We start from the raw sequence: 144,179 nt of genomic DNA on the forward strand, positions 1-144,179 counted from the left end.
ATTCCACAATCTCGGGCCGCGACAGCAAAAGACCGAAGTCCGTAACAAATGGTGGCATATCGCGGGACACAGAGAAGGTTTTGATCTGCAGATCGAAGACCACTGCGGCTTGGAATATGCGGTTGAATAAGTTCACTTATGTAAAATGGTGCAAGACCGTGAAGTGCCTTATACAGCCTGTCTCAAAAAAAATTGTGCATGTGAAAAGCGCCCTCTGTGGCAATTAGAAAATACCATTGTGACATAATGCTTACATCGACGTCAAGGGCATAGTCTTAGCTCTCAAATGCCGTTTAGTCTGTTCAATTTGCTTGTTTTTTTCTCGAGATATGCTTACTTAACAACGAAAGGCTAAAATCACAATTGTGCCACTTTTACTAGGGAAGAGGGCTGTACATGTAAATCAATGACAGCATCAAGTTTATCAAGAGTTCCTTCGTGAAATCAAAAGAATGCATCAATTACACAACAATACAAAATTGTTTTTAATGTTTTATCATGATAAAGGTATAATGATTCTCTTTTTCCTCTTACGACAAATTAAACGATAAATAAATATTTCACATTCTCCTGCAAAATTAAATACATGTGCATGTCAATGATTTTACCATGGTAAATACTGTTCTTTTTGTCATTCAAGACATGTTAAAAGACAAACAAATATAACACACTTATGGGTTAATGAACTTTGACAAGTTCATGAAATTTGACAAATTAATGAAATTAGACAAAATAATGCACGCGCGCTGGTGTTGATGCGTCTAATGCACGAGCCACAAAGGGGGGAGTGCATTATTGATTTACATGTACAGCCCTATTCCTAGTAAAAGTGGCACAATTGTGATTTTACCCTTTCGTTCTTAACTAAACATATCTCGAGATTAAAAAGAGCAAATTGAACAGAACAAACGGTATTTGAGAGCTAAGACTGTGCCCTTGACGTTGATGTAAGCATCATGTCACAACGGTATTTCCTAATCGCCAAAGAGGGAGCTTTTCACTTGCACAACTTTTTTGGAGACAGGCTGTATGTAAGTAAAAGGCATTTGTAAATGACACGCTTCTTTACAGGAAGCCAGTGCAATGAGTCTAGGATTGGGGTTATGTGATCGTACTTTCTCTTCCTGGTAACAAGTCTGGCGGCCATGTTCTGAATACGCTGCAGCTTACAGATCTGCGAATCTGGAAGGCCGAATAACAAACTGTTACACTTGCCCAGACGCGAGGTGATAAATGCGTGGACAAGTCTTTCTGCAGCACATTGGTCGAGATAATCGCGTATTTTACCGATTTTCCGTATCGACATGGATGCAACACGGCATATGTTCTTAACATGCTTTGTCATTTGAAGAGAGTCATCCATGAAAACTCCAAGGTTCCTGGCGTTTGAGACGGTGTTTACAGAAGCAGAAGCGATTGTGACTTAATGCGAGAGAGTAGATGATTGCCGAAATCTTGACGAGATGTGTATAACTTCAGTTTTTCATCATTCAGCAGGAGTCTATTTTCAACTGTCCACGCTTTGATGTCTCTTATGCACTGTTCCAGCTGTGAAAGCTTTGTTGATCTTTCAGACGTTTTGGATACAATGTATATCTGGGTATCATCAGCGTATTTCATACATTCAAGTCCGTGCATGTTGATAATGTCCTGCAAAGGCCCGGCGTACATAGCAAAGCAGAGTGGGCCAACTACCGAGCCTTGAGGAACACCTTGATGTAACTGTTGCAGTTCCGAGACTTGATTGCCGATTATAACTTCTTGCGTTCGCCCAGATATATACGATGCAAACCAGTCGTGCACTCTTCCGCTGATACCATACCTTCGGGTGAGCCGATTAAGGAATTTCTGATGGTTGATGACATCAGAGGCGCTCGAAAAGATAAGCAGGACAAGAATACCTTCTTTCCCTTCATCAAGAGCTCTCAGGAGATCATTGTGAACTCTTACAAGGGCAGTTTCGGTACTATGACACCTACGGTAGGCCGATTGCCTACTTGCATATAGTCCATTAGTTTCCAGGTAATTTTGAAGTGCAGACGCGACAACTCTCTCAGTGACCTTTGAGATAAAGCTCAAGTTCGATATAGGACGATAGTTTTTTGAGATCGTTACGGTCTGCATTGGGTTTCTTGATGAGTGGAATCACACATGCTTTCTTAAATGAGGCAGGAAACTGACCCTGGGCGAGCGAAGCGTTCACGAGTCTTGTAATAGCGGGAAGCAACACCTCGAGTAATTCTTGCTTTAAAAGCCACGTGGGGATGGGATCCAAATTGCAAGTCTAAGTCGGACATTCGGATATCACTTTACGAACTTCTTCCTCTGTGACAGGCTGGAATGTCACGTACTGTGTATGACATGACTCAGACACTTGAGCATAGACAGGGTTGTTTGGCGATTGGTTAAGCTGATTCTCGATGTTTGTGACTTTCGACGTGAAATAGTCAGCAAATTTGTCAGCGAGATCTTTGCCATTATCATGTTCAGGAAGAGTTGGCTCTGATTTGCAATTAGTGATGGTGTCAACGACTGCTGCTGTTGGTTACGTCCACTGATCTGTTCTCTGTGATAATTACGTTTGGCAGCCAGCAGGAGACGGTAGTAAGTGTTACATTCATCGCGGTAAATCTGTCTGTGCACCTCAAGATCAGATTTGATCCATGTTCTCTCACATTGGCGACGTTTACATTTGGCCTCACGCAGCTCGTCGTTGAACCAGGGAGCATTTGGGCGATTTTTGAGCATTTGGGCGATTAATATAAGGAAATTATTGAAGTGAATCGTTTCATATAAAAAGATGAAGATCAAGGATGTGGCGGATGAGATTTGTAATTGATGTTCTATAAAAAGTCGAAGATCAAGGATGTAATGTTAATTTTAGGAAAGTGTTAAAGTGAATCGTTTCATATAAAAAGATGAAGATCAAGGACGTGGCGTATGATATTTGTCATTGATGTTCTATAAAAGTCGAAGATCAAGGATGATATGTTAATATAAGGAAATTGTTAAAGTGAATCGTTTCATATAAAAAGATGAAGAGCAAGGACGAGGCGGATGATATTTGTCATTGATGTTCTATAAAAAGTCGAAGATCAAGGATGTAATGTTAATATTAGGAAATTGTTAAAGTGAATCGTTTCATATTAAAAGATGAAGATCAAGGATGTGGCGGATGAGATTTGTAATTGATATTGATGTTCTTTAAAAAGTCGAAGAACAAGGATGTAATGTTAATTTTAGGAAAGTGTTAAAGTGAATCGTTTCATATAAAAAGATGAAGATCAAGGACGTGGCGTATGAGATTTGTCATCGATGTTCTATAAAAAGTCGAAGATCAAGGATGTAATGTTAATTTCAGGAAAGTGTTAAAGTGAATCGTTTCATATAAAAAGATGAAGATCAAGGATGTTGCGGATGAGATTGGTCATTGATGTTCTATAAAACCTCAAAGATCAAGGATGTAATGTGAGTATTAGGAATTTTTTTAAGTGAATCGTTTCATATAAAAAGATGAAGATCAAGGACGTGGCGGATGAAATTTGTCATTGATGTTCTATAAAAAGTCGAAGAAGAAGGATGTAATGTTAATTTTAGGAAAGTGTTAAAGTGAATCGTTTCATATAAAAAGATGAAGATCAAGGATGTGGCGGATGAGATTTGTAATTGATGTTCTATAAAACTTCAAAGATCAAGGATGTAATGTGAATATTAGGAAATTGTTAAAGTGAATCGTTTCATATAAAAAGATGAAGATCAAGGATGTGGCGGATGATATTTGTCATTGATGTTCTATAAAAGTCGAAGATCAAGGATGATATGTTAATATAAGGAAATTGTTAAAGTGAATCGTTTCATATAAAAAGATGAAGAGCAAGGACGAGGCGGATGATATTTGTCATTGATGTTCTATAAAAAGTCGAAGATCAAGGATGTAATGTTAATATTAGGAAATTGTTAAAGTGAATCGTTTCATATTAAAAGATGAAGATCAAGGATGTGGCGGATGAGATTTGTAATTGATATTGATGTTCTTTAAAAAGTCGAAGAACAAGGATGTAATGTTAATTTTAGGAAAGTGTTTAAGTGAATCGTTTCATATAAAAAGATGAAGATCAAGGACGTGGCGGATGAGATTTGTCATTGATGTTCTATAAATAGTCGAAGAACAAGGATGTAATGTTAATTTTAGGAAAGTGTTAAAGTGAATCGTTTCATATAAAAAGATGAAGATCAAGGACGTGGCGGATGAGATTTGTCATTGATGTTCTATAAAAAGTCGAAGACCAAGGATGTAATGTTAATATAAGGAAATTGTTAAAGTGAATCGTTTCATATAAAAAGATGAAGATCAAGGATGTGGCGGATGAGATTTATCATTGATATTTTATTGAAAACCCTCGAAGATCGAGGATGTAATGTGTATATTAAGAAATTGTTAAAGTGAATCGTTTCATATACAAAGATGAAGATCAAGGATGTGGCGGATAAGATTTGTCATTGATGTTCTATGAAAAGTCGAAGATCAAGAATGTAATGTTAATATTAGGACATTGTTAAAGTGAATCGTTTCATATAAAAAGATGAAGATCAAGGATGTGGCGGATGATATTTGTCATTGATGTTCTATAAAAAGTCGAAGATCAAGGATGTAATGTTAATATTAGGAAATTGTTAAAGTGAATCGTTTCATATTAAAAGATGAAGATCATGGACGTGGCGGATGAAATTTGTCATTGATGTTCTATAAAAAGTCGAAGAAGAAGGATGTAATGTGAATTTTAGGAAAGTGTTAAAGTGAATCGTTTCATATAAAAAGATGAAGATCAAGGATGTGGCGGATGAGATTTGTAATTGATGTTCTATAAAACCTCAAAGATCAAGGATGTAATGTGAATATTAGGAAATTGTTAAAGTGAATCGTTTCATATAAAAAGATGAAGATCAAGGATGTGGCGGATGATATTTGTCATTGATGTTCTATAAAAGTCGAAGATCAAGGATGTAATGTTAATATAAGGAAATTGTTAAAGGGAATCGTTTCATATAAAAAGATGAAGAGCAAGGATGAGGCGGATGATATTTGTCATTGATGTTCTATAAAAAGTCGAAGATCAAGGATGTAATGTTAATATTAGGAAATTGTTAAAGTGAATCGTTTCATATTAAAAGATGAAGATCAAGGATGTGGCGGATGAGATTTGTAATTGATGTTCTTTAAAAAGTAGAAGAACAAGGATGTAATGTTAATTTTAGGAAAGTGTTTAAGTGAATCGTTTCATATAAAAGATGAAGATCAAGGACGTGGCGGATGAGATTTGTCATTGATGTTCTATAAATAGTCGAAGAACAAGGATGTAATGTTAATTTTAGGAAAGTGTTAAAGTGAATCGTTTCATATAAAAAGATGAAGATCAAGGATGTGGCGGATGAGATTTATCATTGATATTTTATTGAAAACCCTCGAAGATCGAGGATGTAATGTGTATATTAAGAAATTGTTAAAGTGAATCGTTTCATATACAAAGATGAAGATCAAGGATGTGGCGGATGAGATTTGTCATTGATGTTCTATGAAAAGTCGAAGATCAAGAATGTAATGTTAATATTAGGACATTTTTAAAGTGAATCGTTTCATATAAAAAGATGAAAATCAAGGTTGTGGCGGATGATATTTGTCATTGATGTTCTATAAAAAGTCGAAGATCAAGGATGTAATGTTAATATTAGGAAATTGTTAAAGTGAATCGTTTCATATTAAAAGATGAAGATCAAGGATGTGGCTGATGAGATTTGTAATTGATGTTCTATAAAAGTCGAAGAACAAGGATGTAATGTTAATTTTAGGAAAGTGTTAAAGTGAATCGTTTCATATAAAAAGATGAAGATCAAGGACGTGGCGGATGAGATTTGTCATTGATGTTCTATAAAAAGTCGAAGAACAAGGATGTAATGTTAATTTTAGGAAAGTGTTAAAGTGAATCGTTTCATATAAAAAGATGAAGATCAAGGATGTGGTGGATGAGATTTATCTTTGATATTTTATTAAAAACCCTCGAAGATCAAGGATGTAATGTGTATATTAAGAAATTGTTAAAGTGAATCGTTTCATATACAAAGATGAAGATCAAGGATGTGGCGGATGGGATTTGTCATTGATGTTCTATGAAAAGTCGAAGATCAAGAATGTATGTAATGTTAATATTAGGAAATTGTTAAAGTGAATCGTTTCATATAAAAAGATGAAGATCAAGGACGTGGCGGATGAGATTGGTCATTGATATTCTATAAAAACTCGAAGACCAAGGATGTAATGTTAATATAAGGAAATTGTTAAAGTGAATTGTTTCATATAAAAAGATGAAGATCAAGGATGTGGCGGATGAGATTTGTAATTGATGTTCTATAAAACCTCAAAGATCAAGAATGTAATGTGAATATTAGGAAATTGTTAAAGTGAATTGTTTCATATAAAAAGATGAAGATCAAGGATGTGGCGGATGAGATTTGTCATCGATGTTCTATAAAAAGTCGAAGATCAAGGATGTAATGTTAATTTCAGGAAAGTGTTAAAGTGAATCGTTTCATATAAAAAGATGAAGATCAAGGATGTTGCGGATGAGATTTGTCATTGATGTTCTATAAAACCTCAAAGATCAAGGATGTAATGTGAGTATTAGGAAATTTTGAAAGTGAATCGTTTCATATAAAAAGATGAAGATCAAGGACGTGGCGGATGAAATTTGTCATTGATGTTCTATAAAAAGTCGAAGCTCAAGGATGTAATGTTAATTTTAGGAAAATGTTAAAGTGAATCGTTTCATATAAAAAGATGAAGATCAAGGATGTGGCGGATGATATTTGTCATTAATGTTCTATAAAAACTCGAAGACTAAGGATGTAATGTTAATATAAGAAAAGTGTTAAAGTGAATCGTTTCATATAAAAAGATGAAGATCAAGGACGTGGCGGATGAGATTTGTCATTGATGTTCTATAAAAAGTCGAAGAACAAGGATGTAATGTTAATTTTAGGAAAGTGTTAAAGTGAATCGTTTCATATAAAAAGATGAAGATCAAGGACGTGGCGGATGAGATTTATCATTGATGTTCTATTAAAAGTCGAAGAACAAGGATGTAATGTGAATATTAGGAAATTTTTAAAGTGAATCGTTTCATGTAAAAAGATGAAGATCAATGATGTGGCGGATAAGATATTTATAAAGCGCCTTTAAAATTTATCAAAGCGCTGAACAAGGAGAGAAAGGATGGGGAAAAAAGAAACACAGCGGAACAAGAAAGAAGCTAACTGAAAGGTGAGTTTTCAGTTTCTTCCTGAAAACTGGAATTGATGGTGACTCCCTGATGGCTTTAGGGAGTTTGTTCCATTCCCTCGGGCCAGTGACAGAGAAGGTATTTAAACCAGATCCTCTATGTGCCCTAGGCTGACTACGCAGAGTCTTATCGGAAGAAGATCTCAATTCTCTTCCGGGAGCATAGGCTGAAAGAAGCTCACAAAGATAATTGGGGGCACGGCCCTGAGAGCACTTGAAAACATAAAGCAGAAGTTTAAAAAGAATTCTGTCCTGGATTGGAAGCCAATGCAATTGAATGAGAAGGTTGGAGGTAAAACCTCAAAGATCAAGGATGTAATGTGAATATTAGGAAATTGTTAAAGTGAATCGTTTCATATAAAAAGATGAAGATCAAGGACGTGGCGGATGAGATTTGTCATTGATGTTCTATAAAAGGTCGAAGATCAAGGATGTAATGTTAATTTAGGAAAGTGTTAAAGTGAATCGTTTCATATAAAAAGATGAAGATCAATGATGTAAAATATAAAAGGACGAAGATCAAGGATGTGGCGGATGAGATTTGTCATTGATGTCTTATAAGATCTCGAAGATCAAGGATGTAATGTGAATATTAGGAAATTGTTAAAGTGAATCGTTTCATATAAAAGATGAAGATCAAGGATGTGGCGGATGAGATTTGTAATTGATGTTCTATAAAACCTCGAAGATCAAGAATGTAATGTTAATTTTAGGAAAGTGTTAAAGTGAATCGTTTCATATAAAAAGATGAAGATCAAGGATGTGGCGGATGAGATTTGTCATTGATGTTCTATAAAAACTCGAAGACCAAGGATGTAATGTTAATATTAAGGAAATTGTTGAAAGTGAATCGTTTCATATAAAAGATGAAGATCAAGGATGTCATCCGGCGGAGGAGATTTGTATTGATGTTCTTTAAAACCTCTGAAAGATAAGGATGTAATCTTGTGACTTTTATAGAACATCGAGGACAAATCTCATGTTAAAGTGAATCGTTTCATATAAAAGATGAAGATCAAGTTGTGGCGGATGATATTTGTCATTGAGGTTTTATAGAACATCAATTACAAATCTCATCCGCAACATCCTTGATCTTCATATTTAATATGAAACGATTCACTTTAACAATTTCCTGAAATTAACATTACATCCTTGATCTTCGACTTTTATAGAACATGATGACAAACGTCATCCGCCACAACCTTGATTTTCATCTTTTATATGAAACGATTCACTTTAACAATGTCCTAATATTCACATTACATCCTTGATCTTTGAGGTTTTATAGAACATCAATTACAAATCTCATCCGCCACATCCTTGATCTTCATCTTTTTATATGAAACGATTCACTTTAACAATTTCCTAATATTAACATTACATCCTTGATCTTCGACTTTGTATAGAACACCAATGACAAATCTCATCCGCCACATCCTTGATCTTTTTATATGAAACGATTCACTTTAACAATTTCTTAATATTCACATTACATCCTTGATCGTCGAGGGTTTTTAATAAAATATCAATGATAAATGTCATCCGCCACATCCTTGATCTTCATCTTTTTATATGAACCGATTCACTTTAACACTTTCCTGAAATTAACATTACATCCTTGATCTTCGACTTTTTATAGAACATCAATGACAAATCTCATCCGCCACATCCTTGATCTTCATCTTTTTATATGAAACGATTCACTTTAACACTTTCCTGAAATTAACATTACATCCTTGATCTTCGACTTTTTATAGAACATCGATGACAAATCTCATCCGCCACATCCATCCTTGATCTTCATCTTTTATATGAAACGATTCACTTTAACAATTTCCTAATATTCACATTACATCCTTGATCTTTGAGGTTTTATAGAACATCAATGACAAATCTCATCCGCCACATCCTTGATCTTCATCTTTTTATATGAAACGATTCACTTTAACAATTTCTTAATATTCACATTACATCCTTGATCGTCGAGGGTTTAATAAAATATCAATGATAAATCTCATCCGCCACATCCTTGATCTTCATCTTTTTATATGAACCGATTCACATCCTTGTCTTCATCTTTTATATGAAACGATTCACTTTAACAATTTCTAATATTAACATTACATCCTTGATCTTCGAGGGTTTTATAGAACATCAATGATAAATCTCATCCGCCACATCCTTGATCTTCATCTTTTTATATGAACCGATTCACTTTAACAATTTCCTAATATTAACATTACATCCTTGACCTTCGACTTTGCTTAGACCATCAATGACAAATCTCGTCCGCCACATCCTTGATCTTCATCTTTGTATATGAAACGATTCACTTTAACAATTTCTTAATATACACATTACATCCTCGATCTTCGAGGGTTTTAATAAAATATCAATGATAAATCTCATCCGCCACATCCTTGATCTTCATCTTTTTATATGAAACGATTCACTTTATTTTATCGAGAATCGAGATTCCTGCACGTTGGTTTATGAACATAGCCTTTGATATACGCGGTCCGGATTTTACGTGCTATTATTAGCCAGGCTCCTGCATGATGCATGATGACGTCATACCTGCTGCAGCTGCTACGGGCATAGTCTCCTCCGCAGCCAGTTTGGTTACGCTTCCTCCACACAAAGATGTTTGTGTGGAGGGAGGGCAACCAAACTGGCTGCGGAGGAGACTACTGCGGGCAACGGGATTCCCCACATTGGGGATTCCCCTAGTTTGTGCAACCATACACAGTCAGTCGCCTAAAACACTACAGAGTAGCCTGAGCTGGGAGTTTCTGGGTTTGATTGGGAGAAAATAGACTGCTCAGTGAGTGTGAGTGCAGTGGAAATTTTTCCTTTCACAGCAACACCAGGTAAGGTTTGGATAAAGGCTTTACGGACCATTCACAAACACTTGTTGGGGGGGCTGATGCAAAAAAATTTCATCGCAAAAATTTGTCAGACCTCAAATATTTCAGGGCCCCCTTTTTGACATGAAAATTATGGGTCAACCCCATAGAAAAGCATATAAACTCAATTTTCCCAGGACAATTTGTGGTCATTTTTTCAGGCCCCCTCCCTTAGGAGGGTAAAACTTTTCAGTTTTAAGTAATTTTTGGCAAGCCAAGAGGGGGGGCAAGCAATTTTTGGAACACATTCTTGGGGCGCCTTTTAAATAAAACGCTCTATAAAGGCTTTAGGCCTATAGGAAAACCGTACGGAAACGCTTAAATATGCCGAGAGTGGGGCAAGCAATTTTTGGCGGACCGAGAGGGGGCAAGCGATTTTTGGCAAGCCGTTTGGAAATTTTACCCCCCCCCCCCATAATAGCTCATAATTATTGCATATCCCCTGTGGTAGGCCTATCTCTCAACCTATTGTGCTCACCAGGTGGTGTATGACGTGCAGTCCCTAAATTCAGTAAATGTTCATCGTCAACCGTGTAATTGAATGGGATTATTTTGAAATTTTAAAACGCTTGAAATTTCACAAACAAATAGGCCTATGTTGATAAATAATATAAATACAAGCTAAAACCGTTGGGGTTCGATAATGAACCCCACAAAACTAACCGAGCATATGGAAAATGCCATACGGCCGGGCGGTTTCACGAGTTGCCGGCGCGATCATGTCATCCGCCGCCTGGTGCTCACCCACTATATAGCCTACAGTACAAACATAGTACCACCTAGACTAGTTTATGGATTTACACCTGCCTGATTTTGTTTCAGGACTTTTGTGAGAGGCTCAAATTTTAAGTTACATAGTTGACCAGACAAAATACGATGGCGTGGAGAACACCTATGGTAAATGGTAAGTAAGTTTATCTTGCAAGCATTGAGGGTTGCTTACTTTCTTACAGGCCCCTGGTGGGGGTCCAGGGGTAAGCCCCTGAAAGCTCTGAAAGCTCTGAAAGCTTGGTAAATTTACAGAATTTGGGGGGCAAAAATAATATCAAAATCTGACCTGAATTTTAACATGAATGTAATAGAATGTAGGCCTACAATAAACATGCCTACATCCAATTCCTGAAAAATACAGCACTGTTTCTAGATTTTTAAAAATATTATCCTGTTTTGCCAAAAGAAACTTACCTACAGTATCCTAATCCTGTTTCGTTAGTTCTAGCTGGCAATACAAGTCAAATTTCGATAGTTTTGCAATTTGAGGGGAAAAGGGCCAAAAACATGATTTGCACGATTTCTTACAATATTGCAGTCACATTATTAACATTCAAAGACTTGGCACAAATCTAACTTTCAAAATTTTGAGTATAGACTATGAGTTTGCTCTTAAATTTCATATTTTATGATAATTTTGATAATCGATTACAAAGGTATTTGAAAATTAAGTTTTCCAAAAATTAGAATGCATACCGGTAATCTGAAATTAGTTTTAGTACTTGTCTTTGGTTTTGATTGTCACAACATACAAAAAACATCCTAAAAATTCATATTTTTGGCCATTATTTCCAAAAATTGGCAAAGTATTAAAATTTCACTTTTGTTACCAGTTAGAACTAAATAAAGGATTAGGATTTCGCTATATTTCATTTGGCAAATCAGGATAATAAATATTTTACCAGGATATTTTATCCCCCAAAAATAGTTCTGTAGTTTTCTGGAATCCAGAATAGTGTGGGCATCAAGATGAACTGTGAAAAGGTCTAGTGTAGATTCATATAGTAATGCCCCAAAAGTTCTAGGAATTTACCTTTTAAGTTTAAGGCCAATCGGACAAAGTTTACATTTTGACCTCTGACCTTTGACATCTGCATTCCCCTCATATCAAGGATTCCACTCACCAAGTTTAAGCCCAATCTGACAAAGTTTACAATTTGACCCTTTGAAGTTTTGAAAATTGAACCATTTTCCACATAGTATTGCTGATATTGGTCTGATATTTTTAACTATAGGGCCTACAGGTGACACGACATGGCAGGATCCTGATGATGTTGATGCATTGCCCGGAGACAAAATTGAATTTAATCGCGGGCTCTACCAACATGTAGGTATTGCTGATGGCAAAGGAGGCGTTTATCACTTCAGTGGTGAACCAACACAAAAGGCTAGAGCTTACTATCGCTATGATAACATCAAAGAAGTTGCTGGAAATGATCAAGTACGAGTCAACAACAAGGAAGATACAAAAATGAAGCCGTTGCCGCGAAAAGAAATCGTCAAACGTGCCAAGAAAGCCGTTGACACAGGACATGGAACGTATGATTTGACAGGGAATAATTGTGAACATAAAGCAACGGAAATGAGGTATGGGAAACCTGTTAGCGAACAGGTTGATGTAGGTAAAGCTGTAGGAATTGCAGCCGTTGTTACTGGAATTTACGCTATTGGTAGCCTTCTGTTTGGTGGAAACAATGACGATGAGGAAGATAATGACAATGAGGAGGAAAGCGATGAAGACTAAACTAGATACAGCGAAGCGATATTATCAGTGGCATAACCAGATGGGGGGGCGAAGACGAACAAATTTCTGTTTGCATCATTTTGATGCGGTATTATCCGTGCGATATACTGAAAGCCTGAAGAACATTCACAATAACAAAGATTTTGATATACAGTCCTATATATTTCCAAGAGTTAAAATTATTGTATTTTATAATTTTCACTACAATTAAAGAACATTGAAATTGAACACATTGAAACCATAATCCTGTATATATATCTATAATCAGTTGACTTTAAAGTGCAATTAAAATTTATTTATTTATTTATTTCTTATTTAACCTGGGGTGACCAATCAATGCACTGGCACTGTTCTCCCTTGGTTCCCAGGTGAAAATGGAACCGAATCAAAACCCAAAACTTTATGACACTTGGATTCCAAGTGACTGGGTACATGCGGGACGAGCATAATATAATTTGTATTTTACTAATACTGGAATGTAATGAATGAATGTACATTATATGCACCTTGGCAAATTGAGCCTTGTTCAAAATGTGCCTTTTTTGTAAGCAGCATGGTCATGTGATACTTACTTACACAAATAATAATTGAATACCTAAGAGGAAGAAGGGCCCAACTCCATCTCCATAATTCCCAATATTTGTGGAAGAAAGGCCCAACTCCATGTACTTGATAGATTTAGAGTGTGGATTTGAGCCCTTCTTTCACACAAAAGGAATTTTAAAAAACTGCCTCCCAGCAATACAATGTCCGGGTCTAACTAATTTTTGTAAAATGGTGGAGTTGGGCCCTTCTTCCACTTAGGTATTCAATTGTATCGACAGAATTCAAAATGTGTCTGTCAACTGTCATTATCTGGTTTGAAAAATCATGCGCTTGCTAACCTAGCAAACACAAAACGTTTTACAGAAAACAATGAAATGAACGGGCATATAAATGGTATAAAACATTTTGATAACATACAGAATTTTTTTTTTGAAAACTTCTTATGAAACATTGTAACATAATGTGTTTTACAAAATGTTAGCCCAAAAAATATTTTACATTCACATTTTGACATTGGTAAAATGTTGTTGTGTGTTTTCATATAAAATATTCTTAAAATATTTTCATGATCTTATTTTCATGACTGTATGTATAAGCTGACATTTATAAAATGTTATTAAATGTTTTGACCAAAACATGTTTTATAAAACATGTTTTTAAAACATTTTTGTGGTTGCTAGGAAGTAGGCCTAATTTTATGATATTGAAATGAAAATATGTACATGTAGCACTATCTTCATTAAAGTGTCAAAGTAGACATAACTGATGACCATGTGATGATATGAAATGTTTGTTTGCAACTTCATTTGTGACCCCTCGGCACAACTGAGCCCAGATGTCGCCAGTGCCACTATTGAGATATGCTCCATCGAACTTAATAATAAACAATAGGAAACAAAGGATTTATTGACTGTCTTATTGATTTTCACTACTTAAATGTCAAGTACTATAGACATGATATACATCATTTTAAAGCTAATTTCAAGCAGAATATTTTGGTTGAATATCTCAAAAATGATGATTGGCAACTTCAGGGCTCAGTTGTGCCGAGGGGTCACATTTGTGGTGTGCCTTCTAAGATGTATAGTTCTTCAAAGCTAAGACAAAATTACCTTATTGGATTGGCAGTGCCACCCAAATTATGCGCATGCAATGAGTGAGGTCTGCGGACGGTTTTAATATGGCTATGCACATGCTAAGATCAACCAACTTGTTTACAGAAGAATTCTAATCCATTCGACAAAAATCAAACTTGATTACAATCTTTAAGGGCTTGGGTAGCAATGTTTGCAGTATTTTTTAAGGGACATGAGAGCACATTAGACATATCGAATTACATTCTGAATATTCTGAATTTGCTATATAATACAAATTTTATGGCAAATTATTAAAAATATTTGATAGCAGAATGACATTCCTAGTATTCAAAATGCAATTCGATATGTCTGATGTGCTCTCAGGGCCCACAAAAAATATGTGAAAACATTGCTATCGGTACCTTTAAAGAAACAAAATAATTGAACAACTTGTACACACACAAATATTAAAGGTTTTGTTTTTATTTTAAAATGTGCTATATATTCAAAGCACCGTAAAATTTCTCAACAGATTATAAAAATTTTTCCTAAAATTATTATCCAATAATCATTATTATTGGCATTATTATACAATTCAGCTATGATGACACCTCATGATATCACACTGCACAAATTCCATTCACTGTCTGAAGAGGTTTGTGTGTGTGAATGCAATGGAGCAAATATACAGTCCACAACTTCCCCCCTAATACTTTTTAGAATAAGTCAAAAAATATTTTACGAAATGTAAAAAGATCTGTATAGCCCTATTTGTTTTATACATGTGGACCAATTTATCATTGGGTTCAGTCACAATGGTTAATTGTGTAAGAAAAGAGGCCGTTTTAAAAGCTGCACCTGAGTCCATAGCAGTCAGGTTTTCTTTAACAAACACATAAATAGACCTTGCCTACTGTATTGTTTGACAGCCGACTCCTATGGACTCAGATGCAACTTTTAACACTCTTTAAAACGGTCTCTTTTTTTACATAATGAACCATTGTGACTGAATGCAATGACGTATGACGCTATAATTTGGTCCATAGATGTGTAAAACAAATACGGCTACCCATACTTTTTTACACGTTTGCATTTTGTCAAATATTTTTGTGGACCAGATCTGGAATCAACAAAGTCTTCATTTGTCCTTTCAAAAGTGACAGAGGTGCCATTGAAGCTGAAACAGATAAAATATGTTTTTCCTATTGCACAACAACAGAAGTACTACGATACTAGAGAGTACATAATATAATTAGGCCAAAAAAATATAAAGTTTGTCTCAAAGCTCACGTTTGAAAAGAAATGCGAAATGCCATTTTTTTTTATTCCCGATTTGGTATTTTTATGGTATTTTAAGAAAAAAAGTCTGTTTTGCGAATTTTTCTGGAAAAACTAAAAAAATTTTTTTTGAAATAAAAAAATTTCTGCCTGTCTTTTTTTATTCAAATCGATGCGATTTTACAAATGCAAGCTTTGAGACAAACCTTTTTTTCTTTGGCCTTATTGTGAATGATTATTAAATTGGAATCAATCACAAAACTAATCAACTGGCCTCACTTTTATTTGAGAGGCTACAGTATCGCACCTTAGAGCATAGCATCTTCAGCCCGTCTGATGATCTGGAGGTTAAAGGTTGTTGAGTGTTGACCTGTGACCTGCAACACCACCTTGTCACAGGTCAACGACCTTTTGCCGCTAGATCATCAAACGGCCTGAAGATGCACCTAGGATAAGACTGCAGCCTCTCAAAAGTGAGTCCAGTTGATCACTTTTATGATTACAAATTTAATATTTATTACACCTGGATGAATGACAACCTTCACAACGTATTGTGAATGATTACCGTAAATGTTTCCTATTGGTGCACCTGGGCGCCTTTGCCTTGAGGTAAATTTCATGCACAAATAGAGAGTCCCCTCCTCTAAAAATCCCAACAAGAATTAAGAGTATGTGCCCTTATTTGCTGGTGGGACTTTTTTTATGGGAGGGCACTTTTAGTTTGTGTCTAAAATTCCAGTTATGTCAAGGGAGCCCATAGCGCCATTAGGTGAACGTTTACGGTATTTACCAAATGAAAAGCAACTACCAGTACTTTCTTTACATAAACTAGAGACAGTAGAATAGACTGCCCCTGTGTTAAACCAAGGAATAAGCACTAAAAGGGGTACTTTGTGATCTGAGGCCCTTATAGCCAAGATTTAGGGGGGTGCAGTGAGCTGAAAAGTGTACCATTGATAAGTTTTCCCTTTAAAATAGGGCTAATTTCAACATTTTTCATTTTTATAAGTGGCATTTTGGGGGCACACTATGGGCAAAATTAATATACTATAACCAAATCTGTAGATATATGGGTCCTTATTTTTGGCAAAGATACCCTTAGAAATGGGTAAGGGTTTGAAAGCTCAGACTGCACCCCTACCTCTCCAAAAGTGTTTGTAATGCAAAGAAATTCAACAAGATGGGTTTTAATTATTAATCAGAAGTTTCATCTGTGCACATCCATATCAAAAATTCACACTTGTTGGCAGCTACGTACATGTGTCTCTTTTTATATAGTAGCTGGGAATAAATACTCATCTCAAGTGTAGGCTGTAAGTCACTTCAAATCGTCTCCAAGTCACATGGTTTAGGAATGTTTTCTGTATTTCTACACCATGTGACTTGGGGATGACTTGGGAGTGCCTTTCACTTCAGATGAGTCTGGTATTCATTCCTATACTGAAATGCAGTAAACCTTAGACGAGCGCGTAGTGTAAGGATACATCGCATATTTACTGCGTTGCACGCAATTGTCTCTGATTGGCTGCTGAGGCGATCTGTTGTTGCCGAGTGGAAAATTATGAATGAACTGTGCGCCGTACGCGTTGTTAACGCCGAATTTGCAACATCACGGTAGTCGCGCTCGTAAAAGGTTTGCTGCATTTTAGTATAGCTATCATGTAAAAAGAGACACATGTAGCAGCTGACAAGTGCATCCTTTTTAAATGGATGTACACATTTTAACATCCAGAATTATATTCATCTATGATCAAGCCTGTAATTTGTGGACTTGATTCAAGTGCTTTCTCATGCTGAATAAGGGCTCATATTGAAATACCCTACCACGTTTTCACACAGAAAGAAGGCAGGATTCCCCTCTCTAAGTGCGCGCCTCAGGAAAGCTCGGTCATAAACGGATGGATTATATGCATCAGTGATACACCCTGCCCAGGATTTTAACAAAAGAAGGCTAGCACAGGAAAGCTGCAGGATGGCGCACACCTTCCTGTGTAAGGGAATTTCAATATGAGCCCTAACATATTCCCTACCAACAATTTTAAACAATTCTAAACAGTGTTGTAGTTCAAGATAATATCTATACCGGTACGCAAAATGAGTCAAGGGATGGTAACAGTATTGCAACTCCTTACAACTATGTCATTCAACTAGCTTTTAGATGACGGGGGAAAAACCCTGTTGTACGGGTGGGTGGACTTACAAAGTCAGGTCGGTCAGTTTGGATAATATAATTAGATTTTTTTCTGGAAGAGCAGAGATGCCACACAGTTTCACTCTAAAAACCTGAATCTGGTTAGAAAAACCTGAAAAATCATGTGAATGCAGGCCAAAAAGCCCCAAAATGGGATGATATTAAGGGCTGGGGTATGAATGTTTGAACAGTATTTATTGTGGGACATTAGAGCACATCAGACATATCGAATTGCATTCTGAATACGAAGAATGTCATTCTGATATCAAATAATTTTGATTTTTTGAAATTCGCAATTTAATACACATTTTATGGCAAATCATTAAAATTGATATTTTTGATATTTAACAGTACTTGAAGTAAACTTTATAAATCTGATGATTTATACTTAAAGTGTATGTAGGTGGGATGAAAAGCCGACGATCAATTGAAAATTTTGACCTTCATTATTGAAGATATGGATTTTTTCCCCAAAACACCAAACAAAATTAGGTCTTTTGGGAAAAAATCCATATCTTCAATATGAAAGGTCAAAATTTTCAATTGACCGTCGGCTTTTCCTCCCTGCTACATACACTTTAAGAATATGTCATTAGATTTATATAATTTACTTCGAGGACTGTTATATATCAAAAATTTGAAAAATATCAAATTTTTATAATTTGTCATAAAATTTGTATTATATTGTGATTTTCAAAAAATGTAAATTATTTGATATCAGAAAGACATGCTTCAGTATTCAGAATGCAATTCGATAGGTCTGAGGTGCTCTCATGTCCCACAAAAATACTGTCGAAACGTTAATAAACGCTCATTTTAGATCCCTTAGGCGAAAATGTGTAAATTTGGACTCGCAAAAAACCTGAATTAAGGCTAAAACCTGAAAAGTGGCATCTCTGGAAGAAGTAAAATCAATCAAATGATCCTAAAAAAATCACCAAAAGTTTAAAAAATCTAACAAAAAGTGAAATTTTTTTGCAAACATATTTTGAAAATTTCAGATTAAAAAAAATCAGTCAAAATAAATCCATTTCGGCAAAAAATGGCTATTTATATTTGCATATACAGTTTAAAAAGAAAAAGAAAACAAAAAGCCCTCTTTATATGTCAGTCGGGCCCATCACTCAGGGTTGAGTTTTTTGATTGCCTTATTTCTCATTATCATGCCAACAATTAAAGTGGGTGCTTAAACAGATGGACGTTAGACACATTCGGGGGGGGGGGGGCTAAATTAGAAAAGAGGTGCTAATTATGTCTCAAATATTATACGGTATTAATTAGTCAATGTCAGAATATTACTTGTAGCCGATATCAACTCTGCCAATAGTTCAAACTGTCCGTCAGATGTTCGTGGAACCTGTTGATTGCTCGTGCTTTCAAACCCTGCATCCCGCAATGACACCTGTACAATACCATCTTGATTATACGTCAGATCACCCTGCAACGGTATGGTAACTATTGTATCTGAAGCATGTGCATTCTCATGATGCCTTAAATCTATGATATTAACAAAACCTTTACTACAATATTTGCAAATATACAACTGTTCCTGCTGTTGCTCCTGTTGTTGGGCTTGCTCCGTACATGTATGCCACCTTTCATGTTCCGCAAACTGCTGGGAAGTTTGAAACTTTTTCGGACAAAGCAGACATTGATACACAACCTGTTGGTTTTTGGTTTCGTGCAAAATTTCATGTCTTTGCCACGCATTTGCAGTTGCAAATGCTTTATTACAAAAACGACATATATGCGTCCACTTAACCGAAGCGTCCATGGACTCCAAGGCATCTCTGTGCTTATTGTTCATATGGTATTTCCACTTATATTCGGATGCAAACGATAAATGACAATAGTTACATTGATATCGCTTTCCTGGTGATTTATCAAAGATTGACGTTTTCAGCAAACCCTTTTCGTGTTTTTCAAGATGTCGACTCAACGCCATCTCGTCGACAAACTGTCTTGAACACAGACTACATGCAAATGCTTTACTTGTAGTATGAGTCAGTATATGTCGTTGTAAAGTTTTTTCAAAGCAGAATTTCTTACTGCAGATATTACAAGTGAATTGTTTTTCACCATGGACTTTTAAGTGTACAGTGAGTTTTTCTTTGAAACGAAACGATTTCTTGCATAATTGACACTTGTGTGGTCTGTCAGTAAGGTTGCTCTGTTCGTGGAGACGAAGATGTTTACGAAGACCACCGCTGACACGAAATCGTTTTCCGCAATATTCGCAGCTGAACGGTTTCTCTCCCGTATGAATTCTAACGTGTTTACGCAAATCGCTGGCAAAGACGTATTTCTTGTGGCAATATTCGCACTCAAGCTCCCCTTCCTGGTGGCGCTTTTCATGTTGAGTCAAATGATGCGCAAGCTTAAAATGCTTACCACAAATCTTGCAGCGGTGGACTTTGAGATTGCGGTGTATCTTCTCATGCTTAACCAAGCCTTGCTCTGTTGGGAACGCTTTACTGCAGAATTTGCATATCTGAGTCCACTGATCTGCAGGCTTCAGTTGATCTCGGTGGTGGTTGTTCAAATGATTCTGTAAGAACATATTTGAGGAAGAATAAGAAATTATTCATAATTTAGAGAATAAACAATTATTATCTCCATAACTATATAAACTGGACTCAAAAAGAAACTTAAGGTCATATCTTAAAATCATGTCTATAAAAATGAACCAAAATTGCACATAGGATTACTTCAATACTCTAATTTAAACACTGGTCAGTAACCAAACAATTGTCTAACTGACACAACAGCAAAATGCACTGATATGGAACAGCTTCCTGGACCACATTCGCAGCCCAATAATTGGCACCCAACACTAGAAATCTGTGAGTAAGTGGAATAGTGTGGAACAAGACCTGTTTCTTGAAAAAAGTGTGTGAAAAACAGAAGCAGCCCGTTCCACACTATTCCACTTACTCTTTGGAAATTATCACCTATGTAAGGATCTTGTACACATTCTCACAGATTTCTTTTGCTGGGTTCCAATTATTCGCCTGTGAATGTGGTCCAGGAAGCTGTTCCGTGCCAGTGCATTTTGCAGTTGTGTCAGTTGGATAACTGCTTGAGTGCTTGGTTACTAACATGTGTTTAGAGTAGAGTATTGACGTAATCCTGTGTGTAATTTTGGTTCATTTTTATGGACAGGATTTTAAGATATGACCTTGTGACAAATTATAAGTTTCTTTTTGAGCCCAGTTTATTATCTCCATAGGCAGGTCTGATGTTTTGGGCAGTGGATGCTGGCACATTTTTGTTATTTTTTTATGAAATATAAACTTTGGGAAACTTGTACACAATATTTTTAGTACCACCATTTGAAACTATAACCCACCCCTATCAAGATAAGCAGCCTATCCACAATGATGTAGCGACACTGCCCAATAAATAAGAATTATTCATAATAGATATATGTATTTTGCATACATCTTGTAATATGGTTATTTTCACAGTAAAGGGTGTAACTTTTGGTCAAACCACTCAAACATGTTCCTGTTTGCTAAAATCATGCATAAAAGTAGTTTAAATTCCAGTAAAATAATGTTTCAAAGCTCAAACCTTTTTGATTTACATGTGAAACTCAATTCCAAAGTAAGTCAACAGATGTAGGTTATATTTGATACCATGTTCTACTGTGTTTGTAATTGCAGTTTTGAAATTTTTTATTATCATTTGTCATTTATAATGGAAATTTCACATCCTTAATTATAGTGTTTAAGTTTAAATTGGGTTGCTTCACAAATTTGAATATCTTACTACATGTACAATACAAATAGGAACCTGCCAGCCATAGGGCCGGATTTCCCTTTTGGGGGGTCCTGGGCCAGGCCAAAATTCGGAGGCCCCAATAACAATGTGAGGAAGCCATGTGCACTCAAGTGGCCAAAAGAGTGAGAACAATTAGGGGTTTCCATCCTGTGTCGAGCATGTGATAGATCGATCACTTGAAGACAGGTATTCAGGGGTACAAATGGATACCATATCGAATGACCTTGAATTTACAGTGTGACATGAAATGTTGTTATTTTATAAAGAACAACTTGAATTTTGATCAACTTACGTACAGATAGGGCATAATATATTTTGGAGAAATAAGTATTCTTTAAACTTTATTTGTCTTGAGTAGATAGCAAGCTTCTCAAAGTTTGATAAAAGGTATGAAAATACCAAAATAAACTTTTATTGGCCATCAGGCCATGCATCCCCAACCGGTTCTAATTCACGAAATTAAAGAAAACAAATTATGTTAATTTTTCTACTATCTTCAGTAGACAGCATGCAGGTCTTTTTTCACAAAAAAGGTTGATAATTAAAGGTATGAAAATACCAAAACGAACTTTCTTGATCATCGCCCATTTAAAAATTTGAAAAGATAGTGTGCCTTTTCAATTTCTTTTTTTGCTATCTTGAGTAGATACATTGTAGCATACATCTTAATTAAAGGTTTCCAAAAAATTTTATATAAAAGTTAAGAAAATATCAAAATAAACTTTCTTTGGTCATGCATCACACATCCCCCCCCCCCCCCACACACACAAACCGCTACACATTTCCCCTCACATCAAAAGACCATTTTGTCAGTTTTAATTCAAACAATTGGAAGTAACCAATTATTAATGCTTATTATTTTGTTTGCTATCTTCGGTAGACAGCAAGGGGTTTTCCAAAAGATGTGAAATACAAAATAAACCTTCCTGTTCACCCCCCTTTTTTTGAGAAATTGAAAAAGACATGTAGCACACAAATTGCCTATTTTATGTCTAGTCCAACTTTAAGAAAACAAAAATGGACTTTTCCCTTTGATAGAAACCTTAATCATTTCAGAAATTTAAAATTAACTTTTCCCTTAATATAAGGGAAATTTATTCATTTTAGAACAAAAGATTTTATTACATACCAGAAAAAGTTAATTTTTATTCCACAAAGAAATAAAGTTGGTACTAAGTTTGCAATGTACCTCATTCATTTTTCCCACACCAGAATAATTATATTTCGACATGGAATAAAAGACATTTTATTCCTACCTTTTACCCCCTATACCCTTCCCCACAAATGTATAAAAATATCGAAAAGGCTATTCCCTGGATCTTTTGCGACGAAATATCATCATCCAATTTCGGAAATATTAAAAAAGGTGTTTTTTTGTTTAGTTTTACATTTTCAGAATTTGTTTTTTTATACAGGCCAATTTCCTGAATTCTGGAAATTTCCTGAAAAGTTACATCTATACAATGTTGATGGCACCTGTTTGCCCATACCAAACACTCACCTGCAAACACTTATTGGATATAAAACCAAGAGTACAGAACCAACAGATGTATTTGGCCACAGTGTGTTCATGTTGCTTCATGTGCGTCTCTAGGGCACTTTTCAACCGATACTGACGGATGCATTTTGGACATCTGCAAGGGAATGAAAGTAAGGGAGAAAAGTGTGAAAATATGTACAGAATACCACAATGAAGAGAGCTTTAAAATAAACATTTGAATTGGCTTTCTTATTCCAAACCCTAATCCTCACCCTATACTGCAAACCTGGAACATAACCCGACTCCCACTATATATTGTAAAGACTATCCAGAAAAACATTTTACACTTTGCGAGCAAAATAAATGTCACTGCTGTCTGCTCAAGGCATGTAAGTCCCCCCCCCCTCCCCCCTGGTGCAAGTCATAAATATATTAATTTTAGATTTGGACCCATTGAGGCTGCTTCGATCTTTGACTTTGATGAAATTGGTAAACTGGTGTGTAACCACACTACATGTATGTCTTCCGAGGTGGAGAAACCCCAGTCGTTGAGAATTTGTCCCGGTTGGAGGGAAAAGAGGATCCAAAAAGAGGTCTGATTTTACCGCACAAACAATTGTCACAATATATATTTTTCTGAGGGGGCAGTCTGTTTCCCTGCCCTCTTCAGGTTATATTGTCCCTCTCTTGTACTGGTTACACCCCTGGAAATTTGGTTACTTGAATTCACACCTACTAAGGTAAGCTGACAATATTATTTATAAAGCCTACCCAGTCGCACTGCAGTTTTTAGCGGGATCCCGCAAATGGGGCGTACCTCATCACATTTTTTCACACTTCTGTAAGTAGCAATTAGCACCTCTTGAGTTTTCCGATAAAATCAATGGTCACTAATAGTAGTGGCACCAGTCGCGGTACACCGCAGTACAACGGACCTCTGCACTAGTGCACATTGAATAAACAATGTTCATTGTTTACGCTGGCTTAAATCATGAGTCAATATTACTATAAACAGATTCTAGGGAGTGTGTGTAAATGTGTGATAATGGATGAATATAACTGTTTACTGTTACAATATTAACCAGCTATTGTTGATGGTATCGGTAGCTATAGTGATTTTTGCTTTACCCTTTACCCCAGACTAGTATACCAAGACATCTAGTTGTAACCATGGTAACACGGGACGACGGTCTTTGTGGTCAATGTCTGGTATACGTACGTACAACCAATCACAGCGCTAGCTGGAAACAAGTTCACCTTATTATAATTTTATGAATGGGATGTTGTCAACATGTTACTCGATCCCGGGGTACTCGATTCATGAATACTGTATCTCAATTGACCAGCTTATTGGAGTGCCGGGTTGGGGTCCCGGGGGTTGAGTGTCAGGCTTATAAATAAATAATTACGGGGTCATAGGCAGCCACGTTGTTTCATAATTATAGTTTCCGCCAATGTTCCTGGCCAATAATGGGGTTGTCATTTTCTTCGGAAGGAGGGGGGGCGGATTGTCACAAATATATGGGGGGGGGGTCATATTTTTTTGAAAAGATGACCAAAATTAATGGAGGGAGTCACAAAAAGACTGGTTTCAATACAATTTTATTGACGCCAACTTTTGGAAAAGTTGTGACAACCCCGAAGAAAATGATAGTCCCTTTACTCCCTTTTCTATGGGCTGGACAATAATAATTATGAGCCCGAGGGGGGATTTCCAAACGGCTTGCCAAAAATCAACCTCCCCCAGCCTGCCAAAAATGCTTGCCTTTCCTCTGAAATTCCAATTTATTTTGCATCTATTTACTTTCTCAATAATAATTTCAATTTTTATGGGCCTTATAAATGATAAAGATCTGATAATCAGTATTTACATATATCGGCATGTGCATGCATCTCCCGAATTTTATATAAACATGACAAAACTAAACATGGGTGACGGGATGTGCGGTCACATTTTTTTAACTCCCTCTAACCCAATGACCCCTTTCTTGTTTTACTGAACTCCTTCTCACCCAATGACCCCCCTTTTTCAAAAATTTTGGGAAAATTTCTGATAATCTCTCACTGGATGACCCCATTTTTCATTATTTTTTCTTCAAATTTTTGAAAGTTTTGTATCGGCAACTTTTATATCTTGACCAAAAATTGTTCCCAGTCTCACTGAATGACCCCCTTTTTTGGTCAGAATTTCCTCAGTCTCACGGAAAGATTCTTTTTTGGGGACCTTCTCACCGAAAGACCACCTTTTTTGGTGTTTAGGCTCTCACCGAAAGACCCCTATATAGTTTCGAACTGCTGTCCGCAGATTCCCGTCACTTCCAAAGTCGAGTGCCCCCGGGCTAGCTACAGTTATAAAGGTGAGAACTGACGAAGGTCGAGTTATCAAACACACTGAGCAGCAATTTTGTCACGGAAATAATATTGAAAGTACAGTCTTTCTAAAATTTTGGGTTTTTTTAAACGGTAAATTTTGTTGTATAAAAACGTATTTGTGGTCAATTAGAATGCAAAAATGTGAAAAATGTTTCTTGATTTTTAAAAATTAAGGTCGGTATTCTTTTGTACACCTTTCGGGACACCTTTTCCCTTTTTCAAAATTAGGGCGGTCGATTGCGGCCAAAGATAATAATGTCATTGAAAGAAAATCGAATTGGCCAAAATACTGCAGATTGTAGGCTAAATGTTTTTGATTTGAACTGGCCGGCAAAACGATAATCGAAGTGGCAAATGCAATGCAGATTATTATAATATTATTGACTTGTGGCTGCCAAATCCGATGTGTGAACTGCCAAATCCCATGTAATTGATTTAATCTGGCAATTAGGATAGAGTTGTAAACACGGCTGCCAAATCCAATGTGTGAACTGCCAAATCCCATGTAATTGATTTAATCTCGCAATTAGGATAGAGTTGTAAACACGGTCCCGTTCCCGGTCAATCGAGAACAATTCACACAGTTCAGTGGTAAACAGAATTAACAGATTAGCTCATTATACCATTGAATGCTCAAACAATGTTAATTGGGGAGGCGATTCAATCAGGAGGGTATCGGCGATCAGATCATGACAACCTCTGAAATGGATAATTTGAATTTGTCGAAAAATACTGGAAACAAGGAAATACTGTACATTGTCATAAACGTTTTCAGGACTATAATTATTTTTATTAATGAAGCTTGGTTGATCATATACATGAAATTGATACGACTCGATTAAAGAAGTAAGACTTTGAAGCATGTTTTAGATCGCCCAATGTTTTCATTTATCATGTAAAGGGGGAAAACCCGACTCTGTGCGAAGCGTTTTTCAAATATACTAAAATAATTTTTTAATAAGTACATTTTAAGGAGTTTAAGCTCATATAAAATTATATGAAAATCAGATTTTTTCTCTCTTGGGAAGATTTATTATAAATATGGACTATACTTTTCAGCATAACTTCTGATTCTGATATCGTAGAAAAAAATATGCAGGGAATGCTTGCACCCTCCTTTCTAGAAATACCCTTGAAACTGGGAAAGATTGCCCTTTCGCGCGTGTAGTGGGGTGTATGAAAACACGAGGCGATTGTGCAGATTTTTTAATGCGGAAAAGGGGATTGCCGTCATGCCGTGTATTGCATGCGACGAGCGACTGATGTTTTCAGGACAGTTATCTGAAGTTTTCGCGGTATAAAAACAGTTCTATAACCCATGCAACATTACCATGAGGAATGTTATAATTATGTTACTATTAGGCTCATTTATTGGTGTGTTGAAATCGAAAACCTTTCTAGGTTATACCCAGGGTCTATGGTTAAACCATTTTTACCAATTTACCAGCGATTTTAAAATGAGTCCTATTTTCAGGGTCATTTTTAATAAAGAAATCGGTAGCCCAGAATGGCTCCCATCCCAATCGGCATTTAAAAAGCTATAATCCAAAAGCTTCAACCCCGCCAGGCCATTTCCCCTACCAGTTTTATGTTAATTAACAATATACACATGATTTAAGATAAGAGTTTCAAATCAGTGACTTTAGGTAGGCCTATGTAAATAGATCGGTGCTGGAAGCTTACCGCGGTAGGCTTCGTATTGAGTTGATGCGATGGTGTTTATTGATCAGTCTCACACTTTTCGGTGATAAAACAGATTAGCTGATAACAACTAATTGTGTCGTGACCTGCATGTATAAAAAACAATAGATGCGGCGCGTCCGTTCTACTGCAGGAAACCTTATAAATAATATTGTCAGCTTACCTAATAGTCTATATATCTACCTAGAGTCACCAGCACTTAGTATTAGCTTTGAAGTTCAGCGTGTGCTACGTTAGCTTAGTGTTACATGGTGCGTGTACATACTTTTATGCGCGCGATCAAAGTGGCGCATATGTACACACAAGAAACAATGCTAAGCCAACGCAGCATACGCTGAACTTCAAAGAGCTTGTCGGTGACTCGAGGTAGATATATAGACTATGCTTACTTGAAAGGTCTATCTTCCTGGTGTGTCCTCTCGTGTTTCTGTAGATCCCTCTCAAGCACATACTTCTTATCACACAACTTGCACTGCAAAGTTGGCTTCTCATGCCTCCTCTGATGTTCCGACAGGTGACGGGCCTCCTTAAAAGTCTTCTTGCAGACACCACACTTGAAGTTTCTCTTTCCAAGGTGTTCCGGTTCATGTTTCTTCATAGCAGCCTTAGTACGGAATGCCTTCTTGCACTGCTCACACCAGAATGGCCATCTTTGATCTTCATTCAGTAAATCTCTGTGTTTATTATTCACATGAGCATCTAGTCCTTTTTTATGAACAAATCTGAGACTGCAATGGCTGCACTGTATGGTTTTATCCTTGTCAATGTCCGGATCTTTCTTTGCTTGTTCATGTCTCAGGAGATGGTTGTTGAGGTCCGTATTTGTGTTGAAACTTTTGCTGCATTGCGAGCACTGGAACTCTTTCACATCGCTGTGAGTTCTGAGATGCTTTGCCAAATCTCTTTCAAAGACGTATTTCTTGTCGCATTTCGGACACGGATGCTGCCCTTGTCCATGGCGCAATTTATGCTCTAGCAGATGCCGTGCTTCTTTGAATCGCTTACCGCATTGGGTGCATTCGTGTGGTCTGCTGTTAGAGTGCACTTGTCCATGTGCTTCCAACGCTTTTGCCGACCGACACAACCTGTTGCACTTGTCACACTTAAATTTCCATCTTTCCCTTTCTGTTAGCTTCTCCCTGTGTTTGTTATTCATATGAGACATAAGACCTTTACTTCCCGAAAATTGCAGGTTGCAATCGTAGCATACATGTTGCTTTTCCACAGGTGCCTGGTGATGAAGCAAGATATGCTGACGTAACATCCGTTCGCTAAGGAACTTTTTGTCGCATTGTGCGCAAGGTTCGAGCTTTGACGAGAAATGCGATAGTTTCATGTGCTTGCGCAAGTCTGTGAGAAAAACATACTTTTTATCGCACAATTTACACTGATGACTGCCTTCTCCGTGTCTTTTCATGTGCTCGGCAAGATGATGCGATTTCATGAAACCTTTGCCGCAGACTCCACAGCAGTGACTGCGCACACCAAGATGTATCTGTTCATGTTGCTTGTGAGCTTTTTCAGTTCGAAAAGTAAGATTGCATATCTGGCACGCATACTTGCCTTGCATTTTTTTATGGCGTAGCATGGAAGACTTGGTTGGGAATACATTGTTGCAGTGATCGCATAGATGAGCCCATCTCTCTCCCGGTGGCAGCTGTTCAAAGTGTTTATTATTCAAATGATATTTCAATCCTAAATTTGACCTAAACCCTAATTTACAATGTGTGCAAACAAAACTTGATGCTGACTGATTATGTCGTTTGATGTGCGCATTGAGGGCGCCATTAGTTGTAAATTTTTTCTTGCATACAGTGCATGGAAGACTTTTGGTCATTGCGTGTCGTTTTTCATGCTTCTTCAGATCAGCTTCAAGCACAAACTTCCAGTCGCATAATGAGCATGATAGCGTCGGTTCACCGTGTCTTTTTTCATGTTCTTGAAGATGCTGCAAAGATTTGAAAAATTTCTCGCATGTTGAGCATGGAAAAACTCTGTCTTCTTGATGGATCTTTTTGTGACTCTTGAGTGCATCTTCAGATGCACAAACTCTTTGGCACTCCTCACAAATGAACTGCCACTGCTCTTCTGGCTTCAGTAACTCTCTATGTTTATTATTCAAATGATGAAGCAGACCTTTCTGAGATGAGAAGTATAAATTGCAATGAGTGCATATAAACTGCTTGACTGTTCCCGATTCTTCATGCTCTTTAATGTGTTCTTGCAAGCTTGGCTTCTCGCGGAACTCTTCTGGACAGTGCGGGCACTGATAAATCTTACTTGTGTGGACTCTCTCGTGTTTTATCATCTCTCTCTTCACATAGTATTTCTTATCGCAGTACTGACAAGCAAATTTAGCCTCCCGTGGCGTAGCTCATGTTCCATAAGATGACTTGAAGCTTTGAATGAGCTCCCGCAAGTTTTACAGATAAAGGGTTTATTATCGGAATGCGCTCGTTGGTGTTTGCGTAAATCCGACTCGCATTTGAACTTTTTCTCACATTTTTGACACGGCATATAAGCTTCACCATGCCGCATCTCGTGCTCTGTCAGATGGCTTTTTTCAAGGAATGCCTTGCCACAGGTACTGCAGACATGACTCCTTTCCCTTGAGTTGTCCATATCCTCTCTATGATCAGTTTTCATATGTTGATTGAAGTCCTTCTTAGTTTGGAATGACATATTACATGAATTACATTCGACATTCTTACGCTTCTTGACATTTGGATCGTTGTTACTCTCTTCCAATTTTGTTTGATGATTACTCATATGGTTTGAAAACCCCTTTTGTGTTTTGAATATTTTGTCGCATTCTTTACAAAAAAGAGAATCTTTCCCATCTTCCTCTTCAGATATAACCTCTTTAGAGCCCCTTTGTGCAGACTTTGGTCGACCACGCCTTTTATGCATCATGTTATGCGTGTTTAAAGCTTTTAAACTTTTAAATGTCTTTTTACACTCTTCACATACATGCTTCCTCTTTGAACTTGATGATTCCCATTCCGATTCGGACGCAGAATCCGACTCACTGACTGCGTAACTTTTGGCTTGCTTAGCAACTTTACGACGAAGACTTCGCCTTGTTTGTCTTTTTGAAGGCACATCATGCATTTTCTTGTGACTCACAAGCTGTGCTTTGGTTTTGAAATGCATGCTACAGATAGCGCAGGTTTCTTTCTTCCCTCTTGTGTCCTTGGTAAGAGTAGGTATTGTATGTTTACGTGTATCATGACGTTTTAATCCTCCATGTGTCTTGAATTGCTGATCACATTTGGAACATGTTAATACCTCCTTTTCTTCATCTTCGACAAGTTCACAAGCAACAGTAGTACCTTTTATATTATCAGTTTCAACCTTCATTTGTTTCATCTCAGCATTCTTCTCCGCATCATTGTCTTGAACATTAGCATCATCAACATCAGAGTTTTTTTCACTTAACTTGATATCATCCTTTTGATTACATCTATTAATTTCCTCCATATTTTCATCAACACTACTTTGTTTGACAGCACTCTCAGTGATGACTGTGTTACCAATGGCATCCACATCATCCACAGACTCTTCAGTCGGGGCAGTTTTGTTGCCTTGACTCCTACTTGAGGATGTAATCATGTTTTCAACAGAAGCCCAATGTTGCTGCATGCGCTTTTCCAGATCCTCTGTATAACTTTCTTCAGTGCTGTCTTTTGTGGTTTGCAATTCACTTTGAAAGTTTTCATTGGTGGGTTTGGCTACTGGAATTTGTACGCTGTTTATGGTAGAATGACTTGGATGGAAAGAATTCCCTCCATCAATTTGATCATTTTGCTTTGATACTTCCACATCTTCATTATCTACTGGAGATTCACTGGCATCCATTTCTTCATTCACGATATTGTCTAATTTCAATCTATCATTTGTACTCTGTGACACTTCCCCTATTTGTGTTGGCCCTACAGAATTTGAATTGTCACTTTGGCAAATAAAAGTTCTTTCTGATAATGAATGTACATTGAATTGTTCTATTTGAGACACTTTGGTAGAGCTTGAATTAGGTAGACCTACTTCCACAGTATCTGCTGACTGAGTTGATTTTACAACTTCTGCTTCAAGGATATTGTCTTGGACCTGATTCATACCAAATTGTCCTGTAGCATCTGAATGCACCCAGCTGTTCTCTATATTAGGGGAAGTATACTTTGATTCCGATACCACTGGTACACCATACGGAAAGGATGTTGCAGAATCATTCTGCTGTGAGATGTTATCTTTGAACTGTGACCTTGTATCTAATCCTGCATGTACTGTAGGAGATAGCACCAATCCATACACAGCACCAGGTTGAGAATATGTACTTGGCATACTTGTGAGATTTGTGTAAGATGGAAAACTTGAAGAATTTGATACAGTAGACTGGAAAGTGATTGCTCCACCAGTTGTTTGGAATGATCTGTCACTACCTGGGGCATCATGTTGAGCACTACATGTTCCTTGACTTCCCAACACATGTGTACTTTGATGCCCTAACAGACTTTCCTCTGTGGAGTAGACTTTCTCACAGTACCTGCATGGAAAGCCCTGCATAATGGGTGTATGCATGCGAAGGTGGATACTGAGAGCTTCAGTAGAGTCCAAGCTGAGAAGACAATGTGGGCATGTGGTGGTGGTGGTGGCTGATGCATTCTGGGGATGAGACGTAGTAGACTGAAGGAAGGCATCCATTTTGAGATGTTTATGATATGTATGAGTTGTACGAAAATATCACATCCTGAAAAGGGGAGAAAAAGATTGATATACATTAATGCAAGATGGCTGCCATTTCAATTGTAACTAAAGTTATGCCATTTTGGGTGGGGGTGATCCATGGATAAGCGCTCAATATTGAATTATCATCTGGGAGATGGTCTTCACAGCATCAGCAAAAGTGACAATAGTTGTCTTTCTGACATATGGGGAGTGTCCCCACAGACTTACAATGAAGCACAACAAAACTGACAAATTCTTTCTTATATTTTTGGGTACTTTTTCCACAAATTAAAATCAACTACAAATGGTCTGGAGTTCCTTAGCACTCTCTTTGCTAATATACATATATATGGTCTCTAATATGGAAATCTGACCTCTCAAGTAAGGGCTCATTCCTATTTACCAGTGCACAGTCTTCCCCAGCCAAGCTGCAGCTTACTGACTGCAGCAAGGGCACATACCCAATTACCAGTGCACAGCCTTCCCCAGCCAAGCTGCAGCTTACTACAGCCACACTGCTAAAGTTCCCATTGAATAAGGGATTCAACAGCCAAACTGGGGAAAGCTGAGCACTGTAGATATGGGCCCTAAAGAGAGAATGCACCCTTCCATTAGAAATGCATACCATCCACTATCTAGCCAAAGGATTAGGGGATGGTGCAATAATAATGTGTACATCCGGGGTGGTGAATAGGGGGCAAAGATATTTTGCAGGCCAAAAGAGGGGGGGGGGGCGCAAGCATTTTTTGGCAGGTCGAAAGGGGGAGGAGGCAAGCAATCTTTGGCAACCCTGCTTGTGACTTAAAACCTACATGTAGGCTTATACACCAATATGTGAGATTAAACTTCAACGGCTTTTGACAATTGGAAGGACTTTAATAATCCAGATCCATACATTTGATGTGTGTACCTAGGCTAGGGATCCATGAGCCAATGAAAAGGAGAGCAGAATCAAGAAAGCAAGAGGGTGGGGACTTTTGGCTGGTCCAAATAATTCAAAATATTCACTTACTGACAAGAAATTTGTTCTGGGCCTGAATAGCACTGGTTACATACTCAGTACTGTACCATGATGACAATCCAACTCCTAACGCTCGGTCCTAGCGCTCGGTCTCGCGCTTCCCGCTCACTATTGGCTATAATGGCAAACTGGACAAAAGAAGTGCATGGAAACAATTCACAGATCTTTGTTTAATCCCCTATTCATGCAGTGAATCATTCTATTGTAGCCTGTCCTCTTGAGTGTTTGGATAACAGGAACAGTTTTGACAGGTCTTCTGTCTACCTTTTTTGAAAACAGACAAGGATGACTGTCCTCCTAACGGATTAGCAAAATAACAGGGGTTGTTCACCCACTATGTTTTGACATGGAGTGACCCATACGTATTTTGATGGCACTGCTGTTCAAAAGCAAGTTGCCCAGTCATAATGTCATTGTCATTCCCCCTGTTACATTTAAAATTAAAACTTAAAATATTGCTTTGACATACTTTAGGTAAAACTTGTAACTCAAAAATTCTTCACACGATAGTTACGCATTCGATGCTATTGTTTTTCGGTCAATCAGCATTGACTTTGTTTACAACAGATGTCAATCCACCCAGTGGGTTTCACCTGAACTCCTTCAAATTTGTTCTAATTTGTTATCTAGGGTGATTTTGGTTCTCTTCTGCCACTATGGCCAGCCCATATTTTGCGATGTCTGTGAAAAAATTTCTCAACAAAACTTTAATCTCTGTAACCGACTAACCGTGTTACCAAATAAGCTGAAATTGCTTTGTTTGATTTGTTTGATTTGTTCGGGTTTTTGACAACCCTGGATAACCCAAGAAAGCCTCTATTGAAGCTTATTTCCATTGGGGTCCATTTGAACACCGGGAAAGCTTGGGAACAGTCAGGGGTTAACACCCTACTCTTTTTGAAACTGGCTGCGTGATACATGTACAGGTATGACTCTCTGCACACGGGACCGACGGCTTAACGTCCCCTCCGAAGGACGGAGTACTTTCATGATTCATTTACCCAATTCTAAATGAACCATGGGGAGAGCGGAAGTCTGAATTTAATCTACAGATGTTGCCAATTAATTTTAGACTTTTTTTTCCAAGTCAATATCCCAGCAAATCGCCACCGAGAATCGAACCGGGACCTCATGCACTAAAGGCAAGTACTCTAACCATTGCGCCACGCTCATTGCACCCAAAGCTAGGTAAAACTGTGATTTCCAATTGAAATGTGCCACAGTAAACCGTAATACCGAACTTTGCATACTGACTACCGTATTCATTCCAATAAGCGCCCAGGGTGCTAACAAAGTCATTTTGGGTGGGCGCTTATTTTTTACCTGGTTTACCTAATTTTTCATGAGGGGCGTTTATTAGAGACGAATTTACATATGTTATAAAAGGGTCCCCACACGTTCTAGTAGCTTTTCTGATGTTGAAAATGCATTGCAAGTTTACACAGGATGTGCAGAACTCCAGCTAAATCGTCTGTCACTTAAACATTAATGATACCCTTTAGCAAATTGAAAATACCCTGGGTGGGCGCTTATTGGGGCATGGGCGCTTATTGGAATGAATACGGTACTTTAAAAGTGGTAAGTTCAGTACGGTACTGTGGTTTACTCACTTTACTGTGTGCTTTTATAATACTTGAGAAGTCTAGCCACAACTTTGCTCACCGATAAGCTTTATTCACATTCACCATTGCATTCAAAATCTAGGACTTGGGATTCGTTGAAGTAACACTGTGTAAAGCAATGGAAGTTCAAAAGTAAACACTAAAACACAGCCAATCACAATGGGCGATTGTATCAAAAATGTTGCTAAAATTTTGTGGAAGGATAGGCAATCTTTTCTCAAAAGATTCAGTTGACTCATAACGTTCATCCAAATTTCAACATTAACAGAATAAATAACATCTGTTGCAAAAATGTTGACGCTGACCTACCCAAAAATGATAGCAACGTACTGTACTCTAGCATCGAATGCGTAAATATTGTGCGCAAATTCAAGTTCTTGTGAGTATGTGCTTCAATGGGAAATCACATTTTTGCTTATAACTTTGAGAGAAGCTCTTGTAGAAAACAAAACATATTATACTATAATTTTGTAGAAAACATACATCACACGATCAAGGGAAATAAGTCGGATGTCGCTATATTGATTTTGACATATATAAATTTGCAAAGAAACTTGCGTTAAAATTCTTTTGTTTTATATAGCTGTTTTCAGCAACTGAAAAATTGATGTACATGGTAATTATAACTTCACAAAGAAAAGTCATATCAACATGGGGTCTTCAGTTTCTGAAGTTCTAAATACATTATACTGTACATCTCTTTTAGAAACCTGGATGTAAAACTCATTTTCGACATGCGACTCATTCCCCTTGATCATGTCACATATTGGAGGTAATTTGAACATGTTCTCATTTCAGAGTCACAAGATCCACAACAAGGTCAAAGTAAATGGCAACAGATTATATCATCTCTTATTTTAAACTAACATGCTAAGTAAAGTAATGACACGATTTTGATTCTTTGTCACATTTATAAGCCTTCCATACACCAATTTCAGCTCATTTAGGTTACAGAGATATGGTCGTTGTAAAATCTGCATTCCTGCATCCACATTTTGCAGAAATCTCAAAAAATGGGCGGGCCACAGCGCGAGATCCGTAAAGTCTGATCGACATGATCGAGCTCTTTTAAAATTAAAGTTAAACTTGAAATTTCAGTTTGGAAACTAAAATACCAAATTAGATACCAAATTAGAACAAAGTTGGAGGGGGTCAGGTGAAACCCATTGGGTGAATGTGAAGCTTTCGATGAGCAAATTCGTGGCTAGACTTTTCGAGCAATGGAAAACTTGAGTTGACGCTGCCGAATACAAAACGTTCAAACCTGACTCGTAGCCTATTGTTATTATAATGTCATCCTTTCATATTATAATAAAGTAGTCTTCGTAAGATAATCCCTTCAAGAGGTGAGCTCTTACATGAAGTTTTAAAGGACTGCCGACTCTACGATTTACCGTTATATCATGGAAGAAAAATAGAGCACGAAGTGCGATTGGTTATATTGATCGGATCAAGAGGACACAGCAGGCAGTGCAATCAGCTCTGATGGACATGATCAGCTGACTCATCGCATGTAACTTTATTTTAGTTAGTTTATTTATTTATACATAATTTATTTATTTACGGTAAATTGTTTTTAATTGGGGCTTGTATGGTTTCTTTATGATTATTTTTGGTATTCAATATATTAGTTTTATTACCATTATTATTTATTCTTATTATCAATATATGCTCTGGTACTCTACAATGTTAATCTTTCTTTGTTTCATTTATTTGCTTATTCATTTTTATTTATTTATGTATACATTTCAATCTAACTGAATCTAAATCTAACTGAATTTATTAATTTATTTATTCATTTATTAAGGGCTGGGGTATGAACGTTTGGACAGTATTTATTTTGGGACAATAGAGCACATCAGACATATCGAATTGCATTCTGAATATGAAGAATGTCATTCTGATATCAAATAATTTTGATTTTTGAAATTCGCAATTTAATACACATTTTATGGCAAATCATTAAAATTGATATTTTTGATATTTAACAGTACTTGAAGTAAACTTTATAAATCTGATGATTTATACTTAAAGTGTATGTAGGTGGGATGAAAAGCCGACGATCAATTGAAAATTTTGACCTTTCAGTATTGAAGATATGGATTTTTTTCCCAAAACACCAAAAAAAAATTAGGTCTTTTGGGAAAAAATCCATATCTTCAATATGAAAGGTCAAAATTTTCAATTGACCGTCGGCTTTTCCTCCTTGCTACATACACTTTAAGAATATATCATTAGATTTAAATAATTTACTCGAGGACTGTTATATATCAAAAATTTGAAAAATATCAAATTTTTATAATTTGTCATAAAATTTGTATTATATTGTGATTTTAAAAAATGAAAATTATTTGATATCAGAAAGACATGCTTCAGTATTCATAATGCAATTCGATAGGTCTGAGGTGCTCTCATGTCCCACAAAAAATACTGTCGAAACGCAATAAACGCTCATTTTGGATCCCTTAATTTATTTATAAATACGGTATTTATTTATTTACTCCTTGAGGCTTGTTACGGTACTATATACAAGTATATATACTTGTACATGTACTTGAAACTTGAAAACTTTTGTCAGAGACGATCAATGAGTAGGGTGCCTACAGACATATAGACTGTAAGGTACTAATTTCGAGGAGCATAACAAACACCAAATTGGTGTCATAACAAACACCAAATTGGTGTTGTATGACCTGACATGCATGCATTCTTTTGTCGAGAGTTGACATGGTCTTTCAATTCATGCCGAGTGTCCTTGGCAGACTTGACTATGCTTCAGTGGTCATGAAAGGATTCAATCTACAACCTCTGCCCCACTAATCCCCAGCTATTGTCTGAAATTGCACCTCGGAAGATATATCATAACAACTCAGTCCCTCAAATGATAGTCATATAACGACCAAAAGATAAATGACTGACTATCATTGAGGACTGAGTTCCGCAGTCTACAATGATGAGTATTGATTTATGGACAAGTCAATTGGCCACAATCTATTGACACAAGATTGGTGGCGATCATGTCATCCAGGAAAAAATAATCCCACTTATAAATTATAATAACAATAGGCTACGAGTCAGGTTTGAACGTTTTGTTGCCGAATTCGGCAGGTTTGATTACGTTAAAATTTTAAGCTTACTGTACAGATCAGTTTTAAATTTGCAGCACTTACACAAGATCCAATGCAAACTTAACTGCATATACTGTTTGGTTAAGTTGCTCATTCTCTCCATACTGTCATGACTGTACATTGTACATCATTCTGCACACACGCCAATGTCCATGATTGAAGTTTTTCCTCGATCAAAATGCTGGAAATTCGCCAATGTTGACATTCATCCAGAGTACACTTATTTACATTCGTTTGCGGTACAACCCGGAAGCGATGTCCACAATTTGTTTTAAAGGTGCACAATATTACTTTGAATGATCGATCATGAACAATGTAGGGCCTGGAACAACGGGGCTGAGGCCCGGGGGGGGGGGGGTCACTCCCATTGTGCCCTGTACACCATCCGCGATAATGAAAACGCGTAAAAAGGGTCGTTTTTCGTGGGTAGGCACGATACGCGCGTACCGCGTTTAGGGTGTCAAAAACATGAAAAATTGGAAAAAAGGGTAGCAAAATTGCAATTTCTAAATACGCGGAAATGAAATTTAGGGTATGAAATTTGATGTTAGGAATGAAATCCCTGTTTAGGGTGTCGTTTTAGCCGAGGGTTAAATCCTTGTTTAGGGTGCTTTTCTAAAGTTGATTATCGCGGATGGTGTACAGGCCACAATGGGAGTGACCCCCCCGGGCGGGCTGAGGCCGGGGGCTGAGGGCTCCTAGGCCCGTAACTAGGGGGGGCTGTGGGAGGGGCGGACGCCCCTAAATCCCAAAATGCCCCAAAAAGTCCTTTTTTGACCCGAAAAGTCCCATTTGCACATTTGCAAGAGTAGTGAGCGAAACAATTGTTTTTTTAAAATCTTTTTAGTCAAAAAAGGTCCACTTTTTCAAAATCCGGCCCCTAGTTCAAAAGGTCCAAATTTTGAAAAAAGCCCACTTTTTCAAAATCAGCCCCCCCCCCCAATGTCTATGATAAATCCTGGTTATAGACCTGCGGAGGGGGGGGCGCCAACTTAACGGCGTGGCAAAATGCTTCACACCGCGCCCTACTTACCCATCAGCCTGCCAAAAACTTGCCACCTCGGCTGATCTTTGACCGGAGGATCTCCCCCCCCCCCCAACTTAATTTTTGCCCGAGATTCTTGCTCTTCAGAAAAAAACAACTGAAGGGGTCATGGCGAAAATGTGATATGCAGCTGCAGTAGAATACATAGGCATAGGACCCCCCCCGCATTCCCCAATATTTTGATAGGGACGTCTGTGGTCTAAAGCGGGGTCTAAAGGCGGCATTTCTTAAATCGACCAGTCATTTTAGTGAAAAATTGAGCAGGAATATATAATTGCACGTTGACTGAGAGATATCAAAAAAGAACCGATTGGGTTTTTTTCTTTTTAAAACTAAGGGGAAAATGGAATTCAAAATAGCCCTAACTTGTTTAAATCAGGGATATGAGGCTTTTACTTTTTAGATATACCGTGCTGCCTATTTCAACTTGACAAAATAACTTTGCAGCAATAACTCTTTCAAATCAGCAGTTAAACTATAGCGTATTTATTTTGTTTGTAATCAATCATCAATTGACATTAATAAATTATGGTATTACCCGGGGGTATTTCAAATTTATAAATTTAATTCGGGATTTAAATACCACTCCAAATGCCCCATTGTTTAAAAATACCCCGGAAAATTTTACCCGACCAGATGTTTCATGACTCAATCAAGTTTACTCAAAGACATGAAAGTGGCCCAATTTTAGCACTATTTTACACACTTGCCCATATCTTCAGTTGTAGACCACCGATTTTATTGAAATAAAGCTTACCCCGCGGTATGTAGTAGCTTTAGAAATTACCTTAAAGCAATATTATAACATTATCATACAAAATAGATTAGCAATTCTTTGACATAAAATGTTAGTTTGTACTGTCAGATATATCCCCTTTTATTTTTGAGCCGAACAACTACGGCAAAGCAAAGAAAATTGGAATTTACTACCAGCGCGTATGTCGCCAAATACGTACCACTCCTTCGGTCATGTTATGGTACGACCCTTTGTTGTGTAGATCACCGTCCTACACGCCGTATACGTACTGTGTGTTATGAACATCGTGTATCACATGCGTTCGACTAATAATTCCATCGTAATAAATAGACGCCGGTTCCGGCGCTTTATTCAAAATCTCGGATTTTGATAAAACTACAGCACCTAGAGTCTTGATTTTTGCAGGGTATATTGGTTTAATAAAGTACAATATAATCGTGTAAAAAATGAATTTTAAAAATCAGTGAGGGCGTCCTCAACAGCAAATGTTATAATATGGCTTTAAAGACCAACTTGTGTAAAATTCAATATACAATCAACATGTTTGCCTACTACTATTTTCTAAGGGGCTGTGCAATGATTATGTGTACCTTGGTGAATTTTCAAAGTGGTCTACCAAAAATAGCTTACCCCCAGCCGTGCCAAAAAACCTTTCCCCCCTTCCACCTTTTCACCGTAAGATTTTGGGCAACCTGAATTTAAAACCTTATAAATTAATTGTCTTATCATATGCGCCAGCAGGAAATGTTGCATATTTGAATGTGTTCCTAATGTTTACTTACACTTTTTTAGGGTGTATGCCTAATACAAAAAACTATCTGTGCCAAAATGATCACTTGCCCCCCCCCCCCCTTTCGACCTGCCAATCGCTTGACCTGTCAAAAATGCCCCCCTTTTGGCCTGCCAAAAAATCTTTGCTCCCTCCTTCCTATAACTCAACAACCCTGCCCGGGGGTACACCCCTTAAAATGTATATTTTTTGTTACCACCCTATAACTCACTACCCCGCCCGGGGTAACACCCCTTAAAATTTGTTTGTTATAACCTGTGCAGTGTTCCTTTAAAAAAAAAGTCGGCGATCACTTTTTATCGGATATAAAGAAGTGTACATAGGGGACAAGGCACATGAGGCAGGTCAATCGCTGAGGCTGCACATTTGAAAGGTTGGAGAAACTTTCTTATCTTATTTTATCTTTCAATTGCCTTGGCAGGGTCATTTTGTTGCATTTCGCCAACTGCACCTCTGGTACCTAGCGGATTTTAAAAGTAATTTTGCATATCCTGTGTTTGAAGCTGCAAGTTTTGAGTGAGTTCAAAAGTTTTGGAAGACATTGATTGTCATTAAATGTCTTGCATGTCATTGACATTGTATTGTTCAATCAATTGACATCGCAAACACACACAGGGACTTTCTGTGCATGTGTGTCATGTCACTCCATCCAGCATAGGAAAAGAGGAGGGTCAACGGGATTACGGAATTATATCCTTGAGATAATCCCGTAGGTAATCCTGTCGCATCTATTCATAGTCCTTTATTCTCAAGTAGTTAGACATCCACTTGAAATATCCTATGATGTTATGTGTGTGACCGCCCATGGTTGACCAATTTTCACTTCAGAATTGAAAATATTTCCCATGTTTCTATAAAGAATTTGTTAAAAAGTATGAAACGTGTGTGTTAAGGACCTGCTGCTTGGATGGGATACCACATGTGGGTAATACAAGAAAGAAATCGAGTGCTGTAAAATTTCCCCCCAAATCCAACGTTTTTTGTAAATATATAAATTTCTAAAGAAGACATTTTTAGGATTTTTTTAGAGAGGTGATGATTGTTGATCATTTCTATTTTTTTATTTTATATATTTTCCTGTCATTTCCTGCCAACCTAATAAAGATATTCTGATAATTGATAACATTCTTTATCTTAAATAATAGAGTCTGAAAGTGGCAACAAGTAGCAAAAATTATAATTTGCCATAGAACTTCAGTCATATTTTATCTGAAATCTGACAAGATGACAGGGTCTGCATGCATGCTGTGTATAGCATGATGACATGCACACACTGACCTATCCCTAAAAGCAGTTAGCTGTAACTTGTGTATCACACCCATTCCCGGGTTCAAACCCTATTGTGGTATTCTATTGTTAAGCAGCTAAATAGGGTGATTCATCATTTACTTTGAGTGTAACGGTCTCACACATATTTTGTTTGATGATAGCTTGATCAACCTCCTCTTTATTACATCTTCTCTGATAAAATATAGGCATGATAGGCTAAATGCTTACTCGAGAACTCTAGCATCGAATTTGCACACGATAGTTAATACGCATTCGATGCTAGAGCTGGGTTGCTATCGTTTTTCGGTCGGACAGCGATGTAATTTTTTGCACTGGAGCAGAGGTTATTTATGTTGAAATATATGGATGAAAGTTATTTCGATGAGTCAACTGTCATGACTGTATCTTTTTTTGAGCAAGATTTGCCTATTTTGGACAGTCTAAAATTTTGCTGAAGTGTAATTTTAGGCTAGTACTAGTAGCAACATTTTTGATGCAATCGCCTGTCGTGATCGGCTGTGTTTACTAATTCTCCCGGCTAATTCTGAACTTCCACTGCTTTACACACACGCACTGTGTATCCTTCGGTGAATGCGACTAGATTTTGAATGCAAATCCCCCCAATATTTTACCAAGGGTTAATAACTTATGATCCATACAATCTGAATCATCCTCCCCCCCCCATGTTGGCACTTGAATATTATCTTGGTCGGGCTGACGTCACAAAGGGGAAATAGCCTTGCAACAGCCCTTGCGGATCTGAAGGGGCACAGCAACTTTTTTAGGGCAAGTTGATAATTCCCATGGATTTTCACTGAAAAGGCAAGGCAGCAGGGTACATGTAGTTTGTAACTAATGGCCGGGCTAAAGTGTGGGCTAAAGAAGCTGGTTATGTAATGAGTGAGTTCCCTGAGTGAAAACTGTACATATGATATAGTAAGCCTGGCTATTGTGCAACATTTCTGAAGGGTGTCCCATTTGAGATCGAGGAGCATCTGCAACTGCTAACACTACTCAGGGTCTGTAGCTGTAATCACAGGTTACAAACCAGCTGGCAGCTCTTTTCTGAAATTTCTCAAGGTTGTTAATGTGGATGGCTTGGTATCCCAAATGGCATGGCACTACGTACATGTACAGTATTGGATATGTACAAGTGTCTCATTTAGCAATTTCTTTTGTTCTTATTTTAGTTTGTTGTTCAATTCCGGAAGTTAATTGTGCCATCATTTATTTTTGTTGATAAACCTTTTACCAATAAATGAAATACTGATGACTAATAAGCCCATTCGCAATTTCAGATCATGGTGCATCATGGGTAATATTTGCCGATAAAATTGGGAGATAAACACGATGAGGCTACTGTACATTTCCAATGCGGTGAACTGTGCGTTTGCATAAAAACATCTTGTACTGGGATTGTGCCAATTATTTTGTCTTTATTTCTTCATGATATCAATAATATATTTAATCAAATACAATGTACATGTATCATGAAGAAATAAATACAAAATAATCGGCATAATTCCAGTACAAGATGTTTTTATGCAAACGGCACAGTTCACCGCATTGGAAACGCACTGCAGCCTCCTCGTGTTTATCTCTCGTTGAAGAACTGTGTGACGATGTCTGAGCATGCGCAGTTGCAATTTTCCGAAATTGCGAAAGGGCTTATAGATTCAATAGAACTGTATTTTTATCTTATTTACAGAAAATCATTTGAAGACTAGAGCCAGTTACATACAGAGAAGATGAGTAGAGATTGAGTGACCCCTGACCTCAATTATAAGCAACTTGACATTGAAAGTGTGTAACCCAGGCCATCATACAGCCTTACATGGTGGTTCTGTATGCATAAAGGCTGATTGGTTGGGCAGCATTCAATCAGGGGCTGTGTCCAGTTTGAAGTCATCATGTATGGAGGTTTTTACGATGTTGCATTGTATCATCAGACACAGGAGCAGGCCTATTTTGATGCTACAGGTGAGTGCTATGCATGCAAGAATTGAAATAAACAATGGCTGTGGAGAGGCTGTGGAGAATGGACAGAAATATAACAAAATATAAAATTGTGCATTGATAAAACTGCCGCCTGTTATACAAAATGAAATGTTCTTAAAAAACAACAGTTGGCACCGAAATGGACTCTTGATAACAAAGTGAATTGCTAAAACATGTACACATGTAACATTCTTATTCAATGGGTGCGTCTTGTAAAGAATTCACGTTATTTGATTGGTTTTCTGGTGTATAATATCTCACAATAGTTGATAGTGATATTAGTCAGGGGCGCGCACCGCCACGCAACGGCGGCACGCTTGTTGCTCCTCAATGATTGTGCGATAATGCGTTCGCGTAATACACATGCGAGAACCAAGAACGCGATTCGGCGGCTTAGATGTTCGTGATGGTTTCGTTCATTTAAAACAACAGGGATGTCCTCACAAAAGTAACTTTATTTTTTTCTGAAAAAAGGCAGTTTTTCTCGCAAAAATTACATTAAAACTGAATAAGAATCGTAGTGGAACCGGCTGCGCCGGCATCGACTACTCAAAATATTGGCCAGCCCATCCATTATGACACGATATTGGATAGGCAAAAGACAAAATCCTATCATTTATTCTCTAAATATTATTCACCTATTGTCGCAAGTTTCAGATTGAAATTTTGAAGTGGAATTCATTGACATTTAAATTGAAGTGCTCTTGAACAATATTCATAACATCAAACTTTTTTCTTCATTCTGTCGTATTTTATTTTCAGTCTGTTAGGCCAAAAAAACCAAAGGTTCGTCGCAAAGCTTGCACGCGCGTTTGTAAAATCCCACGATTTGACAAAAAACAAATTAATATGCGGAAATTTTTTTTATTTAAAAAAAAAAAAAAAAAAAATTTAAATTTTTTTTTTTATAGTTTTTCCAGAAAAATCAGCGAAAATCAGACATAAAAATAAAAATACCATGAAAAAAGTCGGAAAAAAAAAAAACAAAAAAAAAATCACATTTCGCATTTGTTTTTAAATTTCTCGTGAGCTTTGAGACAAACCTTTTTTTTTTTTTGGCCTTACTATTCGTAAACTAACATAGTATTAATTTGGGCAAAATACAAGTGTTTCAGTGCCCAAAAAAAGTAAAAAATGTATGAATACAATATACTTTTTCTTGGACATCAAGGCACCACACAGTTATTTTTTTATTCCGTGGTATGAGCTGTCATGGCTGTGCTCCGAGCGTATACGAGCGTAAACACTCAACACTCTTAACAACAAGATGGTTGACCCATTGGTGATTGGCGCGGTGAGTAGGCGACCTTGTCACTTCCACACGATCGCCAATCACTGTAATTTACTACTACTACTACTACAATGTACAAAGTTCTTAGGGCACAATTCGCAAAGAAAGCATCGTTGCGCTTACAATAAAAAACAAATACAGAAGTAAACCAGTGATGAAAAAAGAAAACAGTTCAGAATAAATCAGTTTTGAGTCTCTGTTTGAAAAGAGTGACCGATGGCGAAAGTCTGATTTCTGTTGCATGGTAATGAGTTCCAGTGCTTAACACCAGCTACAGGGAAATGACGATCACCGGCGACACTGATGGATTTATCAGCCAGGAGACGTGTGGTGTCATTACTTGATATGAGAGTCCATTGTGGAATATAAGGAGTCAGTTTGTTGGAGATGTACTTCGGAGCAAGGTTGTTGAGAGACTTGTAGATATACAGTACAGAAGAGTTTTGAAACTGATGCGTTTATCAATACTGAGCCAGTGGAGAGATGAGACTAATGGGTGAGCTTCGACTCGACGACCAACAGCAAAGATGACACGTGCTGCGGAGTTCTGAAGTCTTTGGAAACGGCCTATGTCTTTTGCAGAGAGCTGAAGGAAGAGTGTGTTACAATAGTCGAGCCTGGAGAGTATCAGTGCTCTTACTGCATGATGGCAGGTCTCTTGATTGATGTAACACCGGATACTGTAATTAATTTACTGTAATTAATTGTTTTTGTATGGGCTAGCCTACGCACATTGCTACTCGAAGTATTCCACAAGTTACCACATTTTAGTTTACTCTTAGCAATGTATGCAGCTAGCCCATAATCAGTTTCATGTATGTACGTGCAGTGTACACGTATGTAGATTTAGAACTTCATCTCCTCCCTAGTACAATACCAACTATAGCTGCTATGCCAGCCCCAATTGTACCCCAAAAGCCCAAATTTTGCCACCATGAAGATTGCGGGCTCACTGCTTCCCCATACCGTATGTTAGTTGCATTATGTTCACAGTTGTTTGTCACCACATTGTACGTTCCAGCTCCGGTACCCTGTCTTCCTTGAGCCTGGCGTAGAATTTCACTTTTTGTCCTTGGGTCCCTGGCATTGTCCAAGTTATTATTGATCCGCACTTGCCCTCCATTTGCAACATCGCTGATCCTCCCGTGGCGATGTTTGACATTGCGCTTCTTTTTGCCGCCATCTCCAGCAAAGTGGTAAACGCCCCCCTGACCATCTGCAACCCCAACGTGATTGTACAGTCCACGGTCAAAGTCAATTATATCACCGGGCTCTGCATGTAACTCATCAGGGTCACGCCAGCTAGTCAGCACACCTGTATTGATCCATGATAAATAAATGACAAGTTTCAATTTTAAAAAGAAATTTAAATGTAATTAATTTTGTTTTTCAACCAGGATTTCAACAGGGGGGTACTCAGTACAAATGACCATACGGGGATGTACCAACACGGGTCACATTTTTTTGGCCATTTGGTTATCAATGACCCCTAGACCAATTTTGGTTTAGATGGGTAATTTACAATGTATATCAAAATTGTCTCGGGAAATGTGGTACATGTATGTAAGAACTTTGGCAATTTACATTGAATTTGACCGAAAATTGATCATAGAGCTCATGGTTCCAAATTTCTTGGAACATTGGTATAAACAGAATGATTCCACTTTCAACTTCTCAGCAGCACATCCCTGCACATTCCAAATTTGCTCGTACCTCCTCCTCAGGTAAGGATGTAAGTTTTCAAGCTTTTGCCTGAATTCTGGCTTTTTTTGTTGTCCAAATTTATGCAATTTCTTTTATTTTCAGCCTGTTTTAGGGTAATTCTTGTCATTGTCATGCTGACAGGCTTTTTGTCCAAAGTGGACTTTCATCCCTGCTCAGGGCTCTCAAATTTGTTCTTCCTTCGACATGAACCGTATGTGCTTGTTTTTGCATATTTTCTCATTCTAGATATTTATGTGTCAACAGTCTTTTTAGAGAAAAAGTATCCAAATGGTTACATTGCAGTACATTGCATCAAAGCTCCATTGGGCGCCCCATTCCTTTTTTAAAGGAATTTTTATTAGAGACTCTCCCCATTTGGCTTCATACATGTACACCACTCCCAGGAATCCAAAACTGTTTGGGCATATGCTTGGATCTCATCTCTACAATGTAGGCAAAATACACAGGCGTAGATAACACTAAGTGCATTTTTATGCATTATTTTCTGAAAACTTCAATTATTAATAAACATTGACCCACCTTGGTGTCTGATTTCCCTACTAGCCATTTTACATGTACATGTGCACCAAATGTAGACTCAGACCAGGTCACTGCAATAAAGAAAGAATTATACAGATTGAAAAAAAATACAATTATGATTATAGGCCCATACAATTTAACATTTTTAGCAATCATTTCTATCTGAAATAAAATTTAATGATCCTACAATGTATTTCTGAACTTGCTTCGTGTACATGTATGCAAATAAGTTATTATGTTTTATTATATTTTGTTTTTGTAAAATGATTCAAAATTTACGAATTTTAACAAATTATATACATGTATGTAGAAATATGAACATTATATTCTTAAAACCAAATGAGAGATAGTAGTCACACATATCTACGGATACGTTCATTTAAAATAAATATGAGTAAAAAAATGCATGATTTAAAATATATGTTTACATAAATCATAAAATCACAGCAAATGTTTAGTATCAATGCCACAAATATTTGAACAAAACTGTTCTACTTACAATTCCAATTACAGTGCACAGAATATTCCAAGCGTTTCAAGACAGATGTGTGTGTGTAATCAGTCACTGTATGCACGAATCTCACTAAAACATTGCTGTATACTCACTTTAAGATTGCTTTGTACTGCTGTGCAGTAAAATAATGGATGACAAGCAGTGGGAAATCCCCAATTGTGAAATACATTGTTTTGTATGGGTCAATAATATTTTTTAATTTAAATGAGCAGCTGGGGAAAATCCACATTTTATTTTTAATACAGAATTCATTTGTTTACTATGACAATCAGTTTGAAAAGGCTGCCTTTTAAAAGTCATGATGATTTCTCTCTGCATTTCTTTTCTTTTTTCAGTACCAGATGAATTGTCCAAAGGAAAATACTTTTTAGCATCCTAAGTTGTGTGTTTGTCACTCTGACAGTCTGTGTGTGTCCATCAGTCTGTCAACAATTATGCAAGGCTTTTGATTAAAATTTGGTCTCATGAGCAGTTGAAATCCTATTGTAACCAAATTATGTTTTGAAGAATCTAAGTGTTTGAAAATATTGGATCCAAAACATAATAAAGATTAAAAGACATGCTTTATGCCAAGTATTTATTGGTCTCGCTACATGAGTTTTAAAATATTGGGACTCGACTACATCTTGAGTCCAATATTTTAAACTAAATATTCTCGATTTCAATAAATATGGACTCAATCCATCCAATTTTATATCAAACTTGGGTACATGTAGCTGCACTATGGGAACCTTTATGTATTGGTGGTGTTCAAGGTTATCTACAAAGGTCATAGGTCATTTGAGGTCAACTTGTAAAATAGGCTGAAAATGATCTGTAAAGTTGAAATTGAACTTATTTGACCATAGGCCAAGTAAGTTTTTTTCATATTTGCTCACAGATTGGGTCAAAAAGTTACATTTTTAGCTCCCTGCATGTATAAGGCCAAGTAAAAAATAAAACATGTTTCACGTCCGGGTTTTCGAAAAAAAGGAGGAGGAGGGGGCTTTTTATTTTCTATTTTTTATCGCAAAATTGGTGTAAATACCCATAGCTGTTTTAGCGCATACAATAATGCCTGGAAAAAGAAGGAGGCCCTTTTTTATATTGTTCTAAGAGTTACACCCCCCCCCCCAATGATCACAAAACCTTCCTAAAATGTTTCTTGTATCTTAACAAGGCTATAGAAAGCATTCCAACTTCCTAGACATATTTTTTGAAAAGTTATAACTGAATTTCAAAAAATAAAAATATATTTGAAGAAACCGCAAAAAAGGAAGCGGGAGGGGGCGTGAAACATGTTAATTTTTTTATTTTGCCTAAAATGTAGCATGGAACTGAAATGCAGTTCCTGTCTATTGACATCTGCTCAAGAAGTAGTACAGTAAAATTACCAAACCTCCAAAAAATAAATCTTAATGTTGCCTTTCTGCCTTAACAGAATTTTGCATAAGGCAGCCAATGGCATTAAATATCCTAGTTGAACAAGTGCAAAGTGTTTATTGAGTGGGCCTGTGAATTCCCTTATTTCTGCAATAGAGCTGTAATACTTATTTTTATTCTTGAACATTGGCCCTTATCCAATATGTGGTGATCAGGAGTTCAACACACATTATTGTATACAACCAGTGTCCCAGAAATAATTTGTTCCCAAAATAATTAAGACCTTGAGCATAAAAGAAGTATTTTGTTTGTTTGCCTTTGAATTGCATCATTTGACTTTGAGTTTTAAAACAGGGTACACTGTATTTGTATGCAAATTCCCAACTTTTTACCCAGGCACTAATATATACCTGCAGGTAGAATATGCTAATAGTTTAAGGGCTGGGGTATGAGCGTTTGGACAGTATTTATTTTGGGACATTAGAGCACATCAGACATATCGAATTGCATTCTGAATACGAAGAATGTCATTCTGATATCAAATAATTTTGATTTTTGAAATTCCCAATTTAATACACATTTTATGGCAAATCATTAAAAATTGATATTTTTGATATTTAACTGTACTTGAAGTAAACTTTATACATCTGATGATTTATACTTAAAGTGTATGTAGGTGGGATGAAAAGCCGACGATCAATTGAACATTTTGACCTTTCGTATTGAAGATATGGATTTTTTTTCCAAAAACACCAAAAAAATTACGTCTTTTTGGGAAAAAATCCATATCTTCAATATGAAAGGTCAAAATTTTCAATTGACCGTCGGCTTTTTCCTCCCTGCTACATACACTTTAAGAATATATCATTAGATTTATATAATTTACTTCGAGAACTGTTATATATCAAAATTTGAAAAATATCAAATTTTTATAATTTGTCATAAAATTTGTATTATATTGTGATTTTCAAAAATGAAAATTATTTGATATCAGAAAGACATGCTTCAGATTCAGAATGCAATTCGATAGGTCTGAGGTGCTCTCATGTCCCATAAAAAAATACTGTCGAAACGCAATAAACGCTCATTTTAGATCCCTTAAGGAAAGATCAATTTTATGCTTTTTTATCACAGCAGCTGAAAGGAGTATCCCATCATGCATTGCAGTATACATGTATCTGCTAAATCTAAGTAAAAGAGTCCAAAAGCAGAAATATTTGGTGTCAAACCACATTTGTATAAATTTATTTGCGTAGCAAATTAAACACGAATTTTCGGTCATAGACCTTTGTCAAGTAGTTGCTAAATCTGCTTGCTCCATAGCAAATGTATACAAAATATAAACATACATGTAGAGCCGAGATATTGAGAGCTGTGGATACAATACTTTAGGGGTGATATTTTTCCAAAAAAATGTCTAAGCTCCTCTGATTTAAGCAAGTAATTGAAAGTTGGAAGTGAGGGATTTTGTGTACATTTTCTATGGCACATTCATGCTCTATTATGGTACCGCAAAACATTTATGGGATACTCCCTTCAGCTTCTGTGCTTTGTTATACTGTTATTCCTGTTCCCTATTGCAGCTATTTCAGGCATAGTCAAGGTCCATACATATTTATTTGCACACTGTAATCTTCCTCCAAACTCTTTAAACCCTAACCCAACCAGGTCTTACTAAAGCACACTATTAAAACCCCTTTGCATGCATTCATTCCACATGATGCGATGACACAATCAGCCCAAGTCACATATACCCAAGGAATCGTTTTTTGTTTCTTCTTTTCCTTCCGATAGCTAAAAAACCACGGGGTACAGTTAGGGTTAGGACATTGTTTTTGAGTAATTAATTTTTAGAATGGTATGCCAATTGATGTACCATTGCTTAAAACCCCAATTTTACAATGTTGCCATGGCTTCCTCAGAATGACCACTGAGGTCCACAGTGTTTTCTACAAGATTTTCCAGAGCTTTGAATGATTTCTCATCCCTAGGTTGCTTAGTTCTTTTTAGTGAGAAATGAAAAACCTGAAAACAGTGTCAATTTGAAATTTAAGAGGGTCGGATGGAAACCATGGAAAGGGGCAGGCAATGGCCTTGGTGGCCCCCCAGAAATTTGAGCCCTGGTCGACAGCACAAAACAAATTGGAAGATATCTTTGTTTTAACTTCTTCCAACTGAGTAAGTTGAGAGGATGAGGCTGTGGATCATAAAGTGCTCCTTTGATTTAGTTTTAACTAGGCCGACAAGTAGGACCTTTTTTTTCTAAGTTACCAGACTACACACATTTCACACTATGATCACTATCTCACGTGGCGCAAGAAAGACGAATCGCCGGTTAGTGGATTTTTGTGGTTAATCTTTCTTGAGCGATCAGAATTTATAGAGTATAGTTGGTAACTAAGAATCCTACTCGTTGGACTAGTTTTACCCTTAAAATGAAATTCTGACAAAAGCAATAATACGTCCATAATTTGCCACACAATACGATGTACAAACAAATTTAGTAAATTTTTAATATGACATGTAAAAACATACAAATGAATTTAAGTTAATTTTGAACATATTTAATAAGATAATAATAAAAGTCAGGTGCCCCTGATATTTAAAAATATATACATTTGATTTCTGAAATATGAATAATTATCAAAATATAAGCTCTTCATCAAAAATGTTATTAATATAAAAATATTTACATTGATTTCAGATTTTAAAATTATCAAAACAATTACCGTAGTATCTGACTGTTTTACCGATTATGAACTGCAAAAGTTGTAACACCGGATTGAGCAATAATACATACATAGTTACGTACAAACTATTTGTTTTTCCTTGACTAAATTACATGAATTATACATTATATTGAAAACATGCAGGCACTGTGGTAGTTATACATGTACTTATTTATGAAAAACGTATTCAACAAAAACCTGAACTACATATATGGGCAGAAGAACCTTTTAAGTTTATTTTTTACGGTATGTACATTGTTCTAGATATTAAAAGCACTTATCAAATCTATATAGACTTCTCCATTGTCCACTTGCCCATTGTGCATAATCTGGCCATTACATTTTAAAGCATAATAATTTGTGTACAATTGATAGATTTTCACATCTGATCTCACCATACTCTCTCTCTCTCTCTCTGTTTGTTAGCTTCCCAAGTGGACTGTTGTATTTCTGGCCTGCTGAAATTGGCCATTTGTGATGTACATGTAATGCATCTGGATCTGGATTGTGATTGGTCGCCCAGATCAAATGGTTTAAATCCTCCGGGCATATGCCTTTACCACTAACTGTACATCATACACAATTATCTGTGGGATTTGTGGTGCTTTGTGTTGATGCAAATGTTAAACTCTCACTTGGTGCATGGACGTATGTCTAGCGTGTCTTTTACTTCCATGCTTAGTGCTTGGGGTTAAATTGGATTGATAAACAAGTATGATTGACAGTGTGTGTTAGGGACAAAGTCCCGGGGCAAAGTCCAGCTCAAAATCCAAAGTACATAGTCGATTTTTCACTCGGGCTTTCACAATCAATAAACTGATAGATTCCAAAATCAGTATTGTTCAGTATTGGAGAGAGCCATTATAAATATGCCAAGATACATGTATGTTGTAGGCTATTTTTTTATAACACAAGCACTCACTTGTATATAAACTATATTGAATACTTCAATGTAATAAACATCATGCAACTAAATGCGTCCATCATGATAACATGCTATAGGCTTTTTAGCCTGGCTTGAGCATTTTGTTAGAGCCTGGTCCCATCAGGACCCAAGCGTGTCTCCACACGGAGCGACCGTTTAAACAAACAAACAAACAAACATTCTATTTATCAAAAATTGACCATGGCATAGTCTACAGTACTGCTAAATAATAGTTTCTTGTTTGAATATATGCGAGTAGCAATCAACATATTGTAGTTCATGCAAGTTTCATTCCTATGTCATACCGTACTTAATAGTACCGTACGGTAATGTGTAGATTTTGATATTTATCTCCTACATAGCAGTGAATTGGAGGTTTCGAGTCGGGACGTGAGCTTGAGACTGGTCTCAAGTCCCATTCTTTTTAAGGTCTCGGACTCGACTTGCTCGCACTCAGATTCTCAGAATGGAGAACAGTTCTACTCTGAGTCTGAATCATCGGTGGATTTGCCTTTAGTACTGCTACCTGCTGCAATAGCAACAGTAGCTACGGCGGCAGCCCCAACTGCAAGAAACCCCAAAGTTTGCCACCATGAAGATTGCGAGCTTACTGGCTCCCCATACCGTATATCAGTTGCATTATGTTCACAGTTATTGGTCACAACGTTGTATGTTCCAGCACCGGTACCCTGTCTTTTTTGAGCCTGGCGTAGAATTTCACGTCTTGATCTTGGGTTCCTTTCATTGTCTTCAGTATTATTGATACGCACTTTGCTTCCATTTGCAACCTTTCTGATCTTCTCGTGGCGATGTTTGACATTGTTCTTCTTTTTGCCCCCGTCTCCAGCAAAGTGGTAAACGCCCCCCTGACCATCTGCAACCCCAACATGATTGTACAGTCCACGGTCAAAGTCAATCATATCACCAGGATCTGGATGCAAGTCATCAGGGTCTTGCCAGTCAGTCAACATGCCTGTATTGGTATGATAATGTCAAAGTTTTATTTATATGAGAAATTGAAATAATTTTTGCAATAAAATTTTTTATAGGCTCTCAAACTGATATTTGCTTTTGTTAAATTTGTAACATTTAGACTTCTGTCTCATCATGTACATGTATATCATGTAATTTATGGAAATGGGGTATTCCCCTATTTGATGGAAAATCCCCAATTGCATGGAACATAATAATATTGTGGCAATGTGGCATATACTTAGCTGGATCGAGGCAAACATATGCTGATGTACAGCCCCACCCCTATCCACTGGGCCTGTCACAATATTGCCAAGAACTTTTCTATAATTTACAAATTTCTGCTGAAAATTTCAATTATTTATAAAGGCAAATAATTTTCTTGACTCACCATTATGTCTATCAATTTCTCTACCAGCCATATTATATGTACATCAGATTCAGATGTACCGTATGTATACTCAGGCAGGACACTGGAATTGCAACAACAAAAAAAAGCAAAATAAAAACAGTTATTTTGTCTAAAAATAAACGTTTATATTGTGTAAACAGAGTCAGGCTAGGTTACCTGACCAACCGTATATCTCGGTACCCCCGACATAAAACATTTCTGGGAGCAAAATAAAACCAACAAAACTTACAGTGCCGTACCTGTAATTTTTTGCAGAATTCCTTTTACAAATTAAGCGTATTGCTAACTGTCCAGCGTGTATTATTTTCCACAAGGTCCTATGCACACACTTGATGTCGCATGCGTATACGCGATGGTTAATGCAAAGGGATCCTTGTAAATATGGGGGAACGTAGAATTGAGCAATCAAAACTGGAAATTAAATTATACATGAATCAATTTGAATTGGGCCGTGTGTTTTGAACTCGCCACCCTTAGCGTTACATCACAAATATTATGAATTTTTACACCAATCAAGTTTAAAATTAGAATATCTACACAACTATCAACCCTAAACTAGCAAAAGTATACATTTTGGAAAGCTGAAGGCATAAGCAATTCAAATATACACATTTCAACTCATTGTACAGGGTGACCTTGAAGTTATACAGGGTGGAATAAAAAAATTCTAAATAAAAAATGGGTCACTTAATGCATCAATTGCTTATTACTAATAGCGTGTTTCTATTGAGTCCCCTGCATTTTACCGGTAAAACTCTTCGCCGTCAAATAGCGGCGAAAGGCGGATAACAGTCAGTTTCCATTGCACGTTGTTTACCGGTAAACACTCGATGAACAGCGTCAATTGAAAGTTTGCCGGCGAAAGCACACGAAAGGTTGTGCACTGGGGTCAATCCCCGGGTCAATCGCAAAGCATTGTGGATTTTAATATTGTAGTATTTTCTTAATTGTTTGGCTAAAAATGAGGTAGCAAACATGAGAAAAGAAGACTGAAGAATAAAGTTTTTTTTATTAGCGTTTTCATTCGTTCTCGTACATCAAATTACGCCATTGGGAAATCCCCCTCAGTGATATCGACGTGAGTACTCAGTATTGTTGCGAAAAAAAAAAATAGGTCTTAGAATTTAATCTTTCACAGTTTAATTTCAGTTAATTCTTTTTAGCGAATAGTAATTTAACATCAACAACATAATATTAAATTCATGAAATCTTTCTAATTTTCTGAAGCACACACCGCCGCGGATCCGAGTTGATTTCTATTTTTTTTTTCGCATGCACAGCTGGATTCATCCGCTGATGTTGTTGTTGTTGTTGTTGTTTTATTTCATGGCTTTTACTGGGGTCATAAATCATAACTCATGTTAAATATTTAGCATAATATGTATAATGCAGGGATAATGCATTATGAATATTTCTTCCATTTACTTTATTTATAGCAAGTGAGTCAAATATTTGTGCGTGATTAGGCCTAAGAATTTTTGCGAACGGAATGGTATAATCATGGTATAATACATAACAAGCTAGCTCATTGATGATGCAGAGGTCAATTTCACGACTCAACTTCCGCTTTTCTTCCTGTATGCGCATTCAATCGGAACGGAGTGAGTTTCTATTGACGCGTTTCGGTAAGCGTCCCGCTATTTTCCTTCCTCAAGAAGGAAAAGCGTTACGGTAAAACTTCGCCCTGTTTACCGGTAAATAGCGGGGAAGGTCAGTTTCTATTGAGCAGAAATAATCCCTTTACCGTCTTTTTACCGGTAAACGGTCCCAATAGAAACACGCCTTAACTTGCAGTTATAAACTGAAAGTAAACAACATTGATTTGGTTAGAAGTTAGGGGGATCCTACTGACTGGGGAAGAAAAAAAATCACAGCTGTTTGGTAATCTCAGAATACTGTAGGGTGTCCCAAAATATGTTCAAATTTTTTTACAATTCAACATATTTTGAACTGAAACATTTTACCCCTAACCCATACAGAAAAAGTAAGTCCATATAGATTCCTCATCAAATTTCCTATCAGAAAATGTATACTTTGACTATGATAGGATAAGTAATTAAATATTTACAGCAACTTTTAGATTTTGAAGACATCTGCATTGCTTACTACTGATATGAAAACGGGTAGTTTTGTACGTAAAAGTTTGTATTTTATAGACTAAACCAATCATAAAGAGTTCAAAATGATTAAAAACAATTAGCATAATTAATAACCTTTCACAAGAGCTCCCATATGGATGCAAAGATATGATCAGTTGATTCAACGTGCACACACAAAATCTATATTTCTCATAGACTTTGTACATACCGCCACCGCCACAACCGCCACCGCCACAACAACCACCTCGGCCATTCTGAACTCAAAAAATTATAACTCCACTATCTTGGCTGATAAACAAATCTCCTTTGGAGGTCTGTTAGGTCACTCATTTAGCTACAAAATGACACCAAACACACTACAATACCTTTTGTTTAAGCAGAGATATAACAATTTGAACGAGTCTCGATTTGGAAAAGCGTAACAAAACCACCATTTTTGGGTGGCGAGTTCAAAACGCGTGGCCATTGTAACCGTTTCCCTTTAAAAAAGGCAACGCAAAAAAACCCCTGTTTTATGGGCATCTCCGACTCAGATTTTGCGTTTTGCAGATTTTTTTTTAGTTCTGGCAAAAATATGTAAATTCATCCGTTTTTGGCCAAAATTGATTGATTTTGGCTAAAATATTTTTGCCAAAATATTGTGAAATTTTTGCCTAATTTTTAAAGTTTGTGGTTACTGCATGGTTGCATTTTAGGGTCTTTTTAGCCTCCCAGAAAAACAAATTAGAAAAAAAAATCCTGATCGACCGACCGACCCTACTTTAAAGGTCTGTCCGACTGTTCATTAAATGAGATGTAGTACTCAGTCACATACATACTACTAATAAAAACAAATAAATTCTGTAATGTCTCCATTTAAAAAAAAATTTAAATTAAAAAAAATTTTTAGATGATTTAAAATGTAAAATACATGCATGTCTGAAATATATCATGAAAACTTTTTGCAAATATTTGAACAAAACTGTTCTACTTACAATTATAATTGTTGTGCACAAAATCTTCCAAGCGAAATACGAGTGTGCAATTGATAACTGCATGCATGTATACCCACTAAAGATAGCTTTTTGTCTGCGCTGCTGTAGAGTAGACTCTGGAAGCTTCTGGATGATGCAGTAAAATAATGGATGACGCAGTAAATATATATGCATGACAACCAGTGGGAAATCCCCTATTGTGTTTACATAAAATGGGTGGGTTGATGTTTTTTTTAATGAGATGTGGAAAACCCACATTAGGGATGCACCATTAGATTTTCAGGGGGGGGTAGGAAGTTGGGGTCAGGGGGAAAAAAAGTTTCACCGCCAAAGGTGGCGAATTTTTTTTTAATTTCCTGCATTTATACATAGTTAGGTGGGGAAAGTTTTTTTATAGTTTTGGTGGGGAAAGTTTTTTTTTGCTCATGTAGTGGGTGAAGGTTTTTTTTCAAAAACTTCCTACCCCCCTCCCCCCGAGAATCTAATGATGCGTCCCTTACAGAATTCACTTGTTAACAAGTGCGACAGACAAGATTAGTTTCAAATAGCTGCCTTGTGTTGTGATGATCAATTTTCTGCTATAAGTTTTAGCTTTGAATATTTATTTTCTCTTTCTCACCTCTGTTTCATGTTTCTATTTCCAGTGGTATATCAAAATCTCAACTTTTTTTTTAGGGGGGGGGGGGGTGAGGCTGTGGATCACGAATGCCCAGTTTATCCATATAGATGTATATAAAAAAATTCTTCAGATTTTTAAATTTTTCAGAAATCTTGCACTTTGCACAGCCAGGACTTTTTTTTTTTTTGGGGGGGCAAACTTTGACAAACTCTTGTGTTTTAAGGTTGTGGTTTTTAGAAGGGTTTATTCAAGGACAATGTTATAAAATAGGTTATAGATTAGGATTAGGATTTGTAGGGATGAGGGGTATATAAACAATAAATGCCCAGGGTAGTTGCTCCTCCAGTTGATGATGCCTGCAAGAAGCAGACAGGTCCCAGGTATCCCTTTAAAGAACTTACTAATGACATTTACAAAGGGTCATGTACTTTTCAAGTCGGCAATAATGTTGACATATTGAACATACATGTATTATGACCTTTAACCTTGTACATGTAAGTCTCTGTTGTTTTTTGATGCAAATTGATGAAAAAGTGAGTTTTGTATATTTTTAGATCTCTTCGGTTATAAAATGTAGCATGGAACTGATCTATTGAGAGTATGCTCAGGAAGTATTATCATTTAGAAGTAAAAATTACCAATGAACCCAGCAAACAAAATATATGTTAACGTTTTTAAAGACTTTATCAAACAGAATTTTGCATAAAGCAGCCAATGGCACTAAAACAAGTGTATAGATGGTTCAGGGGTTTCCCCTATTTCTGCAATAGAGCTGCACATGATACGATTCACTGATCATTGGCCCTTATCCAATATGGGCTATTCCAGTTGACATCCATACACCCCGTTTGGAAGGCATTACATGACAACCTTATCTCCCATATGTACAGGGGGTGTAGATTTTTAAATGGGATTCACAAATTTAGATAACCCCATTTGAAATACATACTCTCTGTGTGGAAGACTAAAGTAGACTACTCTATAGTCCGATTGGTTTTTTTTTGTATAGTCTTTTTTTCCTGGTGCAAATAATATCAAGAGAGGGCTAGCTCCACCAACCATAATTACCTTTTGCCCTTTTTAATGCTCAATTTTCAAATTTCTATTCTCAGTTATATTTCATACAAATTCTATGAAACTTATCAACAAAGGGCTCTCGGTATGTACTTATATGATTTGAGTTTTCTCCCGTTTCGTCTTGGGGAGGGGAGCATGAGGGGGAGGGGTAGCGGTCACTGGATGTTAGCTTTTTGTGGACAATAGTTATACTTAAACAAATGTAACAGTAATCGGAGCCATCTCGTAATATAGCATGACCAACGGTGTATGTATTGGAGTGCTATAATGGCCAGTGACCGCTCCCCCTCATGCTCCCCTCCCCAAGACGAAACGGGAGCAAACTCAAATCTTACATAATTTCGTAAAGCAGTGGCATCTAGGAGCTAGTGGTATAGAAAATTGAAAATAACAGATGTACGTGAAGCAGTGGTTAATATATATGTAGTAATCCTGAGATCTAACAAAATAATGCCAAGCTCGGGCAAAATAAAGTGAAAAATGAAAAATATATAAAAAGGGACCAAAAATCCACTATGGCATAGTCTAAAGACTAAAGAGACTGCATGTCTTTCAGAGGTCTTTTGCAGTATGACTGTATGACATTTGACTGCATGGAGGTGCATGGATTCAACTCGAAATAACCCATTGTATACAATCAGTGTTCTAGAAATTTATTCCCTGAACAATTTTGTATGTTTTCATTTTAATTGTATGGAGTAACTTGCTCATTGGTTCTACTCTTGACCTTGGACCTCCCTCAAAAAGTGTTATTTTCGAGTGATGGCTGTCTAAGCGGCCCTTCACAACTACAACTAACTTCCATGATCCATCAAATTAATAAAATTAAAGTTCTTCTTAACCTGAATGTTTGAGATTATTATGATGACTTTAACTAAAAGTTTCAGAAACACTGTGTACAGTCATGTGATCTATACATAAATGTTTACACATGTAATTCCAATATTTTTACCTGGGCATCAATAGGTATAATTCGAAAATGTACTTCTCCCAATTCCAGGGATTAAAAACATATTATTATCCAATTTTGCCAAATAAGGCTCAATTCTATTCCTTGAAAATGAAGACTAACTGGAAATAAAACTAAATTTAAGTCAAATTTTAATATTTGGCCATTTTCACTTGAAGTACAATGTAACATACTGAAACGACATCATGAAATCCGTAAACAAGTTCATCAGGATTGTCAGTAGATATCATATATAAAATTTCATGTAAACAAATCCAATTGATTATTTGGTAAAATGATGTTAAACATACCTAACAATGACGTTTTCGTGCTACATCGTAGCACTTTCTCAAATCGACTGACCAATTCTCCCAGTCCTCCTCGTCTGCTTCCTGTCGGAGCGTGGCGTTGGTGGCGCTATTTTAGGTGGTTTTAGGAGTTGGTCATAGATGTGCGGTAGGAAGTGATTTCCTTCATCCCGGTTGAGTGTGTTGGGCCCCCCTTTTCGTATCCAAATCGCTTCTTTTATGTGTCTTCTATTTCTGTTTTGCTCTCTGTCCTTTATGCTCGCGTCATCCCAATTGATCACATGGTTATCCTCCGCTACATGGTCAGTAATAGCGGATTTGTTGACCTCACCGGTGACCGAGGCCTTCCTCTGAGCTCTGGTATAAGCCTTAGTTGAGGCTTTTTCCGCTTCGGTTTTGTGTTCTTTAAGCCGCGTACCTAGAACTCTAGAGGTTTCACCTATATAGGTTTTTTCACAGTTGCGGCAGGGGATCTCGTAAACGCATTCGGCGGTTTGTAAGGAATCGCGTTTGTCCTTTGGGTGGACCAGGATGTTTCTTAATGTCTGGTGTGGCTTAAATGATGTTTGAATGCCATGCTTATTAAATATCCTCCTAGCACGCTTTCAGTAAAGCCCCTCTTTGTAGGGGAGGACGACCATACCTCTAGTGGTCGACTGTGACGGTTCCTTTTTGGGGGGTTTCTTTTTGTCCACGTCTTTGAAAGCCCATTCTGGGTACCCACAAAGTTTGAGGGCTTCCTTGATTTTGCTTTCTTCCATTCTTTTGTCCTCCTCCTCTGTGATGACTTTATCCTTTCGATCCATAAGGGTTCGAATGACGCTGAGTTTATGCTGAAGTGGGTGGTGAGAGTGAAAACATCATTTAAGCCACACCAGACATTAAGAAACATCCTGGTCCACCCAAAGGACAAACGCGATTCCTTACAAACCGCCGAATGCGTTTACGAGATCCCCTGCCGCAACTGTGAAAAAACCTATATAGGTGAAACCTCTAGAGTTCTAGGTACGCGGCTTAAAGAACACAAAACCGAAGCGGAAAAAGCCTCAACTAAGGCTTATACCAGAGCTCAGAGGAAGGCCTCGGTCACCGGTGAGGTCAACAAACCCGCTATTACTGACCATGTAGCGGAGGAGAACCATGTGATCAATTGGGATGACGCGAGCATAAAGGACAGAGAGCAAAACAGAAATAGAAGACACATAAAAGAAGCGATTTGGATACTAAAAAGGGGGCCCAACACACTCAACCGGGATGAAGGAAATCACTTCCTACCGCACATCTATGACCAACTCCTAAAACCACCTAAAACAGCGCCACCAACGCCACGCCCGACAGGAAGCAGACGAGGAGGACTGGGAGAATTGGTCAGTCGATTTGAGAAAGTGCTACGATGTAGCACGAAACGTCATTGTTAGGTATGTTTAACATCATTTTACCAAATAATCAATTGGATTTGTTTACGACAGGGTTCGAGGTTTGAGTCAGGTTTTACTGCCAAAATGGGGGAAAAATGAAGTTCATGTTATCATAACATTATACATGTTTTCTGGACTAGAATTTTGTGCTGAGTTCATTTCTGAAGTTTTTAATACACAGGGTATCACCATTTTAAAGATATGTAACAAATTCTAAGCGCATGTTGTTTTTACGAAGAATGATATGAAAATGTTAACCAATCCTGGGAGTCTACTTGGAACACAACTGTATTTTTAAAAAGTTACAGAGCATTATTACTTCAGTTAAAGTTGTTTTGAATCTATAAATATGTTAAACAAACTATAAAGACTTTAATTCAGCATTTCTTCTATACAAGTCCAATTGAAACACTTACTGTATGGGACGTTTCAAGAGCTAAGGTCTGCTCTTTTCATCAGCCAGATGATGCACTGATCTGCTTGGGTTGCCAGTTGACTTCTTGTTGGTATTGATTGAAGCAACACTCTCATCACCAGAAATCAATACATCATAAAGGTGGCTTAATTTGAATGTGCCATCAACTCTGTCTTTTGACAGTGGACGACATCATAGAATTATTAAAATTTGTCCTCACTACAACATATTTTGTCTTCAGAGGCACCATGTACAGACAAAAATTTGGTTCGGCTATGGGAAGCCCGGTTTCACCGATTGTGTCAAACTTATTTATGGAGTGGTTAGAACAACAGGCCATCCATACTTCTCCCCTAGACTGTAGACCAAAATTATGGAAACGTTATGTTGATGACATTTTGGAAGTAATTCAGAAAGGATCGGTAGACAAGCTTACACAGCACCTCAATCAAGTAGATCCAACCAATAGTATCAAATTCACCCATGAGACAGAGCAAGATAATCGGATTCCATTTCTTGACACACTTATTGTGAAAAAACCAGACGGTTCAATTAAACTTCTTGTTTACCGGAAAAAGACACACACCAACCAGTATCTTAACTTCCAATCCCATCATCCGCTACAGCACAAGCTTGGTGTGATAAGAACTTTACTAGACAGAATGAACAAGGTAGTAACAGAAGAGGGTGACAAAGAGGCTGAAAAACAGACCGTCCAAACAGCCCTCCAAAAATGTGGTTACCCTCAGTGGGCCTTTGAAAAAGTGGAAAGTGCAATAAAACAAAAGCAGAAGCAAGTTAAACCAGCGAAAAAGAAAGATGATGCCAACAGGAATAAAGGACTTGTTGTTATCCCTTATGTTCAAGGTCTGTCAGAAAAAGCACAGCGGATTTTCAAAAAACATAATATTGCCACAGCAATGAAGCCCATGACCACTCTGCGTAACATTCTGGTACATCCCAAGGAAAAAAGAGAAAGGGATAAAATCACGGACTGTGTATATGAAATTCCATGCCAAGGTTGTAAAGCTACGTATGTTGGAGAAAGCGGGCAGAGCGTTTGGTACCAGAAAACAGGAACATGTAAAATCAGTGGAAAAAACATCGAAAAACAGATTTACCAGGGCAAACAGGAAAGCATCTGAATCCGAATTCATTACTTCCGCATTAGCTGAGCACGTAGCTCAAAATAACCATGTTATAGGCTGGGAGGATAGCGCAATTCTAACAACTGAAAATGACAAGTATACAAGATGGGTCAAGGAATCCATTTGGATCCGGAGGCGGGGCACCCAATCTATGAACAGAGTTGATGGCACATTCAAAGTAAGCCACCTTTATGATGTATTGATTTCTGGTGATGAGAGTGTTGCTTCAATCAATACCAACAAGAAGTCAACTGGCAACCCAAGCAGATCAGTGCATCATCTGGCTGATGAAAAGAGCAGACCTTAGCTCTTGAAACGTCCCATACAGTAAGTGTTTCAATTGGACTTGTATAGAAGAAATGCTGAATTAATGGAATATTACAGTCCTGATGAACTTAATCAAGAAAGGAAACTATAAAGACTGCTTAAACACTGTTCTCATGTATGAAAATGAAATGATGTTGGTACTGAGGCCCCTGTATTCCTATATATTTAGTAAACATATAGCGGTCAGGTTTGGTGTCAAGACAATAAATCTATTGATGTCTAAACTCATAAAGAAATTATGTTCTTAAAGTGTTAATGTATAACTGATTACCTTTACACAATCTTAAAATGTTTATACTGAAGCATATAGCTGATAGCACTTTATTCACCCCTGACATCAGAAATGGCTTGTTGATAGCGCAACTGAATATTGTGTGATCTAGCGGCACGGGCTGCATCAACTTTATTTTCTGATAAGTGGTTGATGTGATGAGCTGGTACAGAACTAAAGTTCTCTTCACCATACCACTTGACTAATACTTGTTTCAGTTTTCTCAGGATAGAACTTCTCAGATGTTCAGGTACATCAGTTGGGGAAATGACTTTAGCTGGATACCAGAAGCAACCATGCTTTGCCCATACTACATCTCCCGGTGTGAAAGATTCTTCATCATCGGTGGTCATTATTATCATCAGATCATCCCTTTATAATTACATATTTGAGGGCACAACATGAAAGGCATTGACTGTTCTTCCTGGAATAACTTTTATGGGTGTGACCTTTGGGTTTAAGGGGTTGATACATCAGAAAAATGGCGTGAACCTCAAAATGGGGCAAAATCTGAGTTGTAAAAAAAATTATTTTGAAAAAAGTGTACATGGCATCCTTCCACAAATCTAATCGATTGTGGAGATTGGTAGAGTGCACAATCGATCAACTTTTCAGAGCTGTACCTCCATAAGTTTTTCGAAATAATTTTTTTACAATTTGCCATATTTTTTCACGCTTAGGGGTAGGGGTAACATTTTTGCAATTTTCTTCAAATTTTCTTTTTTGAAGGAAGTTAAAATTATTATCAGTGTGTGGCAAATTGAAATATCATTAAAATGAGGGGTTAATGAGGTCTCTAGCCCCTTTAGATCAAATTTTATGGCGAAACTAAGATACAAATCTCTCGAAAATGACCTTTTTGGGCTTCGTTTTTTCACTTTCAAGTTCAACTTTTTCCGGGTATGGTATACAACGTAAGCAATGAAATCAATTAAAAACAGTTTTATTTGAACAAATAAACCATCAGGTAATACAAAATAACAGAGAAAGACAACATTTATCTATATAGTAGAAAATATGAGGGATTAAAAATTAATGGTGAAATTTTTTTTCACCTAAAACTGGTCATTTTCAGTAAAAAATGGCCATAAATCCATGTTTAACCCAAAAACGACTTAAGATACAGTATTCTAAGTTAGGAAAATTGAAAATTCAGACATTTTTACCTTAGAAATACTATATATGCTCATTTTTAGAAGTATTCTTCACACCTAAATATTTTTTTCACACATTTGGCAGTGAAACCTGACTCAAACCTCGAACCCTGTCTTACATGAAATTTTATATATGACATCATGAAATACATTGTAAGAACCCCTGGGCTACTCGAGCATGATGTTAATAGTGTACACATGCATGGTCAATCTGTATCTTCAAAACAATGTTTATAATTTAATGCATGTCTTTTTTTATCTTCCCAGGTGATGAGGAAGCTTTCCTCCGATCCAGACCACCATTGTCAAGTGACCTGATCCAGCCATACAAACCACCCAATCCATGGCCGTCCAGTCTAAATTTTGAAGGTGATTTTGTCCTAGTTTGTGAATTTTCCGAAATTGAGGGACCAATACCTTTGGTAAGTAATACAATGGACTATTCCAGTTGAAATTCATGATACACCCTGTATGGAAGACATGATCTAAATCTCCTACATTGGGGATGAAGATTTTAAATGCAGTCACCCATTCAGGTAATCCCATTTGAAATTCACACTCCTTGTTTGAAAGATTAAGGTCATGTCTTCCATACGGGGTGTAGTGATTTCAACTGAAACAGCCCAATTTATGTATACTACACATAGAAATGCTAATGGTAAACTGTGATTTAGTTAGTTTACTCTAAACAGCTGGGAATCAGATGTCATGGTACTCTTTTAACGAAAGAAACTGGGATATTTGTATGAGGCAGATGCACATGCTATCCTATTGGCCTATTGCATAATAACATGTGCTGTACCCAGGGGTGCGATTTCCTCATGCAGTGTGGTTTCAAATGATTTTTGCATCCAGTACTAAGTTCAAATTGGTAAAAATGAATTTGCTAGGATTTCTTGCCCCTAAGTGAAGTAAATCTAGTTCTTTATGACTATAATGGAGGAGACATTATGTTTCCTGGTTGTGTGTTAGTCCTTTCGTTAGTCTTGCCATCCAAACTTGTAAGCACTGATTTCTCAGAACTGGTAAGGTCACTAAAGGTGTATAGTAATGTGACTTTGTGGAACAAAGCATATGCACCTCCTACCTGATTTTATTGTTTGATATTTTTCTTTTTCTTTCTCCAAATGAAATCACCCTGAATGATGCGCATCAAGGTGGGAACATTGCAGCCGACTACAACCACAAAATTTATAGCTCAAACTTGTTTCTGTCTCCTTTGCAGTTTACCATTCCCAAAGATGCAACAGGTGATTTTGATGACAATGCATTTGCTTTGAAGATTATGGCAATTGATTACAATGCAACAAACACACTCAGATCAAGGTGAGTAGACCACAAAGCCAGCCACAAAGCATTATAACTACATATATACGTCTAGCCCTTTTCTATTCACAGATTATCCATTGTATTCCTTTTGTTTGAGGTTCGTTGCCTCGACCATTACCTAGATTAATGGAGGTAGCTAGCTGCCCAGAGACCGTTATCAACACAATAGCTCAAGATAACGGTCTCGGGCAGCGAGCTAAACAAAAGGAATACCATGGACATTCTAGAAACACTATGGAAAGGATCACAACATACATGTAGAATCTGAGTTGGTACTATTATTTGGAAAAAATGCATTTACAGCGCAAGAGAAAATTATAGAGGGCTCCTGCAGTCCGTATAACAGTAATTACATTTTAATTAGCATAACGAAGTAAATATTCATAAATAAAAAGTAACCGTTTCGTTGAATGTAAACTCAGTACATGTATATAAACTTGCCATTGGTTTTTAGAAGGGATTTAGAAGGGAATCCCCTGCCTTTATCCTTGCCCAACCCACAAACGCTCAACGGTCCATGCAAATTAGCTGCTAGGCAACAACCCCCGGGATACTACCCGACCAGGGGAGCTTCGCAAACTAACCTGCGGTACTCATTACAAGTCAAGAGGCTGGGGGTGCAAAGCCTTACTGTGACCTACCCATAATGGGGAGCACCATTGGACACAACGTTACTAGGTCTTTCAAATATCTGCTTATACTCACATTTTTCTAAGATATAAATTTCATGGTGTTGAAACAGATTGTAGTCCATATAATTTGCATTATTCATTAATCATTTGAATAACAATGGTCACGGGGTGAATAAACTCCAGCGGATTAAAGCAAGTGAATAACCTACCAAACCACTTCAAATACAATTGTCAATTGAGATCAATTCTGTATTGATTTGATTAAATCACTTGCATTTGTCATTAAATAGACTCGCACGCAGGACACATGGGAAGAATATTACACTATCTCGAGGTGTTTTTATTTTGGGAAAAAAACCCACAACTTTTACAAAATAATACATCAGTTTTTTCCATTTTGTTTCTTGGAAAATGAATAACAAATTCGTTTATTTTTGCTTCGCCAGTATATGTAAGATAAGCGGTTCAAAACAGACCATCACCATAGATAATCGAAGTGTCTTGTTGAGGTATGGTGAGCATGTTAGTCGCTCGGAAGCGAGACCCTTGGTCTCGCCTTCCGGCGACAACAAGACACCATACCTCAACAAGACAACCGATTATCTATGGTAATGGTCTGTTTCTCACCCTTTATCTACTACGTCAACTGCTCATGTGATCCTTTAAAAAAAATCCAAATTGTTGTTACCGGGCTAACACATTTAAATGTCATGGTGAACACATTTAATGTCATGGTGGGTTATATAACATTTGGTATAAAAATGTTGATGATTCCATCTAACCAAATTATTCATAGTTATGTGGCGTGATCAAGCAAAATCAGTATGAAGTCATATTCAATTTTCAGTATCTACAGGGTGCACACCAGTAAATAGCCTGCATTGACTTTCTGTACAAACAGGGTCCGGGAAAACATCATTTTTTTGACTTCAGAGCGACTCAGCTCTTCAAAACTTACTCTTTCTGCAAGTTGAAGGTCAGCTGAAGACATCTAGTCCAGAGAAATCATACGGAGTCCAGCGTTTTTTTCAGGAAATTGCCCACTAGATCACCCTATATAAAATACAGCTTACGGCGACTCACAAATAGCTTGGTGTTTCTGAAATGTAACACATTTTGAAAGCTTAGCCAAATCTTCATAAAAGGTCGGATCCTGCTCATTTTTCACAGACAATATATTTCCCAGGCCTAAATTAGGATTTAATATGAATCAGGGCCTAATGGTTTGTTTTTAAGTCTTTCCTAATCTATTCTATTCAGTCTTCTTGCACGTTTCCTCGTTTTAAACACTGTAACTTTTCAAAAAGGACATAGGAGATTCCTATTTACTGGTGTGCACTCTAAAGAATTTTTAGGTTTACATGTTTATATAATATATCATAAATTTGGTACAGGTAAACATAATTAGACTGGTTTGGTTACATTTTGAGGGCTTTTTACTATGCAAATAAGCTAATTTACATTGTATCATTTTAGCCTTTTTGCTATCTACTGCTGATAGCAATGACAAAATTACACACTTAAATAGCTTGCTGCACTGTAACATTTTTACACTTCATTGTTCATTTGCAAATGTTTTTATACACTGAATGATAGAAAAATTGTATTAAAATATTGCTTGAATTCAAAAACAAATATCTGAATCTATTTTCTGTGTATTTTTTTGTTTATTTGTTTACTTATAGAGTGGGGGGGTGTCCAATGAAGGGACTTGGGCATTTTGTACACATACTTTGAGGAGTCTATTCAAGCTACATTGTTTTTCTTTTATGAATGATATGTCCCTCTTAATAAAATGTATTGATTTTTATCTTGAAAACATGAATACCTAGCACCTTATGATATTGATTGCCCTAATTAGCATAGCCATTGACCAATGACAAGGCTCGATTTTAATAAAAGTCCTTGTGGGAACTTCAATTTGGGTATAGATGAAAGCCCAGTTACTGATTACCCATCATCTGTACAAGTTTAATTTCAACTTTATTTATCGATACATGTAATATGGGGCGTCTTGGCCATGGGTGGAAGAAGAAACAAGTTGGTTGGTTCAAAAAAGGAGTGAAATCGTGGAGTGCAAATCTGAAATTGGGGGACTCCAAGCCTAAAGAGCTGAAAATAAAAAGGTTAAAGAGACTATCTCACCAGGAATTCCAGAGATCGTTCAAGCTAAATGTTCACAATGAATGGATACCACAAGCATCAGAGCTCCTGGACACTTCAGATGCCAATGTTGCAGTTGGTGCAGTTCTTCGACCCCAAACTCATGAAACTTCTCAGGTTGAAAAAATGCTGCAAGACAAAAACGAAACAGAACCTGTCAGTGGCTATGTAGAAGTACATTTGACTACATGCATAAATGCTATACAAGACTGTGTAACTGAACATAACTTGATAAACCCAAAGTGTGAAGGTCGGCTGATGACACCAGGCAACTTGTTCACCAAATGGGGAGTGAGTGGAATCATCAGGGTGAAATGCGACTCATGTAATTACATATCCAGCAAGCAGAAACTATACCATGAGCTGTCTAATCGGGTGTCAGAGGTAGAAAGACTGCCGAGCCAAATAGGAGTCTTGCTGTTGGGCTCATCAACACCAGCATTGCTGCTACAGGTGCTCAGCGTCTTTTAAGTGCAATGAACAAACCAGTACCATGTGCATCGGCCCTGCAGAGTCAACTGAATGAAGTCGGTAGAAAAGTTCGCGAATGTAACGAGGAAAACATGGGCGAGCACAGATTTCAGCTGCAGAACATCCTTGAAAATGGAGGTTTTCCTCGCGACACGCCGATCCCTGCAGAAGCCGACAGACAGTACAACAATCCACTGAGAAACTCGCGTGGCAACACGCCATTCGCTCCAGCCACACAAACTCGCGATGTGCTTGCTGAAAATTTAACGCCTCAGAAAAAAATCATTGCTTTCAATCATGAAAACAAACTTTGTAAGATCGGTGAATGTGCTCGACGCAGAGGTGTCGAAGTTGACTGCCCTGGACATGAAGGCTGCACCGCGACATTGTCTGTTGAAGAAAATGCTGGCGATGAAAAGCGCGGCGGTAGGAAGTTGGCATCAATTCTGACCAGTGGCTCACATCCCATTACTGTCGATAAACTGTGCACCGATGCCGATGGCGGATGGCAGAGGGTTTGGTGACGAGATGAAATCGAAACAAGGCGTAACAACTGAGCACTACTTAGATACTGTACATCTGAACAGAGCTGTGGCAAAAGCCATATCGCGGGCGCGAATCACTCCGCAACTTGTAACTGAGCATCCGTGCAAATCTAAAGAGCACAGGCAGGCAATCAACAGATTAGCCGACAGCATAGCTTAGCGGCGCCGAAGCGCGAGGTAAGGGCCGCAAATCAGAAGTTTGGCAATCGCAAAGATTTGGCGGCTCAGTCAATCACTGCTGCCATACCAGCTCTAATAAAGTGTTACGAGGATAAACACAATCTGTGCAGAAAGTATTCCCTTGTATGTGATGGTGAAAAGTGCGTACATGAATACATACCAAAGTTTGCTCGCGGTGCATACAGGTTTTCACCGAAGCGACACCGAAGTGCTGGCCTCCATCTTGAGAAAGCGCATGGGCAAGGAGGCACGCGCGCATAAAACTCGATATTCTTTAACAACACAGAAAGCAGAGTCTGTCAACCACGCATTTGCCAAGACAAACCCCAAGCACTCGATGACTTGTTCGCATAACGGGTCAATCGTGACCACAGTGCGATCCATATGGTAAACAATGCAATTGGAGACTCAATTCTGATAAAAGCAAAAGCTTGCAATGTTCCTCTGGCACCAAATTCACCAGCTCTCTCTACTTTACATCACATGAACAGGCGCCAGTCTTATTTCCGCATCCGCAAGCAAGCTCTTCTAGATACAGCAGTCGACGTGCAGCTCAACGACGAAACAGATATCACTTGTATGACACTGTGCGTAATGAAAGTTTCTATTTGAAATCACAATTAGATCCAAAGTAACAATGTTGGTGAATTTAGCATCATTTTAAGCTTTACTTTTTTAAAAACTTTCAAAAATCCCATTATCAAATACCGTATTCGTTCCATTAACTGCCCATGCCCCTATAAGCCCCCAGTGACTTTAAAACAATCAAAGAAACAAACAATGATATTATTAACTGTCAATGCAAATCTGGAACATGGTCCGAAACATATCATGGTGCACTGATGATGATGATGATGGATGGATGGTTGAAAATTTTGGCCATTTTTTATTTACATAAAATATGTAAACAATGTAAAAAATAAGCGCCATCCCAATGACTTTGTTAAAGCCACAGGCGGTTAATGGAAAGAATGCGGTATATTGTACGCCTACTATCTCCCCCAATATACATTGCTTGTGAAATTAGGCCGACATTGAGAGTGGGATTTTTAAATTGTGTTAGAGAAGCATTTGCAGCATAACTAAAGAGCATTTTATAGGCCTACATGCATGTATAAGAGAGTTGCAAAAAAGTACATCTTTTTTCAAATTGTTACTGGATGCAGTGTAGTTGGCTGCAAGTGCTTCACGTAGCCACTGAGTGAGACTCTCACCTTCATAAAATACAATGTTTGTACACACCATGTCCCAAGCATTTCTCCTCCTTACGACAGCGATTCCTTCGCAGATTTACATGGTGTGGTTCGTGGGACAGATGTCCGGGGTTGACACAGAGCCTCTGATGACAACGGTGAGAAATTTCGGTCGACAGTTCAGACTCTCTCTTTCTTTTGAAAGCCATGTAAGAAGCTCTGTGTGCACTCACCCAGACACTGTCCCCTCCAATTGTCAAATGGACTCTGCCATAACCACATGCATTGGTGCACCCATCCCATTCCCAGCAACCTTTTCCGAACGCATTCTTGTTTTGAATTTGCCGCTCAATCCTCTGTTGCAGATTCTCAAAGAAGAGTGCAGGGACGTTGATTTCCTTGGCCATGTCAATATCTCTATGTGCAAACAAACATTAAAACAAACAAATTGCATAAGCATGTAAGCAGAAAATACACGAAGTATATTTAGTCGTCAAAATGCAGGGAACAAATCATTTTTACATGCTTTTGAATAGAATTAGAGATTTAGGGTTTAGGATTAGGGATTAGGATCAGGATTAGGGTTAGGATTAGGCCAGGGTTAGGATTAGGGTTAGGATAAGGTTTTAGGATCATGGTTGGATTTAGGATCAGGGTTTTATAAGATCGGACGGAACATGTTAAAGCTTACCAAAAATGGTCATGTAATTTTAAGCTTTCCTAATTCCCATGCGATAACAACTTCCAAATCACACAGACGCACCCCTACACATGCTCGGAATACACAAAGGTGGAATTGATTTTCTCAAGCTTTTGCTGTTCTATGCTAGCGCAGCCATGCCTGCTGTGCCAAATTTGGAAGCCTTGCCTTGCAATTGCATGGCATTGCCTGTGTACTGATCGGCTCGCATAGAATGACAGATCTGGCACCAAATGATCCCAGGCCAGGATGCCTTATTTGTACACAAAACTTACCTCGATACTACCCCAATAGTAATAAATCACCAGGTTTATATGCTAAACAGCCAAACTATCACCAAATTGATATGCCAGACTGTCCAGACAGTCACTTGTAGCTTAATTTTGAAGAATCTTATCGATAACAGATTTTAAATCACGAAAAGTTCGTGATAGTAGGTCAAAAGGTCAAAATGTACAGGGTGCACACCAGTAAATAGCCTGCATTGACTTTCTGTACAAACAGGGTCCGGGAAAACGTCATTTTTGTCTCGCCTGATAAGGCAGGAGACTATATAATCACTTTTCCGTATGTGTGTATGTATGTGTGTGTGTGTGGATGTGACAAATTTGGTTAAAGTTTTGGTTAAAGTTTGCCTTCCGCCTATTTTCTCGGAGACTAGGGGTTGCACGTTCCTCAAACTTGGTGGGTGGGTGCATCTTGACCCGAGACAGAACCGGTTTGTATTGGTTAGTGGGTCAAGGTCACTGAGGTCATCTAGGGTTCATCTGAGGTCAAATTAGTAAAAACTGTCGTATGGGCATGAAACTTGGTGGGTGCAGTCAACATTTAAAGCCAAATTTGTGGAAGGTCATTTCAAGGTCACCAGGGGTCATCTGAGGTCAAATTAGTAAAACTGTCGTATGGGCATGAAACTTGGTGGGTACAGTCAACATTTAAAGCCAAATTTTGGAAGGTCATTTCGAGGTCACCAGGGGTCATCTGAGGTCAAATTAGTAAAAACTGTCGGATGGGCATGAAACTTGGTGGGTACAGTCAACATTTAAAGCCAAATTTTTGGAAGGTCATTTCGGGGTCACCAGGGGTCATCTGAGGTCAAATTAGTAAAAACTGTCATATGGGCATGAAATTTGGTGGGTGCAGTCAACATTTAAAGCCAAATTTTTGGAAGGTCATTTTGAGGTCACCAGGGGTCATCTGAGGTCAAATTAGTAAAAACTGTTGCATGGGCATGAAACTTGGGGGGTACAGTCAACATTTAAAGCCAAATTTTTGGAAGGTCATTTCGGGGTCACCAGGGGTCATCTGAGGTCAAATTAGTAAAACCTGTCATATGGGCATGAAACTTGGTGGGTACAGTCAACATTTAAAGCCAAATTTTTGGAAGGTCATTTCTGGGTCACCAGGGGTCATCTGAGGTCAAATGAGTAAATACTGTCGTATGGGCATGACAAGCAGGCGGTCACGAAAGCAGGCGAGACTCGTGGTTCGAGAACCGCCTTGTTTTGACTTCAGAGCGACTCAGCTCTTCAAAACTTACTCTTTCTGCAAGTTGAAGGTCAGCTGAAGACATCTAGTCCAGAGAAATCATACGGAGTCCAGCGGTTTTTTTTTCAGGAAATTGCCCACTAGATCACCCTATATAAAATACAGCTTACTGGCGACTCACAAATAGCTTGGTGTTTCTGAAATGTAACACATTTTGAAAGCTTAGCCAAATCTTCATAAAAGGTCGGATCCTGCTCATTTTTCACAGACAATATATTTCCCAGGCCTAAATTAGGATTTAATATGAATCAGGGCCTAATGGTTTGTTTTTAAGCCTTTCCTAATCTATTCTATTCAGTCTTCTTGCACGTTTCCTCGTTTTAAACACTGTAACTTTTCAAAAAGGACATAGGAGATTCCTATTTACTGGTGTGCACTCTTATAGGATTGTAAACAGCATTTGCAAAGCTACATTTTGCAGAAAACCACACGGAATATGGACAACCATTTAGGCCTATATTGTTTTATCCTATTTTATATTTTGTTTTATGTTGTTTTCAGTCATCGATAAATTGCTCATAACTCGGTAACCAGATGTCTGATTTTGATGGGGTTGCATCGAAATGTAGCATTCCTAAACTGTCAGAAAAAATGGAGTAAAAAACATCTTAAAAATTGCAGACACACGACTCATTCTCCTTGATCATGTCACATATTAATTATTATATATATTATTGAATGTTCAATGCTTGTCTTACTGTTTTAATTTCAGCATTCCATTTATGTTAATAGAGGACGTAGGTGTGTTACTAGATGAGGTTCAGGAAGGAGCCTATGCCTATGTAAGTTACTTTTTTCCTGTTTGACTCCTGTCAGTAAAGTGACATTCACATTGCCAATCCATTATTTTCCCTTTTACACATTACATTGTTTGCCAATTGTAGTAGAAACCAACCCTTGAAAAGAATTAGGTGGATTTTGTGTGTTTCCATGCCAATTGAGGCAAATATCGGATATTTGTAGTCATTTGCACCCGGTGAAAAGGAACTTATATTGTGATGACTCCCCTATTACATAGGAAAGTCAATTAATATGTGATACTTTTGGTTCACCTCAAATTTGATAGTGACATCAATGCATTTTGTGGTTGCGCCGCAAGTATGCTGACAATCCGTCCTTGTAAACGTGCATGTACGCGCTTCGCGATTAATACTATGACCAGCGACATACACACAAACGTCTTGAGGTGCATCAGAGTATAGAAATAGGTGCCTGGTGCGTAAAAAAGACACAATGGATCCATAGGCCCAGAAAGCAGGAGACGCTAATCGGGGGAAATACCAGCTGAATTTTCTTGATGGGGGGGGGGACAGGTTTATCAGGTGTCACACAAGAGCATTTCATGACATTGAATTTACAATACATTTGCAAACAAGTAAACCGTATGAAAGTGTGAAGCCTTTTAAACTTGTCCCTTCCCCCAACTTATTTGAAAATATTAAATTCAGAGAAAACCAAACAGTTTACGATGATTTATCTTTGCAGGTTCATCATTTCACGTTATATGACATCTCAGCAAGAGGCTTTGTTAGGCCATTCTGTATGGCCTATGTTACCCCAGATAAAAAGTAAGAGCTTTTTCAAAGATTAAGTAAATATTCCGATCCATTTAGTTTTGGGACTAAATGGGTTGAAAATTGTGTATTTGACTGAATTTATTTCACTATTTTGAGCAGGGGTGTGAGAGTTCCTCTTTTCAGCTGATTTCCTCATTTTTTGTTGCCAAAATTTACACATTTTCTTTTATTTTTAGCCCATATTTGGTGTTTTTACCCTGATTTTACGCCGTTTTTTTTCAGTGTTAGTCATTTTCCTCTTTTTTTGGTCTGTGGCCTATCACACCCCTGTTTGAGTCAAGGGCTAGTTACACTCTCGGTTTGTTTGAATGAGTGAATGAAGGAAATGAATGAATAAATGAATGAACCAAAATAATAATAAGCAAATAAAAAAACACAATTTTCTTATGTTTAAATGTTTGTGACCCGCTACCACGCAATGAGTGTAAAGTCACAGCTTGGTAGTTATGAGACTGTCTGGCTACTGTGTTGGTGTTCTTTGTTAACACATGCGGCAAACAACGAACGTCATCTCAGCTGTCAAGATGTCTTGAAACTAACCAATTTGCAACTTTACGCTCTTTCCGTGGTAGCAGGTCACAATTATTCAATAATGTCATTTTGGTCCACTATTTTGGACAATTTATTCTGTAAAAACTTAGTGATGCTAAAATTGACCTTGGATTTTTTAAGATGACCTCACCTTATATGGAGTATTGGTTAATGCATACTCAATACATACATGCATGTATACATCATACAAGAAATAAATAAACGTAAACATTCTCTTCCACCCACAGGAAGCTGACAACACATTTAGAATGGGTTCTAGGTCGATTCAAGAAGATCAGCCAACTTTTCTGCTATGGCAACAGACTCAACTTTGAAAAGGACCTGCAAGAGAGACTAGCAGATCTAAATTACACAATAGGTAATCGTTTCCCCTTTATTTTGTTTGACATTGTTGCATTCCACCAGTTCTTCCTCCCTATATTTCATCCCTGCTTCTTATAATAGAACTTCTGACTCCTACATCAGAGTGTGATCGAAAATTAGGTAACATTTGGCCAAAAATTAAAATTGTTATAAATTTGTGCACATTGTGCATAATAATTATCTCAAAACATCATATTTTACTAATCCAAAAGAAAAAGTAAAATTTTGCCGTACGTTCTGTGTAAACGGAGTCCTTAAATTTAGGTCAACAAAATTACACGTGAGGGACGGACATCACAGTACATATTTAAAAATAAAGCTTTAAATAACAAGAAGAGTTCCTGTTGCTTATTTTGTTTTGCAAATTAACAACAATACACTTACTATCAATAATACAATTTAAATGAATAAAATGTGTCCCTGTTAAGGAAGAAGGGTCGTTGAAGTTGACGCTATCAAATTTTGTCCGTCCCTCACAAAATTAATCGTAAAAGTTCTTGAATAAATTACAATAACACATACCCCATCTATTGATATTGATGCCCAGGTATCCTGATATAAAGTTACAAAAATTAGAAACATTTCATTCCAGAGTTACGCAAGCTTAATTACAAAAAGTGTGAGGGACGGACATGCTTTTTTTACCAAATTGAAAGAAAACAAGCATGTCCGTCCCTCACACCAAACTTGTCCGTCCCTCACAATCACTTGCTATGGTAATTTACACGTACACTAAAAATAATCAAAGCAACATTATATTAGTTAAAATAATACTGTAAGAGGCCAAGGGACAGATTTTGAGGCAATTTGAAAAAATTCAACTAATTTCAAAATGGCGCCACATTTTGTCCGTCCCTCACACAGAAAATGTCCGTCCCTAACGTAAAGTTTATGTTCCGTTTAAAGAACCACTCAAAGTAAATTTCAGCTGTTTCTTGTATTGATATGATAGAGGCAACATTCAAATTACATATTATATGTTACAAGTGTAATTTAGACCAAAAGTTTCAATAGAAAAAAGAAAGATGTAACTATTGCCATGGTTTATCAAATCTATAGAGGCAGTCAGCGTGACGTCATATGCCGCCATCTTGTGGGTACACGCTGTGATGGTCGTTCGATCTCCATGCGTGAACAGCAAAATCACCGTGTTGATGCGCGATAACAGCTGCGCGTAGTGTCCGACGCATGAACACACAGATCATTTGTGACCATCCACCACAAAGTGGTAGTAAAGTTGGCTCTAGATCATTTTCTGTTTATTGCAGATTTTGAAAGAATGCACTTTCAGCTTTACAATGACACCTCAACCAGCTTTATTGGACATCTAGAAGTGAAGTTATGGTTCATCAAAGGTCAAATTCCTAGTATATTTTACATAGAAATCCAATACTGTTTTTGATTGTATCTCAAAATGGAAAATGCCGACTTTACAACCAGTTTGTGGTGGATGGGCACATTTGTACCCACAAGATGGCGAAAGGCTGACAGCCTCTATTGATTTCCGTCCCTCACAAGCCAAAATGCAATATTACGACAAAAGTACATGTAAGACCTTTAATTCATTTGGCATAGATATTCACCTTATTAAGAGTCAAATATCCATTCAAGTTTAATTGAATGAAAATACTCCTTAACTTCTCAGTGCATCTATTTATCTATTGATTTCCGTCCCTCACGTGAGGGACGGATTCCGATCACACTATTCATCTTCTCCTTTGTATCCTACATATTATTCCTCCTTAATGTGCGCACAATCACGCTTGCTGCGTTGTCCAGGTTAGTACCATAAGTTATTTTACCTTGCCATATCTTTATAAAATGGGCTATTCCAGTTGAAATTCAGACAACCCACATAGGGCTTGAAAATCACACTCCCTGTGTGAATTATCAAGGTCATGTCTTCCATAGGGGGTGTATGAATTTCAACAGGAATAGCCCAAAAGACCTTTTCAGGAGAACTTTTACTAAAAGCACCACTTACGCGCAAGCATCAAAATATCTTGTGATTTGAATATGTATTCAACCACATAAGGTGCCCTAGTCCTAACAAATGATTTGGTAGTCCAGAAATAGTGTTTGCTAATCCGAAAAATGAAAGGGTTCACTTGTCCGAAAATAAAATGAGGTTCGCTAGTCCGAAACTGAAACAACCTTAGTCGAAAAGGGTTAGGGATAGTTTTGCACTAGTGAGCCTCATTTTAGTTTCAGCAAATTCTATTTTATTTTTGAACCTTAGGACTAGCACACCTTGTGACTATCGGATGTCAACCAAATTACTACGCGAGGCACTGAAAATTTGCTTTTGTTATTTTCAGACCAACACATTGAGGATCATCCTCAATTAAGAGATCGCTTGAGCGAGACACCACCAGAAGAACCTATACCACAACATCAGACAAAGATCCCTGAAGGTAAATTGAAAGCATTGCAGAAGACTATTGCAGAAGTCAGGAATATATTGAGCATCATTGTACCAACTCTGGTAAGTGGTACTATTGTTATACTGCACACAAAAAGTATATATAAGCCTAAAATGCTATTTTGAATGAAAAAAATATATATGTGACACGATCTGGTCCATGGGGGCCAAAGGAGGCATTTTTGAAAATTGAGTTACTGTAATTATTACATGTATACAATAGGCTATCATTTAATGAAAACACCAAAGGTCTAGCATACTTGGTTCTAAAGTTATGAAGTTTTTTGATGTCTATTTTCTTATGTATTTGATTGTTTTTTACTCCATATTTTTACCTTTCTCTCAGTTTCAAATTTGCCGCCTTTGGCCCCCATGGACCAGATTGTGTCTAAAATTTTAATTCGACCTTTTGTTACATTCCATGGAAAAAAGTAGGATTCTTGAGTTAATTTTCAACAGCTGGAAGCCTACGATTTTCAGCAGCTATGTATGTACTGTAAATTGAATATAAGCATGTTCCTATTAACAAGTTACTTGGACAAGAACACATTTTAGGGTAGTTTGTTAAACTTCCATTATTTATCTTTTAATGTACAAATATCAGTCACACAGATATTTGTAAAATAAAAGAAAATAAATTAGAAAAAAAAAGAAGAAGAAGAAAAAAAGAAACAAGTGAAACCTTGTGGTGTGACCTTTAGGAATCACTTTGTAAGAAACCATAACTTTGTAAGGCCAATTTGATGATTTTAGACCATGTTTTAGCATTTTGATGTGAATGAACGAAATCTTGACATTCATTACTTTTGATCTTTTCACACATTCTTCTTCTGGTTGGATGTATTTGTTCACAGAATAATCCAAGGTTAGATGCCCAGTGTAGGAAGTACATGCGTGACAAGAAGTCACCAATGTGGAGAAAAAGAAATAGACGGCAATCTGCCAGTGTCCATGAAGATGGTTATCACAGTGATGGGGAAAAGGAAGAACGTCCAACATGTAGTCCTAAAGAAAGAGGTAAAGTAGGTTGTAATAAATATTGTAAATGTCATGTGTTTGATCCTAACACTTTGAGGGGGGTTTGGTCGGAGGTGCCCCTGTGTTTCCCGCCCCTGCCATGCTGAATGGGAGGAACCCAGCATGTGGCAGTTTGTGGTTAGGATTAATGAGCATGCTGATGAGGAGATTGGTCAGTGTACATGCATCATGGATGTGGCGAGTGGGGGAAAGAGAGGGTGCACACCCGGCAGGTGTGATGAGGGAGTGGGGCCGGGAGGTGCTTTGGGCTAGGGCAGGGTTGCTGGTTTGTCTGTTATTGCATGGGCGGGCGGTAAACAGGCCCATGTCCCCTGGCCCTGTGAATATAACTCCGGTATATAAATGGCCACAAACCCATATAGATGTGATCAATGGTATTTTGGGGGCAAATTTTAGCTGTGATGGTCTGTTACCAGCATACATTGACCCTCAAAAACCCTCTTACTCAATCTTGTAACTTCAATTTTGCCAGGTTCTTCTTCATTTACTACTGTGGATGACCTGACGCCGGTTATTATCCAAGAGGAAACCTACACGCCAAAAAAGTTTGCGGTAGACGGGTGTCGGAGATTTGACAAGAGGCTACGAACTATGCACGAATTGTGCGGGTTTGGTTGTGTGCAAGGACTCATTAGGCTGAAAAGATTACACAAGGTAAACAATCTATGATTTATTTATTTCATCATATCAAGACCATGCAGTCAAAACTTATGTTTCTGGACGTTTCATCAGCCATCGGCTGATTTCATCAGTAGTGTTGCTGTTTTGTAGTTCTGTGCGATATTGAGCCTGCAACCCTCACAAGTTTGAGCAGTATCACTGTCTGTGCAACACAGTTCAAAGTGTGCCACAGTTCTTGTGTCAAAATTCTTGTGCAACAAAAATTCACCAGATCTGACAGAAAACAATGAACAAACATGATCAGCTCTTTCTGACCATGTTTTTAGGGACAATCATGTAATAACTGGGCAGGGCCAACATCATTTTCACATCTATATGATCCTGTGTTGCATAAGAACTTTGACACAGGGCATGATGCTGCTCAAACTCTTGAGGGTTGGTGGATGAATATCACACAGCACTTCTAAACAGCAACACTGCTGATGAAGTCAACCAATGGTTGATGAAACGTCCAGAAACGTAAGTTTTGACTGGTCTTGATGTGATAAAATTCTTGATGTTATGGATAAACTACAGACCTGATAAATGTATTCAAGGACTTATATTTTTTTAAGTCAAGTGTAATCTAGGCGTTGACAATAGTTTTCAATTTAGGTAACATTGACTCTTTGGTACCAATATTGCAATTAACCCCACCCTTGGAAGCTGTGCAAATTCTGATTTGATTGAAGCTACATTATGCTGTAAAGGCATTCCTAAAGCCTGCAGGTAATGGGAGAAATGATCTCCTGTGGGAGACCATGTTGGACCTTGAGATTTTCCCCCTAAGTTTGTGCGATCTGATAGAGCACCTGATGGTCAAGCTGGCTAGCATAAGAGAAAGAGAGAAAACCCCCAAGGGGTTGACTTTGGCGGTGGGAGATGAGGTCATCTTCAGGGATGACTATCATGCAAGTGCCCCCCTGTGGATTGCACCAAGTTTGGATAGTGATGTGGGAGTCGCCCCAATCCATCAATATTTATTTAATTAGTAGTTACGTGTTTTGGGAGTAGATACTTACAAGTCATGAAATGTTTTTCAATATTTCTGTGATCTGCATCATAGTAGGCAGGTATATGCACGGAGCAATGTTAGATGAGTTGATAACAGCACCTTAACCAATAATAAAAAAAGTGTGTGGTAACGTACAATATACAATTTCAGGGATGCCAGTCTTCCGGATATTTCGAAATCCGGACCGCAGCGTATTTTTTACAAAATTTCCGCCGCAAAAAAAATCTCCGATTGGAAGGAAAAAATACCGTTGTGTCCGCCTCGCTCTGAAAGAAATAAAATAAAATATACTGCCCTCTTTTGTCAAGTATTTGTCAACTAATCACTCTCATGCTCAAGAGCACGTGCCCGTATGCATGGTACAATACGCAGTGTTTGTAGCTGTACACCTCTAGGGATGAGACGGAAACACGAAAAATGTGACTTGTTGTGGCTGCAAATTCGGAAGCCTTGATCGTATGAACGTGCGTTTCGTTTTGACAATAAAATATTAATAAACTTTAAACTTTAAACTTGCGTGTGTGGTATTGAATTACGGGCAGAATTACGATCGGATTTGCTCTTTATCTTGCGATCAATCTTCACAATGGAAGTGGATAGGAAAGCAGATATAATGACGATCGATGCTGGAGTTAAAAATCGGTCTACCAGGAAACCATAAGTAAGTTGTATTTGTAAATCATTTGCTTTAATTTTTAATCTGTTGACATGTAACTTCCGCCTAAAAATAGCCTCCCCTGTGGTGTAAAATGTGCAGAAACTGTCTGGCTTCGGGGGGCTTCGACCCCTCGACCCCCACCTGGACCCCACGCCGTTAGGGGCGAGAGCTCCGCTCGCTACGCTCGCTCCGCTTCGCCTTTAGTATTTTATGAAATATTATTTTCCTTCCCAACTTCAGGAGGCAACTGGCATCCCTGATACAATGCATACAAGCTTAAAGTCCTGGAAGCAAAGGAATATTGTTTCAAAGAATGTTGCTTGTAATATGGGCCCGATCTTGGGAGACATGCTTTCTACTCTTCCGAATCAATTACCTCAAGCCATATGCTTATTAGCAAGAATTTCAAATAACTGCCACCACAAGATTAAGATTAGGGATATGTTTAAGCGTTGGGATTAGGGTTAAGGTTAGGTTATAGGGTAATGGCTTAGGAAGAGGGTCAAAATTACTAGGTTAGGGGTGTGGGTGGCGACCAATATATAAATATTCTAAAGGTTCTTCCTGTTTTGTTCTTGTTCTGTAGTACTTTAGTCGAGATCATCTCATTATGCGTATGGAGCAGAGAGAATCGAACATGGTGACACCGGCATCGGCGTTACTCACTATTGGAAGAACAGTCACTATTAATTTCATGCAAGATATAGATTGGTATGTATGTGGAAATGGACTATTCCATTTGAAATTCACACATCCATTGTGGAAGAATTTGGAATTTGCAAGTTATTTCAGATCCAATATTTTTCATCAATAAAAAGTGAAAAGTTGTGAAAGATTGATAAATTTGAAACAAAATGTTTAATCATCTATAGGCAAGATTGTGGAAAATTATACTGGATTTCATGAATTTAAACAATTTTCAACTGAAATTCAACATAAAACTAGGAAAATATCACCTGTAGTAAACATTGGTTACAGCTGGAATTGAGGTAGGAGTGAGAATGAAATCTTCTATAGTGGGGGGAGTGTGGATTTTAAATAGAATATCTCAATAATGCTATTTATGTCACCTTAATCACTTTTGAAGCTCTAGGTATTAAAATAGTTTGGTAAGACAGGTGCCATTGTTCAAATATGGAAAATCTAAGCTATATTGATTTTAGATTTCTTTGCTTCAATGGGGTAGTAGTAGTAGTAATGTAGATCCCACCTTACAATAGGCACACCCCTGAAGACAGGCTACGGTGGGGGGGGGGCAAATATTAAAAACACCAAAAATAGTCCACAAAAGGTCACTTGACGACACACATTTAGCATAGTTCATAAAAATCCGCCGATACATACAAAAAATAGCCATAAAGTTTTATCCATCGTAAATGAGAGATTTTCTGGTGCGGTGAAGTGCAAAACACATTATTTTTTGTTGCGCTTCCTATAGCATCAAGGGAGGGCGAGTTAGCGCAGCGGTAATTCCCTCGCTTTGCACCACTGAGGTCCCGGGTTCAAGCCCCTTGCCCAAGGACTCATGTGCACTTGGTTTATCCCGATCCATGCTCGCTCTCTTCGCAGGTTTTCTCTGGGATCTCCGGTTTCCTCCTGCTTTCAAAATCGGTGATTAGTTGTTTCGTTATCAAAAACTTCCTTCACTCAATGGAATTTGGGGAGCTGCAGAAAATGGGTGGATGTTACAATCTAAGTGCGGATAGGTTTGCGCCGGGTTCGGCTGCAACTAGCCTAGTTGATGCGATCTGATTGTGATGATTCACCACGCAGGTGGTAATGGGAGATTTCCTTCCATGGTACAATCCAGAATAAGCTGAGTAAGGCGAGAGCTCTCTTGTAGTGTTCTCCAATCCACGTTAGGGTAGCCATTCTCGACTGCCTGCTGCACTTGCTCCAGATGATGTTTCCTTGTATCCTGCAGTGTTTCGCAGTCGATGAGAAAATGCTTCAAATTTTCCGGGGCTTTACTGCACAGAAGACATGTGTCATTGGTCTCTGGGTAGAATCATGGAAGAAAGAGATAAGAAAGAACCACAACGAACGCATTCACTTTGTATACTCCTTTACCGACATTTAATTCACATTGTTATTCATGAGGATTTACTTTGATCAATATCCATTAGTTTGGTATTGTACTCCATGCATTGGCATGTCTCCTGGAGCGTGTCTAGATGATGATTTGAACTAATGACCTTCCGTGCAAGCACACTACATGATTTTCTCTGGTGACATGATCATCTGTCATTTTCGGTAATTTCCGTGCGTGATCGAATCGATTCGGCGACACCGTAATTTTCCGAAAAAACACTCTTGTTGCATGCTGGGAAGGTTTGACTTGACAACAAGATGGCGCCCTTCATCTCTATCTTCCATTTTGCCCAATTTTCCCGAACTTTGATGACTTTTTTCTCAGAGTTGGCAGTCTTTGGCACTGAAATGAGTTAGCTAGTTACGATTATACACATGTAAGCTATTAAACTCATCAGGTTTCATGTACCGGACTCAACCGGAACATTTTGAATTATTTAAGAACATTACATCTATTTTTCATCGAAAATTTACGCAATGAAGTCACCAAAATCTTACCTTATTTGATCAAGATGAAACTCGCAAAAACGGCCGATTTTGATGAACTTTTCGATGTTTTAAAGTACATTTTCTACACAACACGATCGAGAAAACAGTTTGACTGTAAACCCCGAAATAAAGCTACTATGCATGCTCAAAGCATCAGGGAAATTCCAGAATCTTACTTCCGGTAGCGTCTGTTGTTCGTGGATGGGTTTGTTATAGTGTTTTTTTTATAGTAATGATTTCGCCAAGCAGCGATCGCGGTAAATGGACTATACATGAAAGGAAGTACTATTGATAGCTTTTCTTTTCATGTGTCAATAGATAAGCGGATTAAAACTTGGCCGATCGAAGTCGTTGTGGTTCCTTCTTATCTCTTTCTTCCATGGTAGAATTGAGCCTTTTTCTCTTGTAGGGTGTAGGTGCCAGTCAAAAGGCGCGCTTTTACAGCAGCTCTTTGGACATCTTTGGTGTTCAAGTTGACTGTAGCCCAAACATGGTGTGGCTTCATACCATATGTGCAGTCCCAATTTGAATTTACATACTTCAGAGTGGTCTTGTTTCTCGCCCCTTCAGCGAGATTATTGTGCCAATATTCATCGATTGCACTTGAGACTGTTTCCTTCCAAATATTCTTGGAGAGAGGATTGGCAAGTAAGGTGTGCCCATCTGGAAGACCGTACTTACAAAGGTCAGCATTAGCTCTGATGAAGCAGCTGTTGGACTTGGTGTCTTTCACCGCGAGCTGCCTAAGTGCAAGGTCCCTCTCGATGCAGTCACTCCGTGTTATGGCTCCAAACATGAGGCGCCGCTTGTCTAGTATACCCTCAATAGGGAGCTGTCCAATCAGGAGGAACACAGCCTCATTGGCAACTCTTGTCTTGTAGATGCTGCATCTGCTTGAGCACCTTTTTGTGGTATTTTTCAAGCTTAGCAAGATCGGATGCTTTGATCAATATAACAATTATCATTTCTATTGCATGCATCAACAAAGTCATTGTTAAGTTGTTCTTTCTTACCCACCGGGACTATCTTGTTTCTGTGTAGGACCATGACTGGAAATGCCTCTGCACAGCAGGAGAGCAGACCCGGTTAAATAGAGAAGTTCACACTTACAGTTTGTCTCAAAATCTACGCTCTGTTACACCAGGAGAGTTGAGATAGAATACAAATCGTCTCAAACAGCTAAACTGGTGCAGGCATGAAGGGTAAAGCTTACCAAGCTATCAGCACAAATCATCAACAAATCTATGCTCTGCGCTGTATATTCACTCTAAGGCAAAATTTTTATTGAATGGTGTTGAAAAAACTGTAATTCATCAGTGTCATAAGAAAAATCTGCAAAGATTTTCCAATCAATAAAAGCAATATGGCGGATCAAAATGGCGGATATCAATGGCGGACGTATGTCGACTAGTAATTAAAAACACATCACAAAACTATCAAACGGTCGAGTAACAACATTAAAATGTTTAAAAGTACAAAGCAGACTTTTGTTAAAAGTGATGGCTAAAATATTGCACTTAGTGGTATCCGTAGCGTAGCAGGTTTCTCGGAGATGCAGATCCACAAGATGGCGTCGTCATCAATCCTTGACACAAGTACAACTCCGCGGCGGCAGATACAAAATTCAGTCCAAACACGGCTAAAAACTACAACACAGAAACCACTTTCCAGCGGCGAAAGAAAACTGGCAAATATCTTCCACAGGGGGAGTATGAATTTCAAACAGAATGAGCATATTAAACAGCTCCATTTAAATTTCATACACCTTCTAAGAAAGATTCAACCTGAATCGTCCAGAGAGGGAGGGTGAGTTTCAAATGGAGCTGCCTAATGTTCATTCCATTTGAAATTCCTACTCCCACTGTGGAAGATATTTCCCAAATCTTCCACAGTGATTTCCCAAATCTTCCACAGTGGTAGTGTGTATTTTAAATGGCATAGCCCAATGCATTTATCAACCAACCACCTGTGCCTGTGAATGGATTGTGTCCAGCAAGACATCAGATGTGACAATTTTAACTTGCTGAAACCTAGTATATTCAATATTGTGATCAGTGGGGGCAGACATTGTAAAAGATGTGACATGGTAGTTACATATGCTCCAAATTATTTGATCTGAAGTTGAGGTAGGGTGGAGTTCTCATGATGAAATAATAATAATAATAATAATAAACACGTTTTTAGGGCACATATAATACATTGTACCACAAGGAAACTCAATGCGCTAACAGAAAAGTTAGAAGCAGCAAAAAATATACAAATGCTGCGAAACGTTATTTTAAACACATTAAAAATCTTAAGGTACAAGACAAAATATCATATACAGATTATAAATCTTAAAGTATAACCAAAAAAGGATTGCATGATGCACATAGCAAAGACCTGCTGTTTCAAAGCTATGTAAAATGAGATCAGGGATCATACAGATTGCACTGAAAATTGATCAGGTGGTTATTATTTCTTATTTTAGGGAACAAATGATATAACTAGGTCAAATGTTCAAATCAAGCTGCATACATGAGCTGCATACATGTGATGCAAATGAACCTTTTCCTCACATCCAAATTAGAGATGGACTTTACTGTATAATGGGAACATTTTGTAAGGATTTTGTTTCCATGTTACACTGGATTCAACATTTGGCATTATGTTTTTCCTCTTTTCAATATAGGGATAGACTGATGGACTACCAAGCTGGTTTGTCTGATAACCAATCTAACAGATTGGGTGCCTTAAGGAACACATCGGTAAGTTTATAGGACAAGGAGGCTCAAACCTTTTCTGTGAACAAGTGGCAATTTTCTAATAGGTTAAATGTAATTATTTACAGGTTGTACATTCTTTGTTTACAAGAGAACTTAGAGAAGGTAATTGTAAGGATAATAAATTATGTTACCCAAAATAATGATATTATAGTGCACGGTAACAGTTACTGTTACATGTGCGTATGCATCTGTTTGCTGAAAGTTGCCTTTGGGATGATGTTGACGGCCGCCCTTGCTAGATTGTTAATGTGAGCGATCAGACTTGTACCTTTTCCTATCCGAACCATCCGCTATATCTACAGAGAATTATATTTGTTCTGAACATAGCTAATGTGGAAAAGGAAGTAATATGGCATCCAATGTGGAAATCTAACAGGGGAAAAAGATGGATTCAGAATCCTTGGAAGAAGATCGGAAAGACCCTTTGGTTAAAAATCAGTGGAATTGGGTATAGCTAATTGCGATCGCTACTGAGTGGTAAAATTTTCTGTGTTTATGATCAGAGGCCATTCACATCCCTGTAGTTAAAATATTGGTCGAAGTTGATCTTTTGGGGTTGGAATTATCAATATTAGACACTTACGTTACAGGTAGCTAGGGAGGGGGTCAGGCTCTTTATAATAAAAGCGCTTTTGTTTATACGATATCATCAAACTTTTGCGTTGTTCCCTTACAGGAGGATTAAAACAATGTTTCCAAATTTCAAGTTTTATTGCTCCAGTGGCTTTGATATGGGGAGCAAAAATGTGTATAACAATGCCCCATAGGATAGTACATGAACTTCCACAAGTCACCGTGTTTTTGTTCATACCATCTAAACGAACATCAGTGTTTTAGAATGTTGGCAGCACTACCTTGCATTTCAGTTTTGTGATATAATTAGTTACGTTTAGAGATATAAAACTACATTGAATTGATGTTTGATTTGATTGCAGATGTCCTTCAGTGCCTTCAGTTTGTCTTCTGGGGTAGAAGAAGATATTGTTTCCTTAGCAAGCTATGAAGCCAAATTTGTTCCCGGGTCAACTTATGCATCTTTAGAGTAAGTCGCAGGAATAATATCAAAGTGCAGATTTATAGTTGTTGAATTTTCATAATATGAAACCCAGAACTTTAATTTCGCAGTAGGAAAAGCAAACAAACATAAAACACAAATCACAAAACAGGACTGGCATGGTTTTATAAGAAACACTAATCTATATAATCAAATATTGTGCAGGCTGTCAAGCTAATGGTCAGACCGGTTTTCAAACATAGTAAATGTGTACATCTATAGATGATGTGACTTCTGACGTCAATGCCTGACAGTATGCGCACACATCATCACAATTTCCATTGTTTTTGCCTGGCAGTATGCTTGGCAGCATCATATTTTGTTCAGGGCTCATGTTTTTAAAACTCCCGCCACATCACAATAAGACTATTAAACAGTGTAGTGGTTGCATGGGGTTCATTCAAGCATAAAGATGATACCAGTCCCTTGCCTTTGTTGATAAACATTGAGGTCACCTCATCTATATCAAAAGGATGCACTTGTCGGCTTCTACATGTGTCTATCTCTTTTTAGAATAACTACAAATATATACCAGACTCATCTCAAGTGGAAGTCACTTCTAATCCACCCCAAGATGCCACATGGTTTAGGTACTTCTCTGTATTCCTAAACCATGTGAATTGGAGATGATTTGAAGTGACCTCTACTTGAGATGAGTGTAGTATTTGGGCAATTCCAAGCATCATTCCGCAACGCGAAGTTTGCATATGCAAATTAGGGTCGTTTGGAAAAGTTTCTCCCACTTTAATCTTTCACTTACCCAAAATAGATAGCATTATACTATTTACCTTCCTAATTGGCTGCTGCATTAAAAAGAAATCACGTGCAAAAGTCGCGTTGCGGAATGATGTTGCTTGGAATTGCCCATTTATTCCCAGCTATTATATAAAAAGAGACACATGTGCATGTAGCAGCCAACAAGTTGACTGCTCAGTGCCAGGAGTGGGTAAGTGCAACAGCTGCCATGTGTAGATGAGTGTAATATATTGTGTGTAAATTGCCAAATATTCACAGTGCAGCTATTGCCAGGACCCTGACAGTGAGTTCAGAAGTATGTTACTGCGTGGAAGCGGCCATTCATCGCGTATCAGGAACTACCGGTCGCGTACGGCGTACTTGAATGCGCCCTATACTCGTTATTGATCGCGTAGGACGCTTGTCCTGGCGACGTGTTCGTTAGCACCCTGGCGACCCCCGCGTTGTTGCCGTTAGCACCCTATGGCAGCGCCCATACGTGTGATTCGCGGGATTTTATTTTCAGGCTCTGTAGCGTGCAAATTTGGCTGCTCCGTTTTTTACAGTGGGGGACCTGCTATTGCACTTATCTACTTTTGGTACTGAGCAGTCAAAGTGCATCCTTTTGATATGGATATACACAAATATGAAATCTTCCCATATTCATGTAGCAGCCAACAAGTCGACTGCTCAATGACAGAAGTGAGTGCAATATAGCTGCAGTGCTATGTGTAGATGTAAATATTCACAGGGCACATATTGTACTTGCCCACTTCTGGCACTGAGCAGTCGAAGTGCATCCTTTTGATATAGATGTACAGACTGCAGAACTAAGAAATGTTCCCTGATTTGCCTGGAGTGCTTTATCCCATTGACTACAGTATGTGTATTCCGGCTTTCTTTCTCCAGATCGTTATACTATGATGTAGAAGAGCACATGGAATCGCCACACAGCAGTGATCATGAAGAGATGGAGATGAGCAGTAAGACTACAGTAACTAATAGGACATATATCAATAGCACTGGCAGTAGCTGGTGTGAGGTGTCATCAATGGATTTCAAAGACAACCACTTTGGTGAATCACCATTAGGTAAGACTAGTACTACATGTAAGACTAAGATAGTTTGATTAATTTTGGAATAGTGTTTGTCTCTACCAGCAATTATTGTAAGTTGACTATATAGTATATCCCTGATAGGACATTCTATCAATAGCACAGGGGGTTGTTGGCTGGTGTGAGGTGTCATCATTGGATGAAACTAAGAAAACAAAGTGCAGTGATTTATAGTGCACTACGCACAGGCACAACGCCCAGACGAAGCCTCGGCACACTTTACAGGTTGTTGCTGACTACTATGGCCTCATCATAATAAACCATTAAACAACAACACAGGGACTTGAAGCTAAGAGGCGCACACCCTAGAATTCCACAATTGACCATTGCAGCCAGCTAGGACCAGAACGAGACAATTAGCAGTATAAGTTCCTTGTCCAGGGAAATTTCAAGCTAACTGAATTTTTCCACTTTGCTTTAGTCAACTTAAGGCATGTAGCTGTTACGGTGACACTCTCCGTCGAGTTTTTCGATAAATTCATTAATTTCTCAAAAAGTAAAAATAGCAGTTTAACAAATAATAGTTCAAATGAAAGCCATTATTGGGGGCATAATTATCGTATCATTAAAATAGGTCTGACACCAATTAAAACATGTGTTTTGATGTCCCAAGTTCATAGTAAAATATGCTCACGCTCTTTTTACAGATGGCCTGGAATTTCATATTTCGGTTGCAGCGATTGCCCAAAAATAGGTGGTATGCTTATGAAAAGCGTTTCCGCTTGGAATGTAGATAGTTATTGTTGCTTTTACTGTTCGCGATTTTAATTTATGCATTCTTTAGCCGACAATTTTCAATGCATTTTACACATTCAAAATGTCGCTCGCGTAAATACTGATATTTTAAACAGTATCCGTTTTTAAAGCGAAACTACTGTCCACATTAGTTCCCAAGACTTTGATGAAAACATAGATACCAAATCAGACTGCATGTGACGAACAGATTTTAAACTAGAATTGAAAGAACCAGCGTATGCCCTATGAAAATGCTGTTTCGTAATAAATCGCGTTGTGATAAAAAGAGGGAATTTTGGACATCCTTTTGGCTGTTTTTTATACCAAGGAAATGCGTGACCTACCCCAAACTTCTCATGTAGCCTTGACTTAATGTCCGTGACTGTTTGATATTATTGAATTTAGACGATTTGAACTATTTACTTACATTTAACCCGATGTTTGGCCAGAGAATGTTGTATTATATTCCAAAGATGGCGACAGCTACAGACTCACTTTAAACCAGTAAAAAGGACACGTTTCTGCTCAGATGTTTCAGAGTTTGAGACCATATATTCACGGTTTTCCTATTACAATTCAAACCTATGACAAATTTGGCTTGTTTGCGATATGCGATTTTTCATCCTGATGTGGTAGTGATGTCAGTACAGTGAGCATTTAATTGGGCACAGCCAAATAATTACTAGCGTTCGGTCAAAGCGCTGGTGTACACATGCACACGCTTAATACGCCACATAGATGCGCGAGCGAAACAGCTGCTTCAACGCGTTGACGTTGACTGCCACATCAGGGTGAAAAATGGTAGGCCTACATGTATGACTATAAAACCTCAAACACGCCCCTTGATAAAGGTTGGCAAATGAAGGAGGCGGCAGTTTAGCGAATATGCGAGTGCAAGCGCCGCCTAACCGTGGAAGGTTTCCGCATACCGAATATAGGTTTATATCATGGCCTCTAGGCCTCATGGTTTATTTTACAAAAAGAAAGCATAATCAAATGAGAAGGGAATGGATATTGCCATAATAATATCAAAGTTAATACTTGTCGTCCATAACAAGAAGGAATGCATCACGATTGTATAATATCCAGCTTTGGTATTTCATTTGATTACACTAAACATATGAAGCTTTATCTTTACTAGATTTATGCACTGAACATTTGCAGACCAGGCCTTCTACATGTAGTGAGCACCACATTAGATTGTGTTTACAAGAAATATTTATAAAATAAATAAATAACATGAATCCATATAAGATTTATATAGTGCACCAGAGGATACAAAGCGCTGTAATTTCGCTGCTACTAGTGAATTATCAGAATCAGATATCATCAACTATGCCGATTGTAGCCGATTCGATTGTAACATCCACTTATTATCTCAGCAGTTCCCCAAAGTCCATTGGATGAAGAAAGATGTGAGCGGCATGAATTAATAAGTGTCGCCTCCTAGAAATATCCTAGATCACCAGCTTGGATGATAAAATATTATCTAGAAACACGCATCTGTTTTTTAAGGTCTCCCTTTCATCTATTGACCTTAAAGGATTAAAATTATTGAATAGAGTCCATGACCTGACGCAACGCATTATTAATGAGTAGCTATTAGGGACAGTCATGATGTTATGGTTGAGCGAGCAACGTATGACCACTACACAGGTCAATGGCCTGATTATGATCTGGCGGGTTTTTTAAAAGCACGGTCCCTGAACTACGGTGTACCATGAGGGACATGCAAACTTAAAATAATTTTTCACAAACTCAAATATTTTTTTGCAAACTGAAATGATTTTCTACAAACTCAAATATTTTTTTTACAAACTCTAATAATTTTTTTACAATCTCAAATAACTTTCTACAAACTCAAATAATTTTTTACAAACTTGAAATATTTTTTGCAAACTTTCGACTTTCACGAGAGAGCAAGACTCCCAGCGAGACTCAGGCTATCGAGATTGAGTATATCTTGCGATGCGATATGATTTTTTTTTTAAAGAAGGGGTCTTAGACCGTTCGGCTACACGACTTGTTGGTATCCATCTTGAATTTTTTTTTACATATAATCGCAACCTCAACATATAGGCTTACCATGCGTGGCAAGCAAAGGCAGAAAAGCGTACCATATTTTGGAATTTTATTTGCTTAAAAACATTAATGTGTACTAATAGCGCCCAATTGTTGTTAAGGAGGCTGTGTACTCTCAGACATGCATGTAGTAAAAGTGCAATAACTTTGTAATTATTCGCACAAGACATATAAAAGTATACATTTTTATGAAGGCAAGACATCAATAAATCTTAATATAAATACAGATTTGGGGTAAAAACAACAATTCTGAAGAAAATCACAAAAAGTGAGTTTTGGCAATATTTGTTAGGTACATCATAACAAAAAACACTCTTTCCAAAATATTTTATTTTGTTTTTAGCTCAAACTTGAGGCTCCATTCCAAAACGGTTTTTTAATATTTTTTTTTTATATCAATTGGCCTTATATTTTGAGATATTGACCATATAAGACATCAAATTGAACTTTTTAAAATTCACAAACGCCTATTTGCACAAAATGATGCCTAAAATCGGAAATAGACCAAAATATAAAAAAATGAGAAAACCGTTTCTTGAGTCAATCGTGCTTTTACGATGATCATATTTGCTTACCTAGATGCTGTATTTATTGAGTTATCGTGTACCTAAATCGTCATTTTACCGAGAAAATGAACATTGAAATAATGGCCGTTGAAGTTTAAAGTGGTCACATTTTGCACTTTCATCGAATTTCACAGGGAATAGGGCAGTTTTCGTTTTTGTACCTTATATTACGTGAACATCGGGTAAATCCACAGCCCCTTGAGAAGTTTGAGCGAAATCCATTCATAACTTGATATTTAAATCGGGGGAAAGAACTTGAAAAAACCCACATTTTGTCAGCTAAAACAGAGCCATTTGACCACTAGGTTTTTGTGAAATCAGTGCTTCCGTGGTGTTTCCATAAGATGCGCCGCGCATGCAGATAAGCGTCGTGTATGCGTAGCGTATTTGTGCGTTAAAAAAGGCGGTGAAAATAAATCCTCCTTTGGAGGCGATAAAAAAATACAAAAAAAATTCTGCCTGACCCAAACTCCCATGCACCCCTGAGAATCTAATGGTGCGTCCCCTGCGTGATCTAAATACAGAAATCCGACAATAAATGGGCCTCTACATGCACAATACATTATATTAAAGTTTGCAACAACAAAAATTAAAGTTTGTAATAATTATTCGAGTTTGTAAAAAATAATTTGAGTTTGTAAAAATTTCAAAGTTTGCAACATAACATATCCGTGGGCATATGACCGAAATTGCCTAGCAATTGACGTCTCATGTCAACACAGTCTATAGTGTGATTAGAACATTATTGTCTGGTGATCATTATAGTATGATCAGTACGAAAAATCCAGATTTTCAAAAATTAAAAGAACCACTTTTTAGCGGGAATTTTCGTAAGTTACACAGCTGAAGTTATGAAAGGGTTGAAAGACTACAATATTATGGCATAAACAAGAATATGTTCGATTGGTCTTTCTTCTTATAGACTGTACCCTTAACTCATTCATAAAATAAATTAATAAACAAATTGATAAACATTTTTCATAGAAAATTCCATCCAAGGCGAAACTCCATCTAGTGATACCAACTCTAGTCTTGATTTTGAAGCGCCCTCTTCAAAGGACACATCCGATCCGTCCATCTCTGCAGCGGAATGTAATTCAGAGTTAGACTGCTCACAGAAAGAGAGTGACAGTATATCATCAGCTACTAGTGATAGCAGAGGGGAAAAACTAGATGCAGTGGATTCAATTAGACCAGGTAATAAGCCTTTCCAGTTGATCCAAGCACCCCTCCCCCCTAGAAGGCAAAACCTTAATCTTCCACACAGGTGAATTTCAAATCTGAATGGGTGATTCCACTTGAAATCTACACCCATTGTGTGGGAGGTTAAAGGTTTTCCTTAGGGGGTGTATGAATTTCAACTGGAATATCCTAAATGGGAATTTGAAATGGGGTTACCTGAATGGGTGGTTCGATATTTGAAATCTACACTACCTGTGTGGGAGGTTAAAATCATGTATTCCATAGGGGGTGTATGAATTTCAACTTGAATATCCTAAATGGGTATTTTAAATGGGATTACTTGAATGGGTGACTCGATATTTGAAATCTACACTACCTGTGTGGGAGAATAAGGTCATGTTGTCCACAGGGGTGTATGAATTTCAACTGGAATATCCTAAATGGGAATTTCAAATGGGGTTACTTGAATGGGTGACTCGATATACATGAAATCTACACTACCTGTGTAGGAGATGTATGGTCATGTCGTCCATGGTGGTGTATGCATTTTATCTGGAATAGCCCATTCATCCATACATAGTGCAGCCACTTACGCTTCTTAACTGAAACTCATGAATGTAATTGTGTTCAAGGGAATTAATTCTTTTAAGGTTTTGCCCTAAACCATTTTATGATCTTTAATCTGAAAATGTATTTTACAGTGGTTGGTCTGATTGTAGCCCATCTCCCGCAATTTCTAATTCCATGTTTTGAGTTCATTGCTCCAGCAGTTGGAATTCTACAAAATGTTTATCACAGTGTCCCTTAGAATAGTACATGGGTGGAAACTACCACATTTTTGTTCATACTGCACCCTAAACAAAACATATTTCAGGCCTAACATTTCACTGGAGGTTTTGTGTTTTTCCTTGTCTCCACAGTTTCCAACAGTTTTACTAGCAGTTTGGATAGTGATTACAACAGACGTGTGGCAGGCAGTGGTGAGCCTATGTTACGTAGACATTATAAGGTGCCAGTTGGTAGCTTCATTAGCAGACTTAGTAGCTTCAAACCTGACTTACCAGGTAAGTTTGTGTGGGGCGATGTGTTGGTTGGTAACCTAGTCAAAATGGAGATTATACCTTGTATCCTCAAATAAAAGACATGGAAACATCAATGCGCTTGTATCCGCATTCAAACTGGAGTTTCGCATATTTACGCAAATACCAACTGTGGAGCCTGATTCAACGGGAGTTCCACAAATCCTCAAAACATGGAAATTGAGCTTTTTCAAGTATGTTTCTTTATAATATAATTTTTGATATAGGCCTGTTCAACCCCAATGTTTCTTATCAGATACAAGCACAGGAGTATCTTCAATGAGTAATATTTACTGTCAATTGCAACTGAGATGAAATTATTGAGAGCATATATACTGCCCTCCCAAGGTGCAAATTGGCCAAAAACCTTTTACACTACAAAACTGTGATATAAATCAAAATAAAATAAAAATACAAGGGATTTAGCATATAATTATTTTCTTCTTTTGTGTGCAGGTTGTGGCATAACTTTGTGTAAACATTTGAAGGGATTTATAATCTTTTGCAAGGTTCCTTTTCAGCATTAACCATCGCGTATAGAGGCCCTGCATCATTTTATCGATTGGCTCCAAACAAAGGATTTGAACCGGTGTCCTTCACCGTAGTTATGGCGGAGTGCAGTCCATTCAATCAAATGGACTGATCATCAACCTATTTGATCGTAGTGCAGAGTTATGTGTGTGAGACGAACTGTCACGGTAGATTGCAATCATGCTTTTGTTTAATGCATTTGAGTAGTCCGCCATATTTACGGGATGATACGTCACATGCAAGGCCTCTATAGGTGCGCAACATCAAGAATAAAATAATACGTACTGGAAAATATTATAACATGTGACATTAAATTATATTCTTTTTGTGTGCAGGTTGTGGAATCAAGAACTTTGTAGGCCACTGTGTGTTTGCTGTGCATGTCATCTATGCTTTGCTCTCTGGAAGAACAGTAGTAATAGCAGCAAGTCCCAAATATGAAAAGTAAGTTGGTATCAATTATAATGGGTTTTTCTAGTTAAAATCCATATACTCCCTATGGAAGACATGGCTTTAATCTCCCACACAGGGAGTGTGAATTTCAAATAGAGTCTCCCATTCAGGTAACCCCATTTGAAATTCACACTCCCTGTGTAGAAGGTTAAGGTCATGTCTTTCATAAGGGATTTGGATTGCAACTGGAATAGCCCAGTAAACCAATTTTATAGCTGGATGATCCAATGCACATCAGATACATCAAATTGTATTTTGAATATGAGGAATGTCCTTCTGATATCAAATAATTTTGATTTTTTTTTTAAATTTGCGATATAATACAAACTGTATGGCAAATCATTAGATTTACATTTTTGACATTTAACAGTCCTCAAAGTAAACTTTATCAATCTTATTATATGTACTTAAAGTGTATGTAGCTAGGAGGAAAATCCGACCATCGTATGAACATTCTGACCTTTTGTATTGAAGATGTACTTGAAGTTTCCCAAAAGACCTAAAAATTAGTACGAAGCATTGAGGACTGTTAAATGTCAAAAAGGTTCATTTTTAATAATTTGCCATAAAATTTGTATTATATCACAAATTAAAAAAAAAATTAAAAAAATCTGTTCAAAGGTGGATGACCGAACCCTTAAAGGAGTATTTTGTGATCCTAGCATCCTCTTTTTATGACATTTTTCAGTACATATCCACGAAAAAAGCATATTCCCAAAATTTCAGTTGATTCCGATTTTGCGTTTGCGAGTTGTGCATGATTTATGGTATTACACTGCTCCATAGACAATACTTTGTAATTTCGTTCTGGTGCACCAGAACGAAATTCAAATTCTTGATATCTTTGCTAAACGAATTAATCTGCAAGAAATATTTTGTACATAAACATTATGTAGCCAGAGTATTCCAGTGATATAAAAATCTCAACTTTTTTTGAGAAAAGTGGGGGATGAGGCTGTGGATCACGAAATGCCCTTTTAAAACAATGTTTCCAAATTTTAAGTTATATTGTCACAATTGTTTAATTTATGTTGATTTTTTTTGGTTACAACCTGTGTATTTTTATATCTTGCTTATATTTTGTTACACCCTGTTTATTTTTTTGACCTGCAGTAATTGATTTTGTATTATTCTATAGCTTCTGATCTTTTACTTTGTTACTGCTCTTCATCTGTTTTCTTCATCATTTCTTTTGTTACAATGGATGTGCTTTCTTTTGCCTGGCTTTTGATTCTGCTTTCTGACTTTGTTACTGCTCACCTGTTTTCTTCATCATTTCTTTTGTTACAATGGATGTGCTTTCTTTTGTCTGGCTTTTGATTCTGCTTTTTGACTTTGTTACTGCTCACCTGTTTTCACCGGTCATTTCTTTTCTTACAATGGATGTGCTTTCTTTTATCTGGTTCAGTGAGGTGTGCTACTGTATGATTTTCAGTCAGAATGTGTGCTCATTATAGCTGAACGGAGTGGATGTACCTGGGTGTGTGAGACCCATTTTTTTTACTGCAGCACTTGTGAATGAGCTGTATTATGTACATTTTTATAAGGGGAAGAATTCAAGCTGGTGGATGTGAGTAATGTTGGCATTTTTAAACCATAATTCTTTTTGTACTGTGAACCCTTCATTGCCCTGAGATTATATGAAAATTATGATAAGGATAATGAACTGAGTGCAATGCATTCGTCAAGATAATCGCACGCGCCGGGGAGTTATTGCATTTAGCTCGAGAGCCATAGGCTCAAGAGCTAATGCAATAACTCCATGGCAAGTGCAATTATCTTGACGAATGCATTTGCACGAGTACATTATCCGTCATACACTTTGAGTGTAGGCCTATTAAAACAATAGGCAATATTAATTGCTTCATTCATTATATTAGTTTTAATATTAGGAAAATATCTTACATTTTAAAAACACCGTTAGGACATTGACCAGCTACGTAGCATTTAACTGGTAAAGAAAATCAATCCAATCAAGTTAGCTATCAATGGTATCGATTAAGCCATACGTCATACTTTAGTAACTTATTCACGCATGGTTTGTAACCAATTGACTTTATGTTGTGATCATTTAGAGCACTGATTCACCTGGAAACGATCGATTTAGATGTCCGACTAGTACTACGGTGAATATCAACTGGACTTTATAGCTCTATAATTTGAACTTTAAAATCTACTTATATTAAAACACACGACATTGGGATTTAACAATTTGTTCAGTATTATCATAGGCCTTCAAACACATGTGTTTGAAGGCCTACGGTATTATAAAGCATGATCATGATATCATGCGCTAGTGTGTGTTTCCGGGCCCGGCTATGTTATTTTAGATATAGGCCTACATGTATTTCATTTGTAAAATGCTGAACATTTTGCAACGGTGTCATCTTGTATAATTATGATCCACCTGTTTTTGGCCCTTTTTAATTAATAGAAGCTCGATTATTCTCATTTGATGTTTGATTTATTTGAGGTCATTAATCATAATTTATGACAATGATCTTTGCACTGAGCGATTGCCCAATAGGGTGCAACTCTACTAGTCTTATTACAAGACTGCCCTACCCCAACCCTAAACCCTAACCCTAAACTCCGTAAACAAGGACTGGACTCAAGTCTAGCGAGTTGCACCCTATTCGGTAATTGTACCCTATTATAGAACACCGTTTGTAACTATACCATTTTAACACCACAGAATGTATATTCGTACTTTTTTTTGTTATATATATCGAACAGACAATTTTAAAGTTATGTGACCTCTGTGTCGAAAAGCGCCACCTAACTCTACTAGGCCCTATATGGTTATGTGAAAGTAGTATTTCTAGTATTTGGCGTGCACGTATTATCTAGAATCTATTGTTTAGCGTGCAGGTTTTAGATAATGCATTGTTTAGCGTGCAGGTTTATATAATTTGGGCTGTGAAGGGTAGTTCGCGAAAATAATGCACGGGAGAAGAATACATAACGATGAATAGAAACGGGCACTAGAAGTGTATTTGGGGATATTTATTTAGTCTTTTCCTTTGGTTAGTTTTAAAGTAACTTTAGGTTCAGTGACGATGGAATTTAATTTGTAGAATAATTTGCAATGATATCAGGCCTTTGTTATTTCCAAAAATTGTTTTGTGATTTAAAGTGAGATTCTTGGATGTGTTTGATAGTGATTTTGGAAGTGATATTTTGAGAAATTGATTTGCAGTATTTTGAGACTCAGACATAAAATTGAGTTGCACACTTTTTGTTGATTACAAAAATTAAAACTGTAGGCCTATATAATTTTTTCTTCTTCACCCTTTCATTTGAAAAATTTGTTGACTGCACTGTCTGCATCACCTTTAAGATTTAGTCTTGAACTCTGGGTGATCCCGTTATAGAATAGGTTTGCACAATAAGTCTGCCTGTAATTCCAAATTTATTTGTTTTCCTGAATGTAATTTTAACTTTGACATTTCGTGCCTTTTCAGGTAATTTGAACGTTGGGAGCCTATCAGTATAAAGAGCCCAGCCCGCTTCTGTAGACCATGTTCATGTCTGCACCAAAAATAATTTGCATGGGGGGCTTCAGATGTGTAAATAGAACACCACCCATTTGCCTATTGCATATAACTTAACATATTGTTATATGACTGGTTCAATTCCCATTCATTCATGCTGTTACTCAAATTAGCACACCGGAGGTTATTTATTCTGTTCATTTTGAAATTTGGAAAGTTATTTCGATGATGAGTCAACTGTATCTTTTGAGCAAGATTTTGCTATTTTGCACAGTCTAAAATTTTGCTGAAATGTAATTTTAGCAATAATTTTGATGTGATCGCCTGTCTTGATCGGCTGTGTTTACTTATCAACTCCTATTGCTTTACACGGTGTCATGCTCCAGCGAATCCGACTAGATTTTAAATGCAATGGTCTCTAGCCTAGAATGTGAAGCTATCGGTGAGCAAATTCTTGGCTAGACTTCTCGAGCAAAGCAAAAGATAAAATGATAAAATCAACTAATATTAGTGCAATAAACAAAAAGAAAAATGTAAGAGAAGAGATTTATTTATAAGCAAATAAAACGAATTTTGATTTTATATTATGGAAATTAAAATTATGCATTTGTCTCCATTACCTTTCTTAGCATTCATATTTTTTTTATTAAAACCAGTGTCAATTTCTTTCTGACTGCTAGACCAGACCCATGCTTCCTCTTTTGTTTTTAGGATACACTACAGGCGGCCAGGTAATTGTCAGACTTTGTTACAAGTCTGACTTTTAATCCCTTTTCTACAAACTCTGGTCTGTGACAATATTGCTCCAACGGTTTTAATATTAGAAACAAAAATGTGTACATGTACAACAATGCCCCAGATGATTGTGGTTAGCACAGTTCACCATGTTTGCTCTTTTTTTCTCCATCATTTGCCAAACACATGACCTTTCTCAAGCTCATCTTTCCTTAAAAATATTTGCTGTGTTTATTATTAGTATTTTTTCACCATCGGTTTCCAAAAACAATGACCACCAAACGAGATACTAAAATGAAAAATAGTTAAAAGAATTAACAGTAGGATTTAATAGGATAGGGTCTGAAAGTCAAGCCACAAGATAAAAATGGCTAGCCCAGTTTAGAAGTGTTGACTGCCTGTGTATATATGTTGTGTAACAAATTGATTTTGTTGTCATGAATCCTAGTTAATACATTTTATTTGATTTTTTTTTCAATCTCTTTCCAGGGAAGTTAACATCCTCATCAAAACACTTTGGTTATTCATACCAGGACATTCCAGGTAAGAGTGAATGTATTTTATTTAATTACCATACCAATTTGCAAGATTTGTCTTAAACTAGTCTCGCACTTCCAAATGGAATGCTGATGTACTATAGCAGCAGAAAATCTGATTTAAAAATATTCTTTTCCTTTGAAAACGAGTGAAGTTGTTGGTTCATATGAACAATAATTTTGTGTTGATTTGAATTGAAAACCATATCAGCTGTGAACAACTCAAGTTTTCTAAATTCATAATATTATTGAAATTACTTGAAAGCCATATTGTAGGATTTCGGTCAAATTCTTATTCTTTAACCAAAACATATTGCATAATATTAGTAATAACTGTCAGGAGGTTTTAGGATAATTTTAAGCTGGAATAATGAGGTAAAATGAAAGAAATTCACTTGGCCGTTTAACTGTGGAGCTCTATGGGGAAATTGGTGTGGATCCCAGATTTTAATCAAAAACTGTTAAATTTGACTAATAAGAAAATAACCTCAGACTTAGTCTATAACAGGGTATTTTAAGTATACCATATTGGGTATTACAATTCTACAAAAGGTCGAAATTCGAGAACTTTGAAATTCAATGTGTTAACTGGTACTTCAGAATTCCTTCGAAAATTTTCAATTGAATTTAAAAACACATGAATTGGTTGTGCTCTTTGACAGAAGGCTAAAAGTGATGGCTACATTATAGAACAATTCATAGTGCTCAATATTATATAGTAATGAAAGCAAATCGGGTTTTCTTTCTCTCGATTAATTGGGTCAAGTCATAATTTAATCATATCCTAACAGCACCAGGGGTGTATTTCATAAGTTATGAGGACTGGTAAATGGTAATTATGATACTTGCGATCGATTTCAACACTTCCGACGTATTATAAGATAGACACACCCGGGCATGTTGGGATAGTTGTGAACTGACCAATCAGTTCCAAGCTAAAAAATATGAATCATAATGATATTTTTGTTATTCTTTTGTTATTTTCTGTTTGCAGTCGACACCATCTAGTGGTACCATGGCACACCAAACCATTGACCATCTTAGATTTAAGTAGAATGAAATTAGTTGGACTAGCCATCACCAAATCACTGCATCGAGTTATTCCACGCTCGGTGCAAAGATACGTCAGTGTTTATGATTATGAAAACAGTACTCTATGGACCCCAACGTACAAGGTATGATACACACAAAAAGTATAGAAACACTTAAAACAAAAGCAATAGCTTATATTCACTAAACCCAGTGCTGTACGGTGCAAAAAAAAAGCTAATGGCTCCTAACTTAATGAATTTAGGCGCCCAAATTTTGCTCCCAAGAAAAGTAAAAAGTTATTCTGCCAAAATGGTTTAAATCTAAGTTCAATTTTTTCAAGAGTTTTAGGCTTATTTCCATTTCCATGACCTTACATAACACCACTAATACTACTAGCATCATAGTATCAGTAGCTGTTGGATTCCCTGATTTTATTGTTTCATCCTCCTTCTCCTTGTTCCCAAAGTTTATCAAATTCAAAGTTCTTTTTGACTACTTTGACGCCATCTTGAGTACTTAAAAACAATCAAAACTTTTGACCTATCCTATTTGCTGGCGATTAGTAGCGTCAACAGTTGGTCGCCATTGTCGCCAGGGATTGAAGGTTTCATCAGAAAAATCTAGTCGCCAATGCGACTAAAATGGTTGCACCGTACAATACCGACTAAACCTTATTTACCAAATGAAGTAGTCATTATATTATTGGGACATTTGTTCTGCGTATTTTGATACCTCATTTGACACAATGCAAAATTATTTTCCCAAGTTACACTAATTTGAATAAAAAAGAGCATTTCAAAGTTATTTACATGTAGACTTTTCTCTTGAAACATGCTGATTCTGAGCACGGCAAGTGTGTGTTAATCTGTCACGCTTTAATGAGCCTGTTAGAATAGCCAGTAGGAATCACCCTACAGGAGGAAATAGCTTGAATTTGTCAATTTTGAAATGCTCTCTTTTCCCACTGTTAATAGAGCCAATTTCATTTAAGGTTATACTAAACTTTGCAATGATCGATCCAGAATGAGACTGCATGTAGCCCCCTTTAAAATTATCTATTTCTGGAAATAAATATCGAGAGAGAAAAGCATAAACTACGTCTAAAAGCTGAAAGTGTAAGGGTTATTATTATGCTTGAATTTTCCACTTGGCTCAAAAAGAAATGTACTTTTCAAACATTTCAATGTTTTTTTCAATATCCGGAGTATCAAGATTTTTGGGAACACGGCCATAATTTCTCAGTGGAAGTGGCGATTTTGTTGGGAACTACGACGACATTACAAACAAGTCAATAAAAGAATGTGCATATTCATTCTTGATATTGCTTGTCTCGATTTGTTTTAGTAAGCTTACATGTTTGCGAATTTGAAGTAAAATGGCCTCCACTTGTATGTCGTTTTGTAACCAGTAATAACAATTCCGTGCACGATTTCATAGACAAAATTCTGACCTACATTATTTCTATAAACCCTCTTCTATATGCAGGTGCTATTTAAATTTTTATTTCGATAGCAGAAAATTGAGATATTTGCTATTTTTCCGACTCGCTGCTGTCAAATTGTCTAGTTTAGCTATAAAAAGATACAGCGAAATCAATATTTTTTTAGAACCATTTCACCTCGTTTGACTTGTGCTATGAAGTACAAACTTCAAAATTGATATAGTGATTCTATATTTCAAGCTGCGTCATACTGTGTTTTTCTTACCTCTGATTGTCGCTGCTCAAGGCCAAAATTCAAATTTTTTGGACAAAAGTGACACTCTCATTTTTTTTTAAACACGCTGTTTACGTGATCTGACGGGCTCTATTTGCCCGATAAAGTGGTGTTGCCGAGTTTGGATTTTAAAATATTTAGGTATTTTCTAGCTTAAAATCTAGCGCCAATGAACCTGGTGCATGGAAGGGGAAAATGTTGGGGGGGGAAGTTGGGGGGCGAAAAAAAATGTGCACATTTTCATGCTTGCTGCGCTTGCAACAGGTAGATATTTAGAAATCCATTTAAGGTATGGGTATGAAAATTGGGGATCCCAAAAAATTGGCATAGGCTATAGGCGTAGGCCTAGGCCTATGCAAAGGGGGTGGGGCATTTTCGGCAGGCCAAGGAGGGGCCACAAAAATTTGGCAGTCCAGGGGGGTGCGGACAAGTGATTTTTGGCTGGCGAGACGGGAGGCAAGCGATTTTTAGCGAGTCGCTTGGAAATTTTGGCTTATAATTAGTAGGCTAATACCGGTAGGCCTACTGATTGCACAGCCTTCGATTTCGAGAACGCATAATTTTTGGCAAGCCGGGGCGGGGAGGAATAAATTTTGGCATGTCGAAGGGAGGAAGAATGACTTTAGGCCTACCTAGCACACATTAAAGGGGCATTTAAGTGATCCACAACCTCATACAACCCCATAGGCCTAGGCCTCGTCCTTTCTCACAAGTTAAGATTTTTATACCACTCATCCCGCTCTGGCCACATGTTTAGGAATTTTCACGCAGATCAATTCGTTAAGCAATGGAAAATATTGCCAAATTTGAATTTCGTTTTAAAAGCCTACTCCCCATTAAAAAAAAAACCCACTAATTTTGGGGATTAAAAAAAAGTTCTGTAAAATGAAACAAAAGGCTGCCTCAATCTTAATTATTCATTTAAGGCCAGGCCTTCATTTCTGAAAAAAGCGCCGGGGAGCTCAGTTAGTCCCTGTACTCAGGAGCTTGACAAGGAGCTCAATTATATAATATCAATATTAAACCATAGGAGCAGCTCAATAAATGCCATTGGTAAAATTATTAGGCCTCACGATATTTTATTTGACTGTGATCCGTTTTAATAGGCTATATACACTGTATATACCTTTAAAATTTCTAAAATTGGTGGAATTGAACAAGCTCTAAATTTCTCATACCGTCGTCCAGCATAACCAAGGGCAACTGGGGGTGGGTGGGAAAGCCCCCTAGCTATGGCCATACCCGTAGTGGCGGAACCAGAATTATTTTTTTCGCGGGGCATGGGTGGGGGGGGGAAGTGAATTTGAGACGGGGGCACTTGGAAATCATTGAACTAAAATTGCCGCAAAAAGTGGACAATTACATAATTGTGGGGATTTTGCCTAAAAACTGGGTGGGAAAGAAAAAATTTTGGGGGAAATACTCCCCCCCCCTAGCGGCGCAACTGCATATCCACCCATGATGCTCGGATGAGGGGTGTTCTGGCGCTGAAATTCAATTTCAATATCACGAGTTTTTATCAGGATTTTACCAAGGGAAGGCGATAGGTGTAGGATTTTGCTGATATACCAGGCAACCCGAGAAAGGAACTGAGGTGTGGCTAAATAAGGGAGTGTTCATTATAAATATTTGCCATTATCATACTTTCGGACGCCGAGAGCATAATTATTTGAAGCGTACATCGTGTCAGTCACAGGGTAACATATTTTCTGTTGAAAGAGAAGCGCACATGTCTCTGATTAGCTCGGGATTTAGCTAGCTACTGGCGCTGCGTGCTGGCCTGTTGTTGTGTCCCGGGTTGTTGTCGAGTGGAAATGGAAAATTTATGAATGAACTTCCGCAACTTTGCAACATCATCACGCAGCGGCGTAGCTGGGATTTTTTCCAGGAGGGGCAAGACTGTAGGCCCTATGGGGCGGGGCCCAAATCCACCAAATTTCCCCTGTGGGCGGGGGCCCAAATAGACAATTTTTGCCAGGCTTATTGATAATAATCGTATATGGTAGGCGTGAGCTGTATTGCATATCGTTTGGATTCCCCATCTCTCTGCCCCTCCTCTCACCCTCTCTTTTTTCCTCTTCCCCCCCCCCTCTTTCCCTCTTTTTCCTTGCATTAGGGGGGGGGCCCAAATAGGCAATTTTGCAATTGCCTCCCCCGGCAGCACGCTACTGTCATCACGGTAGACATCACGGTAGCCAACTACAAGAAAGGTTTACAGACAAATATAGGGGAAGGTGGGGCATAACGGACCCCCGGGGCAAAACGGACCCAACGGAAAAATAGGCCTTGGCAATACTGCCGTCTATGCAAATTATATTGAGGAACACAAGTATGGCCACACAGATTTACAACAAAAATTTGATCTGAAACAATCTACTGACATCCGAGCAAGATCGAGTCAAAAATTACAACCTGTCTGGCGTAAGATATGTAGATGTTTAATGCGCGGAAATTTTACTTCATTAATATCGGATTCCCAAATAATTGTGTATATTGTAAACACTAAGGTACTAGCTTTGAGCTGTATGAACTGCATGGCCTATATGCTACAATGTATTATGCATGCAACCTATTCCTAAAAAATCAGGTATGGGGCAAAAGCGGAACCCCTAGTGTGGGGCATAACGGAACAGGGTTCCGTTTTGCCCCGGGCGTTTTGCCCCACAGATGGGTTCCGTTTTGCCCCAATTGGACATAATACGTATTCACTCAAGGAAATATAGGCGTTATCTAGGGGCCTACTCGAGCATGGTAAACACTTCGCTGAAACATAGGCATATTAAACTAGGCCTACAGATAGAATTAATGATTAAAAGTTAACTTACTCCACAGAGATGGGTAGGCCTACTTAATATTTCTTTCTAATCAAATATTGGTCATACATATTATAGGCCTACTAGGTCTATAAGAGATGGTAGAGATGGTAGGCCCACTTAATATTGTAACTGAATATAGGCCTACATATAACTAGGCCTAGGGCCTACCGATGGAACTACTGATATAAGTTTACAGCCAGGGTGCCGTTTTGCCCCATAGGGGTTCCGTTTGCCCGATAGTGGGGCAAAAGCGGATTTATTTTTTTGAAAATATTTCTTCATTTTTATAAAAAATTGTAAGATTCAAGTTATATTGGTTGATGGTATATTAAAGGTAAATACAAACTTCAACTGAACATATACTTTTTACAGTCATATTACTTATGGTGGCGTCACAGAGCATCCTCGAAGTTAAGTGTTCGTTATGCCCCACCTTCCCTAGGTCTAGTAGGCCTATCAAAATGTATATTTTATATTTTCTGGTGGACTCATGGAGAATATCATGTCATGGAGGTCCCGGCGCTGGGTTGGGGGGGTCTCAAGGCATTTTGGTATGCCTACCCATGCTTGATTCGGGAGGTTTTTAGCAGGCCCGACCATTTTTTTATAAAAACACCTCGGGCGGGTCTCTTCAAAACATTTGTACCATGAGGATCAAAGTCACCCACATTTGGCCTAATTTGGCGCTTTTTATTGGGCACTTTTTGCCAAAATGCGCCCAAAAGTTGGTCTTCGCTGTAAACCCACCCATCATAGTCGTTGAAAAGGTAGGCCTACCCCAAAACTGTGGCACATCCACGAACCCGAGGAGAGACCACAGCGGGTAAACCCACACCTCTAGCGGGACAAGACTTATAAGTTAAAATAGGCCTACATTTTGGAAGCCAGTCATCACGACAAAAGCGGGCCATGGTAGTGTTAATGGTATTAACACTTTGATTTTAGGCTTAAATGATGAGTGTAGGCCTATAAATTGCAAATTTGCACACACCCGGGGAACCTTCTCAAGTTGGTTTGGGTAAGGATGTGAGGCTGTGACTCCGAAAAACTACGATGTACGATTTTAAACCAAATTTGAATAAAACAGACCCAAAATTGTATCAACTTTTGGACTGAAAGTTTTCGCAAATTTTACTTTTTCGAGAAAATCATTGAAAAATACCCTTCTTAAACCTAATTTTCAAGACACTGAGGGTCAATAAAATCATGGCTAAAAATACAACAGAGTCTAAACTAAATGGCTGAAAATGCACCCCAAATCTGCCGCACATCACGACACCGTATTTCACCTTATAGATTTTGAAAATTGTCGCAATAAAATAGGCCCGAACTTATCCCAAATTATCCCCCGAAAAAATATTTTTTTGCAGGTGAGGTTGGAGTCTTATTATTTTTATTCTCAGAGAGGATAGGGGTTGATATTTTTAGCAGGGTACAGTTTGTCTTGTTTTTGTTTTGTTTTTTTACGTTGAAGTTCCAGATTCTTTTTTTCATATAATTATTCATTTATTATTTATACCCTGTAGGCCTACGTGGGGAAAAAGACACACGACAGCTACAGAGAAGCCCGCGAAAAAAACTCCTGTGAAGTGCATGAAAATGACCGAAAATGTGCCAGCGAAACACCCGAACAGGAAGATAAAATAAAAAAACAAAACAAAAACCCAGGAAATTTCCGAAATATTTTCCAAATTCTTTGTCCCCCACTAAAATATATTATGAACACTCCCTTATGAAGTCTGCCCTCTTCCGGCTATTCTGGTAGTAGGCGTTGACAATTACCTTACGCGATTACCATATTTTTGAAGCATGTTTGAACCCGATTTGTTCTCTATTCACATTTTTAACGTTGCAAGTAACATTTCAAGACCTCTATTTGTGACAGGTATTTAATTATCTTGCTAGAGATGTGCCTAAAGTTGAAATTCAATATTTCGGATCGCAAAGATCGAGAGATATAAAGTTGCTGAATATCAGTTTAACACCATGGATCATATGGGCGTCGTATATGAACGATTATGATAGCTAAGCAAAAGGTCTGGGATACAGGTTGTATAAATACTACATGAATATTCATGAACTATACAGATTCCATTCTTCTCTAATAATAAAGATGTCAATCACTCTCAGTTGCTTGGCGCTTGTAAACAAATCGAATAATAGTGCTTGACAAGAGCTAAAAAAATAGGCTAAAAACACATTTTCACACATTTTTTTCCGGATTTTTTTATTTCACATGATAAGTAGACATATTTTCTTACGTATAAGGTAATAATATATTTTTTCTGGAGGTAAAGCCCTTCAACACTTTGTTTAACCTTAATTGTTTAGCTCGGTTAAGTCTCAGAAGAGGCTTAAAGGCATTCCTACAATGCACTATGATTGGGAAATTTGATCAATATAACCTAATCTTAAAGGCAAAGTCCCCATTACCACACACACAAAATGGTAATTCTAAAATTGCAGCCAACAAGCTAATAGTTGAGACTTATCAAAATAAATTAGATTTTCTTATAGAAAACATTCTTAATGTTCCACTACATAAATTTTATTCATAAGTCTCAATGTTTTGAATGTTAAATAAAAGGATGAAAACACCAGATATTTGCACACAATCCCAATGCAAGGTATGGTCAACTGTATCACATGTGTACAAAAACCAGACATACCAAGGTCAGAAACCCCATTGGGTTATGGGAATGTCTTTATACATCCTCTGGTTAAGTCTCGAGTTGTTTTGACTTCTAAAACCGATTTTTTTATACTTTTATCGTTAAATTATTAAATTGGTCTAAGCATACACATCTAATTTTGCCAATGAACTTTTTGTTTCCGAATCTTCTTTCAACAGGGGACCTACATCAATACAATTGTTAGTGGTCACAAGCACTTCTTATCGGACCAAGCCTATATAGCCTACATACAAGGGATTATGCTAGACATGGCCACCAAAGCTTATCTATACTACCATTCATTTTGCCTTAATTCGCCACCGTCCGTACCAAAGTAAGTATCAATTATTAGCACCACACGACTTAGTTTGTATACCCTATACCACCATCTTGTAGATGTAGGAGGAAGGCCTCTTTAGACACTTTCAAATCCATTGTATCTTGAGCTTTTCTCTGCCAAGCAATGCAGTTTTGTGCCACGGTTGTTTGATGGGATCATTTATTAGTTTTTCAAACAAAACACAATGTACAACCAAATTTTAGGCTTAAACAGCTAAAAGCGATGTCATGCTAATGTATACAGATGACTTTGAGTCATTCGCAACTTTAATTTCCCTCTTTACAAAACTATTCACTTTTATAGTATTTTTAAAAGTTTTTTCGGATATAAATTGTGCCTATTAATGACAAAATTGGTGGCGCTATTTAGTTACTGGAAATTACCCTTTCAAGCTTTTAATACAAATAATTCCTTTTATTGTTTGATAAAATATGTTTATTAAATTTACTTGTTGCTTGTTTCACCTATTCCAGCTGTTTTAATGGCAGTATTAATCACCTACGTCTTGCAAATAAAGAAATATGATTTAGGATAAATAGCGCCATCTATAGTTTGCATTTCATTAATAATGAAGCCAATTCTATATACATCAAACAACCGTGGTGCTGCTACATTTAACTCAGCTCCTCTATCTCCTGTTTGTGTCCCTCTTCTGGTTAGTTGTCAAATCATATACATTTGAGAATTAGAGTTAATAATGATTATACTTTCTTTATGGCAGTGATGAAGGTCTGAGGGCAGTTGACAGACAGTACAGAAATGCATCGGCTGCTTGCCTTAATAAATTAGGACTCATGGAAGGAGATACCAAGATCATTGAAGTAAGTATAGAGGTTATCCGTGTTCTATAAGTTGCATATCCTATCAGCGACTGCTATACCTTGTTTAGGACTTTCAAAAGAAGTACATGCATGTGCAACCATGACTGCTTCAAAATAGCCCGCCAAAGTCTGAAAATCATGCACATGCAGGTAACTCCGAGGTTGTGCATTGAATTGCTTTGAATGAGGAATACTACGGGAATCAGCGCCTTTTGTTAGAAGTCAAGCATGAGTAAAGTGGATACCCTCTATTGACATCATTTCCTTCACAGTAGCATCTCCATTTCATGTTTGAGGGATGCACTTCAAAACATTTATCCTACCGGTCGACCACCATGCCCATGTCAGAACCAGCAACTGGGCCTGGTTTATTGTTTATTAGCCTCGGGTTACATTTCCAGTGCTGGACAGAGCTCAGTCCAGAGTAGAGAACAATGGGTTCCAGTCTAGAGTAGAGAACAATTGGTTCCAGTCCAGAGAACAATGGGTTCCAGCACTGATAAGTGATAGGTGCTTATAAGGAATGATATGATTATTATTAATTATTATTAAAACCTAACCCTTCAAAATCATAACATTCTTTGTCAAACATAAAGGACCTTTATTAACTGAGCAATTACAGAATCTTCAGTTAATACTGGAGTGGTTCGGGCAAAGCTCTGTTGAGTTTGCTGTGGATTTGGCAGAATTTTGCATTAAAATTGTGATCCTCCTGCAATAAACTTGAGGTTCTAGAGTTTGAGCTCAGTACCAGCACTGGAACTATTTACTCAGTGCTATATTGTTAGTCATGTTTAAACTGCCAGTTCTGACAGTGTGCTGGAGTTTAAGTTCCAAGTGGTGGTTGGGTGTTGAATTCGAAGCCATCAATAAGAAAATTTCCTCAGAATTTTTTGTCTGTTGAGTAGCAAATTAAAGAGCCAGTCGACTTTATGTAATAATGTTCTGTAATGGTTTTAGTTGAATAAATTAGAGCCATGTGATAACATCTTGTGAATTTTACAACTTTCTGTCACAAAATGGTTAAACTGATTTTATTCAGTATGTGAGGAATGATTATGGTGGGTTCAACTATATTTTTTAATAGTTTTTTTAAATAATCTTCCGGAGATGTATACATAATGCGGAGTGGCATAAAAATTGTCTTAGATCAGCCCAGGAAAAACAAGTTCACTTTTTCCAAAACTTACATAGTTATAAGAGTCTAGCGCACATTTTGAACGAGGTCAGATGGCTATATGCCTTAAAGGACTTTTACTTTAAAACCTGTTAACAGGCCAAGCAACTTGCAGGAATGTATTGCACTGTTCCAGTTGAATTCTTAACACCTGTAGAAGACATGACCTTAATCTTCCACACAGGGGGTGTAGATTTCTAATGAAGTCGCCTAACCCCATTTGAAATTCACAAGATTAAGGTCATGCCTTCCATGGATATCAACTGGAATAGCCCATTGTTTGCTTGATAAGACACTTTTTTTTTTCTTTTTTTTTTGATTTGTTGGGTTTTGACAACCCTGCATAACCCAAGAAAGCCTCTATTGAAGCTTATTTCCATTGGGGTCCATTTGAACGACGGGTTGGGAACAGTCAGGGGTTAACACCTTACTCTTTTCGAAACTGGCTGTGAGATACATGTACAGGTATGGCTCTCTGTACACTGGACCGACGGCTTAACGTCCCCTCCGAAGGACGGAGTACTTTCATGATTCGTTTACCCAATTCTAAATGAACCATGGGGAGAGCGGAAGTCTGAATTTAATCTACAGAAGTTGCCAATTAATTTCAGACTGTTTTTTTTTCCAAGTCAATTTCCCAGCAAATCGCCACCGCAGGAATCGAACCCGGGACCTCATGCACTAAAGGCAAGTACCCTAACCATTGCGCCACGCTCTCCCTTTCTTCTTGACATAAATGTAAGCGATGTCCACAGTAATCTTATATTCTATACATGTGTCTCTGCTTCCATTATTCTAGTACTGGGTCGACATCATCAAGCAGCAACAAATAGATGAAGCCTTTGTACCAGGTCCTCCCGCATCAACTATCAAGCTGGATCTACGACAGTGCACCAGATACCAGATGTAGAAGGTCCTCCTGCATCAACGACCAAGCTGGATCTATGACAATGCACCAGATACCAGATGTAGAAGGTCCTCCTGCATCAACTATCAAGCTGGATCTACGCCAATGCACCAGATACCAGATGTAGAAGGTCCTCCTGCATCAACGACCAAGCTGGATCTACGACAATGCACCAGATACCAGATGTAGAAGGTCCTCCTGTATCAGCAACCAAGCTGGATCTACGTCAGTGCACCAGACACCAGTTGTTGAAGGTCCTCCTGCATCAACAACTAAGCTGGATCTACATCAGTGCACCAGATACCAGATGTAGAAGGTCCTCCTGCATCAGCAACCAAGCTGGATCTACGCCAGTGCACCAGACACCAGTTGTAGAAGAATTCCACCTGCAGCTAGTTAATTGTCCAAAGACAAGGTTTGCTTTCACGTCTCAACCAACTAACCCCCTCACATACCTAACAATTAACTCATTTGTTTTGTTAACTCAGTAATGCCTGATCATGAGAAAAGGGTGCACTTGACATTGAGGTTAATGCTAAGCCTCAAAAACAATTTATGGCTAAGTGGAGGTTACTATTTAGCCTCAAAAAAATATCGAAGTTTGGGGCTAAAATAAGGGTTTTTTTAGCCTGGACCTATGATAAGGGGTCGATAATTTGGAATTAATAAACAAATACTGGACTATATATAATTCACATGCACATCAATTTTAAAGGTGGTTGGATTTAGTGTTAGGAGTTATGTGTATACCACACTGTCTCGAGCCATTTTTAGGTGAAAACTCAATTTTGGCGATAGTATTTTTTTAAATTTTTTTCTCTTTTCCACTGAGCACATACTTCGGTGCCAGTGCTTTTATTTTGTTTTGTTTTTATATACAAAAGAACAATTAATGTCAGTTGCTCCCTTTTCTCTCTTTTCTGGTCATGTTGTTAAGACCAATGAGTTTTGATATTTTGCTTTCTTAACTGCAAAACAAAGTATGATGAAATAAATGCTACACTTGGCATTTTGTCAAATCTGGAAACGGGATGAAGGTTGAATTGTCCTGTTATGAAGTGAAACTGACAGGTCGAGGTTTAAGGATAATCTTTATATCATCTCAAGTTTGACCGTGTTCTCTATTGGATTGACGCAATGAGACGATCGAAAACCTGGAGCTGATCATTGGTATGCATGGTAACTGTTTATAGACTATTGTCCAAGAATTATGAAAAAGATATATTATGATTGCTCAAAAACAAGGCCTCATGTCTAATTTTTTCAAAAATTAAGATGTGGTATCAATGTTTTCAGATGTTTCCAGTAATACAAATCCTCATTTCTGTATAACCAATCTTTTCAAAGTTATAAGCCTGTATAACAAGAGCTCTCATCATGCATCTATATAGTATGACCAAGTCTTCAATCGCCTTTTTCTCAAAATGGACATAATACATTGTGTTTTTGAGCCCTCAATATATTGACTCTTATAAAGTACATCCCATACATGATTTACTTAATTGCTACTCTTTCAGATCCAACAAATGCAGAATAATTTGTACTTATGCAAGTGTAATGTGTATGACAACTGAATTTGCAACTGAGGCTGAATTGACTGCCATTTATGTTTCCTTACTGCACTTTTTTTAAAAGTATTTATGCAGTTTTATACACAGCCAAATATTCAGTGCATATCAAACTATTCAATGAAGTGTGCAGAATATGAAACCAAAGACAAATTCAACATATGGGATTCCCATCAAATGTAAATCAGGTTTCTGCTGACTCCCAAACTCCCCCATGTGTGGATTACATTTGGGGGTCAGAGGGAAATATTGCCAGGGTCCTGCTCCTTGGGTCAATGTTTCAATGCATGGTTGTTAATAACACCATGGTACTACTTCTACGTCTAAACGTCCAATAAACAAATATGGGATAAAAAATAATTTGGAATTTTAAACTGGGAATTTTCAGCATTTTAACAAGCAAAATTTTAATTCATTCAAAAAATTGACCTTGGTACCATATGCTGGCGATTGTAATAGCATGCATTGTTTCTAAACAAAAGGCTGACGAGGGACTTAGAATGCATTAAAAGCAGGGAACCCTATTGACGTGCAGGCAATATGGTTTTGTTTAATATTGACAAGATGATTCCTTAAAATGCTGCTTAAATTGATTAATTTATAATACTTGCCACCGAATCTTAAATGTTGATCATTATGGCTTAACAAGGCAAGTCTTACAGTGATCATGTTTTTTGTATATGATGAATAATATCCATTTAAACCCAATAATCATGAACCTATATATATATGTGTATAAAATGATAAATGTGAATACTTTGTTTAAAACAAGTATTGATTCTATGTGCAAAATATGATATTGTTAATGTGTGTGCTGATTGAGCTGGATTTATTGCATTGGCATAAAATGTCAACCAGCATTCTGAATTTGTGTTAAAAATGTATATACAGAAAAAGAAATCATGTTTTTTTAATTTTCATAATTAATCTGCAACTGAAAATCAGTGATTTGAAGTTAAGTTGTTATTGTTGATACTCTGTGCTGATATTAAATTATTTTCTTGGGAGCTTTGAAATAATATTGAAGCTTAAATTGTTCAGTCATCTTGCCCTAATGGGGTATTCCAGTTGAAATCCTTACACCCCATGGAAGACATGTTGTAACTCCCACATAGGTAGGGTCAATATCAAATGGGGTTACCTGAATGGGCGACTCCATTTGAAATCAATACCTCTGTGTGGGAGATTAAAGTCATGTCTGCCATAGGGGGTGTATGGATTTCAACTGGAATAGCCCAAATCTGCTTTCAATATCAAAGCGTCATTATAAATTAAGAATAAAAGTACTAATAAATTCAAATGTTTTGAATGCAACATCAACATTATGAGATAATTGAACCATTGATTGAAGGAATAATAACTTTCATTTGTCAATACCTTGTGTCATTCTTTTAACCGTATCATAGAATTTAATCGGAATAATTTATCCAGTACAAGAAAAGTAATACAAAGTCTTCATTTTCTTGCATTTAACTGGTAAGAATTATGGTTTTCTTTGCTTAATTTGAATTGTAGGAAGGGGAACCTCAGGTCCGCTCCGAATTTCTAACCGTTGTCTTCCCCTCTCCTTGAATTGGTAATTATAATTACATCGTTGCTATACTGATACAAGTACATAATAATTTTTGCATGTATACAGCAATACTTGAAATATAGGTACCCACTGCCATTTTTCTTTTTCTTTTTGGTTGATTTTAAGTTTCAAAACAAGATTATTTCAAATAAGTGCTTCACTACAAAATAAAAATTTGATAAAATGTTAATGATCACTCACATGTGCATGCAAACAAAAGTGTCTCTGCACATCCGTTTGCCATTGATGTAGTATCCCATGTCAACATGCTTCCTGTTCCGTTCTGTCCGTTTCTTGGTCTTGGTTGTTCCACCACATTTTACACCACCCATAGCTCTTCCCAACAGTAACATTGTCTTATTTGTGTAACTCAAGGCATTTATTTGATACTGCATTCTAAACACTGTCAGGGAATTTGTATGAGCAACCCAGACCCGCAGTTGGGTTTTTACATCTGCACGTCATGATTGCAATTTGTTCATCTCTCTCGTGTCCTTCTCAGACATTGGTTCATGCCATGGGCCTGTACAATTTGTAGGGCAGGATGAATGCCCTACGACCACTTCTTCCTCTGCATCATCCTCATCAATTTCCATCGGTTCCCAGTCATGATCATCGTCATCATCTAGATCTAGCCTGCTTAGTGACCGATAGTTATTTACGGCAGGGGGGGGGAATGGGTGTTTTGGCAAAAATATCAACAAAAATTTCGCGTTCCCCCTCGCGTCCGCTCAAAATTTTGGCATTCCCCCTTGTTTTCCCAATTTTCTCCCTTTAAAATTTAACAATCCCCCCTCCTGGTTCAACTAAAAATTTCAGGTTCCCCCTCAAGACCACAAAAAATTTCGTGTTCCCCCTAAATTTACCCATTCCCCCCTGCCATAAATAACGATCGCTCCCTTAGTCTTCATCTGGTTCCGACAGTTCTTCATCAGAGGAGTCATTATCCTCACCAAAATATTCAGTAATTAGCTCCTAGTACAGGACCAGCCTGTAGACCCCATGACCAAATCACAGAACAAAGGTTTGAAAGTCAATTTGGGGTCTTTAATTGATTCTGGGTAAACTTAGCTTGGGCTCACATAACACTTGGGCTCACTTGACACAATTGGAGCATTCTGCAAATTTGACCCCCATGTGACCTTGATTGACCCCTCCCCGGAATGTCCTGAAATTTCAGGAGGTGAGCCCAAGGTAAATTTATTCAGTCAATCAAAGATTTGGAGCTCCTGTTGTAGCTGGAGGTGCGCTTTAGTCGTAGGGAAGTTCAACATTTTGAGTACGGTTTTTAGAAATTGGAACCCCTTAAAATTACTATAGTTTGGTCTCGTACTTTTGAGGTGGTACATATAAAAGTGATTCTTTAATGTATGTTTGTTTGAAATTAGAACATGGCATCTGATGCACCTCACGACCCTTCCTATGGGCCATTTCTCAGATAACCAGTCTGTAACAGATTGTCTAGGTAGATACGCCCCCTTCTTTCTTGTAGCCCACTTATTCTTTAGTGCTGTTCTGATGATCCTGGCGAACTCATCTGAAAATTCAGCCGCATAGTTTAGTTGACGTCTCTATGTTCTGCTGACGTTAAAGCCATAAGTTATCCTTCGGAGTACCAATCATAATTTTTATTTCTGGACACAATAATTTGGTTGCTCATTATTCGGGGGGGGCAAATTCTTACAGCCAAAGTATATATTTCGGCCATCTCTACCGCGTCGAGCTCGACTTGACCAGATTCCACAGCTGATACAAAGTCTGGGGTTATGTAATATGGTACCACTCGCGTTTTCGCATCCGATGCTGTGACTAATCCTTCTCTTTCTAGTGACCTTCTGAACTCTACCAAGCTCTGTAGTAGTGTGGCTTTCTTATGCTTCAACGGATTCATTGTGGCTTGAATTAGATGAAGTTTGGACAACAGTTTTTGTGCACCTTGTTGTTCCAGAAGCGCATACGCGAAGTCAAAACCTTTGAAGGCAGGCCTGCGGTTCACATAGGTTTAACTCCAGTAAACAACTTCTAGAGCAGTTAAGGTTTTGTTTTCAGAAGCTACAAAAACAAATGACAAATGATGAGACCAACAGTATCGGACAAAACAAACATGCAAGAAGCAAAATAAAAATGGGTGATTCAAGAGGGCTATGCATGCTGTAACTATCAGTTTTCATCAAGCACAAATCATGGGTTCAAGCCCACAGAGCCATGATTTATCGTCAAGTGTTCCTGTATCTAGGTTGGAAAATGAGGATTGGACATTTCGTCCTTGGTTTCAGTAAGCTGAAATATACATGATGTAATTGTAGCATTTCTCATCTTCCCAATTTGTAACATTTGCTTATTAAAGGCACACTCTGCAGCACATTTTAAAGCACATGATTGTACATTTTGAAAATGCTAATTGATAGACAACTGAGTGTAGCCTAGCACTGGCATTCTCACATGGGATCATGGGTGCCGAGATTCTGCAAGATATAATGATTTAAAGAAACCTTACCTTCTGCTATTTCAAAAGGATATAGTCAAAATACATCCACAGATAATGTGTGTCAGTCATGCCCCTTTCATTCATGTAAATAAATCAATTTCCCTGCAATAATTGGAAGAGTCATCATAATATTGAAGCATCCAGGTGGTTGTCAATGCATGAGAGACAAAAACAATACGCCTCTGCTCAAACTCAGCTTCCCCTATATAGTACATTTTTGATACCAATTTGTCTAAAAGGGCTGTTTACAATAGTGAAACACATCAACAATAGTGAAACACATCAACATCAAAGTTGAGGTACTTGCACATTTATATCAATTTTTGGTAAGTCCTGGTCGTCAAGGTGCCATGGCATCCAAGCATCCTTTATCAGGTTGAGCATATCTTGATTGGCTTCTTTTCTTTGTTCCTGAGTCGTACCACGGCCATCATTACCTCATGCCACCTGGCAATTTTCTTGATGTACCGGCCTTCTGTACAATAATTTTTCTTTATGAAAAAGTCTGCTACTATACGACATGCGAAAAGAATCAAGCAATGCTGCTAATGTCAAGTCAATTTCTTTAGACTTCATGGCCTCTTCGAATCGTTTGACATCAAAATCAAAGAGCCCGACATCTCTGATGTGTTGAGCGATTAGCTTAAGAAGCTGGTTGTGATCTTCCATACAGAGGTGCATGAGTTAGAGGGTCCATCTCGGGGACAAAAAAATAGGCAGTGAAATCTGCCACTCCTAAAACCTTGTATGACGGCGTTCAAGCTTTGACTTGCGTTTGGCGGACAGAATGGTGGAAACTTAAAGTGAAAGATATCCTACTTAAAGGAACATTTTCTAGGGTGAAATTTTGTGTAGAAACTGAATCTGACATAAAAATGCATAATTATCAACTTGAAAATTTTCCCCATAGCACTGTACAGGCATATTTCTGCCCGAAGTCCCCAAATTGGAGCAAAAATTGGAAAAAAAAAAATAAGTCCTTCAAAATGGGGATACTCAGGGCTAAACAAAAAACATGTTGCTCTAGAGGGAGGCATTGGTAAGGGCAACATGTCTTTTGTTTAGCCTCAAACCTCCCAATTTTGAAGGACTTATTTTTTTTGCAAAATCTGTGACTTTTTTCACGCCCTCAAAATCCTTAGGGGTGGGGGTAGCATTTTGCAAGTTATTTTATTTTCTGTAGATCTAGCTTACTTGTTTGTTATATCACCATTTAGCTAATGAAATACTGAGCAAATAAACACTTAAAGCATCCCTATAGCTCATACCATTGTGGAGATATGGCGTTTTCAAATTGAGAATGATGCGAATATTGTATATTTTTCTAAATCAATTGTCACCCGAACCCTCAAGTTTCTACCCCTGCTACAAAAATAAAGAAATATATGGATCCCATTCAATGCTTTAAATATCACAATTGTACCCTTGTTACACACTTAGAATAGAAAATTAGGCACTATTTGATAGTTTTCATGTTCATATACTCACAGGAAATCTGCAAGTCAAAATTTTTGTCACCCCAAAATGGCCATTTTCGGCCAAAAATCAGACCAAAAATGATTTTTTCTCAAAATCTATAAAAGATAGGGAGTTTTAAGTGCCAAAATCTGAAACTAGATGACATTTTACCCTTGGAAACATATAAATATTCAAGAATTTTGGTTCTTTTCACCCCTAAATACTTTTTTCACACGCGTGTCCGCCAAACGTAAGTCAAATCTTGAACGCTGTCGTAATGTGCCGCTGTTGACCTAAACCTGTAAGTGGCAAATATTGATAGCGGCATAACACTGGTAACTCTAAATGTCTTAAATTGGAAAAATCGTCCTTCTTTTAATACCCTGGTTGAATGGGGAATTAGGTTTGGCTGACAATAGAAAACACTCAAAAGAAGGACCAAAACAAGCTCAAATTAAGACCAAAATAAGCTGAAAGTTGGATGAATGCACTTGAATGTTGGATCAGTCAATACAGTCACAATAGGAAGAAGTACTTTACTCAAGAGGGCACTCAAGTGAAGTGGTTGGAGTAAATTTGGCTTGTATTGGTCTTACTTTGAGCTAGTTTTGGAGTGGTTCAGCTTATTTTGGGCTTACTTTTGAGTGTTTTGGTCCTACTTTTGAGTGTTTTTTATTGTTAGCCAATGCTAATTCCCCATTCAAACTGAAAGATTAAAAGAAGGACGATTTTTCCAATGTGTTAGCAGTGTTATAATGTCCCAAAGTATCTTATCAAGGTACGAGATGCATTTAGGTAAGAGAGTACCGGTCTCCTCTTTTTATAGCCTAGGTCTAAGAATACTGGATTTCCAGGAAACCCAGGAAATCCTCTGCAGGAGTTGCCTGGTCGTCGTATACATAAATCTCTTCTGGAAGACCAGTTCATTTATCTTTGATCATGTCCACCAAATTCAAAACGGACAAGCCTTGAGTAAGTCTGTATGAGCATGATAAAGGAGTATGATATTACAAAGAATGGTGAGCCAGAATTGTGACCATTAAGCAACAAGTCTAATAAATTGTGTTATCATTTTTTTTATTTAAAAGGTGCGCTACATATCTAACATTAATTGCACAACCACCTCTTGCACAATCCTTACCCCCAGCAGTACAGTCCTTGCGTATAACTTCATAACCAGGAATTCTGAAACTACCTTTGCTTATAAAAAATGTTTCTTGGACAAGGATGACATAATATTTTAGCTCGGAATCATCAACATATTTTTAAGCTCATTACCATGGGCTCGTAATATGTTAAACATAGTTTATTTTATTCCATACATTTTGTACATAATTTTCCATTTAGATCCATGGTCATCACCGTTAAATTCCCACGATTTGTATGAGTACTTACTACCAGGTGCATTCCAGTGTGATTGTGATTTATTTCAAATTTCTTACACATTTTGGAGACCAATTTGGCTTGCTGTTACAATAGTGAAAGTATTAAATAAAATTTTCACGGGCATATGATTGTTAACCATAGAAGTATTTAAATACATTACATACATGCATGGACAGTAGAATTGGTGGATGGAGGGGACACATCCCCATCCCATATTTTTTAGGGGGGATGAAATTGACCAGAATTGTCCTGTGCATCTTCAAAAGCTGAATCAACCAGAAGAGAAAATTGTGTGCCACCAGACGTTTACGGTATTTGGAGGTGCTAGTAGTTGGGATGCTGGTGGTTGGACTACAGGTAGTGTTTGTTGAGTTCCTAGTTGTTGGGTCAGGGCTGTAGGTTGCAGTGGTCTCAGTACATGATGTAGTGGTTGGGCTGCAAGTGGTGGTGGTGGTTGTTGCAGGGCTGGGGCAGGGCTGGGGCAGGATGTTGCTGCAGCCTGTCTGACAAGTACCGCCCTTGGTCGCTGGACTACCAACTGCTGTTGCATGTCATAAATTTTGCAATTACAATTAGGATGGGCAAAAAATGGGCAGTGTCATCTGCCACTCCCAAAGCCTTGTAATGTGCCACTGTTGACCTTTACCTGTAAGTGGCAAATATTGAAAGCAGCATATATCAGGTATATTTTCTGGAGTATGCTCTCGCCATGTATTTGGAGTATATCACTCAGGGACAAAGTCCTGCAGCAATACCATCAGTTCCTCTTTTAGATTCTTTCCTGCGTTTGGTTGGAGGTGAATGATGAAGTTTGTTGATGACCTCATCTGGTATTTTGTCTGCTTCACTGACTATGAGTCTCCCATTCTCTTTCTCTGTAACAAGCAATATGAAAAAAGAATTATGTACAACAGGTGTAAGCTTGCTTCATAATGTGTGTTTCTTCACAAGACTTTGAAAAGCTTCCATCTCATTTCCCAGCACATCGCCGGTATGGCTTTCCGGAACAAACCGTGAGCCCAAGGTGTGGCATTGCAAGTTCCAATCTTCGTCAATATGATGAACTGTAAAACCCATAAAGGGTGTCATCCGGTGCGTGGACCATGTGTCACTCATTGAACTAAAATAGCTCACTTGTACCGCGTTAAGTTGACAACTTGCTGACGAGGTTGCCTGACATACAGCTTTGGAATATGAGTTCTTGATATGTCAGTGTTGCTGGTTGGTTGATATCTCCCATCAAAGTCTGAGAGCATGTGGCGAAAGCCCATCTTCTAGCTGTGTTGAACGGCAGACAATCCTTGGCGATATAATAACTCGCAGCCTTGTCCAGTTGCTTCTTTTTCTCGGCATCTTTATCACACTTATTTATCATATCAAATGCTGCCTTGATTCCACCGTTGGTTGTTGTCTTGCAAGATGCTGAACTTGAAAATGCGGCGTGGTCGGGCCTACTATTCTTTAAAATTCCACGTTGAATTGGATGGTAAACCTTTAGATGTGTCATTAAATTTGACATGTTTTTGAACACTATGGTGTTTGCATGAATCGGATCTTGGTATGGTTTACCATTGGAGAGCATATTAAGTTTCTCTACTGATTTTTTGAAGTAGGTGATGGTCACCTTCAGATTTCCCTTAACTTTATGTACAGATTCTATCTGTCCAATGTCGTACTTTGTTTTGGAGATACCAAAAGGTACAAAGTCCCCCAGTGTGAATTTGACCTTAAGAGCAGACATTGTTTCCCACATTTGCTGGTTGATTGTCCACACCCCTGCATTCTGCACTTGTTTCAGTCTCTTGTTGATGGGAGTGATGTTTCTCTTATCTGCTTGTTTTTGGCACCCCTACTTTTTGCACTTGGTTCAGCCTAGCCTCTTCTTGATTTGATGTTTCTTGATGTTTCTAAGCTTCATCTGCTGGTTGTTTTCAGCACCTCTGCATTCTGCATTTTGTACAGTCTCCTTCTGAGTAAGTTGTGTAACATGTGTCGTCGCTTCAAATTTCGGTTGCAGACATCTATAGCTTTGACACAGTCTCCCCAAACACATGATGTCTATCACTGATGGCACATGGCTGAAGAGAAAAAAGTGCATCCTTCAAAGCCCCCATTTCAATTTTACCACGCTACGACAGTTAAAGGTTCTTCTCTCCTGACATGTGAAAAGTCTGTCACACACATCACACAGAAATTTTTGCCAACTTCTTTGTCCACATCGCCATACTCCAACAGGCTGTCTTTTTCAGTCTGCTTCAGTGTATGTAGCCTCCATCACAACTCTGTTGTTGGTCTTAACATTTAACCTTTAACCTGGGCTGCTGTTAGTTGGGGTGCTGATGGTTGGGGTGCTTGTGGTTCGGGTGCTGATGGTTCGGGTGCTTGTGGTTCGGGTGCTTGTGGTTTGGGTGCTTGTGGTTCGGGTGCTAGTAATTGGAGCTATGGTTGGACTGTAGGTAGTGGTTGTCGAGTTCCTAGTTGTGGGGCCAGGGCTGTAGGTTTCAGTGGTCTCTGTACATGATGTAGTGGTTCGGCTGCAGGTGGTGGTGGTTGTTACAGGGCTGGGGTGAGATGTTGCGGCACTCCGTCACAATTGTTCAGTATTATATACAGTGTATACACTGAAAGTTCATGATCAACAATCATCAATTTTACAACAGAAAATCAAAAACATCTGATTCTTGGACTCTTGACACTTAACTCTTGAGATCTCTCTTTACTTCCATAATACTTTCGAAAGTTGTCCATGCATCATCATCGAAGAAATTTCTGAGTGATGTAATACACCGTGGTGGGTCCACAAGTCTGTATCCAACTTTGCTTGGTCTCACATGAAGGCAATCTTCTGCAATCTTCTCACAATCCAATGCCTGTGACACATCATCCTCATTCATAGGAACCTGTTTGACTTCCTTGGCAATGGTAATCGAGTCAGGCCTTAGAAAGTTTATCTGGGTTATTCTCTATATATGCTGCAATATCTTTTGTATCATCATACATGTACTTCCATGTTATTTTGTGGCTACCCAGCTCTGACATTGCGTGTTTCTGTTATAGCATAGCATATTGTACACATGTACCCAGATCCACTTCCTTCCTGTCCTCCTGCTGACCTGTCTAACTTCTCATCAATCATTGATGTAAAGAAAACGATAAGAGTATCTCCTATTAATGTCACCTACATTGTACTTTCACATTCATCCACTTGCTTTTCATGAGATTATACGCTCTGACTCAATAGGCTCTAAGGAGAATGCAGCTTGGCCTGTCATTCTCGTCCCCCAAAGCTTCAAGGAGGGGCCTGTTTGTCCTCACTGAATTTGGATTTGGACAGTCATAAACCATGCGTTTAGCATTAAGATAATTCATGATGTATTAAAGGCTGTGAAGATGAATCTGATCCAATAACTTACCTTCCACTATCTTCATGTAATCAGTGAAGCTTTTTGCCGCAGAATATAGGATGGCAACATCCACTCTAGAACGTTTGGTCATGGTGACCCATACATGTATCTTGGCGCCCTCGTCATCCCGCACTGCATACTTTAAAACAAAAGGCCTTGTTTTAAATTGATTTGGATATCCTGTTGAACAGTTCCCATGCTGTCTTTTTTTTTTTTTCAGGGGAACATGTAGTGTTTCCTCGAAAGGTCAATCGGAAAAACTTGGCTTTCCTATCATCTCTGGTTTCCATTGCTGAATTCGGATCAAGAAAACTTCAGTTTCTTCAGCTTCCATACGTTCCGCTGCATATGAAAAAATTGGCTTGGCTGAACTCGGCTAAAGTTTTGCCATCAAAACTCCTTATTTACGTATTTACTAGCTTCATTTAAACAACTTTTACACAACTGTAGCTAAGGAGCTTTCTACTAACACCAATTTCGGTGACTGAAAAGTTTCTCGCTGGTCAGTTAACTCGTTCGATTCTATGATTAAACAGCCTCTTCTCCTCGCCGACTTGCCAGGAAATGAAATGTGCGCTAACCGGCAAACAGTAACTCCACCTTGGAAATTTTCAAAATTAACTTTAATCCTGTCTTTGCTTCCTAGGATACAATGTATATATTTGGTGTGGGGTGGACCTAAGTGTCCCAGGCTGTTTGACTTTTGGTCTTGGCTGTCTATAAAGCATTGATAGAAACATGCAAGCCATTATTTTTTTAAGCACTAAGTGCTTTATGTATACTCCAGGGTATACCCATCATAAAGCTGCATACGATTGGTGCAGCATTAAACAATAACAGCTTTGATAAAATGATTAAAGAGTTTAACTTCAACACTACACTATTTTTCGCTCACCTGGAACGTTTTCACTATCTGCTGAAGACGCTAGTCGAACTAGTGAAAACTTTCCAGGTGAGCGAAAAATAGTGTAGTGTTGAAGTTAAACTCTTTAATCATTTTATCTACCACTACGTATGAATATCCACTCGTGTAAGCTTTGATAACGATTTGGAAATCGTGTTTAAAAGTTGTAGTTGCATCATCTTCCTTGATGTGCATTTGAGGACAAGTTAAAAGAGATGCAGCAATGTTTGTTGTAAAGAATGGTTGAAGTGCTGTGAAGATACAAGGATATCATTTCAGAAATGAATAATGAAATGTTCCAATTCCAGTCATGCTTTTCGAAAGTAATAATAATATAATAAAACGGCATTTATCCACGCTTCCTGGATGCATCAACAACATTCAACAACATCAAGCATTTATATAGCGCATCTACATCAAGAATGATGCACTTGGAAAATAATAATAATTGGATACAGTACTCATCCCTCAAAGCGTGCCATGGGTCGATAGGCTGCCAAGTCCCTAAGGGCGGTGCAAGTTGACCTCAATGCTAAGTGTGACAGACAACTGGCCTGGACTGATCCCCTGCTCTACAAAAAGGCCTGCAACTTTTACGTGTCCAGATCTTGCTCCTCTGGTACACAGGACCACCATTTTATGTAACTTTCTGAACCACGGCATACTACATTGTATGCACTCACTGTGGTGTCTGCACGTTTAGGGTCACAATGAGTGGGATAGAGGAGAAATAAGGAAGCTCACGATCTTACAACCTTCGGACCGATAACTGTAGTGGTTTGCCATTGCCTTCTACAGAGTGGACTATATTTCCCTTTTTCTCTGTTCATCCGCCATGGGCCAGTGGACTGCCATTGACTTTGGAGATCGTAACTCATCTGCCTTCACTACCGATGCTAACCACTGATGCTGGCTGGCTAGACCCAACATTGGTCTTGGGTATAACCCTGGCCATGGTGGCTAAGGGGGTACCCAGTGCTTGCCCAGAGCACTGCCCCTAAGTCTACGGAAAGGGAAGGGGGTCTCACTCTCCTTCCACGGGCTGCCTCTAGCATGTTAAGGGTCCTGTGCCATACCCTAAATCAATCAATCATGCCTCGTCTGATTAGTACCCATCATTTACGGCATTAGTACCTTCTAAGTGCTGCTAAGACTGGCTCACAAAAAAATAAGTTCATAATCGTGCAGGGGAGCATTAAGAACTTAGAGCCCAAAGTCTCAGAGGCCTGCCCTTCCCCTAGCTGCTTCAGTTCAGCATGCATTTCACATTCTCAGGGAGTGTTTTGCTTCATTGTGGGTGAAACTTTGTCATCAGGATTGTCTGCATTGGTCGTTTGTAAGTAAACTCCAATTTGAAGTCTTGCAATAAAATTCATACTCCACATGTTCTTTTTCAATTCTGGGGTACACTTGATCGTTAGTGTTGTCCTTCAAAGATGAAACTATACCGTCATCCATAATTTGACAATGGTATTCATCAATTATTTTTTGAAACAACAGCTAAAGTTATATCTAATTACTGGTTATCTTGCCAGTCAGTCCATTTTCTCCACTGATGACTACACCACATAGTGTCTCTCTCCTGTCCGAAGGATATCCAAATGGGGATATTAAGTTCCAGCTACAAATCATGCTGCCCTTTAAACATAGCTATATACAATGGCTTCTGAGTCACTGCTATCCATTCACATAATTCCTATGCGTCATCACAGCACTTCACTATTCCCACAAAGCCACCAATCCTTTGATGTATTTCTGTCACATTGCTTTTAATTCACAATAAAAAAGGACAAATGTTTAAATCTATATAGGCTTACATGCTAAATAGCCTGAAAATTTCCATTCTTGCATAACAGTATATCATTCTCAAAGATTTCTTTCAATCTTGTGGATGAGCTGTTTGGAGATGGGTTTTGTGATGCTGTGGAATGCTGACCTTTTTCAGAATGTTCAATTCCTTTGCCAGCTTCCTTACAAATGCCTCTGGTTCAAGTCTTGTGAACTTCAAATATCTGCTAGCTTGTATCTCAAGTGCATCTTCTACTGATGGGCGCTCTCTGCTGCCAGCAAGAGGTTCTGGTGCGTTGAGCAGTGCTGTGAAAGTTGACTTTATATTTCTTACACCTTTCATCACCTACTCTGTAGTTGTGACCAACAGATCATGTACATAAGATTTTGAATAAAATACAAAAGCAAATGTATGGAATAGAGATGATAGCTTGCAGCATATGTATTCTGAAGGATCTGCTGCACTTGATGTAGATATCTACAAAATCTGACCAAGTGCATCATTCAGCTTTAACCTGATTTTGTCATGTCTAGAAATTTGTCCCTTTATTTTGGCCTGGAACCCTTCTGATGCATTATTATAAAAGCACTTAATGCTACATGCTCTTCGTACAGGGATAATCATGTCTAACGCATGTCTAATGCAATGGCTCCTATGAAATGCCTAAAAAATCGCTAGGCCACTTGTTTCGCACCTCGTGCAGCATTGTGTCAAACTCCTCGGCACTTAGGGTATCTATTAGCTCAATCTTTCTCAACTTTTCATTCTTCTCTCATGGAGGTTGTCATACCTAGATCTCTCATTTTCCTTTTAATATCGTCATGTACATGCTTTGTGCAGGGCAACATTCGTGCCACAGTAAATGATCTGCATAGTCCATTTTGCAGAGCCCTGTCACGATCAGATCTTGCCAAGATTCCATCAATGTCCAGCTTTACTTCTTGTAGTATGGCATGCCCGAAATAAACATAATTACGTCCACTTAGGCTGGTATGCATCAGTACAGGGCCTGGAAAGTATGGGTGAGTGTCCTTTGTCTTGTCTACCACTTTCCTATTTTGATAGGTGGTTGTAGTAATATAAAATTTGCCAACATGGTAGGTTGTATCCACGCATAAGATAGAGAAATCGACAGGATCGCAGCAATTGTCTACAAAATTTTTGCATTTGGAACTTGGTACCAACAACTACTCTAGGGTTGGGAGTCGCTTCAAAGTTCAGAATTTCCTCACACTCGCAGCTTTTTAGCAGGAAGTTGCAAAATTCATTCCCATTGTTTTCATTAATGTTTTTTTCCAACAAGAATTTGCTTTAAGTATCGGCCCCTGTTTCTTGCCCACTTCATGGATGGCATCCAATAGCATCCTTTTCCTCGGGCCTGAAAAAAAAATGATGAGAGCAATTTGTGAGTGATGTAATACTCTGTGGTAGGGAGATTCACATCTTTGACTATAGAGGATGCCCTTTATAGCATACTAAAATCTATTCATGGCATGCCATGTGAGCAGAAATGGGCAGTGTACTTAACTGTGTAAGCATATGGGGGAAAATTCAAAATTCATTTTTATTCTTTAGAAATTCCATGTTGTAAAATCTCTTTATGTAGGGTGTATTCCCAGATGCCTATTAAACCACACACAAGTAACTGGACATCATGAAAGTAAAGCGGATTTTAGCTAAAATGGTTTAAAATTTAGCACAGGTTCCAATGGGAAAATGTCGAATCATGCTAAATGGCAAGCTTTTTGTGATCCAAAAATTGCAATTGCCAATGCAAATTTGGGCAATGAAAAGGCGACATACTTTTGGTCATAACTTCGTAATTATTTAACTTGCAGACATGGTTGAACCATCATTTTTTAAAGAAAATTGTCATCTTTCATTTAATTTCATTTTGAAGGAGATATTTTAAACTTCAAAATTTTATGATTCTACCTATCTGTGGTGGGTCCACAAGTCCATAACCTACTTTGCTTGGTCTCACATGAAGGCAATCTTCTGTAATCCTATCATCCAATGGTATTGATACGTCTTCCACCAATGCCCGGAACCGGTGGTCTTCCATCAGTGCACCCTTGTTCTTCTTTCCGGTTCCTTTCCGGTTCTTGTCAGACAGTTCCTCCTCGGTGAACACACCAAATGATTTGTTAATGGTTTTGGGTTTTGAGGAGGTACTGTCCTCCTTCCATCATGATCTGCTTTACTGTGTCATATTACTCCCTGGTATACTCGGATGAAGTCGATGTCATCTCCTAGAACGATGTGTGGCCCCTCATCCTGTAAGGGGCCACTACACCACACAGCGGACAGGTTATGTACAATTTGCATCGTGTCACCTTACTAATCCTCAAGTGAGAATTTGCTTTAAGTATCGGCCCCTGTTTCTTGCCCACTTCATGGATGGCATCCAATAGCATCCTTTTCCTTGGGCCTGAAAAAAAAAAAAAAAAAAGAGGGTGAGAGCAATTTCTTCTGACTCAAAAGGCTCCATAAGGAGAATGCAACTTGGCCTGTCATTCTCGTCCCTCAAGGCTTCAAGGAGGGGCCTGTTCTCGCTGAATTTGGAGTTGGACAGTCATAAACCATGCGTTTAGCATTAAGATCATTTATTAAAGCCTGTGAAGGTGAACCTGATCCTTGTACTATTTTCAAGTAATCAGTGAAATTTTTTGCCGCAGAATATAGCATGGCAACATCCACTGTAGAACGTTTGGTCATGGTGACCCATATTTTGGCACTCTCGTCATCCTGTATACTTTAAAACAAAAGGCCTGGTTTTAAATTGAATTGGATATTCTGTTGAACAGTTCCCCTGCTGTCTCTTTTTTTTTCAGAGGAACATGTATTGTTTCCTCGAAAGGTCAATCGGAAAAACTTGGCTTAACCATCATCTCTGGTTTCCATTGCTGAAGTCAGATGAAGAAAACTTCCTTCAGTTTCTAAAGCGTCCATATGTTCTATTGCAAGTGAAAAAATCGGCTTGGCTGAACTCAGCTGAAGTTTTGCCATCAAAAGTCCTTATTTATGTATTTTTTATGTATTTACCAGCATCATTTTAAACAACTTTTACACAACCGTAGCTAAGAAGCTTTCTACTAACACCAATTTCGGTGACTGAAAAGTTTCTCGCTGGTCGGTTAACTTGTTCGATTCTATGATTAAACAGCCTCTTCTCTTCGCTGACTTGCCAGGAAATGAAATGTGCGCTAACCGGCAAACAGTAACTCCACCTTGGAAATTGTCAAAATTAACTTTAATCCTGTCTTTGCTTCCTAGGATACAATGTATATATTTTTGGTGTGGGGTGGACCTAAGTGTCTTGGCTGTCTATAAAGCATTGATAGAAACATGCAAACCATTAATTTTAAAGCATTAAGTGCTTAATGTATACCCAGGGTATACCCATCATAAAGCTGCATGTGATACATGTAGGTGCAGCATTAAACAATTACAGCTTTGATTTAAGGTGGTATTGGATGCATTTTCTAGAAATTAGAAAATGCTTTGAGCTTGTTTTAAACAGATTAATTGAGTAGGGTAAAGTACACTGATCAATATGCCTTTTGTTTGGAGCAAATCGGACATACGGTTTCCAAAAAACATCAATTTATATTTTCTTTGTATCCTATTGTTTTTGTCAATAATCAATATAGTTAATGAGCTAAAAGGACTGGAAAGGCTCATTAATATGTAATTTTGCCAATATTTTGCTAAAACCAATGCATAAATGTTCAGGGTACTTTTATTTTGCATACTTTTGCCCTGAAACTTGGTCAAAGTGTTTCTAATATGTTCTAATGTATTATATAGTGAAGCCGCCCTCTAATTTGCATATTTGCATAATTAATGAGCTAATTAGTACCTTCTGAGTGCTGCTAAGACTGGCTCACAAAAAAATAAGTTCATAATCGTGCAGGGGCGCATTAAGAACATGGAGCCCAAAGTCTCAGAGGTCTGCCCTTCCGTAGCTGCTTCAGTTCAGCATGCTTTTCATAAGGCTCCATAAGGAGAATGCAACTTGGCCTGTCATTCTCGTCCCTCAAGGCTTCAAGGAGGGCCTGTTCTCGCTGAATTTGGAGTTGGACAGTCATAAACCATGCGTTTAGCATTAAGATCATTTATTAAAGCCTGTAAAGGTGAACCTGATCCTTGTACTATTTTCAAGTAATCAGTGAAGCTTTTTGCCACAGAATATAGCATGGCAACATCCACTGTAGAACGTTTGGTCATGGTGACCCATATTTTGGCACTCTCGTCATCCTGTATACTTTAAAACAAAAGGCCTGGTTTTAAATTGAATTGGATATTCTGTTGAACAGTTCCCCTGCTGTCTCTTTTTTTTTCAGAGGAACATGTAGTGTTTCCTCGAAAGGTCAATCGGAAAAACTTGGCTTTCCTATCATCTCTGGTTTCCATTGCTGAAGTCAGATCAAGAAAACTTCCTTCAGTTTCTAAAGCTTCCATGTGTTCTATTGCAAGTGAAAAAATCGGCTTGGCTGAACTCAGCTGAAGTTTTGCCATCAAAAGTCCTTATTTATGTATTTTTTATGTATTTACCAGCATCATTTTAAACAACTTTTACACAACCGTAGCTAAGAAGCTTTCTACTAACACCAATTTCGGTGACTGAAAAGTTTCTCGCTGGTCGGTTAACTTGTTCGATTCTATGATTAAACAGCCTCTTCTCTTCGCTGACTTGCCAGGAAATGAAATGTGCGCTAACCGCAAACAGTAACTCCACCTTGAAATTGTCAAAATTAACTTTAATCCTGTCTTTGCTTCCTAGGATACAATGTATATATTTTTGGTGTGGGGTGGACCTAAGTGTCTTGGCTGTCTATAAAGCATTGATAGAAACATGCAAACCATTAATTTTTAAAGCATTAAGTGCTTAATGTATACTCCAGGGTATACCCATCATAAAGCTGCATGTGATACATGTAGGTGCAGCATTAAACAATTACAGCTTTGATTTAAGGTGGTATTGGATGCATTTTCTAGAAATTAGAAAATGCTTTGAGCTTGTTTTAAACAGATTAATTGAGTAGGGTAAAGTACACTGATCAATATGCCTTTTGTTTGGAGCAAATCGGACATACGGTTTCCAAAATACATCAATTTATATTTTCTTTGTATCCTATTGTTTTTGTCAATAATCAATATAGTTAATGAGCTAAAAGGACTGGAAAGGCTCATTAATATGTAATTTTTGCCAATATTTTGCTAAAAACCAATGCATAAATGTTCAGGGTACTTTTATTTTGCATACTTTTGCCCTGAAACTTGGTCAAAGTGTTTCTAATATGTTCTAATGTATTATATAGTGAAGCCGCCCTCTAATTTGCATATTTGCATAATTAATGAGCTAATTAGTACCTTCTGAGTGCTGCTAAGACTGGCTCACAAAAAAATAAGTTCATAATCGTGCAGGGGCGCATTAAGAACATGGAGCCCAAAGTCTCAGAGGTCTGCCCTTCCCGTAGCTGCTTCAGTTCAGCATGCTTTTCATAAGGCTCCATAAGGAGAATGCAACTTGGCCTGTCATTCTCGTCCCTCAAGGCTTCAAGGAGGGGCCTGTTCTCGCTGAATTTGGAGTTGGACAGTCATAAACCATGCGTTTAGCATTAAGATCATTTATTAAAGCCTGTAAAGGTGAACCTGATCCTTGTACTATTTTCAAGTAATCAGTGAAGCTTTTTGCCACAGAATATAGCATGGCAACATCCACTGTAGAACGTTTGGTCATGATGACCCATATTTTGGCACTCTCGTCATCCTGTATACTTTAAAACAAAAGGCCTGGTTTTAAATTGATTTGGATATTCTGTTGAGCAGTTCCCCTACTGTCTATTTTTTTTCAGGGGAACATGTAGTGTTTCCTCGAAAGGTCAATCGGAAAAACTTGGCTTTCCTATCATCTCTGGTTTCCATTGCTGAAGTCGGATGAAGAAAACTTCCTTCAGTTTCTTCAGCTTCCATACGTTCCGCTGCACATGAAAAAATTGGCTTGGCTGAACTCGGCTAAAGTTTTGCCATCAAAAGTCCTTATTTACGTATTTACTAGCTTCATTTAAACAACTTTTACACAACCGTAGCTAAGAAGCTTTCTACTAACACCAATTTCGGTGACTGAAAAGTTTCTCGCTGGTCGGTTAACTTGTTCGATCCTATGATTAAACAGCCTCTTCTCTTCGCCGACTTGCCAGGAAATGAAATGTGCGCTAACCGGCAAACAGTAACTCCACCTTGGAAATTTTCAAAATTAACTTTAATCCTGTCTTTGCTTCCTAGGATACAATGTATATATTTGGTGTGGGGTGGACCTAAGTGTCCCAGGCTGTTTGACTTTTGGTCTTGGCTGTCTATAAAGCATTGATAGAAACATGCAAGCCATTATTTTTTTAAGCACTAAGTGCTTTATGTATACTCCAGGGTATACCCATCATAAAGCTGCATACGATTGGTGCAGCATTAAACAATAACAGCTTTCATAAAGATTTGGAAATCGTGTTTAAAAGTTGTAGTTACATCATCTTCCTTGATGTGCATTTGAGGACAAGTTAAAAGAGATGCAGCAATGTTTGTTGTAAAGAATGGTTGAAGTGCTGTGAAGATACAAGGATATGTGACTCCTCGCCACAACTGAGCCCGGATGTCGCCAGTGCCACTATTGAGATATGCTCCATCGAACTTAACAATAAACAATAGGAAAGAAAGGATTTATTGACTGTTTTATTGATTTTCACTACTTAAATATCAAGTACTATAGACATGATATACATCATTTTAAAGCTAATTTCAAGCAGAATATTTTGGTTGAATATCTCAAAAATGATGATTGGCGACATCCGGGCTCAGTTGTGGCGAGGAGTCACATATCATTTCAGAAATGAATAATGAAATGTTCCAATTCCAGTCATGCTTTTCGAAAGTAATAATAATATAATAAAACGGCATTTATCCACGCTTCCTGGATGCATCAACAACATTCAACAACATCAAGCATTTATATAGCGCATCTACATCAAGAATGATGCACTTGGAAAATAATAATAATTGGATACTCATCCCTCAAAGCGTGCCATGGGTCGATAGGCTGCCAAGTCCCTAAGGGCGGTGCAAGTTGACCTCAATGCTAAGTGTGACAGACAACTGGCCTGGACTGATCCCCTGCTCTACAAAAAGGCCTGCAACTTTTACGTGTCCAGATCTTGCTCCACTGGTACACAGGACCACCATTTTATGTAACTTTTTGAACCATGGCATACTACATTGTATGCACTCACTGTGGTGTCTGCACGTTTAGGGTCACAATGAGTGGGATAGAGGAGAAATAAGGAAGCTCACGATCTTACAACCTTCGGACCGATAACTGTAGTGGTTCGCCATTGCCTTCTACAGAGTGGACTATATTTCCCTTTTTCTCTGTTCATCCGCCATGGGCCAGTGGACTGCCATTGACTTTGGAGATCGTAACTCATCTGCCTTCACTACCGATGCTAACCACTGATGCTGGCTGGCTAGATCCAACATTGGTCTTGGGTATAACTCTGGCCAGGGAGGCTAACGGGGTACACAGGGCTTGCCCAGTGCACTGCCCCCAAGTCTACAGAAAGGGGAGGGTTGTCTCACTGTCCCTCCACGAGCTGCCTTAAAGGGACCATTGAAAGAAAATATGATTTGGTATCAAAATAAAGCCCATGAAATATAGAATCAATATCTAAAACAATTGAAGAACTAACTATTTTAGAAATAAAAATACAATGAAAACAACGTACTCGATTTACCCCTTTCCGACGCTACATCCCGCGTCATTTATCAAAAGTAGAAAATTGGGCGCTTTCCTGATGACGTCATTGTGGTTACGCGTTTTGTGTTGCGTTGACATTTTTGCCGGGATAATTTGACAACAGCGATCGCGATCTAAATATCAGATGCAATAATCATGGTAATACAACCACTTATAATTATTTAAAGGTCAAGTAAAAACAAAATTCCTGTTGATTGTCCACATGTTATCAAAAAGAGGAAGTGGAGGGCCTTTTCATTTATCATTTATTACTTATTTTTTACAATGCAAATGGATCATTTAGGCCTATGTATTATTCCCGGACATTATTACTAGTTGTGTAATTTGTAGAGGAGGATGATAGGATCGAGGCTCTTAATTGTTATTTGATGGTTCTCTGAGAGGATGATTAAAACAAAGCCTCTAAATTGAAATGCTTATTGGACAGAAGCAAATCTAAACTATTGACAATATTATTAACTTTTGAAACATTTAAAAAAAAAAGGTTTCCCTTATAACAAAGAAAATAGCATTAAACATTTCAGACTCCCTCAATTGCAATGCCATGCGAAAGGAAGCGGGCGGGGACGATCAATTGGTTGGTTTTTTTTTATCATCATCAAGCATATATGCAGCTTCCTATTCAACCCCCCGGTCAACATGACCATGATTCCGATGACTTTATGTAGGCCCTACATAGCATATATAAAACCATAAAACTTATTAGCCTCTTATTATGAGTATGCCTATAGGCCTAGGCCTATGACTATGATATAGTGACGATGTTGAGGGGAATAATCGCCAAGATTTGTCGCAACACATAAATTGCAGATGATGTGCCGGCGCGAGCACCTCCCATGTGTATTATTATTATAGGTCTATGTATTTTTTCCGTAGGACCTACCTTAAAAAAATATTCAAGAGATGATTATTTTTTCCAAAACCTGACAATTGGTATTTTCTTCCATAAGTTAACTTTCAAAAGTGCTTATTTTCATACCCCAAACAATGCAAAGTAGGCCTAGGCCCTTTTATTTTGCAAATTTATTCCTTTATAGGCCTACCATGTCTTATACGGGAGACTTGCCAATATTATTTGAGCCGTTGGCACTGGGCAGTAGCTGAACGGCAGATGAAGAACTTGGTTCAGAAGAACATGACATGCAAGCTCTTCTTGAAATAAATTACGAGGAGCGCCCATAAACACACATAGGCCTTCAAAAAGCCTATATATGCTACAAACATCAAATGGGAAATATTATAGGCCTACACTTATTTTAATCCATGGATGGTTAGGTCCGGGTAGGCCTAGGCTATGCGAAATTGATGTCAGTCATTTCTAAAAACAAAATATCCAGCCAGGCGCGCTGTATTTTACAAGATTTACCCAATCAACATAAACTTTGTAACTGTAGGCCTACCTTTGATAAAACGCTCGGACACTTTGCACTTTTAAGTATCAGTGGGAGTTGAGATTGGATCAGGCCTATAAGCATTTCCATAACGTAAACTAAAGGCTGACAGTAAATATTGTTCATATAATTGTTTGGAGTGGCCTTTATATGTTCCTCTCGTGGTTCTTTATCTTCAAATTTGTTTCTCATTTCTCGATCTCATAGGCTTTTAAAAATAAATAAAAATAAATTTCGGCTTTTATATATGGCGTTATTTAACATGGTAACGCCTTTTCCCAGATCTCGGAGGGTTCAAAGCGCTGTAACAAGCAACACACTTTAATCACTCGCAATTCAGCTTCCAAACTTCGGAGTCAGGATCGGCTTGCGTTTTAGGCCTGGCGGTTAAGGCCGTATAAAATTAATGTTTTGGTTCTCGTCCCCTCCCTCCTTAATTTCTGGGATTTGTCAGATTTTTTTAAAAATAAATTTTTCAATTATTTTAGACTTTGGAATGATTTATGAATTTTTCATACATAGGCCTAATAAGTTTATTAGAGAACAAGGACCACTTCCAAGTCTTTTTGTGGTAGGGCCTACTCTAGGGGCTTTATCCTCAGAATCTCACATTTGACAAAAAAAAGTGCGTCATCGTTTCCTCGAGCACTGTTGGAAAAGACCGAAAACTGCAGACAATGCTGATTTTACACTGAAAAAAAACACCTCCCTCCCTCATCAATTCATGAAAATCCTCTGGACGAGAACCAAAATATTAATTTTATATGGCCTAACCTAGGCCGCACGCCCAGGAGGTAGGCTAATTAGGCCTAAAGAAATTAAGTCGCATGTCATGGGCTAACCCGAAACATCATTGCCTTCTCTTTTCTATCATCACCAGATATTTCAGAGGAAATATAAGTAAAGAGTTGCTATATCAGAATGCCTCAGTCAAAACAAATGATACTCTAACGCCGAGCAGCTAGCACTGACAGCTTTGACTTTGTCATGATGAAGGCCTAGCCTAGGCCTAACTTGCTTACCGGTATGTTTCCCCGCTGTTGGCCAATTTTGTAGGCCTAGCTAGAATTTATATATAGGCCTATCATAGAAGTCATTGTAGCTTTGTAATTTATATTATAATATCATTTTTAATATACTTGTTAGGCCTAAAAGGCACATAAAAGTTCATTGCTGTGAACACGTTCATGCGTTGGTTTACCCTCGGTTTAGGACCAAGTCTGGACTATGCAGTGTTGCCATGCAGCGGAAATGATAACCACTTTGACGTCACAGGGGTTGCCGCGTGTCTCTGCACATATGAATTGGGCGGAACGACGCGACATTGGGCGCTTTGTCTTTATTTGCTGATTTGGGGGGTAAAATAAAGGAAAATTGCGTTTGTCATTTTAGAAATGGATTCTATATGTTATTAGCTTTATTTTGATACCAAATGTGTTTTTCTTTCAATGGTCCCTTTAAGCATGTTAAGGGTCCTGTGCCGTACCCTAAATCAATCAATCATGCCTCGTCTGATTAGTGCCCATCATTTACGGGTGCAGAATTAGTACCTTCTGAGTGCTGCTAAGACTGGCTCACAAAAAAATAAGTTCATAATCGTGCAGGGGCGCATTAAGAACATGGAGCCCAAAGTCTCAGAGGTCTGCCCTTCCCGTAGCTGCTTCAGTTTAGCATGCTTTTCATACTCACTGAGTGTTTTGCTTCATTGTGGGTGAAACTTCATCAGGATTGTCTGCATTGGTCATTTGTAAGTTTTTACTCCAATTTGAAAAGTCTTGCAATAAAATTCATACTTCACATGTTCTGTTTCAATACTGGGGTACAATTGATCATTTGTGTTGTTCTTCAAAGATGAAACTATACCGTCATCTATAATTTGACAATGGTCTTCATCAATTATTTTTTGAAACCGCAGCATCTAAAGTTATATCTAATTACTGGTTATCTTGCCAGTCAGTCCATTTTCTCCACTGATGACTACACCACATAGTGTCTCTCTCCTGTCCGAAGGATATCCAAATGGGGATATTAAGTTCCAGCTACAAATCATGCTGCCCTTTAAACATAGCTATATACAATGGCTTCTGAGTCACTGCTATCCATTCACATAATTCCTACATGTATGCGTAATCTTGTGTCATATGGCAGATCTCGCAGTGATGGAACAATTTTTGTTGCTCTACGTTGTACTTTTTCAAGTTGTCAATGTCTCTCATGTCACAAGTACTGCGGTTTGATTATTAAGAAATAATAATGCTTAGGCCTGGCGAAGCAAATCTGCTAGCTTGTCTCTCAAGTGCATCTTCTACTGATGGGCGCTCTCTGCTGCCAGCAAGAGGTTCTGGTGCGTTGAGCAGTGCTGTGAAAGTTGACTTTATATTTCTCACACCTTTCATCACCTACTCAGAACAGATCATGTACATAACCTTTTGAGTAAAATATAAAAGCAATGGTAGAGATGATAGCTTGCAGCATAAGTATTCTGAAGGACCTGCTGCACTTGATGTAGATGTCTACAAAATCTGACCAAGTACATCATTCAGCTTTACCTGATTTTGTCATGTCTAGAAATTTGTCCCTTAATTTGGGTCTGGAACCCTTCTGATGCATTATTATAAAAGCACTTGTCCCCAATGCCACATGCTCTTCTTCGTACAGGTAAAATCATCCCTGTACGCATGTCTTCTGCATGGCTCCTATGAAATGCCTAAAAAATCGCTAGGCCACTTGTTTCGCACCTCGTGCAGCATTGTGTCAAACTCCTCGGCACTTAGGGTATCTATTAGCTCAATCTTTCTCAACTTTTCATTCTTCTCTCATGGAGGTTGTCATACCTAGATCTCTCATTTTCCTTTTAATATCGTCATGTACATGCTTTGTGCAGGGCAACATTCGTGCCACAGTAAACAATCTGCATAGTCCATTTTGCAGAGCCCTGTCACGATCAGATCTTATTGCCAAGATCCTCTCAATGTCCTGCTTTACTTCTTCTAGGGCATGCCCGAATTAAACATAATTACGTTCACTTAGGCTGATATGCATCAGTACAGGGCCTGGAAAGTATGGGTGAGTGTCCTTTGTCTTGTCTACCACTTTCCTATTTTGATAGGTGGTTGTAGTAATGTAAAATTTGCCAACATGGTAGGTTGTATCCACGCATAAGATAGAGAAATCGACAGGATCGCAGCAATTGTCTACAATATTTTGCATTTTGAATTTAGTACCCACAACTGCTCTAGGGTTGGGAGTCGCTTCAAAGTTCAGAATTTCCTCACACTCACAGCTTTTTAGCATTGATCCTTACATCTTGGCAAATCGCTTGCTGCGCATGACCTAGACATAGCACCCATGTTAGTGAACACATGGTATTTTTCCTTGGGTCCTTTCCTTGTAATTTGATGGCTGATTTCACTTGGGCTTTTGTGCTCATAGAAAAGTATGGTTCATTCTCCTTGGCATTTCCATGCTTCCCAGGTGATATGGGATGTGGTGCACCAGTAAAACAGTACTGGACATGGCCATGTCTTTATATTTCTCTGCTTCTACTGTTTAAAAATCATGATTTCTATGTGTCCAATATGTTGCCACAAGGTTAAAATGTCCTACTCTCTTTTTACCTTTTACGCCCATTCTTTTACGCCCTATTACGATCCATGTTGCAGCCAGCAGGTTTGTACACATCCAGGGATTGCCAAAATGGCTCTAACTCATTGTACACACCCATTGCCTGCCTTGCGTTGCAACTTCACACTATTGACAGCAATCCAATGTTGCTCTCATTATTTAGTAGGTTGCAATTGAGACATGTGAGAGCTGATGTCAATGTTTTGATGATGAGGCGGCCCTACATGTAATTGAGCTTCAGTACATACTGACCTGGTGGGAGGGAAGAAATCCCTTAACTGATCTGTAGCTTCTCTCCCAGCTGTACCCATTATACAGCTTCAGTTGTGTCTTACAGTCCATGCTGCAGCCATCTGGTTCGTACACATCCAGGGATTGCCAAAATGACTCATCGTACACACCCATTACCTGCCCTCCATTGTTAGCGAGTACTGTGTGGAGTTCCTCAAATGAAAATTGATCAATCAGTAGTGAGGCTTAGCTTTGCCCTCACTTGCAGCCTCCCGCATATGTTCTTGTATATCGATACAAATATAAAGAAATGATTAATACATCATTGCGGAGTTTGGAATTCATCTCCATTATTTCATCTATTGAATCAGCAGGGTTCTCCATTTCATCTACATCCCCAGATGTACTGGTGAATCTTCTTGAGCATTTGCTTAATTTCAAATTGATTCTCCTCAATTCGGTCCAGTTCCTTAAAGGGATGTTGTTGGATGTAGTTGGTAAATCGGGACATTCTTTGTTTGAACATCTCCAGTTGTAAATTCCATCCATGTTTGGAAGTTCTCATCAGGGTGGAAATCCCCCCCCCCCCCCGCCCTCTCTCCAAAAGTGGTCAACCATTGCACCCTAGCCTTGTTCCGTTTCCTGTTTTGGCACATAATTAATACATCTCTTATGGTATATATAGACGTATCGGAGAAACTATTATCATCAACAAAATTCCTGAAGAATGTGTGTTGTCTATATTGATATATGGGACATGTATTCATATCAGGCCATTCTTTGTTTGAATATCTCTCCAGTTGTAAATTCCATCCATGTTTGGAAGTTTTGCTCTCACCAGGGTGGAAATTCCCCCCTCTCTCCCAGCCAGAGACATTCATAACTGGGCTCTATGTCATCTCTCCAAAAGTGGTCAACCATGCATTGAACCAATCGTCCAGTTTCCTGTTTTGGCACATAATTAGTACATCTCTTATGGCATGTATAGAAGTGTTGGAGAAACTATTATCATCAACAAAATTCCTGAAAAATGTGTGTTAGCTATATTCTATACTTAAAATTGACGAGATGTATCTATAGAACATGTATTCATTTACCAGTAAATCGGGCCATTCTTTGTTTGAACATCTCCAGTTGTAAATTCCATCCACTTTTGCAAGTTTTGTTCTCATCAGGGTGGAAATTCACCCTCTCTCCCTAAGCCAAACACATTCATAACTGCATGGGCTCCAAGTTACATGTATCTCTACAAATGTGGTCAACCATTGCACCCTAGCCTCGTCCCATTTCCTGTTTTGGCCCATAATTAATACATCTCTTATGGCATACTGTTTTGGCATATAATCTCTTATGTCATAGACGTATCGGAGAAACTATTATCATCAACAAAATACCTGAAAAATGTGTGTTGGCTATATGCTATACTTAAGATTCTATACCTAAGTTTAGCGATCATTCATTACCACTTTGTGATCATTGATAGCAAAACGCAGCCAGGTGAGCACAGTCTTTTAACCTTGCAATTTCATCTGACGCAGAGCAATCAGAGAATCAACACAAAGTTAGCAAATGTGGTATCGCAATTTTACACGCCCTTTTAAAGTTGTATCTCAAGAGGCACCTTTTGGGGTGCAAATTGCACTCCAATAGGGCTTATTTCAAATTCTAGGTAAGTAGTTGACTACAATAAATTATTAATTCTATTAATATTACCAAACTTGTGTATTGGGACAACGCTACAGTCTTACCCAGCAAAAGTGCATGTTGACTGTGTTATATATCTTCAGACTCTCTTCATCTATCACAGGACCTCGCAGTGTTCTAAGAAGATAACGAGGCCCTGCCTCTGCCATTGATAGGCTAAACTTTGCTCTACACTTCCCCAGCACGACTGCCAGTGAGTCGTTTCGGCCAACTGCCACCTATAGTAAAAGATCGAACAGAGAAATTACACGGTGCACAAAAACTGTACATATGTTCCCACATGGTTACAAATTATAAAAATGTATTGAAGGTATGATATTTCTTCTACAAGTATTCTATCAATACAACAACTGCTCTAGGGTTGGGAGTCGCTTCAAAGTTAAGAATTTCCTCACACTCGCAGCTTTTTAGCAGGAAGTTGCGAAATTCATTCCCATCGTTTTCATTTGTGTTTTTTTTCCTCTCATAGCTGATTTGATCCGTACATCTTGGCAAATCGCTGGCTGCACATGACCTTAAGATACCACCCATGTTAGTGAACACATATATTTCCTTTGGTCCTTTCCTTGATTTGATGGCTGATTTCACATGGGATTTTGTGCTCATAGAAGTAGGAAAGTATGGTTCATTCTCCTTGGCATTTCCATGCTTCCCAGGTGATATGGGATGTGGTGCACCAGTAAAACAGTACTGGACATGGCCATGTCTTTCTATTTCTCTGCTTCTACTGTTTAAAAAATCATGATTTCTATGTGTCCAATATGTTGCCACAAGGTTAAAATGTCCTACTCTCTTTTTACCTTTTACGCCCTATTACGATCCATGCTGCAGCCAGCAGGTTTGTACACATCCAGGGATTGCCAAAATGGCTCTAACTCATTGTACACACCCATTACTTGCCTTGCGTTGCAACTTCACACTATGTGACAGCAATCCAATGTTGCTCTCATTATTTAGTAGGTTGCAATTGAGACATGTGAGAGCTGATGTCAATGTTTTGATGATGAGGCGGCCCTACATGTAATTGAGCTTCAGTACATACTGACCTGGTGGGAGGGAAGAAATCCCTTAACTGATCTGTAGCTTCTCTCCCAGCTGTACCCATTATACAGCTTCAGAAGTGTGTCTTACAGTCCATGCTGCAGCCAGCTGGTTGGTACACATCCAGGGATTGCCAAAATGACTCTCATCGTACACACCCATTACCTGCCCTCCGTTGTTAGTGAGTACTGTGTGGAGTTCCTCAAATGAAAATTGATCAATCGGTAGTGAGGCTTAGCTTTGCCCTCACTTGCAGCCTCCCGCATATGTTCTTGTATATCGATATAAATATAAAGAAATGATTAATACCTCTTTTTTCTCTTGCTTTCTTGGCAGCATCTACAAAGGTCCAAAGTTTTTAAAAAAATAAAAAAAAAAAAATTCATACTTCACATGTTCTGTTTCAATACTGTGGTACACTTGATCGTTAGAGTTGTCCTTCAAAGATGAAACTATAACGTCATCCATAATTTGACAATGGTCTTCATCAATTATTTTTTGAAACCGCAGCATCTAAAGTTATATCTAATTACTGGTTATCTTGCCAGTCAGTCCATTTTCTCCACTGATGACTACACCTTATAGTGTCTCTCTCCTGTCCAAAGGATATCCAAATGGGGATCTTAAGTTCCAGCTACAAATCATGCTGCCCTTTAAACATAGCTATATACAATGGCTTCTGAGTCACTGCTATCCATTCACATAATTCCTACATGTATGCGTAATCTTGTGTCATATGGCAGATCTCGCAGTGATGGAACAATTTTTGTTGCTCTACGTTGTACTTTTTCAAGTTGTCAATGTCTCTCTTCATGTCACAAGTACTGCGGTTTGATTATTAAGAAATAATAATGCTTAGGCCTGGCGAAGCAAATCTGCTAGCTTGTCTCTCAAG

General features: G+C 37.9%; 4 protein-coding genes and 2 long non-coding RNA genes across 7 annotated transcripts; 2 read left to right on the forward strand and 4 right to left on the reverse strand.

Moving 5' to 3' along the window:
• The first annotated feature begins 10,011 nt into the window (after nt 1–10,011).
• On the forward strand, nt 10,012–13,934 carry LOC140157100 (phospholipase A and acyltransferase 3-like). Its single transcript, XM_072180172.1, has 3 exons — nt 10,012–10,203; nt 11,062–11,143; nt 12,246–13,934. Exons 2-3 carry the CDS (start codon nt 11,116–11,118, stop codon nt 12,752–12,754), a joined length of 537 nt encoding a protein of 178 aa, XP_072036273.1. The 5' UTR covers nt 10,012–10,203; nt 11,062–11,115; the 3' UTR covers nt 12,755–13,934.
• Nucleotides 13,935–18,653: 4,719 nt separating this feature from the next.
• Nucleotides 18,654–29,602, reverse strand: LOC140157108 (uncharacterized). Its single transcript, XM_072180182.1, has 3 exons — nt 27,572–29,602; nt 23,130–23,262; nt 18,654–20,393 (listed from the first exon to the last, which is right to left on the reverse strand). Exons 1-3 carry the CDS (start codon nt 29,488–29,490, stop codon nt 19,119–19,121), a joined length of 3,327 nt encoding a protein of 1,108 aa, XP_072036283.1. The 5' UTR covers nt 29,491–29,602; the 3' UTR covers nt 18,654–19,118.
• Nucleotides 29,603–40,599: 10,997 nt separating this feature from the next.
• LOC140157109 (guanine nucleotide exchange protein smcr8a-like) lies at nt 40,600–113,709 on the forward strand. Of its 2 annotated transcripts, none has more exons than XM_072180183.1 (22): nt 40,600–40,643; nt 43,248–43,519; nt 65,013–65,167; nt 65,971–66,071; nt 74,219–74,288; nt 74,992–75,074; nt 75,863–75,993; nt 78,317–78,483; nt 79,275–79,437; nt 79,931–80,112; nt 82,378–82,502; nt 87,043–87,118; nt 88,072–88,178; nt 89,835–90,016; nt 94,408–94,620; nt 95,526–95,669; nt 96,551–96,659; nt 101,387–101,440; nt 102,428–102,608; nt 109,848–110,002; nt 110,730–110,829; nt 112,806–113,709. In XM_072180183.1, exons 2-22 carry the CDS (start codon nt 43,450–43,452, stop codon nt 112,914–112,916), a joined length of 2,679 nt encoding a protein of 892 aa, XP_072036284.1. In that variant the 5' UTR covers nt 40,600–40,643; nt 43,248–43,449; the 3' UTR covers nt 112,917–113,709. The 2 variants fall into 2 exon arrangements, with proteins under 2 accessions (XP_072036284.1, XP_072036285.1); XM_072180184.1 differs by having other exon boundaries at nt 40,606–40,786.
• LOC140157101 (uncharacterized) lies at nt 44,505–47,704 on the reverse strand. The gene is made up of 3 exons (XR_011859636.1): nt 47,572–47,704; nt 47,073–47,143; nt 44,505–46,143 (listed from the first exon to the last, which is right to left on the reverse strand). It is a non-coding gene; the product is annotated as an uncharacterized lncRNA (long non-coding RNA).
• Nucleotides 51,546–57,381, reverse strand: LOC140157102 (phospholipase A and acyltransferase 3-like). The gene is made up of 3 exons (XM_072180173.1): nt 57,060–57,381; nt 53,966–54,047; nt 51,546–53,575 (listed from the first exon to the last, which is right to left on the reverse strand). The coding sequence occupies exons 2-3, from the start codon at nt 53,994–53,996 to the stop codon at nt 53,082–53,084; spliced, it is 525 nt and encodes a 174-aa protein (XP_072036274.1). The 5' UTR covers nt 53,997–54,047; nt 57,060–57,381; the 3' UTR covers nt 51,546–53,081.
• On the reverse strand, nt 67,736–71,423 carry LOC140156357 (uncharacterized). Its single transcript, XR_011859533.1, has 3 exons — nt 71,280–71,423; nt 68,852–68,998; nt 67,736–67,805 (listed from the first exon to the last, which is right to left on the reverse strand). It is a non-coding gene; the product is annotated as an uncharacterized lncRNA (long non-coding RNA).
• Nucleotides 113,710–144,179: the final 30,470 nt, after the last annotated feature.

Source organism: Amphiura filiformis, chromosome 7 (genome assembly GCF_039555335.1).
Source record: "Amphiura filiformis chromosome 7, Afil_fr2py, whole genome shotgun sequence".
NCBI classification, from domain to species: Eukaryota; Metazoa; Echinodermata; class Ophiuroidea; order Amphilepidida; family Amphiuridae; genus Amphiura; species Amphiura filiformis.

What these genes read in the sequence shown, in the direction of transcription:
- LOC140157102 (XM_072180173.1), bottom strand. Translation starts at nt 53,996, where the DNA reads ATGGCTGGTAGAGAAATTGATAGACATAATG. An exon ending in AGAAATTGATAGACATAATG is followed by an intron (nt 53,576 to 53,965) that starts GTGAGTCAAGAA and finishes ATACCAATACAG; the next exon opens with GCATGTTGACTGACTGGCAA.
- LOC140157108 (XM_072180182.1), bottom strand. Translation starts at nt 29,490, where the DNA reads ATGATAAAACACGAGAGAGTCCACACAAGTAAGATTTATCAGTGCCCG. An exon ending in CAGGAAGATAGACCTTTCAA is followed by an intron (nt 23,263 to 27,571) that starts GTAAGCATAGTC and finishes ATTCCCTTGCAG; the next exon opens with ATGTCCAAAATGCATCCGTC. An exon ending in TATCCAATAAGTGTTTGCAG is followed by an intron (nt 20,394 to 23,129) that starts GTGAGTGTTTGG and finishes ATGTTCTTACAG; the next exon opens with AATCATTTGAACAACCACCA.
- LOC140157109 (XM_072180183.1), top strand. Translation starts at nt 43,450, where the DNA reads ATGTATGGAGGTTTTTACGATGTTGCATTGTATCATCAGACACAGGAG. An exon ending in GCAAGTCCCAAATATGAAAA is followed by an intron (nt 96,660 to 101,386) that starts GTAAGTTGGTAT and finishes ATCTCTTTCCAG; the next exon opens with GGAAGTTAACATCCTCATCA. An exon ending in GAGATACCAAGATCATTGAA is followed by an intron (nt 110,830 to 112,805) that starts GTAAGTATAGAG and finishes CCATTATTCTAG; the next exon opens with TACTGGGTCGACATCATCAA.
- LOC140157100 (XM_072180172.1), top strand. Translation starts at nt 11,116, where the DNA reads ATGGCGTGGAGAACACCTATGGTAAATG. An exon ending in GAGAACACCTATGGTAAATG is followed by an intron (nt 11,144 to 12,245) that starts GTAAGTAAGTTT and finishes TTTTAACTATAG; the next exon opens with GGCCTACAGGTGACACGACA.